Source organism: Carassius carassius, chromosome 31 (genome assembly GCF_963082965.1).
Source record: "Carassius carassius chromosome 31, fCarCar2.1, whole genome shotgun sequence".
NCBI classification, from domain to species: Eukaryota; Metazoa; Chordata; class Actinopteri; order Cypriniformes; family Cyprinidae; genus Carassius; species Carassius carassius.
The window spans coordinates 21,457,186-21,601,364 of NC_081785.1; the positions used below are offsets into that span (position 1 = coordinate 21,457,186).

A 144,179-nucleotide genomic window follows, 5' to 3' on the forward strand; every position below is an offset into this window, starting at 1 on the left:
GTTCCCCACAATGCCGCCCTCCCAGAAAGCAGGGTAAGTACAAAGGCCACCCTGGCCCTCTCATCGGCAAAGGTTCTGGGCTGGAGGGCAAAGTGCATATCACAGCGGTTAAGAAAGGCTCTACAAAAATCGTGCTCACCCGAGTATGCCTCCGGGATCGGGAGGCGTGGTTCCGGCTGGGAGGGGCCCTCAGACGGTGCTGGTGTAACAGGCGGTGTGAGTGGTGCAGTGGAAGCTCGTAATAGCTGGAAATGTCGGGTGAGCTCGGACACCTGCGTCACCAAGATTTGAACCGCACGACCAGTGTCGTCAAGACTCCTCTCCTGGGAGTCCATCCTCCGAACACTGGCGCTGAGAAACTCCTCGAGGGTGGAATGGTGACTACTCGCTGCCTCCATAATGGTCAGATCGTTCTGTGACGCTGGACTATGAAGGACAGGAGGCAAAAGCAAGTTAACAGAGTTTGTTATAATATTTGAGATGATGGTAGGTTGGAGAATGACGCAGGAACCGCGATGGCAGCACAGACTGGTGAGTAGGTGAATTGAGTGCGCTGATGATGATGACGGCAGTGGTAAATCCAAGTGAGGTGACAATAATCCGTGAGCAAAGGTAATGATCCAACAGAAACCGAACAGGAGACAAAGCAAGGCAGGAACACATGAATAAGACATCAGACACGGACGACCTCAAACAACGATCTGACAAACAAGAGACGAAAGACAGGGTGTTAAATAGGCAGTTGGAATGAGATGCACCTGCCGCTGATCAGACGATCAGCGGCAACACCCACATGAAACAATCAACATGACGTAACATGAATACAGCTGGAGACGGTGCATTCATGAACCATGACAGTATCAGAATTAGGCTATCTATTTGCTCTATTTGAGACGCGTTCTGTCTTTGCGCTTGCCAAATTCCGCCGTGTAAATAGAAATCCGTCATGGCACAAGCGCAACTGGCTCTTAAAGGGAATGGAAGATGAGACTCTGATTGGTTTATTGCACATTATGCCCAAAAAACACCCATTACTCATTAAGAGAATAGGGACAACCCGTTTAGACCATGCGCCTGGGCACACCAACCGTTTTTCCGTCGTTAAATAGCAAAAGTGGATTTGGAAAGTCCCTGAGTGCACCTGCGCCGTGCTCTTTACACTTTTTTTTTAAATAGGGCCCAGAATCTTTACAGATATGAAAGATGCATTACTCTTATCTGTATGACCAAAAATGACGAAGTATTTTAAGAACAAATGATTGAGCCCAAGTGTGCTACTGTTCAACTTCCACACTCCGCACAAACACGTGAACAACGCACTTTTTTCTAGGCTAACATTAGATTGAGCTGCCATGTTAAGTTGCTAATACATACATATCTCAGATGATAAGCCATATTTGAGAAAAATATTATGAAAATTAGGTGAGCATATGGATTTCCTGCATGATGTACATACAACCCGAATTCCGGAAAAGTTGGTACGTTTTTTAGATTTTAATAAAATGAAAACTAAAGGAATTTCAAATCACATGAGCCAATATTTTATTCACAATAGAACATAGATAACGTAGCAAATGTTTAAACTGAGAAATTTTACACTTTTATCCACTTAATTAGCTCATTTAAAATTTAATGCCTGCTACAGGTCTCAAAAAAGTTGGCACGGGGGCAACAAATGGCTAAAAAAGCAAGCAGTTTTGAAAAGATTCAGCTGGGAGAACATCTAGTGATTAATTAAGTTAATTGATATCAGGTCTGTAACATGATTAGCTATAAAAGCTTTGTCTTAGAGAAGCAGAGTCTCTCAGAAGTAAAGATGGGCAGAGGCTCTCCAATCTGTGAAAGACTGCGTAAAAAAATTGTGGAAAACTTTAAAAACAATGTTCCTCAACGTCAAATTGCAAAGGCTTTGCAAATCTCATCATCTACAGTGCATAACATCATCAAAAGATTCAGAGAAACTGGAGAAATCTCTGTGCGTAAGGCCGGAGACCTTTATTGGATGCCCGTGGTCTTCGGGCTCTCAGACGACACTGCATGACTCATCGGCATGATTGTGTCAATGACATTACTAAATGGGCCCAGGAATACTTTCAGAAACCACTGTCGGTAAACACAATCCGCCGTGCCATCAGCAGATGCCAACTAAAGCTCTATCATGCAAAAAGGAAGCCATATGTGAACATGGTCCAGAAGCGCCGTCGTGTCCTGTGGGCCAAGGCTATTTAAAATGGACTATTTCAAAGTGGAATAGTGTTTTATGGTCAGACGAGTCAAAATTTGACATTCTTGTTGGAAATCACGGACGCCGTATCCTCCGGGCTAAAGAGGAGGGAGACCTTCCAGCATGTTATCAGCGTTCAGTTCAAAAGCCAGCATCTCTGATGGTATGGGGGTGCATAAGTGCATACGGTATGGGCAGCTTGCATGTTTTGGAAGGCTCTGTGAATGCTGAAAGGTATATAAAGGTTTTAGAGCAACATATGCTTCCCTCCAAACAACATCTATTTCAGGGAAGGCCTTGTTTATTTCAGCAGGACAATGCAAAACCACATACTGCAGCTATAACAACAGCATGGCTTCGTCGTAGAAGAGTCCGGGTGCTAACCTGGCCTGCCTGCAGTCCAGATCTTTCACCTATAGAGAACATTTGGCGCATCATTAAACGAAAAATACGTCAAAGACGACCACGAACTCTTCAGCAGCTGGAAATCTATATAAGGCAAGAATGGGACCAAATTCCAACAGCAAAACTCCAGCAACTCATAGCCTCAATGCCCAGACGTCTTCAAACTGTTTTGAAAAGAAAAGGAGATGCTACACCATGGTAAACATGCCCCGTCCCAACTATTTTGAGACCTGTAGCAGAAATCAAAATTGAAATGAGCTCCTTTTGTGCATAAAATTGTAAACTTTCTCAGTTTAAACATTTGCTATGTTATCTATGTTCTATTGTGAATAAAATATTGGCTCATGTGATTTGAAAGTCTTTTAGTTTTCATTTTATTTAAATTTAAAAAACGTCCCAACTTTTCCGGAATTCGGGTTGTACATATTACTACATAGACCAGCCGTTAACGATTTGTCCGTCATGGACTGCATGATTTCGCCACTTCGTGTGGATTTTTAAATGTTTTTCTGCGACTAAGCAACTAATAAAATTTTGGTCGACCAAGCCTCTTCTCGTCGACTAATGGTTAGTTGACTATTAGGGGGCATTTCTATATTATAATTTTTTTCTTCAAAAAATTTAACTGGCATACATAAGTCAATTTCCATAAATCCATTTCTGTGCATCAAAGTGATGTTGAATCTCACCTTTCCCTCTGATTTAGTGTCATTTTGTGGTTTTCCTATCTACACACACTGCCTGAAGGCTTTAACCTTGTCTATCACTCATCCTTGTTATCAAGTAATAACTATATCAATGGAAAACAGATGAAGAAACCTAACGTAATCCAACCAATGCCTGTTTATTGAGTGTATGACAGCAAGATAACAAAACGATCAAGTAATACCATCCTCTCGACCTGCTGACTCCCAGTCAGAACCTAATCCCTGACCCAGGCCCATATCTCGGACATATGGGAAAAATAATATTCCCAGTCTCGCTTGATCCCCTCCTATCCCTTTCCCCAGGGACTCATCTCCTGCAGCGTTGCAATTTAGAGCATTTCAGCCCTAGCTATGATCTTAATTAGCTACACCTCCATTCGATTTCTTTTTTGCATGCACTTTTTTCTCGTTCCCTCTCTCTCTAATTAAGCTCGGAGTGATCCTTGGCCGAGGGCCTCTTTGCGGGCGAAGAGAGACAGATAGAATCTGTTGGCCAGGGATTACAACCTCAAGCTAGGGCCACATCACAGGCAATCATCTCCCCAACCACCACCACCCCCTCCAACGTCCCCAAGTACCAGTGCAGCATCAGCCTATGTTGTCCATTAATTTGCTTTGTATATTAAGCAGCCCCTTAACTTGAGTCAAAGAGGATTTCCCACTCTCAGGCAGACGCTGTAATGAGACATGTTAGAAAGAGGTGATTGGTTTTAGTGTCCGGAGAAGTGAAGAGCCTTGTGTTTAGTGTGCCCTTCCACTCCCACTTGTGTCCACGGGTTAACAGATGTTTTTAGATGCATTTCAACTCGAGAGGCAATTTAATTTATAGAGGGCCGAGTTATCAAAACTCATTGATAAAACAGACTTCTAAAATCACTCAATCCAAATAACACTGTTCAGTGTAAATGAGGAGAAATCGGTTGTTAGTTAATTCATGAAAACAGTTATTGATGACTTTTTAACTAATAATATTTAATATGTAATAATGTGAAAATGCATTTCTCAGTTTAACATGTACAGTCATATTCTTCGAAGTAGCTTGGAGCACATAATATGTATTAAGTTTTAATTAATTAAGAAATAAAAGTAATTATTATAAATGTATAAGTTCCAAAAATTATTTAGACAATGTAAAAATGTATGAATGTCATCTAAAATGCATTAGATAACAAATGTAAAAAAGTTGCATTTACAAACAAATAATGCTAAAATATTAACTTTTCTGAGCAATTACTTTTAACCAGAAGTTTTTTATTAGCTGTATGAAATCGTATTTTTGTGAGGGGAAAAGTGTAGCATCAGGTATGCTGCCCATCATAAATATGCCTGAAAAGTAATACATTTTGTATTTTGCATATTGTAAAATATTATTCATAAATTTGAAATCAATAAGATTGTTTGTTTTTTATGGCGCATTAATTTGATCAAAAATACTGAAAAAATAGTAATACTGTGAAATATTGCCATTTATAATAATGGTTTTCTATTTTAATTTACTTTTAAATATTATTTATTCCTGTGATGCAAAGCTGAATTTTCGGCATATTTACTCCAGTCTTCAGTGCCACATGATCTTTTAGAAATCATTCTGACTTAATAATAATACTACGCTGATGTTGTCTGTTTTGAATAAATGCTGTTCATTTTAACATTTTATTCATTAAAGAATCCTGAAAAAAAAGTATCACATGGTCTAAAAAACATAGAAATATAATGTTTACACTTTACAGTAAGTTTCTATTAGTGAATAAACAATGAAAATTACGTTTAATACAGTTTTTCTTTTGTTATCTTTTTTTTTGGTCTGTGTGTTGTTCTCTCTGTGTACTGGAAGCTTATGTCACTAAAACAAATTCCTTGTATGCATAATACTGTTGTTCATTGTTAGTTCACATTAATTCACAGTGGTTTAACTAATGTCAACAAGCACGACTTTTGATTTAATAATAAATTAATAAATGTTAAAATTAAAATTAACTAAGATGAATAAATAAATGATGTAGTATTGTTCATGCTTAGTTCATGGTGACTAATGTAGTTAACTAATGTTAACTAATGAACCTTATTGTAAAGTTTTACTATGTGTGTGTGCATTTATTTATTTTTATTTATTTTAAATAAATGCATAAGAAACTTACTTTAAAAAAAAAAACAAAAAAAATCTTACTGATCCCAAACTTAAGAATGGTAGTGTAGATATAGATATATAGAATGTATATATAGGAATAATTAACACACACACACACACACGTCTGTAGGTTTATATATATATATATATATATATATATATATAAATATATATTCACTTGCTATTTGAATGTGTGGCCAAAAGTTAATTATGGACCCTGGTACACAGTACATTTTTTGTAAAGGCTGTTCTCTCTCACTTTCGATTTCCCTTTCTTCTTTACTCACTCTCTCACTCTTACGATGAAAGTGCACTAGCCGCTGGATCCACTCTTACTGAGAGGCAGGCCAGTGATTAGTGGGGCGGAAGGCCAGCACAGCCCCTTTCATTTGGGCCTGGGGGGGGGGGGGGCGGCGAGGGGAGGGCCACGACGGTGTATCTGTGGCTGACAATGGCGATTACCTTCCCCTTTATCTGGCCAAAAGAAGGGGCTTTGAGAGAGCAATCTGAGGAGTGGAGGAAATGGCACGACACGGGATTAGCCACACAACAGGATGGTAAATTAAATGTTGGAGATGAAAGAATGAGCTCTGACATGCATCAATAGAGAGCATTGGCTGCATTCTAATAATGCAGAGGAGAGAAATACCTGCAGAGATTAGTAAAGTAGAAAAGGGAGAGGATGAGAGAAAGAGCGACACTGAGAGAGGATATGAAATCAAATGAACGGCCGACCATAGCCGTGTGGTTAACCGTGTGCACGTGTGTGTGCGTTTACATTAGTGTCCGTGTGATCATGTACAAACATAGTGTTATACCACGCAAAAGGTTTCTGAATGAAGGATACAGTGAGAATTTGAGGATTGTCCATAAAATGTCTGAATGAACTTTATTCAGCCATCATTTCTCTGCAGCCAGTGCACATCCAACACACACGCACACCTTTTCCATTAAGAGGGTGTTACCGATGTTGCCGGAGTCCAATCTGGAACCATTTCTCATGGCTCTACCCAAGACAAGGACAAATTTACATCCCGATCGACCAGTACTGTTATGGGATATTGTCCTTTTAAAAATGACAACTACAACTGAAAAATTAAAGCAATTTTAAATTAAACAAATCTGTCTTTATGTAAAGTGCCTGAAGTGGTCAGAATTCAGTTACCATATATACTGTCCCTTTATTTTATATCATATCGTTTTTTTTTTTTTTTTTTGTTTGTTTTTTTCGATATCTGAGAATATGCTAATCTCATGAGAAGCAAAGGAGCAAATGAACCCAGTCTCCTCTTGGCTTATATTGAAAACATTTTTCTTTACAAATTCTCATTTTAATGATTTATTCATGACAGGTGTTTTTTTTCCTCTCTTCTCTGCATATATTCATATTTTCCTTAAAGAATACAAAAAAAAATAGCATAATGCCTTATTAACCCCCTGGAGTCATGTGGAGCACTTTTTATGATGGATGGATGCATTTTATTGGACTTCTATTGGACTATATCAACACCCATTCACTGCCATTATAAAGCTTGGAAGAGCCAGGACATTTTTTAACAACTCTGATTGTGTTTGTCTGAAAGATGAAAGTTATATACACCTATGATGGCTTGAGGGTGAGTAAATCTTTGGTTAATTTTCATTTTCGGGTGAACTATCCCTTCATGTGGACTAAATTAGAGATGTCCTGCATATGTCACCAATGAGAAAAATCACCAGAAGTTTCAGTTATGGGAATTTAATAAAAAAAAATTAAAAAATGCACAAATCATTTGTTGACAGTAAGATGTACAACATGCCTTTGTCTAAGAACAACAACAAAGTTTTCCATGCTCAACTGTCCCCTTTGCAAATGACACTCTCATCTCCCAAGAGTATTATAAATCCTTACTTTCCTAGCATGTGTTTCACAAACAGGTACGAGCACACATGAAACATCCCAGTCCAGGTTTTGATGTAGCTACCACTGGGGAAAGCATCCTCTAAATAACCACAAAGTAAACACCGTCATTAGGTTCTTCTCTCTTGACTGACAGGTATTAGCTGTGGAGAGGAAAACAGAGGAAGAGGCGAGAGGATGAATATGGTTAGAGATGACAGTATTCATGACAGATGCACAGAGAAACAGAGATATGACAGACAGGCGAGTGAATGTGCAGGATAAGAGAGATGATTCTTTCAAGTGATGCTTTATCAGTGTTATTAACCCAGCCAGTCAGGAAGATGAAGAGGGTTTGAGCTTAAGCCCTGCAACAATAGTGCGCAACAAAGGCACTCTTATGGGCCCTATCAGAGCCAAATATCAAATCAGCTCTCTCCGAATGATCCGGCCCAGCAGAAGCAGAGGTTTGCTGAACCTGTGGCCCCAGTCTCACACACTTCATGCAGTACATACAGGCTGATAAGAAAGCAGTTACACACACACACACACCCAAATACAGGCTGATAAGGGAATGTTTCTTTCTCCCTCAAACATTGACACGTCCCCCGTTTCATTCCTCTTTATATTGCTGTGCAGTGTGAAAATGAGATGTCAGAAAAACTCAATTAGACTGAATAATCGAGTCTGACTAAGCGGTGATGGGATTTGAAGACATTGAAATATTTCCTATATGTTATGGAGACACTGCATAACTATGCATAAAAAAGGAATAATGAAACATAGGTCTGGCTATGATTGGATGAGCCACATTTGTAAAACATTAAAATCTGATTAAATAGCAAGCACATCTGTGATGCACATCAATTGAATTATATATTAAAGTCTACATTTCAGCCACTTGCCACTAGGATAATGAAGTAAAGTATCTTGTGGAAGAGTTCTTTATAGTAAATACTAACTTTTATAAATAGATACATTTGTGTATTTTTTTTAAATTGATGTAAAACAAAATATCTACTCTAGAAACTAAATAATGCTTGCAATTCAGTTTAGCAAATACGTTATTTAAAAAAAGTTAGATGCATTTAAAAAAAGCCAAAGCCATAGCCAAAGATTGCCTTAATCTACAATCTTAATCAGTAGAGCACTGGTTGCATTCCTTGGCTTCAATATTCTGTCTAAATTGAATACATTTTCTTTATAAATTCCCATTATCATTCTGTGAATGTGTCATTCAGTATTTGATATCAACTGTTTGCTTCCTAGTGTGGATAAACAAAGTAGAAGTGGAGGTGCGTGACTGTTTTTGCCAGAGGACAATTCAGTCAACTCACACGCCAACATGCAGAAAACTATTTCCGTTCCTACGGTGGCATGAAAAATCACCTCATCCGAGCGGTCTCTGTCACCTCTGCTGAGAGCCACGCCACACATGGTCACCTTTGAACTCTCCGAGACAAAACCTCACACTCCCTCTCCTCGCCATATGGCTGAGGACTCCGAGTAAAACGTCCTTGTGCCGAATGGCACTTGGCACAGAGCGAAAGACACCAGCAATTTCATTATCCCGCAATGACGGGCTAATTATTGTGTTTGTTTGCCACAAATCACTGTACAACAGACAGCATGTCCGTGTCCTGTTTTCAGCATCTTAATTACTTCCTCTCGTCCATCCATGTTGCCTTGCCGCTGCTGTTTGTTTGCATATAAAAGGCAGTAGCTAATTGTCTGGTCTATAAATATTCAGTGTGCAATTAGCAGGCTGGCCTGTCTTTGCTGAGTGTTATCACCCCAGCATTTGGAGCACTGAGAGAGCCATGCGCTCAATTCCCCGTATCGAATGGCTTTTTGATAGCGGCAAAAGGCCCTTTTGTTTTCCGGAACAAACAACAGCCTGATGTTGCCCTTTCTGAAGTCTCCTAGTTCATGCTGTTTACTCTGCAAAATGCATGAGGGGACATTTTCAGTGGGAAATTGTGTTTGACTGAGAGGGGCTTGTTTAACACAGGTAGCCGAGCTTCAAGGTGAAGGGTCTACAAAGCCTGGAGAGCAACTTGCAAAGTCTTCCTGAGGTGTAGTTTGTGCACAATACCTTATTTTTCTACACTTCTTTTTGTCAATAAGGTTTAGAGGTTTGGGGGCGGTAATACTTGAAATAATTATTTTATGCTCAACAAGGCTCCAATATATATATATATATATTCTTTTTAATTGATTTAAAAATTTCAGTGACTTTTCGAATATTATTCTATTTTGTTGATTTGGTGCTCAAGTAAAATGTCTTATTATTAATGTTGAAAACTGTCGTGCAGCTTAACTTTCTTGTGGAAACTAAAATTGTTAATTTCTTTAAAAAAAAACAGAAAACCTTACTGATGTCATTAAAACCCATATGTCAACATACTATTCACATTATATTATGTCAATAATTGCCCCTTGTAGCTAGTTGGAACTTTTACCTTTTTTATGATGTAATCATCTTCCATAAACACTGGACTGGAACGTCTTCCACTCCAGTGTTTACCCTACAATATCATGCTGTCACCAACTATTGCATAACTGAAGTTAACGGACTCTGATCCGTAGCACCACAGTGGAAAAAGAATCCACAAACATGCCAACTGTCCTGAAACGGCCTGGTTTCCGCTTGGCCTGGTGGTGGAAAAGAGTCTATTATGGTTGCCCTACACAATCCAACATTATTTGGATATTAAACAAGTCTTAATTGTCTTTTCTATATGAATAATTTCTGGTTACACATTAATGATAAACCCCACTCACTTTAATATATAAGGAGAGTAGTACTTTTGACATCTAAAGATTATCATCTGGGAGAAAAGCACTGGATTAAATAAAAGAGAGAAAAACTGTAAGAGATTGGAGAGTGAGAATATAACTTAAAGGGCAGTTTAGTGCAAGAGAAATAGTCTGTTCGCGGATGAGTGCTACTCAGCTTGACCTGCTTAAGTGAAGACATGAAGTCTTTCATCTACTTTCATCTACCCTAAGCATGACTCTTCACAGAGCAAATGAACCTGTCCACACACACACACACTCTCTGTGAGCAATGAAGTGTGAAGAAATCACACAGCCTGGGAAAGTCTGGACCATCTAAGACAAACAGCAGCTCTGAATATTTTGAAGATATTTTTGACTTCAAGAGAGGAAGAGACTAAAGGTCATTGAGAAACATACATAGAAAATGTAACTTGTAACTGAATAAACAAAGATCTCAAGCTCATCTTATATAGTGCAACATAAATTTACACTAAAGACAACTAAAATCTAGAATACAAGTCAAAAACATAGTAACCAGCAGCAGCATTTAATTAAATATTTAATCAAATCAGTGTCTCCTCTATATATATGCATAATAATTTTGAACACAGTGTGTGTGTGTGTGTGTGTGTGTGTGTATATATATATATATATATATATATATATATATATATATATATATATACAGACACACACACACACTGTGTTCAAAATTATTATGCAAGTGACATATCAATAGGATTTCAGTACAATAAAGAGTCAGATCTTTGTTTGTGTTGTTTTTCACATCTTTTTTGATAACTGCTATCAATCTCAGACAGGTTTGTTCAATAGTTTGCCAGGTCTTCTTAGGTAAATGGAAACCCTACTTAAAGATGCTGTTCCACATTATTAAGCAAGTCACAGTTCTCATGAAATATGGTGAGGATGAAAGATCTTTCGAAGATGAAAAGTATTAAACAATGCAATGTCTTGCAAAAGGCATAAAAAAACAATATTTTGAGAAAAGCAAATAGAGATTATTGAACTGTCAAAAGATTTGTGAGTGACTTAGAGCACAGAAGATCTTGGTCAGATGAAGATTTATTAAGTAAAGTTTCTGTCAAACAAATGAAGTATATTGTAATGACAGCTCTAAAAAAAAAAAGCCACTGCTGAGCAGCAAACAGTTGTTTGAAGCTACTGGAGGCTCAAGATCCACTCCACGCAGACTGGAAGTTGTGTGTAAAGCCGCGTTTCAGTCACTGCTAACCAAACCTCACAAAGAGAAACCTTCAAATGTCAAACTTGAAGTAAAGATACACCAAAGACATTTTGGAGAAGGCTTCTGGTTCCAAAGACTTGTGGGAGCGGAGTGGCTGAAGAAGAGGACTATGGGTAAGGGCAGCGGAAGAGGGAGTTTGCTAATTACTGACTATGATCCTCTGGTCTGGGGGAAAGACAGAGGAAGAGCTGGCTGTTTGGACTTCTAAAGTCACATGAAAGGTACAGTAGTGGATGTCTGTACTCTAATAAGATTATTAAGTAGCTTAATTTATGAGTGGTGGCACATATCAGTGGCCACTCAGGCTCCATATTACAGGCTGGTGGAGAGATAAGCCTAAGCCTCAGGGGTGTAATGAGACGTATTCTTACAGAAAATGTTTGTTTCGGAATGCATGTGTACTAGACGGATACTGCGTTGGGTCACATTTTAGTTTAGGGTCCAGTTCTCACTATTAACTACAACTTTCACTTCAGTAAGTTCCTAATTTTCTGCTTATTAATAGTTAGGAAAGTACAAACCTGATTCCAAAAAAGTTGGGACACTGTACAAATTGTAAGTAAAAAAGGAATGGAATAATTTACAAATCTCATAAACTTATATTTTATTCACAATAGAATATAGATAACATATCAAATGTTGAAAGTGAGACTTTTTGAAATTTCATGCCAAATATTTGCTCATTTTGGATTTCATGAGAGCTACACATTTCAAAAAAGTTGGGACAGGTAGCAATAAGAGGCCGGAAAAGTTAAATGTACATATAAGGAGCAGCTGGAGGACCAATTTGCAACTTATTTGGTCAATTGGCAACATGACTGGGTATAAAAAGAGCCTCTCAGAGTGACAGTGTCTCTCAGAAGTCAAGATGGGCAGAGGATCACCAATCCCCCCAATGCTGTGGCGCAATTCCCCCAATGCTAGTGGCGCAATATCAGAAAGGAGTATCTCAGAGAAAAATTGCAAAGAAGTTATCATCATCTACAATGCATAATATCATCCAAAGATTCAGAGAATTTGGAACAATCTCTGTGCGTAATGGTCAAGGCCGGAAAACCATAGATGCCTGTGATCTTCGGGCCCTTAGACGGCACTGCATCACATGCAGGAATGCTACTGTAATGGAAATCACAACATGGGCTCAGGAATACTTCCAGAAAGCATGGTCGGTGAACACAATCCACCGTGCCATTCGCAGTTGTCAGCGAAACTCTATAGGTCAAAAAAGAAGCTACATCTAAAAATGATCCAGAAGCGCAGGCGTTTTCTCTGGGCCAAGGCTCATTTAAAATGGACTGTGGCAAAGTGAAAAACTGTTCTGTGGTCAGACGATTCAAAATTTGAAGTTTTTTATGGAAAACTGGGACGCCATGTCATCCGGACTAAAGAGGAGAAGGACAACCCAAGTTGTTATCAGCGCTCAGTTCAGAAGCCTGCATCTCTGATGGTATGGGGTTGCATGAGTGCATGTGGCATGGGCAGCTTTACACATCTGGAAAGTGACCATCAATGCTGAAAGGTATATCCAAGTTCAACATATGCTCCCATCCAGACGTCGTCTCTTTCAGGGAAGACCCAGGGGGAAATTTGTGCAGCAGAGCCAGATAACGAACGTACACGCCCACTGCCGGAACGTTTCTCGTTCACGAGTCAAGAACCAGTTGCATCACCAGTTGCATCACCATTTGCATCACCAGTAAACTGATCCGAGAACCGTTTCTGTCGGACGCGTCCAATTCGAGAACCGAGGATCTGATGATACTGCGCATGCGTGATTCAGCGTGAAGCAGACTGACACAGAGCGCGTCTGAACCGAACTGATTCTTTTGGTGATTGATTCTGAACTCATTTTTGTGCTAATGTTATGATCTCTGTCCACTGGAACAGTATTGCTTTTAATTTAAAATGGGTTATTTAAAACAATTACTTATCAAAACAAATGGAATTAGAAATAAAGGCCTGCCTCTAATAAAAGCCTGCTTCAAATAAAAGCCTGTTTCCTTCTGCAGTTCAGGTAAATAAAGGCCCCGGCTTTCATTTGAGGAATTATGGTATATAGGAATGGGACAACATTCCTATTCCTACACTTGATCATCTTGTCTCCTCAGTCCCCAGACTTTTGCAGACTGTTATAAAAAGAAGAGGGGATGTCACACAGTGGTAAACATGGCCTTGTCCCAACTTTTTTGAGATGAGTTGATGCCATGAAAGTGTTAACTATTCAGTTAAAAATTTCTTAATACATTATTAAGATCAAAAGTTGCATATTTTAATATTATTTAATGGACTTAATCTAACATGATTTAAAAATGAACAGTTGCATTTTTTAAGTAACATTAACAGTGATTAATACATATTCTAAAAAAATTTAATGCTAACTGTTAGCTGATCTTACACAAAGTCCTTTCAGGCAAGTCGTGCCACTCGGCCCCCATCTTGGCAACGCCTCCGGGCAGCTATTTCAGAATAACAAGACCAGCTCCTATCTAAATGAATGGGCAGAGAGTCAGAACTGCACTTTTCACTGATCACCGGGACATAAAACAGCATGTATAGAAACGGCAGTGAAATATGATAAAAATCGCTGAACATTTTTGATGACTTTGCCCCAAAATAAGGTTTAAAACGCCTTTTTCCCCACAGGTTATACCTTTATTACGCATGCGCAAGGGTTCCTCAACTGTGCGCATGCGTCAGTGGAACCAGACGATAGGCTTAAATGTTTCCCGGCTTGACTGTTAAAAGCAGATGATTGGCTTTCCAGCGGGAGGGGCGGGACATGTGCGCACAACCGCCATCTTTGCCGTAACGGGTTTTCCTTATATAGTTGTATTGAGGATTGAGGAAGTGGCATGTCTCTTATAAACTGTCTCTGTCTTACATAATGCATTAACTAATGGGACCTTATTAGAAAGTCTGAAAATAAGTCAAAATATGTCCAGTCTATCCAAAGGTCGCTGGCCTTTCTTGTCTTGTCTAAAACGAGATCATCAATAACATGGGCCTCTTGTTCTTTGACTGATGTTTGTAAATTGCTCAGCTGTCTCTACCTAACCAGAAGGCAAAGAGCCTGTTTACCCTTGAAAGCCAGTTACTTTTACATTTCCTGTTGGCGTGCCACATTATCCAACATGACTATGCAGACACATGGACCAGTAATGAGATGTGTTGAGTCAACATGTCCTACCGTCCAAACACCGCTGGCTGGTTCAACCCAACACTCAAATTCTTCTGTCTCCTGTAGGGACACCCCATATATGCATAACCCTGTCTCCATAATAGAGACTGTACCAGATTTATAAAACACACATATTTTTGTATACCACATATATCCCTCTGTTATCCTGAGAGGCAGCTTTGGACACAGCACTAATAATTGCGGAGGCAGGCTTAGATTTACATGGTATTTTCTGCATTAACAACACTATTGTAAGAATAAAAATCTCAAGATATTTACATTAATGAGTAGCTGAACAAATGTACTAAAATAACTGTAAGTGTAATAACAATTATGATATAACAAAAATGAGAGAGCCAGGACACTGATAATACATTTGTTTCTCCATTACAATGGAGATCTGCCTTTGGCTACAGTTCTTACAGTCTTGCTGCAGGTCATTAAAACAGAAAAAGATTTAGTGCTTCGACACTTACTGCATGCATTCTCAGATCCGTGATTCTAATGAGCAATGCAAATTTGAACGTGTAATCTAAATCAAAGACTCTCAGGAAATGAACAACCTTTCATGAGAGTTTCCATTTATCAGGGACAAGCACATATCTAAATTCTCCTGCTACTGATTAGAAGACTTACTAAACTTCCTGCAGCAGTTCATATCATGCAGTGTTTTAACTTTATGACTATGACCTTTTATTTCTGATTTGGGGTAATTGCCAGGATATTTTAAAGTAATACACTTGGACTTCTTGCATTTTAAATTCTAAGAAATAAGACTTTCTGGTTGCCAAAAATGAACTTTTTGAAATGACTTTATGCATCTACTAAAGATAACAGTGCTACAGCGGCTCAACAGAGTCTGAGAAAAGGTTGTTAGTCAGAGCTACTTAATTATAGTTCAAGTAAAATTACCGTCTCATCCATTATTTTTGGAATTTACTATGACTCTACTAGAAACTAAAGCTTTAATTGCAGCTTTTAATAAACTTGATCTAATGTCCCAGTGGCACCTTCTGCATCCCTGCATTAAAACGGATGGTCTGTTCCAAAACCTAGAGATGTGACTCATCACCTACACGGGCAGCTGCCTTCTAAGGCAGAGATGGAACCTTACAATTGACTGGTTTTTCTAAATAAGCAGCATCTCTCTGCAAATAGCACTTGACACGGGACACTTTGCTCACAACTGATTCCAATAGTTTGCTGTTAGCATGTTGCTAAGCTAACAATTAAAACTGAGCACCTCTCTAGAATAAAAACAAATAACTTTAATACAACGCCTATTGAAAGATTCTATTTCTTTATACTGTATCTGGTTTGTAGCCTCTCTGTTAGCGCCTCGCTGTCTCTGCAGACAGTCCGCCCGTCTGGCCGTCCGTGCTTGCCTGGTAATTAAACATCCATGCCATCAGGCAGGCAGCTGGCAGCCCTCCCTCGAGAATGCCAATTAAGTTTGTAAAATATTTAGACTACAAAACTGTACAAGGGAAGCTATCATAGTGCGCAATCATTCACACAATTCTGTAGAGACCCGTGGACCAACATCCCCCGAGGCCTGCCCATCTGTGTGATACATCGAGAAATATCACCTATACACACTGCACACTCCCCTGAGGCAGAGACTTACGATCAGAGTACATTAACATTAGATCAAAGTGATAATTATGTAATGGCAAGGCTTAATATACACAAATATTATCAGAGTGGGCTGCATTACTCACTGCAGCAGGGTTGCATTTAGTCTAATTTGTTTCAGTTGTAAACTAATAAAACAATAATATACAGACACATGCAACATAAGTAGCAATATTTATTTCAAAGAGAAAAAAATGAATATGTGAAATGTATTAAATATGCTAAAAAACACACACATTAATTTAAAAAAATATTTATTTACTTTAATAAAATCTTTACTTGTCCTTCAGGCTTTAACCTATATATTCATAGCAAAAAAAAATGGATTGTGTGATATTTTAATTAGTGATATGACGTGCCAATAAAATATACCCCTTTTTTAAAATAAATCAATAAAAAAGATCTATGTAAACATAAAATTACGAATAAATCGACTAAACAGCTAAAATATTAAACCAAAATGTGTGTATCTATGTTATAGCAGAAGCCTGGGTCATTATCCTTCCTAAACGCTTTTTTATTCTTGCACATTATGGCTATATCTGATGAACTCACCACCCTGGTGTCTGGACATATGAGAGATGGACTGCTTTGAGAACAGCATGAATATTATTTTCATTTTACGCTCTTTAAAATGATCACTTCAGCTCAGCATGTGTCATTGGCCAATCCACAGTACAGAGTCATGGAGAAAGGTCAGCTAATTTAATGGACCAAGAGTAGCCCGGCAGAAATCACACTGACTCAAAGATACAGAAAATGTTCTTCAACACAAGCTAATGGGAAACCTAAACTGGGAATACTAATTGCAGATCAGTCTATGCAAATAAAAAGTGCATTTTTACTGCATCTACATTAAAATATTTATCCTCTCTAGTTTGTTTGTTAACACAGTGAAAGAGTTTTCTACAAATATTGAGATATACGCCATATGTATAAGAATGCAATGCTTTGACATACACGGAATTCTGCATTGTTATACAATTGCATGTGTGAATGTATAATTTTGGATAACCTTATCTTTGTTTTTCGAAACTATCTGCACTGACAGACTTTCATATCATCTAATGTCATTCACAAATAACAAAATGCAAATGTGCATCTGCACACAAAACTCATATGTGTCTATGTATATGTAATGATGAGTTTTATGAATATCCACCAACTGCATCTATACTGAAAATCACACAGACTAATGAGATCCTCTATGTACAATGAAGAACATTAATATATATGTAAATTAGCAGAGGAACAAGCTTTCATTGCTATAGCGCTTACTTTCTCTCTCTTTCTCTCTCTAGCTCCATCTCCATCTAATGTCTAACTCTGTTTCTCTACTCTACTTCCACCTTCGGAATTGGTTTGTACTGAAACTCTCTTGGGAGAAAAAAGTTATAAACACTCAAACAAAGCAAAATGAATACTAAACGTCTATTTTTATTTACTTGTCTTGCACATGGGCCCTGCGACATGGTTATTGAGAGAATAAGTACGCTTATGCCAAGAATTTTCCATCTGGACCGGACCGTAAAAGAAAGTCATTCTCCATAGAACTATTGCTGTTGATTTTGCATGCAACAACTTGACCTCAGAATATGACCTGGATTCAGAATACATCTCTCTGATCCCTGTACGTGACCGTTCTGAGGACTCCAGTGCTTCTGTTCTCAGATCAGCTGTGAGAAGGCTAGGTAGCAGAGAAGGGGGGCCAGCTGTGAGGCGGGGGTTTGTGTTTAAGGGCCGCAGGTCGGTTGTTCAAAGCGAACTCTGTGCATTGTTGGGTGGTGGAGGATTAGATCTCTCCAACCCAGCAGAATTTGCCTTCTAATTAAAAGGGATAAAGAGGTAGGAAAATAGAGGGGCACTGTTGGGTGGAAAAGAAAAAGAAGGGGGTGAAAGGTTGATTGAAAATACATGGATTGTAAGAGTATTTAACAACTCAGCAGTATATGGTATAGGGTGGATTCAATGTCTTGTAGCTGGTATTAGGCTGTCATCATTGTACTAGCTCTTTCTCTTCCACTAAAAAGAGCAGCGGGGGTCAATACAGTTTCAATCCGAGGCACTCAGTTTACATATTTAAAAACACAACACGTCGGGTCAAAAATGGTGACATGTGCAACTATTAGTTATTGCCATATTTTAGTATTGGACCATATGTAGAAAAATCAGCTGTAGTGGACATTTCTAATATACTGGAATAGACCCTGAAGAAATAACTTAACTTAACTTAACTTAACTTAACTTAACTTAACTTAACTTAACTTAAGTCAGATCATGTGATGCATGTGATGTTACATTCAGACCACTAAGGTGGTCTTTTAATATCTCAGTGCTCTCTTTAGTTTGCACTTTTAATAATATCAAATCCAAAATGGCTTGAAAAAAATTCTTGTTTTGTTTCTACATTATTTCATAAAAATGTATATGTTTGTTAGTTCTGGCAGATGTTGAGATGTGTCATGCATCGATACACAATTTTATGCATAAAAGCACACATCTGTTCAAAAGATCGGGTCTGTGAGATTTTTTATTTGAAATTAATCCTTTTCTAATGACGCATGAAATAGTGAAACTTTTACAGTGTCACAAAAACTTCTAGAATCTTGAAAAAAAAAAGTATCATAGTTTCCACAAAATATTAAGCAATGTCTTTGACATTGATAATAATAAGAAATGTTTCTTCAGTGTCAAATTAGCATAGTAGAATCATTTCTGAAAGAGCAAGGAACACAGAATCTGATAAAAAAAAATTAGGCTAGTTTATTACAATATAATAAAAATGTAATTATTAAAATTTTTATTTTTCTAGTATTTTTATCAAATAAATACAGTCTTGGTGAACATAAGACTTCTTTCAAAAAGTATTTTAAAAAATCTGCAAATTTTCAAATGGTATAATATATAATTTTGCATCTTAAGACTGTGTATATTTTGCATAAGGTAAGACTATCATAGGTGATTTTGTTTGTTCCTTAACCATAATTTCGCTAACCATTAACTGTCTTTTTTTACACCTCCTTTTACAGTACATTGATATGTAGCAGAAAATGGCTTGTTATGTTCATGTTTTATATAATATAATATAATTAATATCATAAACTTGAAAGAGTCTAATATTTTTGTCCTGAGATTTAAAAATTCCTACTTCAGAGGATTATTGTGCTTCAACGTCCCCCTTAAGATGGATTTAGTGTTGGTTAAGAGTTGTGCAACTGACCAAAAGCACCTCATTCAGTGGGAAACAATAGGGCTCTATTAATATTGCAAATGTTGGGATGTTGTAATGCAAGTTATTTACTGTTACTGTTTACTGATTAGTCCAACTCTTGGCCGAGTCACATTACTTGTAATAGATTATCGAAGTAATTCAACACTTTGTGCAAAGACTTGTCAATACATACATCTATGATAGCACCACCACTGAACATTAGGCACCAGTAATAAACAACACTTGTTTTAGAACCTCTTTAGGGGACATAGTAGACCTTGGCCCAAGGGGGACCGCCGACCCTCGGGGTGTTTTTGTTTAAGTCTCCCCCTCTCCTCCTCCCTCTTCTCATCCAGTCCCTCCCCTCTCGTCAACCCACTGCTGTTTTGGAAGCCCATTTTCAGGCATGGGGTCTGCCTCCCCCCGGGGGTCCCACAAACAAATGCTCTATACTCTAAGCTCCCACAACAGCTCCGATTCTCCCCACAGACCCAGGAGGTTAACGACGTGCCAGTGGAAAACATGACCACCTCCCCACCCCCTTATTCTCTCTCTAGCTACCTCTCAGTCTTTATTTACCCCTTTATTTACTTTATTTACCCCATATGCAACCAGTCAACCACTCAAACAGAAGTACAGAGTGTGACTTTGGACTAATTTTGAAATCTTAATGTGATGATTTACTCACATACATGATTTACTCACCCTCATGTTGTTCCAAACCTGTATGACTTCCTTGATTATGTGAATTTATCAAAAGTTTCAGTTGTTTTTGTTCTACACTAAAAGTCAGTGGAGCCCAAAACAACATTGTATTGATAAAAAAAAAAATTAATTAATATGAAAAAAAAATGTCAGAGTTTTAAACAACATGAGGATGAGTCATCGCAGACTGAATTTCCTTTTTTTTAAGTAGTTGAATTACTCACTTAATAGTTAACATTGTAAAGTATTATTTTCAATGTATGATTAGTACATAGTACAATGTATGAAAGTACATTATTTACAATGTATGATTAGTTTAGACAACAAAAACAACACCAGAAACCCTGCTTCAGTTTCATAATTTAAGGATGTCCAAGAAACCAAAATGCACACACAAATTTGACACAACATGGAAGTGCTGATCTAAAATAGGGTAAAGCCTGTCTATACCATATTACTCAAAATAAATATTTAAGCAACCGCACACTAAATAAAGAGTTAAATATGCAGCCATTTTGCATCTTGCGTTGACAATTAACCTTTCTCGTTTGGTGATTTGTAACGCAAGCAAATCCTGTTATCAGCAAATATAGCACATGGCTCACACACACACACACACTCAACTCCAACCCCAAACAGTGGCATAAGTGGTGTTTATGGTCTGTAACGAGAACAACTACATAAACACTGGGTAGATCGCACTGGTACACACAGCCAAGCTAAATGATACGAATATAGAGAGAGATTTCACAGCAACTGGCTACAAACTTTGTTTTTTTTTAAAAAGTAATTTCCAATTTTTAGTAGTATCACAGTATCTCATTAAAGACATAGAAAGTGGCTTTTAATGAAAGTAATGTTGGTATCTAATACACTGAAAGCAAGTCCTCATGTGACCCACGTGTTTCCACTGGGGCTGAACCTGTTATCCACAATGCCTACATCACACCCAAATTCCCAGTCTTTGGCAAGATTCCCACTCACATTGTGCCGAATCATGTGGGCCTGCTGCTGTTGCCATGGGGACATGGTAACCTTGCCTCAGACCTGGGGGTGGTGGAGAGATTGGGGTTGTCATCCCTGACAGTATGCAGAGCAGAAAACAATGGCGAGATGACGCATCAGATGATATCTCGGAAAGAAACAATAGAAGAGTGCACTGAACAATTACTGGCAATCAAGTTTGGGAAAGACATCGTGGACTTGGCAAAGCAAAACCACAAACTGACAAACAGACAATGGTGCTGACAAGCATAAATAGTCAATAACAGAAAAACAAAGATGCAGAAAACAGATGAAGAGTCAAACTTGAGCTGTTGACTTGACACTTGACCTGGACTCTTAACTGTGAACCTCCAAAGTCTTTGTGTCTACAGGAAGAAGGGTTCTAGGGGAGACTGCAGACATTTTTGCTTTAAAGTCTGAAACTTATGTCTTTTTTTGCATTTTAATCACAAACTCTGATTTAATTCCCCTGCTTTTATCTGATACAAATTAAATTTGTTTCAAATTCTGCTTATCCTTAAACTGTGTAAATTAACATCAAGTACAAGCCACCCTACTATCTGAATATAAAACTATTACAATTTTGTCATTAAAATGAATCTGTCATTTAAAATACAAGATGTGAAATGTCGGTTAGGGTCTTATAAATCTTATACACAGAAGTTTACACCATTACTGTCACCACAGGAGGATGGTGCTCATGTTTAATAGTGATTTCCTCCATGTACATCATTTCTAAGTGGTTAAACTGATAATGTCACAACTCACCCTGTGTTACAACCATCCCTGTTAGAAGATATTATTGTATATCTGTAGAAACTGTGCTACATAAAGCACTAGAAAACGGAGTTCTATAATGATATTAGTTCAACGATTAATACCATTTTTGCCATCACTTAATTTTACAATGTTCCAAACCTGTATGACTTTCTATTTTTCGTGGAAGACTAGATATTTTGGAAAATGCAGGTTTAGTGTTGTTTTGGATAACACCATGGACAAAAACAGTAAAAGCAGTTAAAAATATTGCAGCAAAAAGGAAGTCCTACAGGTTTAAGAGAGTAAATAATAAAATTAGTTTTAGCATGAGAGTAAACAAAAATGTTTTAAAGGAACAATTTATAAAACTTTTAAGATGAAATTGTGATTGCTTGTAATGTAAATCAATGAGATTTTTATAACATGATACAGTATGCTCGAGACTTCATTTGGACTCAACACGTGTGCCGAAAAGATCGAAAAGATAAGTTAGTAGGTGGTAACAAGTTCCACTAAAGAGTAAAACTGAGTGGTGCAGTACTCTGACTTCACAGTCTTCCAATCAAACGCAGCACACTGAAGGCGTCAGGCACAATGTGCTGAGCTTATGGAGTGATCAGTCAGTCCCACATACTACAGAGGTTGCTCTGATGGGGCGAATCAGTCTGGGTTTGAGCCATACAGTTGGGTGGGGGTTGGAAGTGGGGTTGTTGGCAAGGTGAGGTTGCGAGGCTCCAGCTGGAGGCTGGCTGACTGATGGACAGAGGGGGGGTGTAGCCAGTCTGGCCTGGGCGAGGAGGAGAGGCTGGTGGGAATGGCGGAGGGGTGCTGGACCCTGGCCCAGAGTGGTGACTGCCTGTCTGTCCAGGCGCTGGGCTGCTCCAGCCTGCTCCCCCAGGCTCCTACCCCTGAGTGGGCATTTCAAAGGGATATGCCTGCCCTCTCGCTTTCAATCACACTTTTGCCCTTGCTCTCTCTCTCTCCCTCCTTTCCCTTGCTCTTTCTTTATCTTTATCTCCGACTTGTTCCCTCTTCCTACCACTTCTGTCTCAATCATTTAAAATGACATTCATTCCGATGTTAATGGTTCGCCAATCACAAATGGCACATGTGGTATTAATATGTCCTACTGCACTTTGTTGGTCTTTTCCGATCTGTTTGATTTTGACCGATTCATCAGACTCTGACCAATGGCACTGTGGGGCAGAAAGCTAGAATGAGAGCGGTGTAGAAGGAGAGGAGGAGGGATGGAGTTGTACGGCTGCACTGGACCCATCTGCCCGATGTCTTCCCCTGCTGCGGAGCATGATGTTGCTCCATGACTCGATGGCTCCACCATGGTGCTGACCATTATGCTGCTGCTTTATTGAACTGTGCCCCAGAAGCTCCACAGCAGAGACCACGTTGATTTCAAAGCAACTGAGCTCTTCTTCCCTTCGCCACATTTGTCGTTTTATATGTTTATGACTCCATATGAGTCACATTAGGTTTTGAGAATCATGGTAAAATTATAAAATATTATTTTTGTTAATATATGTTTTTACACAAAATCCAATATGGTTTAATGATAAATTTGTTTTTTTGTTTTTTTTCGAAACACACATTAAAATTAGATAATATTACTTGATTGCATTGTATTAGAATAGTTTAATATTATGTTATTTTAAAATGTGCATTCGATCATGTATTATTTTTTTAAACATTATTTTCCTCCCCATTGCTTGGTGAATAAATAAATACAAGTACAAAATACACTTAAAGATTGTAAATGATATTTTTATGCATTTTTTATACAAAATGAAGATTTTTAAATGTAATTTACTGCAAGTCTTGGTTGCTTATATCAGCATCATAATATCACCTCATCAAAAATGTCCATTAGGTCGCACTTTATTTTAAGGTCAAATTCTCACTATTAACTATGACTTTTGCCTCCGTAAACTCCTATTTTAAGGCTTATTAACAGTTAGTAAAATATTTTTTCAATCAGCGCAAAGAAGGGTGATTTATAATTTTAATAGCATTTTACGTTACAATTTAGAGAAGTTTGATAGACTTGTTATGGTGTTTCTTATTTATCGGCAAGTCTAAGCAAAAAAATTATGATTCCAAAAAAAATTATTAGTTTGCATTCTAGTTTTCAAGAGAAACACTCATTCTGCAAAGGTCATTAAAGCGACAGTAAAAACATCGGGCTGCAATTGATTTGACCACTCTATTTTTCTATTGAGCTTCTGTCAGTTCCTGAGCTACCTATCCACCACCTCCCATGCCAGCAATTAAATGTGACTGCTCCACACCCTCTGTCCGCTCCTCGTCTCCCACCTGGCATTTTCTGGGCAGTAGGTCTAGTGAAATTCCTGCATCCCTATTGCCAGCCGCAAGGCGGTAACCACTCGGTTTTCTGTGAGTGTTCCCACCCCCAGCACAAACACACACACACACACACACAGCCTGTCCTGTCCCAGTCTGCAACTCTGGCAGACTCTACATTGTTTTCAGCAGTATCGGTTCCCCATGGAAACCAGGAGAGCTGCGAGTGGTGACCTGTCATGTTAATGTCGAAAATAAACACCTTTTCAGTTTACAACAACAAATTAAATGCTTCCTGTGTAAATGTCTACAATATAAATGACTCTAGGGTATATCAGTGCAGTCAAATAAAATGAAATATAAATGCCTTTCTTTTCAGATATATAGGAGGAGTCATAGAATACCATATAGTTAAGTCAAAACGAACCATGTTAAGATGCAGTCTAATTAAAATTAAAACAGAAAGGTAAAATATGTAACTGCAAAATAAGTATAAGACTGCATCATGCATCATTCTCTCAGAAAACATTTTAGATGGTGAATGCTCTCAGTTTGGAGAAAGAGCAGCCAGAACCTAAGCATTGTTTTATCAGTGGAAGAGGAGATTTAGGGTACAGTTTGGGAACTTCTTATAAGCAAGTACACAAGCACACACACATGAGATGGGTCTTGTGTTTACACTCCTAATTGGAGGGGAGGGTTCCAGTTGACAGACAAGCCCTCAGAGATATACAATTGGAGAAAAGAAAGACAGCCTGTGGCTGGAGTCGGGACAAGAACAAGGAACGTGATGAGAACGTAATGGAAACATCCAACAGACAGAATTATGAGAGCCCCAACAGACAGCCTCCACTATTCCAAAAGAGGTATAAAGAGTTAAGAGGGAGTAGGCACTAAAAAAAGAAAAGAAAAAAGAGTGTATGTTTTTTAGAAGAAGATTAAAATATTTATTTGCATAAAACATGAAGAAATAGTTTTGTGCAAGAGCATTAAAAATAGAAAAAGAGGAGAGAGATGTGTGTGAACTGGCAGTGTATAAGACAGCAAGATGGTACAATTTGGAGTCTGAGTGCTGGTGTATGAACAAGAGTGCCAGAATGTCACTCAGAACAAAGTGGGGTTTGGACGGGGCACAAGCAAGGAATGCTCACCCCATATGGGGGCTCGTCCTCGACTCACATGCCTTTCAAACTGGGTGCAGGGTTAATTATATAACATAATTAAAGACTCAATAATGTTAACGTGCATATTCGAGGATGGGTGCTCACAATTTGGCTTGGGAACAAAATAACAGAATTAAGTGTTTTCTCAATTCGCAAAGGGATAGATCATCCGAACATGAAAATTCTGAAAACATGTTTCCACTGTTTGTGTAATATACAGAGAAAATCAGGGGGATCGGAAACAACGTTAGAAGAACGTTCTTTCATGTCCATGTTACTCATGTTTGTAACACCGTGAGTCTAAAAGTGATGCATAAACAGACACACCTTTACCTGGAAGGCAAGACAGAAAGGAAAAGAGGGTCACAATCATAAATAGCCGTTACTTGTTCCTGTTTGGTGAATTTTTTATGGGGATTTCACAGCCAGACTTGCAATAGAACATTTCCTAAATGTGATCTTAGGGCCTTGCAGACTACAAGAAAGACTTCCAAGCATTTAGCACATAATGCCTGAATAAATCCAACCATCTCTGTTCCTGTGCCTTTGAACTCTGAGAGAGGCGAGAGAAGTGAAGCCCACACTGCAGGGCAGGTTCCACCGTGTACCTCATGCAATTTTTGCTTTTCTCAACTAGATCTGTATAATAAAGACATTGTGTGTTATCATTATTCCTTTGGAAAAGTGAATTTGACACAATTGCACTGCAAGTTCTTTGAAGATCTGAGTTTGTAGATCTTTCACCAGGTTCACCTTGAGGGCCTTTTGTAGTGTGTGTGTGTGTGTGTGTGTGTGTGTGTGTGTGTGTGTGTGTGTGTGTGTGTGTGTGTGTGTGTGTGTGTGTGTGTGTGTGTGTGTGTGTGTGTGTGTGAGAGAGAGAGAGAGAGAGAGAGAGAGAGAGAGAGAGAGAGAGAAGCGAGAGAGCAAGAGCATAGACAGAAAGCATGTTTATGCATAACTGAAAGAACGTTTAGTGTCCCCTTGTGTGCACTTGTTTGTCCTTGTCAGTATGGTGGAGGGCTTACTTTGCCTCATATTGATGACTTGAAGGGAAGAATCGGTTTAATTGAATCCATTTGTTTACCGCTTGGCCCCCGTGTAAACAGCAGACAAACAATTACAGTAGTCATTAATAACCGTTAAATATTTTCAGATGATACTAAATGCATCATGCATATGCACAGAATTCTGTCTTGATTTCGTGGCTTTTTCTGGAGGTTATAAAGTGCGTTTATGTACAACAAACATAAAAAACTGTGTAAAAAATGTGTGTATTTTATGGAAAATACTGTAAACACATTTAAACACTCAGTATAGTTGCCGTTTGAGTAACTGCACTAAGGAATTGTAGCTAATGTTTTCTCTCTCTCTTCTCTTCTCTTCTCGTGTCTTTCTCTTTCTCTTTATCCCCAGTCTGTTTCTATATGTAGATTGCTGTAATGTATACTGTGCAATCATTGGCCGTTTCCCCCACCCTTCCATTCTGACATCCTTATTTTCTCGGACCGTGACGCCTAACATTTAACCCCTTTTAAGTTTCCTGTACCTTGCGCGAAGATGTGGCTCGCGGGAAATTATGAATGTCAATAAAGATCAAACAAGCTCTTTTATTCATAGTTATTACGTTGTGCAAATATGCATTCCTCTCATCAAAAATGACTCTGTTATCGCTTTTAAACACTGTCATAATTATGTCAAATCAGATAAACATTTAGGGAAATTTTAAAGCAAGTTCATTTGTAATGTATCATGATAAATTATGTCCATTCAGCCTTGTCGGATCTCTAAATTTAGAACCTTAGAAAGGAAAACAAAGATCACAATATAGGCCTAGCCTATGTAATACCGGAGGATACAGTCAAGTCAATCATTCATTTAAATGTAGGCTATCAACAAAGTCCTTTTTTATCAATCAAACACTTTCAGAGTAACTGCAACATTGGAAAACAAAAAGTTCCAATCTTCAGTTGTTTAATAAAACTGTGAAGAAACTGATTCTACTGAGCTCCTCCAAACATTTACATAACATCCACTTTGCTTTTGTCCACCAGTGCTTGCAAAACCTCTGGATCTGCAGGGGAGACAGAAAGAGAGATTATTATTTTAATGGTTTTCAGGCAGACTCATAAATACTCTTAATTTTTTATTTATGTTTGTGTATAGTAGTAGAAGTAATAATAATAATCATAATAATAATGATGGATCGTTGTTATAAATAATAAAATAACAGCCATTATATTTTATATAATTTAAATAGTATTTATTTAATTATTGTTGTTGTAGACTGCCTTTTTCTTTGTCTGTTTTAATGGGATAATTGTAAATTGTATGTTCAGTCATAAAAAAAAACGAAAAAAAAAAAACATGAAAGTGATAAATTAATAGACATTGTTACATGATCAGATTTAAAATCCAAATAAAGGATTAATATTGCAACTCGCCATTGAACCAACGTGGAGATTAAAGGAAGGGTGTAATTTAGTGGGATTGCGCTGTTGTGGCCACAAGGCGCGAACACGCATTTTCACTTTGACAATCCACAATTCCTTTAAAGATGAGAGTTCCCTCCGGACGCGGGGCGTTTAGAATTAGATAAATAATTTAGCAGTTTGAACAGCGAGAGGCGAAGCTGGGCGAGATCCCAGTGATAAAGGCACGCGGAATGAATGATGCTGGGTGAAATCATCATAGCTGTGGCTTGCGTGTTACTAAAGAAATTACCCAGCGCGTTAATAAAATGTGAAACACACGCTCCCGTATTCTACCGTCTAAAAAAATCTGCAGATATGAACTTTTCAAGTGCTTTAATACACTATCAGATTCAAATCTTAAATGAAGAACTGCAAAACTTCATCATATGTCCATGTTTTGTATATTGCTTATTTAGATGTTCTCGCAGTCCTACAAGCACATTAATCATTATGTTCGTCTTTGACATGCAGCGACCTGCAGTTTTCTCCTAAATGTGATACATGGGCTCGGGCGAATGTGTTCAGAGGAGAAATGGCACTTTGCTTTGAAAGATTAATGTTTAATTCCCAATCATTCGAACACAAAAATTCCAAAAGCGCTTGCAGTGAAAGACATTGTTTATGGATTTCCAAAACAGTGCGTGGCAGGTGGATGTGGGGAAACATTAAAAAGTAAATCACCAGGATAATCGTGGCTGTCATCATCTCCAGAGCATTCCACAATAGCAGGTGCAGAGCTGAAGCTTTATCCATCCGGTCTGGAAGTGTAAAAGTTTTGTTGTTGTTGTTGTTGTTGTTGTTGTTGTTGTTGTTTTCTGCATCTGTAACCCAAAGAAAGATCACACTTGATTAATGGGAAGCCTTTCTTAGATCTGTAACACAACATAAAAAACCTGTTATAGGCCTAGACTATTTTTTAGATAGGTGGATTCTAACTGGATCGAAACAATATAAACTTTTTATTAGTCATGTTTTTAAATTAGCTTTGCGTTTACGTTCTCAAAACGGCACCATCAAATGCAAGTACTGCAAAAGGAATAGAATTGATAGAATCCAGCCATCATGACGTCAAATTATAATTATTATCATTATTATTATTACTCTAGTTGTTGTTGTTTATATAATTTATTAGCAGTGTAGAAAACAGGAAAATATAAATCTTAATAATAATAATAATAATAATGCGCCAACATTTGTTATAGTTATGCTTCAGTAATATTTATCAAAATATTACAATGTTATGTTTAAACAGATTAAGGTTAGAACGTACTGATCAGTTTTGGATTGGAAATTCTAGTTTGCCATAATAAGGTAATCATGATGATGACAAATAAAAACAACAACTAGTAGCTGTAATAGGCAGGAAATATTCATATATTATTTTATTTAGAAAACGTTGCATTCCATTTAAACATATCTGTGCTGGATTCAATTAAACAAAAATAAACTTGCGCCAAATAACAATGCTCTTAGTTAATATATTGCTCACCGTTGTTTATTTGTCCGTGCATCTCGAGTCATCCGTCAGCTTCTCCTCTTCTCAAGATATCTCAAAATGTGTAGACTTAAGCTGTTATGATACAGTCGGCTTTCCTCCCACACAGATGAATCCCGAAAGACAAGTCTCGAAGTGGATATTGGCAACATGTTGTTTTTAAAATTTTTAAAGGTGCACAATTCACCTCCTCGTTGCGCTTCCCCGCACTGGTTCCACGTGTTTTCTACATGCCTTATAAAAGGCCATAATCTAGCCCCATGGCAATACGACGCACTCATCTCTTGATACATTTGGATATATCAGCTTGAGCACTTGCAGTTTGAGCGTCATGTGGACGAGAGGACAGTTTTAAGGAATTAAGTCCCCGTAAATCCCTCCAGCTACGCAACACACATGCAAGAGGTCTGCGTGGATTCAAGCGTCCGTGTTCAACATTTGTTTTCTCGCGCTTTAACCTTGCTGTTATAAGAATAATAAAAACGGAGATTGCTGTTTTCACACGTTATTAATAATCATGCTCGAGATTAGGCTATATAAATTAAACTATTGTTTCCTTTGCAACTTTTTGAAGTGGTTAAGATACAAACTAACGCAGGCTCACTGAGGGCCACCGCAGTAAAACAAAAAAAAAACAGATCATTCATGCAAATATATAACAGCGTTGTTTTTAAGATAGGAGTGTAAAACCTAAAACCTTTCCACTTTATTCATAACACTATGTTTTAATTTTATAACATAAAAAACATTCCGTTGACTCTCAGAGATGAGAATGTGCTCCGCTAGGGCCTCGCTCTCATTGGCTGGAGAGTTTGCATCAAAAAGTAGCTGTCGACATTTGTTTCCCTGCAAAAGGCCCTCGAGAGAACCAGACTCCAGTCCTGAGCTCTTCATTGGCCAGCGTGCTGTACAAATCAGACTCCAGCAACTTCAACCCAGAAGAGCAGCGAATCATAACCGTATGTGCTTTAATCTCTCGAACCATTTTATCCATCCAGGCTTCATCATAACTCATTTGCTTCACGGTTTGATGAAAAGGATTTTATCTTGATGTATTCAATATTTTTGTAACCATTCAGACGTACTATATTCGCTATTGGACATAAAACTTTAACGGACTTCGAAGTGAATCCAGTTATTCAGTAAGTAGCCCGCCTTATGTAGTCGTGTGCAATATATTTTTCTGCATTAATATTTTGCCAACAATGCTATTATTTTTATTAGGAGTAGTAGTAATAGTAGTCGTTAGTGTGTAATATAAATTAATCATCTTTTTATGTCTCAAACGTTCTCTTGATTATTGTATTTTGAGAACGTCAGACAATTAACCTAAAGCCTATGTTTATGCTAGGTTTTATATATATATATATATATATATATATATATATATATATATATATATATATATATATATATATATAAACGACATTTACTGAGACACACTTGACTTGTGGTAGTACACCGTTTCACTTTTTTTTTTTTACATTTTAATTTAAATATGGCTAATACTAACTGATTGGTTTTCTCGCTCATTTTAATCGTTTGGGTGCAAATTGATAAATAATGAGCGAACAACCAGCGAAATATTTCTGCACACTGCTCTTATTGCTGATGAGAATATGAATACAAATAAACAAGTAGTAGCCTACATAACATGCATTTTATATTTTGTCGTTGCTTACCGCTTGACATATTCCCCCCTTTCTTGAACTAGTACTTATTTTTTTAATTTCAATAGTTTGTTCTGTATCACGTCAGAGACACCGCTGCTTTGAAAGTGTGTGTGTGTGTGTGTGTGTGTGTGTGTGTGTGTGTGTGTGTGTGTGTGTGTGTGTGTGTGTGTGAGTGTGTGTGTGCGAGCGCGCACGCGTGAGGTTTTTATTGTAGCTACTCATGCACAGAATCAATGAGGCCAAACGTTCAGCTGAAGAGGTAGCGTCCAATAATTAGGGGTGCGCGTGCCACACGGATTATCTCGTTAATTTATCAACAACAACATTTATCATAATTAATTTTGGATGAGGTAATTACTATTGAGCGGCTGCGCAACTGGTAGACGAGGACTGTTTTAAGTGACAGATTGTGGGACGAAACCGTTGGAATAAAAAAAAAAGAAAGAAAAAACCCTTCGTTTTTTCTACATAAGGCTGGATTTTTTTGTTTAATAATGTCGTCATTTATTAAGACAGGATTGGGTTTTGGATGATGCTGAACCTTGGTTAATAGAGTTTTGCTTGTTGACGCATAGCCTATAATAATAAACTTTTTAGCCTAGCTAATAGCCTAATCTACACGTTTCAGTCAATTATTTTAAAATGCTAATATCTAAACTAATCAAATTAACTAATGACACTATGTCAGCAATCTAAAGTGACAAAATGTTTAATGGAACATCTAAAGATTAAAGTTGCTCTTTTCAGAATAGAAATAACGGATGTCATTTCTGTAAAATACTAAAGCACGTAATTATAAGTTTATAGCTACTCTTCTGAATGATATGAGTGGGGAAAGGAGGTGGTTACTTTTGTCCCTCGCAAATGGAGCTTTTGTTATTAGCATTAGTTATCAAGCTAACAGTGGTCTTTGTTTCCACCAATAGCTCCCAATCAGTGCTCTTGTGCCGGAGACAATTAGCCGGGTTCCTATGCAAATTGTGTTTCGGGCTTGTGTGCACATTTGAACGACTGAGTTTTGTCTTTGTGAAGACTTGTTGCAATTAATAGATGTTACTTTTAGGGGATGGTGGGGAGAGGGGAGGAAGGGGAGGGACGGGGGCGTTTGTCAGGATGAGCTTCGTTCATCTCAAGAGGACAGCTGGAGGTCTGGAGCGGCTTTAAGAGCAAGTCACGGTGTGGACATGCTTTATTCTCCTATAAGTCATCGCAGCTAGAGGAACCCAGTCTCTATCTTATGACAGATGTTGAAACAACAACAAGCTCCGCTGACGCAATTAAGTGAACGTCTCCATTTATCTTTGTTGTTTTTGAAAACAGGGTTTTTGGTTTCACCTCCACCGCTGAAGACGTTAACAAGCTAGAAGCAGAGATACAGATAAGGAAAAGAAAAAGAGACTGAAAGGGCCGGTGTTCAGCCTTCCGAGTTTTCTCCAACTTTAACCCCCCACAACCATCTTTAGCATGATGTCGTATCTCAAGCAACCACCTTACACGGTCAACGGGTTAAGTTTAACTACCTCCGGCATGGACCTTCTGCATCCTTCCGTGGGATACCCAGGTGAGAAACAGACCCTCGATTTAATCATTTTATGTAATATATGATTGGAATGAATGCACACAGGGATATAATGAGTTGTCCTTTATGCATTCAGTACTATGTAGGTTAGTTACACTTTTGCTCGCATGTGTTTTAATTTAAATAGTAGGCCTGGCTGGTTTAAAATGCTTTCTAGTCTTATAATTACACTTCCACTCCAGTTATGAAGCAGTAATAAATTTTGAACCATTCTGTTTTTTGAAATCCAATCTCACACAATACAATAATAAGTTGTGAGGTTTTAAAAAAAAGTTGTTGGAGAATTAAAAAAAATGTAGGCCTATATATTATTCTGATATATTTAATAGGAACTATGTTGTTTTTATTTCACTAATGATACTACATCAAAAGGGAAAAAGTTATTATATGATATGTTTTATAAAAGGCTTTATTAATGTATTTACGCTTATCATTTTATTTATATTAATATTTTATATTAATGTTTCATTTATTAATATGTATAACCCGCTTTTAAAATCTAAGCATGAAAAGTTTTCGGATGGACAACCATGTGATACATTTGTTTATTTAAAACAGCGACTCCTCGAAAGCAGAGGCGGGAAAGGACAACATTTACTAGAGCGCAATTAGATGTGCTGGAGGCATTATTCGCGAAAACGCGCTACCCGGATATTTTCATGCGAGAGGAGGTGGCCTTGAAAATCAACTTACCGGAGTCCCGTGTACAGGTACGTATCAAGTCATGCAAGAGTTTTCAAAATAAAACATCTGAAAAACCATATAAATCTTTATAAACTGAGAGGCGCACTATCTTTATGTCGTTCCTTATTTTGCGCAAAGATTAATGCTGGTTCATGCCGAAAATATTAATAAACCCTGTTTTTACGACGTCAGGTTTGGTTCAAAAACCGAAGGGCAAAGTGTCGCCAGCAGCAGCAACAACAACAAAACGGAGGCCAGAACAAGGTGCGACCTGCCAAAAAGAAGAGTTCTCCAGCGCGGGAGGCCAGTTCTGAGAGCGGGGCGAGTGGCCAGTTCACCCCGCCCTCCAGCACTTCAGTCCCGGCCATCTCCACCACAACCGCGCCGGTGTCCATTTGGAGCCCGGCCTCCATCTCCCCGCTGTCAGACCCACTCTCTACCTCCTCCTCCTGCATGCAGCGGTCCTACCCCATGACCTATACTCAAGCGTCTGGATACAGCCAGGGCTACGCTGGTTCCACATCCTACTTTGGGGGCATGGACTGCGGCTCTTACTTGACGCCCATGCACCATCAGCTGACCGGGCCAGGATCCACTTTGAGCCCCATGAGCAGCAACGCTGTCACCAGTCACCTGAACCAGTCTCCCGCGTCCCTCCCCACGCAAGGTTACGGTGCCTCGGGGCTCGGCTTCAACTCCGCCGCGGATTGCTTGGATTATAAGGACCAAGCGTCCTCGTGGAAACTGAACTTCAATGCTGACTGCTTGGATTACAAAGATCAGACTTCCTCCTGGAAATTCCAGGTGTTGTGAAACTAACAAAAGTCTGCCATTCTGTCCAATCAACACACTAAAAGACCATAAAATAAACCTTGTAGACCTGCCATCCTTCCAAAAACAGAAGTGTTCTGTTACACGCGAACTCTCCGAGATGGATGGGTTGCAATGTGCCCGACAGCGCTTTTGAAGTCCGTCTTTGACGAAATATCTATTTGAGCTACATGCACCCCTTGTGGCCTGCAAAGTAGTAGTTGAAGGGTCGTGAACGCGTATAAACATAGGCCATCTGACCACAACCTGTTGTTTAAGGTACACGGAATCAAAGTGAATTTGTAATAAGTTAGGTCAAAGCCACGGAACAAATCCTTACTCAAGAAAAGAGGAGGGAAAAAACTACATGGCAAAAGGAGCCAATCTTTTGGTTAAGTGCTTGGAATGGGCAGGCTTTCTCTAAGCCTCTTACAGCACGCCGACCTATTTCAGTGTTGGCAAGACGAGAGACACTTCCATCAGGAGGATGATAGAGAGGATGTGTGCGAGTGTGTGTGTATCTGTGTGTGTGTGTGTGTGCTGAACGCCCCCATGGCGAACTGGATGCACTACTTTATTTAAGAAAATGTGTTTATAAGGAATCAATATGTAGTTTTTAAAAGACAATCAATGTGTGTCTTATATAAATGGTACATTTGTGTTTTTTTATTTTTTATCTGTGCTAGCCTTCGAAACTGTGATCTGTTGTAACTGTATGCAATTTGTGAGCTCCGTCGCATCTGCGAAGACTCGGCTGTGATTTTAATAGATTTTAAACTTTTTTTTCTTTAAGGAAACACGACGGTAAATAATACTAGTCACATGATTACTATTGGATTACTTTCAAGAGACAAACGATCTCGAAAAAACAGGGACTCGAGATAATGTGTAAGAGAGGAACTGTCTGTCCCCGTTCATTGATCTCGATTGGACATAACTGATAGAACCACCCACCTGGATCTTAAACTTGTATGGAGTGGTAATGTGGTCTCGCCACAGAAATATGAATAAACAATTTCAAATGTGACACCATATTTAAAGTTATAAAGTCTGGACGAATTATTAAAATTTATTAAGAATTATGTGTGTGCTTGTGTTTTAATAGGTTTGCTACAATAGACTGAAATGCAGAAGCTAATAAAAAGGTGATTAGGACGGAGAGGCCCGATTTATGAGAAGAAAGAAAAAAGACATCCGAACCACAAATTTTTAATCAATCATCTTGTGCGACAATGATGCAAATGAAGTGTAGCCTACGTTTAAACAGTTTATTTATCAGCTTGATTTTAATAGTTTAAAGGCGCTCTAAATGTGAATCATTTCATTTATTAATTTCATCCCAATTTAAAAATGAAACAGTGTCCGTTTCCTTTGGATGAATGAAAACAGGAAACCCCGTGCATATCCACATTAAATATTAACAGCATTCTCCTGGTTGACTGATTCACAAGAAATTGTCCACGTTGTGATCCAATCATTTTCTAATAAAATATGCGTCAACAAGTGGTTTATAAAGGGTCATGCTTTGATAAAGTGTAGGCCCACTCAGAATCTTAAATTAAAGGTTAAACTTGAAAAGCACTGGCTTGTATGAGTCCTGTAATTTGGCTATTAAACATCGGGACAAAGTAAATGTATCTTTGGAACTGCAAGGCATGAGCACATTTTAATTATTTCTCATTTTCCCCGCCGGGTTTCCGGCCCTTTCGTTTTAAGAGACACGGCACCAGGAATGCGCGGTTTGGGAAAGTCGCGCTAATCCGCGCCTCAAAGACCAGCTAATCCCAATATTTCACTGGCGGGGTTTCTTTAGGGCAGAAGGCAATTCAAACCTAACTCAAAGCCTACTTTAAAGACCGCCTTTTCTGAATGCAGAACCGCACCATTTTGCTCTGTATTGCAATTTGCAACAACGGGTGGTATTTCACAATAGAAAAGTGTAGCTTGTGTGTGTGTGTGTGTGTGTGTGTGTGTGTGTGTGAGTGTGTGTTCCTGTCGTAACAATTATACAAACGTTAAAATAATAGGCTACTGTGTACTCATGACACGAATTCAGAAAAAAACAATTACATTAAAAATGAACATACAATAGTAGCCTACTAAAAAAATATTGATTTAAAGGGGATACAATAAAGAACAAATTCAATACTTTAATTCCAAATTTGATTTTAACGGATGAGGACATAGCTAACACCCCGGAGACCTCTGTGGCTGAATAGAAAACTTTCTCAAAGAGTCCCCTCGGTAAAGGAGGGGTAGCGGACTGAAGACTCTAAAGTCGGGTCTTGGAATAATTCTATTGTAAGGGCCTGACTTGAGCGACATCTCATAATTACACTAGTTCACTTGGAGGCATGGAGTCAGAATCGAATCTTTGAATTATTCCATCCTAATTGCGAGCAGTGGAACATTCAATTATCGTCCTTGACATTGGCAAATAATCTCCTTTTCATTCACATCACTAAAGACAATTAAAAGAATGGTGCGAAATGATCGAAACATTCATAGCAATATTAAACCATTTTCAAATGAATTTGGAACGAAATGTAGCTTAATTAATGCTGAATGTTCGAAATTTGCCCAGAATTCATTGTCAGAGATACTTTTTCTTAAATAGCTTCTCATACTGTCAAACAGTGCAATAAAGAAAAACAAACACAAATGTACAGTATATGCAGTCGATGCGTTACACACAACACTGTATTAATATGTGATATGTCAGACAAGTTAAATAAGCACTACAGCGAAGACGAAAACAAACCTCAAGAATAACACTTAGCAATAACTAAATAAAACTACGCGTAAAAATGGAAATAACGTTGCCTGACTTTAGACTGAATGTCTTAATAAACTAAACTAAATTGTTTTACAAACACAGTTGAAAGTATTTTTATAGATCACTGTTTATTAATTCATTATTCAAATGTGAAAATTCAAATTTGAACTATAACCTTTTTTTTTTTTTTTTTTGAAGCAGCTCCATTTTCATTCTAACTTTAGAACCTCGTGTAAATGAAAATTTTTATTTACATCGATTTTCTTCGTTTTTACACCTAACGATTAGAGGCCATGGTCATTTTTTTCTCTCTCTCTGGACCACGAAGGAACGACTGATGTTATGGATAACATCAAGAAAAAAGAAAAAAGAAAGAAAAACGGATGATTTTGACTTCTAAAATGACATTGACCAGACCTCGAAATACCCTACAGTATATTTTTTAACACGTGTCGCCTGTTTTGTTTGAAGATGCACAGTACAAGACGCTCCAAGAACAGGATTTTTTTTATAACAACTTATAAAATATCTGAATCATCTTCTGTCTCTAGAGCTATTGCCTAAAATCAAACCGCTTTGTTTGTTAGAAGATTAAGATGTTATTGGCCAAGTAAACCGACGCACAATACGAATAAAACTACGTTAATTATTAAATATTATACGAAATAATATTTCAGCGCGATATATACAATTCACAAAACAAAGCAAAATATTCAACACATGAATTGAGCAACTTAAAAAAAAAAGCTGTTGAGAAAAAAAAGAGTGCAACTGGAAAATAATACTTTACATTTAAACCCCTGATAAAGTGATCACATTATATAAGTTGATAATGTTTGGAATTACTTTATTTATGAACTATATAAAAAAATAAGAAAATGGGCGATAACCAGATAAAAATAAATCCAGTATTGTAGCTTTGCATCGCTATACAATTATATATTTTCATCCTAAAATACTTGAACTCACATAAATCATACCATTGTTTGTTTAATCCCTTTCATCTATTACAATTTAGCTGGAGGTGAATGATCACATCACACTAATTTAACCACACTCTTACAACGATATGGGCTTGCTTTATCGCAATAATCCACATTATAATTTTCATCGCCCATCCAACCGTCATGTCTGTAAGCCTGAAGTGAGAAAATACTTGGGCTAAGTAGGTCAATTACGACAGTTACTGCCATTGTGGCGGGCAGACGTGCCAGCTGCAACGACAGTTCAATGAATTTTGAGCCACTGTTACGCGAAACTTTACGCCATTTCCACCTACCCCCAACACTTAGGGGGGGTCAATCACAAATTGGGACCCTACAGAAATATCTTCAACAGGTGAAAACAGATGCAGTGCTCTTTCTGGATTCCTGATTTATCACTGTAAATAACTCACCATCTTAGCTGATGCTCTATACATATGTCATCATGTATGCTGTCATATTTCTGTGCCGCACACGGCTTTCAACTGTACAAAAATCAGATATAAATTCATTAGCCCCTATATATTGTAGATGTACATAAATTAAAACAATGCTGAGGGGGAAACGCATGGATGATATTATTTTGACTGAGTATTATCGATAATAATTGTATAATATTACACGATTAGTGTATCAAGTAAATAAAATATGAACCTGGTTTCTATAATTTATATATAATTATTTATTCACCAGACGCTGAATTAAGGCAGAGACTCTTGCCATGTTCAAGAGTTCGTTTCCCAAAAAAAAAAAAAAAAAAATAGCGTGAAAATACTGCCAAACATGGAAATGCACGTCAACTTGTCAGGAAGTTGGAATTTATTGAACATTTCTGAATTTAATTAGGCTAAATAAATATATATATATATATATATATATATATATATATAGGCCTTTGCCAGGACGAAGAGATTACCACAGTTTATTTCATTTCCTAAAATAAGTCTTCTTGCAAAATCTTCGCTGATATTATATCTTCTGTTCATTCCAATTAGTGACTTATGCTAAAAAAGTAGGCTTACATAAGTTAGCATTGTATTCTGTAAGCATATGTTATCTAATAGTAAATTATGCGTATCACATGATGCGCAGATTGTGGGTCGTTTTAAATGCGATTTTTACCAATATCTTTTTATTCTTCGACAGTGTATGGCTTTGCAACCATAACAACTACAACCCATTATTTATGAAATATCATTTTTTTCTAAGATTAACTGTAAAAAAAAAGAAAAAAAAAAGAAAGTACCGTTAATGTACTCGTATAAAGGTGGCTTTAATTTACACAAGTTACGTGCTCTTAGATAAGCTTATCTTAAAACGTGCCATAGAGCCAGGCATGACAATTCTACTTAGTGCTTTTGGAAACATGGTCTATGCCTATTTCAAATTTCTGTGCTGAAATATTTATTCGGTCTCTGAAAGAAGTCCGAGTAAATATTAGGAGGCAAAGTTGTTTACAGCCTGGTTACAGTAGCCTATAGGGTTCTAAACCAGTTTCTTCCGTGATGTTTGGAGCGACTCCGATATTTACCGATAAACACGGCGTGAAGGAAGCCCACAACTCCTGCGTAGGCCTACATGCTACCTACTTTTAACAATGCAGTCTGTTTCATGTGTACAGGCATGCTCTGCCACACAGCAGGACGCTCCCAGGGGTTGTAACTTCGAATTTGGTGTTGTTTTAATAGTGCACAAGTCACTGAAAGATCAGACGCCTTGACGTACATGAGCAAAACCAAGGGCCTCCATTCCTGCAGGGCGCATCTTTCTTTTTTAATTACGGGCAACGCAGTCCTGGAGTAACATATGGGACGGGCAGACGCCGTTTTAATCCGCACCCCGCGTTGGTCGATGTTAGGCTAAACAATGGGCTTCCTTTAACCATTCACGAGCCAGAGGCTTCTTATGCGCACAGGTTGCCTTGGCGCTTGGGATGGCAAGAGACAGTCACAGAAGTTTACTGGTCCCTCGACGCTTCTTCCGTGTCTGTCCCGCAATGCACCTCGGATATCTAGCTGTGTTACCACACCAAACACCACTGTGTATACACATACTCTATGACAGACATATTATAATTATGCATTGTATGTGCATAAAAGCTTGTTTATTTATTGGCCATTAAAGTGATTGATTTACTGTAGACTATTAACCATGCAATAAATAAAATGTAAAAAAAAGAAATAAAGCTTTTCCCTTTTTTAGCTTTCAGTTAAAGGCTGTTTAGATCGCTAATATCTACACTGAATCACTTACTTTGATAATAATGATGATAATATAATAATCAGGCCAGGCTAATCAATAGAGCAGCGGGTTATCTATTCTGTCCTGCTCATCCAGTTTAAGCTTACTCTGTGCTTTTTACACTATTTATTTAAGTTTGTGACATCATCAATGAATCTGATAATCTTGTCAAAGATTAAATTAAAAGGGTTTCGCGCCAGTAATAACAGATTTAGATATTTTAAAAATGAAGACTAAAGGGATTGGTTTAAGAGCACCAAAAAGCATGTGATTTTAATTTCTCACATAAATCTGTGGATTTGTGGAGATCTGAAACTGATAATAGTACTAACAGCCTGACAAGTCTGGATCTCTGGTAATGTGCAGACCCTGCACACACACAGAACAGAATATTTCCCTGGCTTCCTTCCTCTTTCCTTTAAATTCCAATCAATTATGATTTTTCTGCTCAGTCGAAAAAATGAAGAGGGTGGAAACAGCATACAGAAATTGTGTTAATCTACAATCTGAGCTCAGTGGCTAGAACCTCAGCCGTTGTCATTCCAAGCCTTGGTCTCCTGTATGGCCTTTGATCCTGGTATTAACTACTACCACAATGTAAGTGAACAAGCCAGATTAAACAGAGCAATATTTGGCCATTTGGAATGGCAGACGAGAAAGAACTAAAACTAAAATGTATAAGCTGATTATGTCTCAACATATGCTGTGCTGAAACTCTGTGTCACAGCAGCGTCTACTGGTCAAGTTAATACCTAATTAGCTAATGCACACCCAAGATCTGCATTCAGAGTCCATTTAGGCCCCCATGAGACTAAAGTTGTGGATTATGCTGGATGGCACAGCTCCCCAACATCTAGCCTATTTCCTCTGTTAGGCCTTGTAGCCCATTAATGAAAAATCTCCTTAAAGGGACAAATGGAAATATTTTCACAGCGGATTATTCAGACTCTAATGGCAATGTTTTTAAAAATGTCCTACATAAACAGACAGCGTAAGAGCAAACTGATAATCCCAAACACGAACAGTCATTCCAAGAAGTTGGTCAACAGGAATTTATGATTCATCTAAACTGACCCATATGACATTCATAAATGTCTGTTTAGTTTAGTTTATGTAGTGCATGTGGTTTACTACCTCTAACCTGCTGTGCATTTGTTCTTTACGTTTAGTCTTTGTGCTTTACCTTGGCCAGAACTCATCCCAGTGAGACACTTTGTAGCTCTCTCCTCCACAAACCCTCTGGGGTCCATCATTAGCCCAATTAAGCAGGTGCACAGAGGAGGTCTTACCAATCATTTACACCTTTCCAATGAGCTCTCGCTTGCTCTTAATCTCTCACAAATAAGGTGCACTTGTTAGAAAGAGTAACAGAGGCCACTAATTAATTAGACGAAAGCCATGAGATTATTGCTTTGAGACTCTTCTGGATGGACTGTGCTAGGCGCTGAGCCTGTATATTAGTGGAAAAAAGACAGGAGAAGCTAGTTGGGATTTGTTATTCTGTCAGTCCCTGCAGGTCAATTCAGCCTAAATTGCTTTTTATTTATTCAGCAGTTATTAGCTCATAAACTATATTCCAGCATACTTATCCTTAATAATCACTGGTAACTGAATCTGTTAGAAACAGGCCACATTCACACCGCAGCAGAACACATCCCTGCAGTTGAGTGCTCAATATGGTTACATTCAAACACAGTTTGGTTATTTGCGCGAATCAACTGCCCTTTATAACCCCAGTTCTGGCAAACCTCTGTTTTTCGTCACATCAAGCAACCACTTTGTGCTGTACTCACTTCTCCTGTATGTTGAGAGTATGTATGTATGTATACATGTATTTTTTATTTATTTAGAGAGACAAGAATTAAGATATGAGCTGTGTGTCATCTGAAGGCTTGAGATCCAGTAACTCTGTCTTCCACTGGAACTATTCTTGAGAGTTTTGTGGTCGGAGCGTGATTCAAATTTAATTTAAGTTGGGTACACACTGCACTGCACAGTTTTTGTGGAAACCACCAATAACTATCCGAAAACGAAGGCAAATCGGTAGGCTATTGTTGATACAAAGTGTATCAAAGACACATTCTGAGAGAAGCCCATGAGGCATGCCTGTGAGATATTTAGCATGCTAATACAGATATTTAAAATACTGTGAGATACTTATGTTATTTTTTGCTAAATATCTGGACCACGGCCGGAGCTGGAGCTAGAACCCAATGGAGAACTGGGCTGTGCTTTTCCACTAAAAAAAATCCTGGGCCAGTGCCAAATCCTGGTTTCGAACTGGTCCGGAAACCTTGCTGGTCTCGAACAAGGGAACCTATGACGTCAGTAGGTGGAGTTTCCAGACCGAAGATTGAAGGCTGCCAAATTTAAAAACCGTCAAAGGTTAAGGTAAATTAACAACATTAACACAACAATTAAATATGTCAGTTCAGCACTCTCCTTCTGCAAGAGATAACATTCCAGGCAAAATCCAAGCCAAAGATGGCTTGTAATCATGCTGTTCCAAACCAAGCTCAAGTGGAAATATGCATTTTGACCGTACAAGTTATTTTTCCCAACACATCCTGGCCAGGATTTCTATATTGCCTAAAATGTCCAGGTTTTGGCTTTGTTTTCCTCTTTGTTTTCCTCTGAACCATTTGGCCAGATGGTGGAAAAGTGGCTTATGATATATTATTTGTGGTCACTATGGTTTCAGGTGATATTTATGGCTATGGAGAACTGAAAAGAGAATTGACATCAGTTACTGTTTTACCTGCTATTAAGTGATTTGGGTTATCTGATTACAAGCGGTCAGCCATAAAGCATAGCTGTTTCCACCTGGTACTAACATGCGTCTCAAGCACCTCTTCTGTGAGCACTTGTGTTCGATTTTGTCAAGACTTTCCTCTCTTGAGTGTTCACACTATAGCTTAAGCATTTCCAAATTTCTCACTCTACGGTACCTTTATAAAAACATAAATTCCAAAATATAAAAAATATACAATCTACTCTACTTTCCAAACTTGAAACCAAATACCAGACTGGCAGATCAGTGGGTTCTGGGACTTGATAATCTGAATAAGGATGACACAAAACGTGCAGAGCAGTGTGTTAGCGGGAGAGCCATGCAAAAATACGATCAAATATTTTTAGTGAAATACTTTCAAGCAAATGGGAAAGGAGATATAAAGGAGCGCAGCTATGGTTAAACAACAGAGGGTTGCTGTGTGAGCAGTGATTCTTATATCTACGCTCCTGAGAAGAGACATTGGACTTACTACACCCTTGTTAAGCAGCTATCACTTCCCACTGATTTTAGTAATAAATTGGTAGGGTTAGGTTTAGGGGTAGTGATTGGGTTAAATCTATATTTTTGGACAATAATGTTGATCCAGGATCAACAAGTTTTATAAGGGAAGGGCACTGGTAGGGAGCCTTTGAACTCCTGTGAAGTCTTTTATGAAAACACTGTTTATGATTACTACTATATAGCGGTTTTCATGTTGAAAATTTGTATAGCACAACAGTGACTGTAAATATGCATTTTAGATATGGGAGTGACATATTTTTTTACACAGACCTGGCAACCCTGCTGGCGTTTGCTAGTTCTTCTTCTTCTTCCATCATCTTTCAGGTCCCTTTCCTAAGCAGGGTAATTAGTCCTCCAAGGGCTCCTAATTGTTTGAGGATAAAGAGGTGACTTGCACTTGGGAATACTTCATTATCCTAATCAAAGGCTGGAGAAATCGGAGCACTTGATTGTGCCTGTGAGAGCTCAGTAACTGCTCTTTATGAGCGGCTGCACCATTAACCTTAGTGACACTCAACTTTGCTTCAGGTTCTACTACCCATTGTTTCCATTAGTGTATCAATAATTCAGACTCATTAGTTTATATGACCTTAAAAATATGTTATTGTATATCATTCACCCAAATAAGGAAAAGTTCACCCAATAATGAAAATTGTAATTATTTACTCGTTTTCCATTTGTTCCAAAACTGTTTCTTTCTTCTGTTGAGCACAAAAGAAGATATTTTAGCCTTTGACCTCCATTGTATTTTTTCCCTTACAATGGAAGTCAATGGCTACCGGCAACGCTTTGGTTACAAACATTCTTCAATATAGTATTTGGACCAATCACACACACAATTATTCATTATATTTATTGAATAATCCAGCAAACCCCCTCACCCAAAAAAGCAAACTATATATTAGAGTTACGTGGGCAACCCCTAAAGAGCAACTAACAACCCAAAAAGGCAGAACAGGCCTCTGTAAATCAGAATCAGAATGAGCTTTATTGCCAGGTATGTTTACACATACGAGGAATTTGTTTTCGTGACAGAGCTCCGCAGTGCAACATAACAGCGACAGAACAAAAAACACAATAAGGAATAAAAAATACAAAAAAATACAAATAGGTGGGTAAGGATTGACAATATACAAATTGACAATGTATGGCAGGTATATTAAAATGAGCATTTATGTATGTACATGTATATTATGTGGAAAAATTGTAACTGTACGCTAAGTATGTGTGTTTGGATAAATAAGTGTATGTGTATATAAATATAAATATAAGTAGTATAGTGTGTTCCATGTATGTACATGTATATTATGTGCAAAAGATTTACGTGTACGCTAAGTATGTGTGTTGGATAAAAAGTGTAGTGTATATAAATATAAATAGTGTAGTGTGTCCCACAGTTATTATCAGCTGTTCATAAGATGGATTGCCTGAGGGAAGAAACTGTTCCTGTGTCTGGTCGTTCTGGCACTCAGTGCTCTGTAGCGTCGACCAGATGGCAACAGTTCAAAGAGGGAGTGTGCTGGATGTGAGGGGTCCAGAGTGATTTTAACAGCCCTTTTGCTCACTCTGGATAAGTACAGTTCTTGAATAGATGGGAGGGTTGAACCGATGATTCGCTCAGCAGTCCGGACTACCCTCTGTAGTCTTCTGAGGTCCGATTTAGAAGCTGAGCTGAACCAGACAGTTACTGAAGTGCAGAGGATGGATTCGATGATGGTGGAGTAGAACTGTTTCAGCAGATCCTGTGGCAGGTTAAACTTCCTCAGCTGGCGAAGGAAGTACAACCTCTGCTGGGCCTTTTTCAAAATGGAGTCAATGTGAATGTCCCACTTCAGGTCCTGAGAGATAGTGGTGCCCAGGAACCTGAATGACTCCACTGCAGTCACAGTGCTGTTCATGATGGTGAGTGGGGGGAGTGCAGGGGGGTTTCTCCTGAAGTCCACGATCATCTCCACTGTTTTGAGCGTGTTAAGCTCCAGGTTGTTGAGACTGCACCAGACAGCCAGCTCTTTAACCTCCTGTCTGTAAGCAGACTCGTCACCGTCCTGAATGAGGCCGATGAGTGTGGTGTCATCTGCAAACTTCAGGAGCTTGACAGAGGGGTCCTTAGATGTGCAGTCATTAGTGTACAGGGAGAAGAGCAGTGGGGAGAGGACACAGCCCTGGGGAGCTCCGGTGCTGATTGTACGGGTGCTGGATGTGTATTTTCCCAGCCTCACTAGCTGCTGCCTGTCTGTCAGGAAGCTGTTGATCCACTGACAGACGGAGGTGGGCACGGAGAGCTGAGTTAGTTTGGGCAGGAGGAGGTTTGGGATGATCGTGTTGAAGGCAGAGCTGAAGTCCACAAACAGGATCCTCACATAGGTCCTCGGTCTGTCTAGGTGTTGCAGAACATAATGCAGTCCGATGTTTACTGCATCGTCCACAGACCTGTTTGCTCTGTAGGCAAACTGAAGAGGATCCAGCAAGGGTCCAGTGATGTCCTTCAGGTGGGCCAGCACCAGTTTTTCAAATGACTTCATGACTACAGACGTTAGAGCCACAGGCCTGTAGTCATTTAGTCCTGTAATTTTGGATTTCTTTGGGATGGGGATGATGGTGGAGCGTTTGAAGCATGAAGGGACTTCGCACAGCTCCAGCGATCTGTTGAAGATCTTTGTGAAGATGGGGGCCAGCTGGTCAGCACAGGATTTCAGACAGGCTGGTGTAACGCAATCTGGGCCTGGTGCTTTTTTCCTTTTCTGCTTCCTGAAGACCTGGCGCACCGCATCCTCGCTGATCAGTATTGCAGGTGTGGGGGAGAGGGGGGATGCAGGAGGTGTGAATGGTGAGAGCGCTTGATTGGAGAGGTGTTCAGGATGGGTTGCAGGAGTTGTGAGTGGTGTGAACAGTTGTTTGGAGAGGCATTCAGGGTTGGTTGCAGGAGTTGTGAATGGTGAGAGCGGTTGATTGGAGAGGTGATCAGGATGGGTTGCAGGAGCTGTTAATGGTGTGAACGGTTGTGTGGAGAGGCATTCAGGGTTGGTTGCAGGAGCTGTGAATGGTGTGAACGTTTGTTTGGAGAGGCATTCAGGGTTGGTTGCAGGAGTTGTTATTGGTGTGAACGGTTGTGTGGAGAGGTGTTCAGGGCAGGTGATGGGTGTTCTTTCAAACCTGCAGTAAAACTCGTTCAGATCGTCTGCCAGTCGTTGATTTTCCACAGTGCTGGGGGGTGGTGTCTTGTAATTGGTGATCTTCTTTAGGCTTTTCCACACTGACGCGGAGTCGTTCGAAGTGAACTGAGTCCTTATTTTTTCAGAATAATTCCTCTTTGCCACTTTGATCTCCTTTTCCAGTGTGTATTCAGCCTGTTTATACAAGACATTGTCCCCCTTCACGTAAGCATCTTCTTTGGCCTGACGGAGCTGTCTGAGTTTTGCAGTGAACCACGGTTTGTCATTGTTGTAATTTAGTTGAGTCTTGGTAGGAATACACATGTCCTCACAGAAACTGATATATGATGTTACGGTCTCTGTGAGTTCATCCAGATCGGTGGCAGCAGCTTCAAAAACACTCCAATCAGTGAGGTCAAAACAAGATTGTAAATCCTGCTCTGCTTCATTAGTCCATCTTTTTACAGTCCTTAATACAGGTTTAGCTGATTTCAGTTTCTGCCTGTAGGTCGGTATAAGATGAACCAGAAGGTGATCAGAATGTCCCAAAGCTGCTCGTGGAACAGAGTGAAATGCATCCTTTATTGTTGTGTAACAGTGATCCAATATATTACTGTCTCTTGTGGGACAAGTAACATGCTGTCTGTATTTTGGCAGTTCACGGGAGAGATTGGCTTTATTAAAGTCCCCAAGAATGATTAAAACAGAGTCTGGGTGTTGTTGTTCTGTCTCTGTGATCTGCTCAGCGAGTTTCTGTAAAGCTGAGCTCACGTGCGCTTGAGGAGGGATGTAAACACTAACCAGAATGAACGAATGAAACTCCCGCGGCGAATAGAACGGCTTGCAGTTAATGAAGAGCGTTTCGAGATTTGAGCAGCACGTCTTCTTTAACACAGTTACATCTGTACACCACCGTTCATTGATGTAAAAGCATGTCCCGCCGCCGCGCGATTTCCCCGTTGATTCTGCGTCGCGATCCGCTCTGAACAGCTGAAAGTCCGGCAGATGGAGCGCGCTGTCCGGTATGGTGTCATTCAGCCAAGTTTCCGTGAAACACAGAGCAGCAGAGTGGGAGAAATCTTTATTTGTCTGAGAGAGCAGAAGCAGTTCGTCCGTTTTGTTGGGTAGAGAGCGGAGATTTGCCAGATGGAAATCTCTATCTCATAGAAAGTTTCTATGGCAACCATAGAAACAAAGACATTTAGTTTCATCCATAACCGTCCATGAACTGGTTTTCATCATGAATGAAACTTGAAAAGAATGTAAATACTAACATTTCTAATAACTGGCTTCAGTTTCCCTTAATGCATTTCTCATTGTAACCTTTGTGACACCACAGTGGTTATGTAATAATGTACTTCTGGGATGTAGGTACAAATCCCAGTGAGACCACCAGGTATTGTTTGAAAGTTCAAATTAGCCAATCATGGATGCCCTGCTCTTGGTTACCTCAGCAGTTCCCATAGCAATAAGCTACCCATGGGTTAATCTGAAGAAAACAGCATAGTAAAGATACAGTACATGTGATCGCAGCATTGGGCCTCCTGGGCTGATGCAGGAATAATATCATCAAAGATTTGCCAAGTAACCTGAGTGATTGACAGCTTTAACTTCTCCCTGTTTTTGTCAATTTTTTTTATTTTTCCTCAATTTTTTAAATTTCCCCACCTGTTCAGTGTGCAGAGTGGCACAAAGCAAAGCACGTGCCACACCAGACATTCAGCCACTGTTTTTTTTTGTCCCAGTCAGACAAAAGGGCTATTTAGGCTGGGTCACATAACCAAGGGCAGAATGTGGAACTTGAGTGGTGGGGTAAGGGCATTATGGAGCAAATCTGGTGGGGTTTAGAGTCCCTGGCCAGGCCTCTGGCTGAGCTGCATGTATTAGGAGCAGCTGTTTGTACTTGTTTATATGTGGGTTATAAGTCTGTTTTCTATGGTTTATCTGCTTGTAATCTACATCATACATCAAACGTTGGAATTAAACCTTTAAGTACTTATTTTCCATATATATGTTCAGATTAGGAAATTAGTTGTTTGTGTGAATATTTTTAGAGCCTGAATCAAGTTTATCTCAGCCCATATCCACTCTAAGTAATTACTGCATAAGGATTGGTTAAAATAGACTGTAGTTTAGAATAGAAGCTTAGAAAATACACTGATGAGAAAAAAACAGCATGTAAAAGGCAAAGTCCAGGATAAATACACCAGTTGGGTTGACTGTCCTACACCATTGTACTCACAATAGCGTTTTTATTGACTTCTCACTCCCATGGGGCATGCAGTAGAAGATCATGGGGGTCAAACTGGAGTCCCGACGGAGGGCAGTGCTTTTAACCCCTTACAACACTTTGTTATGGCACCTCGCGCTGTAGGCCGGGTTTGGTATGATGTCTATATCAAGCTGTAGAACAGATACTGATTTTTGTTCTCATTATCCTGAGAGAACGTTTTACAAATGTATTTAAAAATTATATACAGTTGCTGACTGAAGTGAATAATCAGAAAAAGAAAACAATCTGGTTTGCTGGAAAACATTAACAGTATTATACGCTTCTAGAAATACAAAGGCTACATTTTATCCAAATTCTGTGGTATAATTCATTTCTAATTGAATGACAAGAACAGAAAGACATTTTGAGCTCACATTATGATGCATTGTCTAGACTGTACTACGTCACAACTTTCCGCGTTAGTGAGAGTTGTTTTTGTTTACGGTTTTCTTTGTTGTGGTTTTGGTGCTTCCGCGTCGAGACGGTGACCCACGGAGGCCCTTCTGTTAGCCAGCAGTCGTTTGGCCTAGTTTCTAACAAACAACGCATCTATTTATTCTCTTTTCTAGCTGTCATTTTCATGTTAATAAAGAAGCATATATGGGGCAGTGGTAATAAGGCTATTGTTGTTGGGACTGCAGTTTGGTGGAAAACAGAACACTTCATTATTCATTAGAAAATATATACTAATTCCCAGCTTTAAAAAAGTTATGTTTCCTCTTTTAATATGTGCTAATAGTGTGTGTATATAGCACATAGTAAGAGAAACTTCACTTGAATCAGTTACAAAAAGAGAGAAACTTAGGCTAAATAAGCAATACATTGACTAAAACAGTCCTAAACTTTAAAGTCTGTTGAATATTAAATAGTTCTTTGTCATAATATATCACAGGCAGCTTGCTGTCAGCTTGGGTGAACTGTAGAGCTGTAAGTCTCCTGTTAGGAAAGTGAAACATAAAACCTTCATAGTGTCCTACTGAGCCTCTAATTAGTAGTTTAGAGGGTGGGGTGGGTGTTTGTTTGTTTGTAAGTCAGTTATAGAGGTTAAAGAAGCTTAGTTTGTCAAAGTCTCCGGTGAAAAAGAAAAGAAACTGTATTTGGAACCCATATTATAATTAAATGGTGAAAGAATGGATTCATTTGACATGTTCCAAGTCCATTTTCTTCTGGAGGAACAAGATAAACACTACATTAATTCTCATGGTGTCCTGCAGTGACAGATCCATAAAAGCCATTTTTATTATACATTTAGGGTGTGATGTTATATAACCAAAGCACAATGAGTGACTACCTTTGACCCTTTCTTATAATTCTACATGACAGTCTTCTTTATATGAGTTCTATTTACTCATTTATTTTTTATTCACTATATATATACACTATGTATATACACATATGTTTTCTGTGATATCAAAGCTGAATTTTCAGCAGTCAGTCATGATACATTTGTTAAAATTCCTTAATAAACAGAATGTACTATATATATATATATGTGTGTGTGTGTGTGTGTATATATATATATATATATATACACACACACACACATGCACAAAAATGTTGTGAAATACATCTTTTGTCTGGTCTGACAATTTATGATAAATGTATTGCATCCTTTCAAATTATTCATTAAAATTATTTGTAATTGTAAGAAAATTATAAATATTTAAGTATATCACCCATCTATGTTTTCTGTATGTACTTCTAAAATGTCAGATGCTTTAGAAAGAAACAATGCTTTTATAATGTCTTTGGGTTCCTCAGTATCTCCAAGTATAGGCTATTTTTTAGGGAATTTGATCTTGTTTTATGGACTATGCGAGTATTAATTATTCCATAATGCTCAGCAGGTGTTCATGTGTACAGGCACACTTCCCGCACATGACCAGCATCAAAAGTGTGTGTGCGTGTGTTTGGAGAGGTTATGCAGGGCGTTGGACCCCAGATGGGTTAATGGGAAGCTTAGCATCAAGATTACAATGCAACAGTGTCAGCTTCAGATCTGCCAATGATTGCCCCCAAGCCCACACGCTGGACCACACGTTCAATACGACCCGCCGGGTGACGGAGGGAGGGGTCAGAGGACAAGAGCAAAAAGCATAATATTAAAGACTACATGTTGTTCTTCAAGTATAATACAACAGGCTGACTGCCACAAAATGTCCCAGCCATTTGCGACATCTTTTTCCCATTCAATTGGTTATTAAATCACCCAGTTGTTAAATAAATAATACATACATATTTTAAACTCATCTACTGTGCTTTTTAGTTGAATAATGGGGACCTTAACACACACACATGCACTTATACGCACAAACTTCCCCCCTCACCCCAAACACGGGGTCTGTCCATCACAGGCCAAGCTGTTGCTGGAGGAGATTGGATGGTTAAGGGCAGAGACAACAGCCCCACTAATTAAATTCTGCCAGGTTAATCCCTCTGTGTCCCCGCTACTCACTCTCCATCCCAAACTAGGGGGAGGAGAGAGACGGGGGACAAACAATCAACATTCATCATTAACAATGGCAACAACAAAAAAAATTGTAAAACATGAAGGAAAAAAACAAAAAGAAATACAGTGTGTGAAATCAAGTAAACAATGGGCCATTGGGTTGAGATACCATTGTTATGAAAATGGAACACAAAAAAAACAAATCGAGGCAGATGATAAAAAAAAAAAAAAACAATAACCTAACACCTGCTGCTCTAAACAAGAATACTATTGTTTTAAGCGTTAACAGCTGAGACATACGCTGAAAGCAGTTTTTCCTTTTTAGTATGAAAGGCCTCATTATAACCTGAATTCAGTATTGAGGTTTATATCAATTATTATTATGATGGTTCTTTTTAATGAAATGCTTTGACTAGAATATGATTTAAATGTCACATTTTGAACATCACAGTCCTGACACACCATGAAAGGGACTAGAAAGACCTCATAATCAAAAACACTAACATTTCACCTCTAGCACAGCCGGTGGTCCGAGACCCTCCACCCGGCCCAGAGAGAGCGAGGCCGGCAGTCATTCTCCCAGCATGCACTGCTAATGAACTCACAGAGGTTCATTGCCCTCTATGATCAAATCTAATAAAACCCCACTAAGCAGTGCAACACTGTTGTGTCTAAGTCATCATGCACTTTTCAGGCTAGTAACATTGTTTGTAGTCAGTGGACCACGCAAAACACACTGTTAATAGACAATGAAACAAATCAAAGCACTGTTACATTATGTACATCAAATCGTTGGTTAAACTTTAGTTTGGGGATCAATTCTCACTATTAACAAACTATTAACTATGACTTTTGAGTTAATAAACTCCTAATTTGCTAGTAAAGTAGTAGTAAAGTAGTTGTTAAGTTTAGATACGGTAGGAGGATTGAGGGATCTAAAATATGGTCATGCAGAATAAGTCATTAATTTGCTTTTTTAAGTACTAATAAACAGCAAATATGCTAATAAGCTACTGGTTAATAGTGAGAATTGGTCCTGGTTAAGATTGACTGGTTAGCTTTAGCAGTTAGCCCTTGTGGGTAAATGCTATAACTGCACCATCATGTATCGAAAAAGCATTTGTCTCCATTAACAGACATATAAAAATGTGTGTGTAGTGTAGAATAAACAAGACCTCAAGGTGGTGTAGGTTGTGTTCTTCTAGTCTCTTCAGTCAGTCAGCATTGTACGGACATCATTATCCAGCAGCTTTAGAGTAAATTGTAGCATGACATTTATGGTTCAGGTGATTGGCTTTATAAATGTTTCTGAAACTGCAGGGTCAGCATGCAGGTCACACTTCTGGACTCCAGGTGTCAGCGGAGCAACTGCCACTGAGATGCATGGAATGATAACATAGGCTATAACTTTCTCCACATATTACAGCCCTCACTGGTTTAATCCTCAGGATCTCTGAGAATCTAAACAGCAGTAATTTAACATTTAATATATGTGGACTCAGAGAGATGGGCTATTTTTCAGAAAATCTGTTTGTGTTCAAAAGCAGGAAGAAAGTCATATAAATGAGAGGTGGCATGAGGGTGAATAAATAATGATAGAATTTTCTTGTTTGGGTGACAGCAAAACACATGCAGCATTAGTTGAACTGTGGCCATTTGAAAATACACAGGTAATGTGTCCCGGCAATTGTTCCCAGGTCACTAGAATTTGCCCCTTTCACACTGCCAGTGATTACCCGGAATATGTACGTGCGTTCACACACAACCCGTAAAGGTCCCATAAAGACACGTGACATCAGGATGTGACGTATAATGTACGAAGTCACGTTAACTTTCACATTAACTATGGCGAACGATCTCCGCTTCAGTGCGGTAAGTGAGAAACTAGCCGATCTCTGCTTCATTACAGTTTGCACATATTTTTTGTCGCGAATGTTGATCTGCCTTCAAAACAACCGGTAAAAGAGTTGCACGATAATGTGCGTCATCACTACGACACATCCTTTACGGCTTTAGTTCTGGCTTTTGTTCTCAAAGAGCACGTTCCTGGACTGAACCCGGCAATGTTACTAGGTCCTCAACCTGGGATCAGTCCTGGAATCAATCCCGGGACGTGTTTGCGTTCACACAGAAGGCGATCCAGCAATGTTCCGGCAATTTTTCGTGACCAATGTGCAGTGTGAAAGGGTCTTAGTTGACTATAACACAGTTCAAATAATCTTCGGGGGCTCTTTTCCCATTAGACTACATACAGAATCCAGAACACTTTTGGAAATATGATAACATGGCCTGAATTTACAAATATGAAAATATGAAAATTTGGATTCTTGCCTTTGGTTGATTGATAGTTTTGTTGTTGCCTTAATCATGAGCTCATTCTGAGAGGCCGGTTACAGCATCGCTGCATTGTGTGGCACATAAACTCTTGGCGTCTGCGCAGTGTGGTGGGCGTCAGTGACACCACAGACGGGTGGGATGCTGGGAAAGCGAGTGAGCGTGAGCGGTTGGTGTGCCTCTGTCGCGGGCATGCTCAGAGGTGTAATGTCTGATTAGGGGATTACAGGGGAAGTGCTTCTTCGCAGTTCTCCGAGAAACAATTATTAACATGCTGGTGTCTCTAATCCTGGATAAATACAGATTTTCAAGAACAACAGAGAGACTCCCTCTCTTTCTTCACTCTCTCCTCTTCTCCTTTTAAATCCATCTCTAAACCCCCTTAGTCACTTGAACCCCAAAGCCTAACTAATACCGGTTGAGCAGATAGGGCATTGGTGTGAAACAGTGTCGTTAGGAGGATACCTTTTCCAGCATGAGTCGCAGCAGAAACCTCTTCACCACAACAGACCAACAGGCAGCGCGACAGAGTTTTGCTGTGGGGACGAGATGGAATAAGACTGCATTGTACTCCAGCAGCCTGGTTAAAGGGCATTGGGTTGGGGATGTCTACAATCTGTAATCTTTTGTTGGACTGTACACTTCTTCCATGTAATCTGCTTTCTGGTATTTGGGAGGAGATTGAGTGGAGGGGTTGGGAATGCATGTCCCAGGTGGGATAGAGGCCTGTTGCATTCGGTTACTGTATTAATAGTGCTTGTCAAGACAACCATCACTGTAACTACTGCTTCTACCCTAAATATTGAACTTTGTTGTGTGAGTCTTTCACATTTGTGGTAAGGACATTAATGAGCAAGGGGAGATATACTGCATTGTATATACAAGTTTGCAATACAACATTTTGACAGATGGATGATAAAAACAGGCCAAAAAACACTGAAGAAAGGACTTAAGACATACATGGAGCTCAGATGGAGATTATAGAGACTTGAGGTGCATCCGAAATCACATATTGAGTAGGTACTACATTTGAATTTGAACTTACTTTATGACTGTTAAAAAAAGTATGTTCTATATAGTATGGATATGGGTAGAATGCATGAAATTCGGACGTACTACATCTGCCATGTTGTTACTATCATGTGACCTACCAGTGTCAGTTGCATTGCTTCACTGCCATCCATAAATCCTCTCCCATGGCCTCATGGGATAGAAAGTTTGAATGTGCACTTCAGAATCCATGCAGAAGTGGAAGGTCATCCGGGTAATTTTAGACTACTTTTTTTGAATACCATGAATTTGGATTCTTTTGGCATACTGTTTTTGGCAAACTATACAGTAGGGAAGTATTTGATTTTGGATGCAATGTTGGGCTCATTTTTAATTGGGGCAGTAAGCAATCACTTAATGAACACCCTGAACATCCTGGCAACACCTTAGCAACCACCCAAAACACTTTAGCATACACATAGTACCATGGTCATTCACAATACCTTAACAACCACATAGTATTAGACAACCACTTACACACCATCTAGGCATGTTGGACATTCTCATTCTATACAATAAAAAGATGATCCTTAAAACTGTCATGAAATATCAATTCATCTTATGTATTTTCAATATGCATCTTAAAATCTTGTGATCTATTCCACCTAAAATCATATAGACTCAATTAAAAAGCTCCTTATTTTTAATCTAAATCTCCATTGAAGCCCCAAAGCCTCCATAAAATCAACAATTGATGGTTAGAACAAGGAACCACCCAACTTCTATAAACTAGGGCTGCTCCAATCACGATCGGCCGATCGTTAATGTGCATCTCGTCAGTAAAGCCGGTTCTCTAATCAGCGGTAAATTCCCTCAGGTGCGTGATTTCACACAGAGCAGCTGTTACTACACGGAGCCGTTGTTAACTGAGAAGATGCGCAAATCTACGTTCATTTTCAGCGTTTATTTGCGCATCTTCTCAGTTAACAACGGCTCCGTGTAGTAACAGATGCTCTATGTGAAATCACGCACCTGAGGGAATTTACCGCTGATTAGAGAACCGGCTTTACTGACGAGATGCGCATAACGATCGGCCGATCGTGATCGGAGCACCCCTAAAACTGGCCATCATAAACGACTGAGGATCACACACTACCAGACTTTCAAGTCATTCCAAACACAACAAACTCACACAGAAACATGTGCTTTGTTGTTAGGAGACATGGCAAACAAATCAATGTGTTCTAAAATCAGCTGAAACATCAAACATGTTTGTTAACTCTAAAAGGATGAAACCATAGTCTGAAGCAAAAAAAATATATTAAAAAATCATAGTCTGTGACCATCAAACTTTACTATGAACTCTGTTAACTCAAATCTGAAAACTGGCTGACCTTCAGCGACTAGCGTCAACTTGTCTAGACTTTAGTGTATTCCGCTCTTAAGTTACTCAGTTTTACGCCGGTTTCAGGATGGTTTCACAGCACAAACTTGAGAGGTGCATATTGTTTCCCGTGTGCATGGACAAATGAGTGTGTTAAATCATCTAAACCAACAACATGTATGTTAGACCCTATACCATCTAAGCTCCTAAAAGAGGTGCTTCCAGAAGTCATAGATCCTCTTCTGACTATTATTAATTCCTCATTGTCATTAGGATATGTCCCCAAAACCTTCAAACTGGCTGTTATTAAGCCTCTCATCAAAAAACCACAACTTGACACCAAAGAACTAGTTAATTATAGACCAATCTCGAATCTCCCTTTTCTGTCCAAGATACTAGAAAAGGTGGTATCCACACAATTATATTCCTTCTTAGAGAAAAATGGTATATGTGAGGATTTCCAGTCAGGATTTAGACCGTATCATAGTACCGTATCATAGGAGACTGCTCTCCTTAGAGTTACAAATGATCTGCTCTTATCATCTGATCGTGGGTGTATCTCTCTATTAGTTTTATTGGATCTTAGTGCTGCGTTTGACACAATTGACCACAACATTCTTTTGCATAGACTTGAACACTTTGTTGGCATCAGTGGAAGTGCATTAGCATGGTTTAAATCGTACTTATATGACCGCCATCAGTTCGTAGCAGTGAATGAAGATGTATCCTATTGATCACAAGTGCAGTATGGAGTACCTCAAGGCTCAGTACTAGGGCCGCTACTCTTCACGCTTTATATGTTACCCTTGGGAGATATCATCAGGAAACATGGTGTTAGCTTTCACTGTTATGCTGATGATACTCAGCTCTATATTTCTTCGCAGCCCGGTGAAACACACCAATTTGAAAAACTAATGGATTGCATAGTCGATATAAAAAACTGGATGACAGGTAATTTCTTACTGCTAAATTCTGATAAAACGGGGGTGTTAATTATAGGACCTAAAAACTCTGCTTGTAATAACCTAGAACACTGTCTAAGACTTGATGGTTGCTCTGTCAATTCTTCGTCATCAGTTAGGAACCTAGGTGTGCTATTTGATCGCAATCTTTCCTTAGAAAGCCACGTTTCTAGCATTTGTAAAACTGCTTTTTTCCATCTCAAAAATATATCTAAATTACGGCCTATGCTCTCAATGTCAAATGCAGAAATGTTAATCCATGCATTTATGACCTCAAGGTTAGATTATTGTAATGCTTTATTGGGTGGTTGTTCTGCACGCTTAGTAAACAAACTACAGCTAGTCCAAAATGCAGCAGCAAGAGTTCTTACTAGAACCAGGAAGTATGATCATATTAGCCCGGTCCTGTCAACACTGCACTGGCTCCCTATCAAGCATCGCATAGATTTTAAAATATTGCTTATTACTTATAAAGCCCTGAATGGTTTAGCACCTCAGTATTTGAATGAGCTCCTTTTACATTATAATCCTCTACGTCCGCTACGTTCTCAAAACTCAGGCAATTTGATAATACCTAGAATATCAAAATCAACTGCAGGCGGCAGATCCTTTTCCTATTTGGCGCCCAAACTCTGGAATAACCTACCTAACATTGTTCGGGAGGCAGACACACTCTTGCAGTTTAAATCTAGATTAAAGACCCATCTCTTCAACCTGGCATACATATAACATACTAATATGCTTTTATTATCCAAATCCGTTAAAGGATTTTTAGGCTGCATTAATTAGGTAAACCGGAACCGGAAACACTTCCCATAACACCCTATGTACTTGCTACATCATTAGAAGAATGGGATCTACGCTAATATTTGTCTGTTTCTCTCTTGTTCCGAGGTCAACATGGCCACCAGATCCAGTCTGTGTCCAGATCAGAGGGTCACTGCAGTCACCCGGATCCAGTACGTATCCAGACCAGATGCTGGATCAGCACCTAGAAAGGACCTCTATATCCCTGAAAGACAGTGGAGACCAGGACAACTAGAGCCCCAGATACAGATCCCCTGTAAAGACCTTGTCTCAGAGGAGCACCAGGACAAGACCACAGGAAACAGATGATTCTTCTGCACAATCTGACTTTGCTGCAGCCTGGAATTGAACTACTGGTTTCTCCCAAGGTTTTTTTCTCCATTCTGTCACCGATGGAGTTTCGGTTCCTTGCCGCTGTCGCCTCTGGCTGGCATAGTTGGGGACACTTCATCTACAGCGATATCGTTGACTTGATTGCAAATAAATGCACAGACACTATTTAACTGAACAGAAATGACATAACTGAATCCAATGATGAACTGCCTTTAACTATCATTTTTGCATTATTGACACTGTTTTCCTAATGAATGTTGTTCAGTTGCTTTGACGCAATGTATTTTGTTTAAAGCGCTATATAAATAAAGGTGACATTGACATTGACATTGACATTGACATCGGGTGCAGGAGCAGCACGAGAGCGTAAAGCAGGAGCATCACGCTCATGCTCAATTAAAGTGACAGCACACCGTTGATGGACAAAATAAATATGATTTCACACAAAAAGTGCTACAAATGCACAGAATAAGAATGTCTATTGCGTTTTAACAAGACCTTGAGTAAGTCAGAAAATAAAATAAAAAATCAAATATATTTATAGAAGATTGACTTGTTTTTAATTATTCACTTTGGGTGAAAGTATGGTGTATTATAAAAAACATTATAAACATTGCTATATCGAAATATAACACTATATCAAAGTACGACTGAAACGACATGATAGAAGCTGTTTTTGTTGTTTACCTTTTACCTGTGAATTCCCATATTGACAAACTTTTAAGACTTTAGTTTTTTAACTGACCAAATTCTGGAAACAAGTTTATAGCAGTCTTGGTAAATAAATATGTAGCTTTGGAACCGCTGCTGTGACGCTGTACAAATGCTTCCAGTGTGAATACTCTCGTGAGTCTGCAGCTGCAGTGACGATGTAGTTACACTGATGTGAAGCGGATATTTATAACTTAACCAATGGCATTGAGTTTAGTATAGTACTGCCCATTTGTATGAACAACTGAAAAGTTTAAAAACCTGTTTAGAAACAATCATTTTAGTGCCACTAAAGAGAAACCTTTAGAGAAATTACACACAGTGGCTTTAAATAGTTTAAGCTTTTCAAATAACTGGCAGTTCTGTAAGTGTAGATATATAGGAATCAGTCGTTCACCCATACATCTGATCTAAAATGTGTCTGCCAGACCAATGTATATATTATGCATGCAAATAAACCTCATATTAAGTTAATATTTCAAATGTATTTTCATTTAAAATGACCCATTGAGTATTAACAATTATTAAAAAAATAAAAGAATGTTGATAAACCTAAATACGGATGTTCAAATTACTGTATATATATATAATATAAGAATATAATATAATATATAGAATATAAGCTTATACATTTTTATATTTGCATGTATTTTTGTGCCAGCCAAAAACATTGAGTTCAGCCTGATGTCACATAGAAATTAAAAAGAAACAATTACAAAAACAGAATGGATTATACAAACACTTTGCAGCACCCAAAAGCAATCAACCCAGCATACACACCTAACCACTGTTAATCCTCTAGACAGTAGAAAACACACACATACACAAACACACGCACGCAGACACACACACACTCAGCATCACTGTTTATCACTCCAACCCAGGCCACCAACACCCGTCAGTCTAATTCCGTTTGTCTGTTTAGATTCGTTTTGCTTTAATCTCTTCTTGTTTGTGCACATCTGCAAGAGCGACTGCACGAGAGAAGGGGGAGGGGCCATCATTGGTGAAAATGAGTGACAACAAGGGGTAGAAAAGAAAACAGGTATTAGAAAAGAGAGCACAATATTTGGACATGGTAGCATAGTATTGTACCATAGCAATATTACAACCCGAATTCCGAAAAAGTTGGGACGTTTTTTAAATTTTAATAAAATGAAAACTAAAGGAATTTCAAATCACATGAGCCAATATTTTATTCACAATAAAACATAGATAACGTAGCAAATGTTTAAACTGAGAAATTTTACACTTTTATCCACTTAATTAGCTCATTTAAAATTTTATGCCTGCTACAGGTCTCAAAAAAGTTGGCACGGGGGCAACAAATGGCTAAAAAAGCAAGCAGTTTTGAAAAGATTCAGCTGGGAGAACATCTAGTGATTAATTAAGTTAATTGATATCAGGTCTGTAACATGATTAGCTATAAAAGCTTTGTCTTAGAGAAGCAGAGTCTCTCAGAAGTAAAGATGGGCAGAGGCTCTCCAATCTGTGAAAGACTGCGTAAAAAAATTGTGGAAAACTTTAAAAACAATGTTCCTCAACGTCAAATTGCAAAGGCTTTGCAAATCTCATCATTTACAGTGCATAACATCATCAAAAGATTCAGAGAAACTGGAGAAATCTCTGTGCGTAAGGGACAAGACCGGAGACCTTTTTTGGATGCCCGTGGTCTTCGGGCTCTCAGACGACACTGCATCACTCATCGGCATGATTGTGTCAATGACATTACTAAATGGGCCCAGGAATACTTTCAGAAACCACTGTCGGTAAACACAATCCGCCGTGCCATCAGCAGATGCCAACTAAAGCTCTATCATGCAAAAAGGAAGCCATATGTGAACATGGTCCAGAAGCGCCGTCGTGTCCTGTGGGTCAAGGCTCATTTAAAATGGACTATTTCAAAGTGGAATAGTGTTTTATGGTCAGACGAGTCCAAATTTGACATTCTTGTTGGAAATCACGGACGCCGTGTCCTCCGGGCTAAAGAGGAGGGAGACCTTCCAGCATGTTATCAGCGTTCAGTTCAAAAGCCAGCATCTCTGATGGTATGGGGGTGCATAAGTGCATACGGTATGGGCAGCTTGCATGTTTTAGAAGGCTCTGTGAATGCTGAAAGGTATATAAAGGTTTTAGAGCAACATATGCTTCCCTCCAAACAACGTCTATTTCAGGGAAGGCCTTGTTTATTTCAGCAGGACAATGCAAAACCACATACTGCAGCTATAACAACAGCATGGCTTCGTCGTAGAAGAGTCCGGGTGCTAACCTGGCCTGCCTGCAGTCCAGATCTTTCACCTATAGAGAACATTTGGCGCATCATTAAACGAAAAATACGTCAAAGACGACCACGAACTCTTCAGCAGCTGGAAATCTATATAAGGCAAGAATGGGACCAAATTCCAACAGCAAAACTCCAGCAACTCATAGCCTCAATGCCCAGACGTCTTCAAACTGTTTTGAAAAGAAAAGGAGATGCTACACCATGGTAAACATGCCCCGTCCCAACTATTTTGAGACCTGTAGCAGAAATCAAAATTGAAATGAGGTCATTTTGTGCATAAAATTGTAAACTTTCTCAGTTTAAACATTTGCTATGTTATCTATGTTCTATTGTGAATAAAATATTGGCTCATGTGATTTGAAAGTCTTTTAGTTTTCATTTTATTAAAATTTAAAAAACGTCCCAACTTTTCCGGAATTCGGGTTGTATGTTGTTGTTGCTGTATTATGTTGTATATCTAGAGCTAAAGACTGTAAATGTACAGAACAGACTCATTCAGCTAATTTTCTGTTCAAGCCCACATCTGAAACTGATGGAGAACAGTAGGAATGGATGGAGCAAGAGATCAGAAGAGAGTCCATTCTGCATCACTTCAGCATGCCGAATTCCCTCCTCCTCCAGAAGGGCGAGAAAGACCGATCTTACCAAGAAGAGGTCTCTTGAGGCAGGCACTGAGAGCAGCAGCCAGGCCTTCGGGCTCTGGAAGTCTCTCCAGTCAGTCACACAACTCATAGCACACAGGCTCCACCACCAACACAACATTACAGGCCTCTTACACAGCATTACAGCACATCGCATTATCCCGCTCAACTCTCTTCATTAGCCCAATTGGATCCTGGGATTTCCATTTGTAAATGGGGAGCTTTTTAGATTAGCTGGTGTCTGCCCATTATGAAACATTTTCCCAATGTTCCCCCAATACTGCGATTAGCTCCTGTTTGTCAGGGTGGAAATGTAAACTTTTTAAAATGTGATTCATCCGTTTAAGCCCTTCACAAATATTTTCCACAAGAAATCATGAAAAAGTGTCAACCAAGCAATCCCTGATTACATGTTTGTTGCAATATGATTTGTAAACCAATGAAACTATAGCATTCTGTAACCTAATTTAATCCATTGATTGACCATCAACAAGGCTGTAATGAACAAGCTGGACTTGGTATTTTATTAAAACATGCTGTTTGGATCCAAACATGATTTTATATTCTAAGAGTTTAAAGGAATAACTCATCCCAAAATTTAAATTCTTCTGAAACTGCTAATTTTCCCATTCCACAGTTAATTTTTAAATGTCACTCATACTCCCACATATTCAAACTACCACTTGTTATTCACAGAAATTGCAGTCTGTCCTTCACAAAAAGTTATCATATGGCTTGAAATTTACAGTGCTCATGTACACCATGAGAAAACCCAACTCCAAGTGAACATTCCAAATCCATTTGTACTGTTTTAAGAATTAGGGAAAGCACCAAATATAGTGCAGATATGCACTGAATATAATGGGTTCTCTTTGAATATGGTGTATCGTGCTGCTTTTTTGGGAACTTCGGGTGAACTAACCCTCCAAGGTCCAATAATTTGGTAAGAGGTAGAAAGGTGCTCCAACATGTCTTTTTTAACAATTGAAATTCATTATAGGCCAGTAAATTAAAGAAAACTACCGCTACATGTGAATATTGCTTCTCTCTCACTGGATGGAGGCTGTGCCTCTTCCTCAGGTAGGCATTCACAGCCACAGACGCAAGGGGATGCAAGCACATCGAGGCAGCAAATTATGAAAATGTGGCTCTGTGTCCTCAATGGCGTCGCACTCCTTTAATGTGGTACAAAATTAGAACCGGAAGGAGAAGGAAGACGGTCCATTTAATTGGAAACACTGCTCTGGGCACATACACAAACACACATCCACTCACTTAGAGCAACTCATCACATAAAAGGTAAGATATCATCTCACTCTTTCTGAGGGTTTCTTCTGTACAATGAGACATCCCTTTTCAGAGCCTGTGGGCATTCATAAAGGTGTTTAATTTGTGAGTTTACCTCACCATTATTTAAATAGACCTACACAAGTATCAGAAAATTAGGCCATTCTATATCGTTAAGCTGCAAAGCTAAAGGATCTTTTATGAAATGGCTGTTGGTCTTAGTGTATTTAGACTCTTTTGATATTCCAAAAGGATCACAATGGTCTTATCACACTGTGACCTGTTGTTCAGTTGAACAAATGTCTACATCTTTAGACAGATGTTATATAAGCTGTACTTAAACAGTATTTATGTTCAAAAATACAAGTTCCTAAACCATTCTAGGCATTTATAAAATACATCAATCCTAATATATCCATGGTAGTCATGTTTTGGCAGCTAGTCTTGTTACTAGGAGGTCCAAAGAAGGCCCTCTGTGGTACTGTTCAACCCAACTCTACTGTTCTGCAGACTTTATCTACGAACCCACTTATACACACCCAAACCAGCTAATCAAGGTTTTCAGATTCACTAGAAACTTCCAGGCAAGTGTGTTTGGAGCTGGATGGAACTAAGATCAATCCTGTGTGCACGCTTTATAAATGAGGCCCCAGGTGTTTAAAAACTCTGGTCTATTCTTTGAGCACCAGGGAAAAGGACCTGCCTAATTGTACAGTATACAAATATTGTAATTTGACCTGTAAACTTAAGCTATGGGCCTTCTCTAAACCTTCAGTAACTTAATATGATTAAGTGTTCAGGTGGCCACAAGCTTTCATCAAAAGGACCCAACCTACTGTCTAAAGCACTCCAGCCAGAGGATTCCATTCATCTTTCCTCACGGCTTCATTCTTATTAAGGCTTCCCAAAGACAATAGGACCGCCACAGATATGAGACACTCAGTGACAACCCCATGTACAGCAGCCAGAGTTTTCATCTCTTCACCCCTCAACCTGCTTCCAACAACCCACCTGAGGCAGTCAACCACAGCTATGTGAGTCCAGGGCCAGGGATTAAACAATGGTTCAAGAATCAATCCAGAGAAATGGAGACAGACCCAATCCCTATTCTCTGCCTAATCCCTCTGTTATCTCCTTCTATTGTTCAGAGGTTTATAAAAGAGAGGGATGAGGAGATGGAGAAGGCAGACTTTAGGAAGAGGGACGATGGTGAGATGGTGTGGCACATGAAATGTCTTGGGGGTTTAAGGGCTTGTTTGTGGATCAAAAACAGAAGGGTTACATTTGGGCACAGTGAGAATATGAGGGCCAGGCTGGATCTCTAACAGTGGTTTTCTCCTGACACAAACAGATTCAGTAAAATATGATATTTTGAAAAATGTTGGTATCCAAACAGTTGATGAGCACCATAGACTTCCATAGACTTCCAATGTTCCAAACAGAATAAACAAACGAATACAGGTTTGGAACAAGTGGAGGGTGAGTAAAGGAAGACGGAATTTTCATTTTGAAAGTGAACTTATCCTTTAAGGTATTTTTAAGGATATCTAGAAACTTACAAGCAGGTGTGGTAGAGCAAGTTAAAGCTAGACCCTGTACGAAGGTTGCCCCTCCAGGAGCAAAACTGGACAGCCCTAATTCCTATCATACCTTCCTACAAAAAAAGGTGCCAGTTAAGTCACTGACTGACTGGGCAGTTAGGCAGTAAAGCACCAAGACAGCAGCGCTTCGTTTTCGGACACAGTCTCAGAAAAGCATGTTGTTATATTTAAACAAAGAGCGATCTTCCACACTGGACAAGTTTCATTTCCTCCAGTCTGTAATGTGACAAGCACATTATAGCCAATTTCACATATTGAGTCTCCATCCCTTCCACATTCCTCCACGGGCCTCCATCCCTTCCTCCATTCCCTCAGCAGGGATTGGCCCCACAGCTAAAGCCCCCTTTTCAGGCCTGCCGCTGGCGAGGTCTATCGGCAAAGCACAGGGAGCGGAGGTGTCGCTTCTGCTATGGCATTTCGGACAGTATCTACTTCTCTCCGGGTGCGGAGGAGAAAGCAGAAACAGAGGGGGTATTATCAGAGAGGGATGAGACCAGCGAAAGCATTTTTGTCTTTTTATTCCCATCCTAAGCCTCGGGCTTTGCTCCCAATCCGATTGGTCGATACAGCCAGGGATGTAAATGAAATGCAAAGAGGAATAAGGCTGGCTTCCCATGCTATGAGTGTGTGTGTGCAACTGCACTGTTCTCTTTGGCTCTTTCTCAGGGTTTACCATTTTATGGGCCTCTCTCTTACCTTCCCTCTTTTGTCTCCAAGTCCCTGTGCTGTGATTTCATTTCTGTCTTGTCAGTGTCCATTCGTCTCTTTCTAGCACTTCCAGTCTATGTACTGATTACTTCTCGCTTGCTTGTCTTTGCTCCCTCTCCCTGGCTGGGTTCTCAGCTCTTATCTGTTCAGGCACCCCACATTCCAGTGTTGCCGTGGCTCCCTGCCTGCATCCACGGTCACGGCGATTCCATGGGTTCACACAATCCCTCAGATGAGAGAGAGGAAAAAACAGGGAGGGATGGAGAAATAGCAGCTCAGAGGAAGAAGAGATGAATGTACATGAGAAAGGGAGACGTTATATATTGTGATAAGGTGTAGCTGACATCTTGAACTCAGGATGAAACTAAGCTTTGTGAATACAAAAACCAGCTGATTGTAGCTGGTCTTAGGACACACATTTTACATTGATCATCCAGTGACCACAAAACACATTATCAAAATTGTTAATATGAACAAAACTCCAAACAGAATTAATTAGTTTATAATCATTTAAAATCAAACAATATTTGGCAGACTCCCTATGCTTCGTGTCTTAAAGAGAATTCAATGCTGTTCTGAGAGATAGACAAAGCAGAAAAGAGACAAGGAAAAGAACGCACTATTTTTAAATCTGTCCCAGATTAATGGGTCATTCTTAATCTCTCATGGTTGTGCCCACATTTACCCCCCCCCCCCCCCAAACTCAATCTGAGACCTTTGTGATCCAAAAGTGAAAGAGAGAAAGAGAGATGCATGACAGCAGGGGGCAAAAATGATAATTATTTTTAAAAAAGAGAAGAAGAGAGAGATGGGGAGAGGTAGAATAAGTGGTTCTGGACAACTTTGATCATCAACTCAATGGATATTAACATATTGAAAGTGAGAAAATGTTATTACAAAAAACACACACATGCACACAAACACAAATTCTATTAGAGCTCCACTTCAAATTCAGTTCAAAAGATTGTGTCCCTTTACCTTCACTGTGTCTTAGATAGTTGACTTAATCATGTTGAGGAAATCTAATTAATCCCTGATTTTTATAATCAATCAGTATATCATCTTGTTAATTAAATAATGTCTGTCAACTAAATGAACAGATAACTCTGATGTTACAAACATGAGGTTATGGATCAGTAGCTTGTATCCTACAATATCCCAGTATAAAATTCATTTTGTGACATTGGTCCATTTTTAGTAAATTTGACTTTGAGAAGAATTGGTGTGTTGGTAAAATACATGTTAAACAGAAGTGGCTGAAGTGGAGGATGCTGCGACTCAGGAGGGGATCCAGACCATGACCTCTGCCCCCTGATTACAGCAGACGTTCTGCGGCAAGAGCCAGGTTCTTATACCAAATTGCTGGGTAGTCTACCTGGGCATCCACTATATGACAATACAGCTGTCAATAAAAGAAGACCACAGAGCTATAAAGATTTGCATAATAAAAGGCAAGGATGACTTGAAATTACAACATTTCATACATTTTAAAAGAGACTTGAAAGGTTTGTAAAAAGTCAAATATGATGTTTTAAAGCACTGCATTTAGTCTACAAATAATTTTACATGACACATCATGCTGACAAACTAGATATGCATTTCTTTAAGAAAACAGCAGTGCTTGCAAGGTAGCAAAAGAAAGCTATGTAAATTGCTGTCGGTTGAATTTTGGATAGTGAACAATTATAATAGTATAAAAATGATGTAATTTCCCACTCACATTGTAAGAAAGCTCATAGAGACAGGCCTGTTGTTCCTTCTCCATGTTCTCAGCCAGGTCAAACAGGAAAAAAGCTGTCTTCATCCTAAAAAGTGATGGAATAAACGCACCTAAGTATACATTTGTAGCTATATACGGAAGTTTGGCAAAGATGCAGTGATAAGAGCCATGACCTGTGTATTACAAGTTTGAAAACCAGCCAGTAATCCAGCGAATCATATTCTGCATATCTTTAAACCACACAACAGCTGATCTTCGACCTCGCCTGTCTTTGGAAGCTCTCTCTGTGATGAACGACCCATATATTTCAGCATTTTTTCCTTTCCACTACATTGCTCATAAACGTGCGGTCTCTCCTTCAAAGGAATATTTTAGCGTGCGACTTCCCCACTAATATTTGGCTAGCAGGCAGGGATGGACACGCTTGTAGTGAGGGAGAGGAGAGTAATGTCACACCATTCAACCCCGATTAACTTGCTGAATGCCAGCCGGCTGCAGAGAGCCTCAGTGCTGGAGACTAGAACTAATTTCACTTTATACACAGATATTGACATGCTGCAGTTTAAAAAGTCATTAGGGTGGGGTCAGCGGACTAATAACGACTTTGAAGCTGGAAACGGAGGCTGTCTGCACAGCATGGAGTCAGAGCAATGTTTAAGTGTACTTTAATATCGACGAGGACCAAATCACTTCAATGGGTTGCACGAGATATAAAATGGTGCTGAGGTGCACCTGGTAAGGATGTTCAGAGTAGTATCATCTCTAACATTTATTTACATATCCATTTATTTCATCTGGCACATGCTTAATCTTATCAGCATGTGTGGACACTTGGAATTGAATCCATTACCTTAGCGTTGCTAGTTGCATGCTATACCAGTATACTGTCCTTTAAAGGCAACAGGATGAGCTAACATTTTGGGTTTCAAGTTTTCAAATTGAATTTTGATAAATTTCATATCAAATCTTCTCCCATTTCTACAAAACCTGAAATATGTTGCTCCAGGTACATTTTGCTGCACTTTCACGAGTCACGTCCTCATAACTGATATAATTATTTCTCCCTGGGGTGTGGGTTTATTAAACACCCGTGTCATGGAAAAAATATGACTGTGGGTCAGTTTTTGCAATATGATGCTGTGCTGCTTGAAGCATGTTACGCTGCACTTTCAAATGTAAATATCTAGTGCAAAATGGCGTGTTTAATTTGATCCAAAGTGTTTAATGTGAAGAAATTAAAAACGTCAGGTCAGTGGCGTTAAAAGGCTAAAAGGCTCAATCACCGCTTACACTAAACCCTGTCTATTGTTTTTTTGTGGAGTGACTTGACTCGTGATTCATTGCATCAAAATGTACCAGGTGAGCTACTGAGTAAGTTTACAACATCAGATATGCCATGAATTTGGAGATTATGAGACGCAAACATCAGAATGTATTTGTTTGCAAATCTTGTACTATTGTTAAAGTGCATAACATGCAAGAAACCATGCCAAAATAAGTCTTTATTTATCAATAATTTGCCCCTCTAATCACTCTTTGTGTGAAAATAAGTCAAATCGGTTAGTCTAGACTTAATTTCAGCTGGAAAACATGATAATCCATATATTAACGAAACATATTATTACCAACCAGGCAATATATCACTCCCAAAGTAAATTACAAACATAACTAATTGTGATACCCATCATGTGCGCTGGCTCCAGTTGTAAAGCTTGAGTGTTTCGTGGGCCCATTTTTCAGGGTCAAATGGGGTTTTGACAGGTACCAACTGCTCACAGACGCCCAAGGGCCAACGAAAGAAGCTCCTCTCCCAGCTGGGGTCACCCTCATACAAACACAGGCCTGCTGTAGACAAATTAGTTAATAGTTATGTTATGTTATGATATGATATGTTATGTTATACTCCCCAAGGAAACCAAGTTACATTTTTAGATTCATACTTTCATTCTCCGCATAATCCAGCAAGAAGGAACACAATCTCATTAGAGTAGAGTATTTTTTAGTAGAACTGAGTAAAAGCTTCTAAGCCTGTCTGTTATGTTAGAGCCAATACAGATCTTTAATCACAGGATACACATGGCAGGAACATAGAAACCGGCTCTCTTAACAAAACAAGCAGGTTGCTGATTGTTTTTTCTCAAGTATTTATTTCTTATTCTCTCTGTTCTGCTTCCCAGGGAAATGACTGTAGTGTTTATTGCCCCCCTCTCAGAGGCCGGGGGCTTTACCGAGGAAATACTGCCGTCTGGTGGAGGGAGGCAGTATAGACGGTTCATTTTCTTTGTATAAGGGGTTAGTGGTGACATGTAATGGTTTGCTATCTCTAGTGCTTCTCTGTCTAATATACAAAAATGTACATTTAATATACGACATCATCTGCATCACATAACACAGGTTTTTACAAGCCATACAAAACAGAGTAGCATGGTTATAGCTGAGATAAATTAGACATGTGTCAGGCTGGATTACGGACCTCCTGGTCTACAAGGCTGAGGTCTGGCTGGAGACCCTGGCAGTAGTGCAGGTAGTGCAGCGTGTTTCCTGCGAGATCACCATGAATCAGAACCAACGAGCCCTCCGGCAATGACGACACAACCTCACGGGCAAACAAGAAATTTCTGCTCTGATCACACTCTCTGTCGACACACATAGACAAAAACACCTTGAAAATACCTTGCATAAAACATGGTGTGTAAACAATATGTGCAGAGTTGCATGAGTTGCAGTCGGATTAAATAGGACCACAACAGTGTTTTGTATATTTATATACAGCAGTGGTTTTTCAGGTTTTTAAAGCGAAGTACCCCAAAATAGGGGTCCTTAGCATCCGTAAGCTCGTTAACTAAAACTAAAACTATTAAAACATGTTTTGCAATTGAAATTAACCTGAAATAAAAGGAAATATAAATATTACATGAAAAGCTGAAAGTAAACAAAAATTAGAAATACCTTTAGTTCAAATAAAAATGAACCTAAACAATAATATATATAAAAAATACAAATAAAAATGGCAAAAGTACGTACCAAAATTTGTAAACATAGTATACAAATAATATTAAAATAACTGCTGCAAATACAATGATCCTTTTCAGAGGAATAAAATAAAGCTACACATTTTCTTGTAAAAAAAAAAAAAAAAAGAAAGAAAAAAGATGCTCTAAAATGGCATCAAAGATGTAGGTGACTTTTTAGCTGAAACCATTGCAGTCTTTCAGTCTCATAATTTAAGTGGACGGGAATCACGGCTAAAATGTACAATAATAAAAAAAATAAAAACATACACAAACAAAACCAAATTACACCCAGCTGTTCGTGACGATAAATTGATGTGTAAAGACACAAAACGATCTCTTTGTGCAAGAAACTGAAAAAGTATTTATGTAGTTTTTAACTCGGTTTCACGCAATGTCCGAACTGTAAGAACTCTCCTGAGCGCGTTCTCAGCAGCAGGTGAGTCTTCTTATTCTTGCTTTATGGTGGATTGCAGCTTTATTAGTGCATTACTGCCACCTATCTCTCAAATGGACCATTGACACTCCTAATTAAGACTGTATATAGAGTATCGATGGTCCACTTGACAGATAGGTGGCAGTAATGCACTTAAAAGTCTGCATCTGCTGTTAAGAAGAAGACCCTGCAAGCACCTGTTGCTGAGAACGTGCTCAGGAGGATTCACTCAGGAGACTAGAGTTCTAACAGTTTGCACATTGTGTTAATCAGAGGTAAATAAATAAATAAATTAAAAAATAATAATAAAAATAAAACCTTTTAAATACTGCACAAAGAGACCATTTTGTGTCTTTACACATCAATGTATCGTCAGGAGCTGCAGCGTTTAATTTGGTTTTCTTTGTGTATGTTTTTTGTTTGTTTTAGGTTTTAGCCGTTATTCACATCCACTTACATTATAAGACTGAAAGACTGCAACGGTTTTAGATAAAAATCCAGTTTGTGTTCTACTGAAGAAACAAAGTCACCTACATCTTGGATGCCCTGGGGGTAAGCAGATAAACATAACATTTTCTTTTTTGGGTGAACTATCCTTTTAACAATTGTAATATTATATTTAAATATGAATTGCTTCAAAATATTGCTCATATTAATGTAATATTAAGACAATAGAATTAGTATAATAATTCGTTTTTATATTGTCATTGCACTAAGGCAAATTTCAAACATGAAAATTTGATCTTAAAATATGATCTTAAACATAATATCTTAGGTGAGGTTAATTTTGACGGCAAATATGTGCATATGGTAAATACAAGGTTTCAACATAAGTAACTGTAGTTTTTGTATGTATTTATTGATTTTGTGTGATATTTTGCCTAAGATATGATAATTACCACCATATATCAGTAATTTTTGCAACTACAAAATCCCAAATTAGTTCAAAAATGCCTGTTTTTAAAAGTCTTTACTGAAATAAGTCTGTTGTAAAAGCTTTACATAGAGAGTATAAAATAATCAAAGTTTGCAAGTAAAAAGTGATTGAAAGTGATACAAAAGTTTGTGAGCTGAGTTTGTGAATGTACCTGAACACAACATCAGCTGTGAATCCACATCACTTTGAAGAGTTTGCACAAAAGTGTAAGGATGTGTGACACTATTGGTGTTTTAGCTATCCTGCAGTCAGTTGCTGTTTCTCTGTGAGCAGTGACGAGGTGTGATGAGCACTGACAAGAGTGTCAGTCTCACCACTGATCAAAGCAGCACCGTTTGTTGCAGCCATGTCCCAAACCTCAGCGCTCTCATCTACATGACTGCTGTGGCTAGGATGTCTAATCAAGCACAGAACTCATCTGCTTTAATCTGTATGACTAGTGTGGCCAGGACGGCTAATCAAGCATAGAGTCAAAGCTGCAAAGAGTGCAAGAGAGCTTTTGCTTTGATGTGTGCTGAAGCATGGAGGAAATGAGGAATTCAGGGAGTGACTGCCATGGTCTGGAGTATGATCAACCGCAAATACACAAAAAACATAATGCACACTGATATGCCCACTATATATATATATATATATATATATATATATATATATATATATATATATATATATATATTAGGGGTGTAACAGGTTTTAAAGTCACGGTTCGGTTCATTTTCAGTACAGTAAGGGAAAGAAATGCAAACATTAAACTGCAGGTTGTTTATTACTATAAACTTTTTTTTACAATTTGTTTACACTTTTTTTAAATACTTTTTAATAAAATATATATAAAATAAAAAAAGAATAAGGAATAAAATACTGATGCAAAGTTCTCCACTAAATAGAATACTCTCAGTCTCAAACCGATATCATATAATAAAATGTCAATGAGCAAATGTCTGTTTAAATGCCGACGAGAACTGTGTTTGAATTACAATCTGTCAGGCATGATTCTGGTGTGTCAAGACACAGAAAACGAAAAGCAGCCGCCACACAACTGATACGCAACAGAAACGCCACGCTCACTCCACGCATTCAGTGTGTCACCGGCCTTAGAATCAGCTGCAGGGCGGGATTTGCACTGAACGCGGAGACTTCCACCACTTAATATGTTTGTTTGGAAACACGAAAATGTACTTATGTTCCACACACAAAATATTGCATTCGGTACACACGTGCACCGTACCGAAAGCCCTGTACCGAAATGGTCCGATACGAATACACATACTGTTACACCCCTAATATATATATATATATATATATATATATATATATATATATATATATATATAAAACATAAAAAGAGGCATTTAAGAAGTGATACATGAACATTCAAAATTATGGTTGGATTATATTTTGGATGAAAAACGGGAGGCTTGAGACTGTCCTATAGACTGCCAAGTAAATAACACTTGTCAAGGTCCAGAAAAGTATGAAAAACATCATCAGAATAGTCCATCTGCTATCAGTGATTCAACTGTAACGTTATGTAGCGACGACAATACTTTTTGTACACGAATAAAACAAAAATAACGATTTTATTCAACAATTCCTTTGTCAACAGTCTCCTCTGTGTCTCTCCACATCACTCAAACTGCCTACGCTCTTCTGTGTCAGCCGCACCACAAGGATGTGCTGTTTTCTTTCAAATCAAAGCATAAATACACATAGAAGAGCATAGGTAGTTTGAGTCATGTAGTTTGAGTTCTCTTACGAGAGTTCTCTCGTACTGCGTCTTAGCTAAGACGCTACGGGAAAAGTCTCTTTTCACGATACACTGAGCAAAAAATTATCCTTAGTTTTGAATTATTGTAAAGCGCATTTGCAGCAGCACACAGCCATAGGCGAGACGGCTCGCTCGCTCATTGGCTGCTCTGCGGCAACTGCACAAGCCTATCGAGCGCAGGCTGATGCAACATCAGACCAATGAGGGCGCTCGCGCCCTCCATGCCACTTCCTGCCGAAACGGGTGTGGCCTAGCCCTATAAAGGGAGCTCGAAAAGGCTGACTCACCTGATTTTTCATCTCTTCAGCGAAGCTCACGCATCGTTGGATCACGAATGGAAGCAAGCGTCGTCAGATAGCATCTCAGCGGGACGAGCCATTCCTGAAGCCACTGACCAACGCCGCCTTCCACTGCCGTTCCTGCTGCGCGTTCCGGCGCCTATATCCTTTTTTCGTATCCTCGTGTGTGTGTGTTCGCCCTGCGGACTCGCTTGGCATTCTTCTCCGAGCCTGCATTCCCCGCTGCGCTGCAGCGCCGTAAAAAGCGCCGCTCCAAGCGGATTCCGGAACCTTCTCCAGCTCAATCGAGCTCGCCGGTTCACCCTGCTTCACCGGCCTCCCCTGCATCGCTTCCCGATAGTCAGCACCCGCTGTCTGCTGACATCGAGAAGGAGCTGATGCGAGTGCTCACGCTGGCCGCGACGAGCCTCGAGTGGTCTGCACCAGCGCCCCCTCTCGTTCCCGGCTGGATGGTAGTTTTCTTCCGGATGAGCGTACTTCTCCTAACTCAAAGCCCGCCCCATTTCTTCCTGAGCTTCATGAAGAGGTAGCGAAGGCTTGGAACGCTCCATATTCAGCGCGAACTCGTTCGTCTGTTTCACCAGCATTCTCCGCACTGGATGATGCTAAAAACAGAGGCTACCAGTCACTTCCGCCGGTGGAACAGGCGATAGCGACGCACCTTTGCCCGCCCTCTGCTGGACGGCGGACGAAAGTGGTGTTGCCATCTAAAGCCTGCCGCATGACGTCATCTCTGCTTGCGCGGATCTTTTCTGCTGCTGGGCAGGCTGCGTCTGCGTTACACACCATGGCCACGCTGCAGATATTCCAGGGTGATCTCCTCCGTAAGCTGTATGAGATGGGACCTGAGGCTATCTGTCTCGCGGATTTGAGGAGTGCTTCGGATCTCTCTCTTCGCGCTACTAAGTCCGCTGCACAGGCCATGGGACGAGTTATGGCTTCCGCTACTGTGGCTGAGAGGCATCTATGGCTGACGCTATCAGACATGGCAGAGTCTGAACGCACTGCGTTCCTCGACGCACCGCTGACTCCCGCTGGCCTCTTCGGATCTTCTGTCAACGAGTTCGTTGAGAGATTCGTCGACGACCAGAAAGCGTCGCAAGCATTCAAGCACTTCCTCCCGAAGCGCTCCGGTTCTGCAGCGAGTCATGCTAGACCGGCCCCGCAAAGCTCTCAGCCACACCCCCCGCCTCCTGCTGCTTCATCGCAACAGCGTCAGCAACGCAGCTCGAGACCCCGTTCTCGCTCTACCGGCTGTCGCCCCGCGCCGCGGGGACCACAGCAGAGGATTACGGTGAGGCCGGAAGCCCCGAAGTCATCCTAGCACTCCTAGGAAAGCGCCGGTGTACGAGTTCCGCTGTGGCCGAACTCTCACCCAAGCGCGCCGCTGTTTCAGTTCCAGGAATTGTGACTGTCTCAGCGTTTTCTGCAACGTGCAAGCCTGTACAGTTGCCCACTTGCCTGCACACAAAAGCCGTTATCACGGCTACCCAGATATTTCCCGAAAAGAGTGTAATTTCTGGTGTCCCGGCCACGGCCGATGGTGCTATAAATGTAGTGACGATGCCCACTGCTCAGTGCCCATCTCCACATATAAGCACAGCCCTTCACACAGGGCTCGCGCCCATAAAAGCGACTCAGGTCGATCGCGCACACTACATAGTAAACGTGCCCACTCCTCAGTGCCCACAAACCCTATGTCGCACACGGCATGTGGTTTCTGTAAAAACAAAACCCGTGCAGGTGCGTTCTGCCAGGCAGACAGCGAGTCGAAAGCAATAAATGTGCACGCTTACAGCCCACAATTACTCACAGACAGCACGAGTCCCACGGGACCCGCTCAGCCCTCCCTCACTCGGTTAAGCACCGTGGCGGGGTCGAGGAAGAACGATCTGCCCGCTGTGATCAGTGCGCTCCCCGCCTCATAACGCCCATGTTACAGCACATCGAAGCGCTGCCGTTGCCCAGCCAACAGAGCGCGCTTCACATCCAACCCTTAGTCATTCATGCGGATGCATGGTCAGCGCTTCCAGGGGTTTCGGATTGGGAGCTAGACATTATAAAGAAAAGGTACTCGCTACAGTTTTTTCGACGCCCTCCGCGCTTTTTAGCGCGCGTCGAAACTACGGTCAAAACAGAAGTAGCACACCTACTTCGAGCTGAAATATCAAAACTGTTGAGCAAAGGGGCTGTGGAGCCTGTATCTCAAGCTCAAAGCGAAGGGGTTCGTACAGCAGATACTTTCTAGTGCCCAAGAAAGACGGGGGTTTCAGACCCATACTGGATCTAAGACAGCTGAACAAGGCATTGGTGAAACGCAGTTTCAAAATGCTTACAACCAGGAAACTCCTCGCGCATATTCGCAGAGGAGACTGGTTCATGTCGATAGATCTGAAGGACGCGTATTTTCAAATACAGATCAAACACAGGCGATACTTGAGATTCGCCTTTGAGGGCCAGACATACCAGTATACAGTCCTGCCGTTCGGCTTGTCCATGGCTCCTCGTACGTTTACGAGGTGCATGGACGCAGCGCTTGCTCCTCTCAGACTCAGAGGCATGCGAGTGCTAAACTATTTGGACGACTGGCTGATTCTGCCGCAATCACGATCAGAGCTCGTGGAACACAGGGCCATTTTACACGATCACCTCGAGAAACTCGGTCTCAGTGTCAACTGGACGAAGAGTTTGCTGAACCCCAGTCAGACTATACTGTTTTTGGGTATAGCTCTGGACTCACGCTCCATGACAGCGCGGCTGTCGCCACAGCGCGCGTTGGGCATTCAGAGAATTTCAGAAGATGCTAGGTCTCATGGCTTCAGCATCACCAGTTCTTCAGTTGGGCCTGCTCCGCATGCGCCCCTTGCAGTTCTGGCTGAAAGCGCGAGTACCGCGCAGAGCGTGGATGTCCGGTCAGTTGCGTCTCAAGGTCAATCAGAGCTGTGTCACAGCCTTGAAACCCTGGACAGCGAACGACTGGTACCAATCAGGTGTAAGCCTGGGGACTTCCTCGAAAGTGAAAGTGGTGTCGACGGACGCCTCCACTTCGGGATGGGGAGCGCTGCTCGAGGGCAGACCGTTCTTTGGCCTGTGGTCAGAACGGGAAAAGCTCAGACATTTCAACTGCCTGGAAATGCTGGCAGTGGAGAACGCGCTGACGCGTTTTTGTCCCCGAATCAAGGGCCACCACGTCTTAGTCCGTTCGGACAACATGTCTGTGGTGTCCTACATAAATCGCCAGGGCGGTCTCAGGTCCCGAAACCTGTACAGGTTGGCGGAACGCCTCCTGGTTTGGGCTCAGCGCAACTTGTGCTCGCTGAGAGCAGTTCATGTGCCTGGGCTACAGAATCTGGGTCCGGACAGACTGTCCAGGAGCAACATTCCCACGGGCGAATGGTCTCTACACTGACAAACAGTCCAGCTGCTGTGGGAGAGATTCGGCAGGGCGGAAGTGGACCTCTTCGCGTCCCACGAAAACGCTCACTGCCCTGCGTTCTTTTCCAAGAACGAGAGCGCGCTGTCACAAAGGTTGCCGTGCTGCCCGCTCTATGCTTTTCCCTCCGTCTCCCTCCTTCCACAGGTGATAGAATGGGTAAGGGGAAAAAAAATGCTCAGTACTGCTTGTAGCACCACTTTGGAAGAACTAACCGTGGTTTCCAGATTTGATGCAGTTAGCAGACACTGCCCCGTGGCCAGTGCCGTTGAGGAGGGACCTCCTCTCGCAGGCCAAGGGCTCGATTTGGCACCCTCAACCGGAGTTGTGGTCCCTCCATGTGTGGGCGCTCAACGGTTACCCGGTGATCTCTCAGTGGGAGTGCTAAACACTATCGCTCAGGCTAGAGCTCCGTCGACTCTACGGCTGTATGCCTCGAAGTGGTCAGTATTCTCCAGCTGGTGCACAGCTCGGGGACGTTCACCCCTTAGTTGTGAGGTGACGGAGGTTCTCTCCTTCCTACAGGAGCTGTTGGCTAAGGGCAGAGCCCCCTCCACGCTCAAAGTTTACGTGGCGGCTATCGCAGCGTTTTCTGAGACAACGCTCGGTCAGTCAATAAGAAGGAACGATTTGGTCATCCGCTTCCTTAGAGGAGCTAGGAGGCTGAATCCTCCCAGACCTCCGTCATTCCCTGTATGGGACCTCTCAACGGTTTTGGAGGCCATGAAGGGTTCCCCTTTCGAGCCTATCCGAATGATTAGCCTCAAATATCTGTCATTCAAGACAGTGTTCTTGTTGGCTCTCGCTTAAGTGAAGCGTGTGGGTGACATGCACGCGCACTCGGTGAGCCCGACGTGCTTGGAGTTTGGGCCTAATGACTCAAGGGTCATACTCAAACCTAGGCACGGTTATGTGCCAAAATCCCTCAACACACCGTTTCGGGCTCAGGTTATTTCCCTGTCTGCCCTGTCGGTGTCAGAAGAGGATGGAGACTCGAGTCTTCTTTGCCCCGTTAGGGTTTTAAGAACTTATGTGTCTCGCTCTGCTGTCTTCAGACAGACTGAGCAGCTGTTTGTCTCGTTCAGTGGACGTTCCAAGGGAATGGCTGTTTCGAAACAGAGCCTATCCAGATGGATTGTTGACGCTATAGTGTTAGCTTACGCTTCCAGGGGCCTTCAGTGCCCACTGGGTGTCAGAACACACTCCACAAGAGGCGTCGCCTCATCGTGGGCGTGGTCTAGTGGGATTTCCTTACAGGATATATGTATGGCGGCATGATGGGCCTCGCCGTCTACATTTATCAGGTTCTATAACCTAGAGGTTCCCGCCCTGCAAGCAAAGCTGTTGTCGGTATAGTTGAATCAGTGTCCTGATTGGAACTCTGAGATCGCAAGCGCTATGCGCTGCCGACTGTTATATGGGCAGTATTGCGTAAGACTGCGTACGATTCACTCTGGTTCGCTTCGGCAATGAAATAAATCAGGTGAGTCAGCCTTTTCGATCTCCCTTTATAGGGCTAGGCCACACCCGTTTCGGCGGGAAGTGGCATGGAGGGCGCGAGTGCCCTCATGGGTCTGATGTTGCATCAGCCTGCGCTCGATAGGCTTGTGCAGTTGCCGCAGAGCAGCCAATGAGCGAGCGAGCCGTCTCGCCTATGGCTGTGTGCTGCTGCAAATGCGCTTTACAATAATTTTTTGCTTCAGTGTATCGTGAAAAGAGACTTTTCCCGTAGCGCCTTAGCTAAGACGCAGTACTCGTTCCCTCTTCTAGAGAGAACCGAGGTTACATTAGTAACCGAGTACATTTTCATCCAAAATATCTTTAATTGTGTCCCGAAGACGAACGAAGCTTTCACGGGTTTGCAACGACATGGGGGTAAGTGATTAATGACAAAATGTTCATTTTGGGGTGGAGCATCCCTTTAAAGGATCATTGCAGAAAAAAAATTATTAATTTCTTTCCAAAAGGCCACCTGGGGACACATTAGAGTGGGATAAAAAGTGAATGAAACCTCCTCATCTTAACACTTTCATTCATGAAATCTGCTACATTTATTGTATGTAAACATAAATGTTTTTTTACAAAACTATTTAAGATATTTGAACTCTTCTGTGACCTCTAAATTTTGAAAGGTGAATTAAAGATCCACCGGCACCCTGGCTATGTGATTTGTATCTGAATGGTTTACCCATGTGTGAGATGAGGCCTGCAGTGAGTATCCAGACGCCCATTCAGCCAACACACGGCCCAGCTCAGACCCAGACCAGCCAGAACACACACCCCAGCATCAGCCTGCAGCCAGAAGCACTCCACCTACATACACACATATATTCACTCAAGGCAATTTTAAATATCTTGCATTATATAAGAAACAGAATTGTTAGATTTGTATTTCTCACCACTCCCAACAGAAGAGGATTCTCGATGTTCAGGTTTGCTCTCCAGGCAAAGAACACAGAGTAGATGCTCACCATGGTCACAATCAACCAGACAAAAACACAGCGCAGTCTGGGGGTCACATACATTAATTAAAAAAGTTACCATTAGTTAAAAATATTGCCTTTGAATACATTGAAACTACATTTGAAATACAATATGATGTTATTATCTAGTTAATATCTAGTAATGAACATTTCAAATGCAATATGGTTAGCTAATTTGTTGCTTTTTGCTCTGCCAATAATGTTTTATGCAATTGTAATTTCTATGTAACAATATAATAGAACATAATATCAGCAATATTTCAAATTGTCAACTTTCAACACCACCTCTCCAACCAAAATGTAGTAGTCCAGAACTTTTTACAATTTTTATTATTATTTTATTTTGAAAGAAATTAAAATTAGCATTAAATTTACATTTACATTTAATCATTTAGCAGATGCTTTTATCCAAAGCGACTTACAAATGAGAACAATAGAAGCAGTCAGGTCAACAAGAGAACAACAACAGTATACAAGTGCCATGACAAGTCTCAGTTAGTCTAGTACAGAACATGTTGCCAGGGTTTTGGGTTGTTTTTTTTTTTGTTTGCTTTTTTTAATATATGAAAGACAAGAAAAGTCCTAGTATTAGTTGGTTAAGTGCTGGCGAAAAAGATGAGTCTTTAGATGTTTCTTGAAAATGAGTAAAGACTCAGCTCTACAAATTGAGATCAGGAGGTCACTCCATTATTGTATAAATATTGTACATTTGCTTGTTTTAAGAATGAAAACTTTCAAATTAGCATTAAATTATTAAATTGATCATAAGTGACAGTAAAGACATTTTTAAATGTTATTCAAAATAATTACAAAATTACAAAGCACCAAATGAAACTGCAAAATGGAAATGAGTGGAAATTGCAAAAAATATTATTCCAAACAGGTTTCAGATGAACCAGAAGTTGAGCCAGAAGCTGACATACAGTATCTGATACCTCAAAAAAAAAAACCTTACACAACCATTGTTTATATTCATAGAAGCCTTTAAAACTGTGATGGATGGAAGAAAACCTCCACGCGTTAAACTCCTTCATACTTTTAGATTGTGTGGTTTTCCTCCACTACAGTGGATCTCATCCAGCTATGTCTTACCTGTTCCATAAAGACAGTAAAATGTCTAGAAGCGTCAGCGCTAGTACTGGGATAGACAGATCATCCACACAGTGATTCCACTGAGCCCTGAGACACAAGAGACACACTTATCAATACAGCCATTATGTGTGGTGGACAGAGACTCAAACTAAAAGTGCTGTGAGTGTCTGAATGTTTTGTTTTTTTACATTAAGTGCAGTCTTGTGATAGCCTTCTATCTGTCTCCCAAACCCAGTCAATGGCCAATTTCCCTGCTGTAAGAGATAGCGCCCCGCCTGTGCCTTAATACCCATCTCTCTCTGACAGCTTATTTAAGTGCTGTGTGAAAGCGAGTGTGTGTGAGAGAGAGTGTTTGAGCTCCTTATGGCAGGTTTATGCTGTGACATGCTTGTTGTGTTCCCTTCTCTAGCCCTCACCTGTCCATCACGCTACGTGGCAGCTGTGGGGGGTGATGGGAAACAGCTGATTAGTACTAGCGGGACCTAAAATAAGCTCTCTCTCTGGAGGCACCCAAACGTTTGATGAGGGTGGGCTGAGGAGACGACCCGAGTCTCGCATGATGTGTTACACCAGTGTCATCAAAGATGCTGTGAACGTCCCTTATCATTTCTAAGCCAGCGCGACACACCAGATTTGTTATTCCTAGCAGGTTTGTAGTTCTGGAGCGAAGGCGGATCTACAGTACAAGAACTAACTATGAAAAGAGTATTAACAGAGTCATTAGTCTTCATTAAAGCTGCCACTTAATATAAGTTGAAAAACAAGACAAAGAAAAACATTTGCAACTTCTTTTACAATAATACATGCACTTACAGTGTATGGAAGCATATGGGTAGCATTATTCAATTTGGGATGTAATATTCAAAATGGCAATGCAATATGTAAAATGACAATGCATTTCTGTATTTACATTTACATTTTCCAATACATTTGTGCAACGTTTGGTGCAAAATGAAAATTAAATTACATAATTTTCATTTGCCATTTCATACACCAGTTTTAATATGTAAAATGAATACTAATTGTAACGCTTTATAAGTTGCAAAATGAAAATGAAAATGTATTACAGAAATGATTAGATATGTATAACATGTTCAAGCAAAAACTGTGGCAAAATGATCATTTAAATGCTATTTTTCTTAAATGCATTAACACTCACAGTCAAGACACTTACGATTGCATTTTCATCCAGTGTCCCGCAATGAATGTAGCAAAATTCAATGTGCACATTGAAAATGCATTCCGAGCCGATCACGTCTCACTCACCGCCTTGATCACTGCGTGAACAAGGCGGGGCTTGCAGAAGGTCTGAGACTCAAATCTCAAGAAGAGGATTCAAGTGAGAGAACATGGACAAGACAGTTGGCCCGTGTATGTTTTGATCATTTCGGTTTATGGCTTCAATATTTCATTCGCACTTGTGGGCGGAGCTGAAACACTGCTTTCATCTGATTGGTCGAATCGCTCCACCTTCAGCTCGGTCTTAATTTTGCAACTTTTAATTTTGCAACTTATAAAGCGTTAAAATTAGTATTCATTTTACCTATTAAAACTGCTGTATGAAATGGCAAATGAAAATTATGTAATTTAATTTTCATTTTCATTTTGCACCAAACGTTGCACAAATGTATTGGAAAATGTAAATACAGAAATGCATTGTCATTTTACATATTGCATTGTCATTTTGAATATTACATTCCAAATTGAATAATGCTACCCATATACTTCCATAACAGTGTACTTACTCAAAAAAGGACTGGTAATATGTACAGGCTTAGTATCTAGTTATAACCCAGTTATTGCAATGACCTGCAGAACATGACTGTAAAACAAAGTGCCAGAGAATACGGTGTGCAGCGGTCTTGCACAAAATTATCATGTTTATATCATATTTTATAATTTTAGTATTAAATCATAATTATTTATTCCAGTTACGATATCAAGAAACATAATCAACAATTATGATTCTTTTTTCAAAATTGTGCACCCCTGATAGAATATTTGGCATTCTAAATCTAAATGGTAACAACTGTATCATTGTAATATTTGCTGAATTGCAGCTGTTGTTAATTTTGCATTTATTTTAAACTGATCTGTGTATTTTATTTGTATTTAATTTTTTGTCACTACATAATTCTCATACATATACTTCCTTCTGGAAATTAAAATCTGGATTCATGAATGAAAGCAATTATATCACTGTAGTATTTGCATGCTAAATTGTAGCTGCTTTTATTTTCTTGGTTTAAATTATTTTTAACTTTTTAACAAGTTTTTGGCCACTACATATTTCCTACTTTTCCTTCTGAAAATTAAAATCTGTATTCATCCATTAAATCATAAACAAATGGAAAGTTAATTTGTTTTGCAATTTTCTTATACTCACCTTAACATTTTTAGGAGGTTCAAGTTTTCATCTGTTTTTGCCTAAAGCCAAAGAAATATACATTAGCAGCACATTATGTCATCATGGCATTATGGCATTATAGCAGCGTGTGGTCTCCCCAGCAGGAAACATGACCCCAAAGACACCAGACCAAAGAAGGACAAACCCCTGCGGGCGATGCATGTCAACTGTAACTGACAGATCCTTCCATTGCCAAGTATTCAAATTTACATTCCAAAACATAATAATAAAATACTGACATAACACTTGGACAAAACCACAATCATCTGGAAACAATTTCCTCTACTGCTTTTCACTGCTTTCAACTGTAAGTACCAGTGCACAAAAACCCTCAGAAATCACCAGGAAATGAATACAAATCTCTGTAATGCTGTATATTGTTTACATGATGTGGAGTTCATAATCACTGAATATGCTCTTTGAAAGGTATTTAACCTTTAAATCATTTGAAATATTCTGATTGAAAATCTATTCAGTAGATACATGCTATTGTAATCATTCAAAAAGGCTTGAAAATAATAAATTAAGAACTAACAGTGAGAATGTTATGTTGTGAGATCTGGCATCATGAGTTCAGTTAATAATAACGAATACATCCACACCAATATGTGTCAGTACAGAGTCCGAGTCAGACGATTAGGGACCAGATAAACATAAATATAAAGTTAGATATGCAAGTATGTCCAACTTGATCTGTATTCGTACCGTACACTCACGTAAAGTGATTATACAATATATAGCATATTTCAACTGTTTGATTGTTTGTATCGTTACAAAATGTAAACTATATTATTGCTCAGCTCTAATCTGCTAAAAGCGACTGAAAAGCATGAAGATATTGTAAACATTAACGTCGTGATTTTCTATAACACTGGTTTGAAACAATGTGTGAAACAATTGTAAAAAGCGCTAAATACATTTGACTTGACAAACCAGTACGGAGTAGTAATAATAATCAACATTACTTACTATAAATTTAGGTTAGGTTTAGGGTTAGCTGCCTGTAATTATGAATAATATAATGTTATTGTTATAGTAAGTACAAGTAATGTGTAACAAGGGCACTGTAAAATAATGTTTTATCTGTTTTGTTTATTAAAAACAATATCAAATTAAATACAGTGCCCCGGAATTGCTTATATGTAGACATTTCCCCACATAAAGCATGCTAGAAAAAATGCAATACAAATATTTGTAGCAAATAGCCAACAGTAACTCACTGTATGGGTTAAAATGATACATTTTTACTATTTTTTATGCCAAAAGTCAATAAATAAAGAAATTAAATAAAGAACATGTTCCGTGAAGATATGTTGTCAATTTCCTACTGTAAATATATCAAAAGTAGTAATATTCATTTGCACCCTCAGATTCCAGATTTTCAAATAGTTAACAACAAACCATAAATCAATGGAAATCTTATTTAATCTCAGTTTCAAAAAATGCACCCTTATGACTGGTTTTGTGGTCCTGGGTCATGGTAAACATAGGCTCTCAAATCTTTTCCGGATGTAAAACAAACCCTGGTTACTCATCAACTCAGGAATTCACAATTGGGGTCAAATCTCTGCATGCACATTTTCACCTGCAATGGATATATTATTTGAGACTTGACTTTGACTTATGACAAAAGACTTGAGACTTGACTTAGACTTGGACTCCAGCTGTGAAGAATAAGATAGGACACATGGCCGGGGCGAGGTAAAAGGAAACGCTGGACAAAAAGAGGAACGAGGTCAGCTTTGTCTGTTGGAGACCAGAAAAGACAGAGATGAAGGAAAGCAAGCAGAATAAAAAAAAAGTTGGGAAGACACAAAAGAGAGAGAGCTACAGAGAAGAAAAAAAATCTCAGCCCGGTCTCCAGAACACTGGCTTGGAAAAATTTTAGCGGGCTTGACAATTAAAGGGGGGTGGTAGAGGGGGGAAGCGAGGCAGTATGGCCCTCTCTTCATTGTGCCGAGTGGCTTAGAGTCCTCATCAGCCTATCAGCTAAGTGACAGGCGGAGAGCTGCTCTATTCAGCGGCACAGATACACGCCGCGGGCCAAGCGGCTGCCAGCTCCCTCCTGACCCCGCAATCCCTCGCCGCTGACAGCTTCAAGCTCCATGGCAAATTAGGCGCTCTCACATTACAATCGCACAAGACAGATTCCATTAACGGTATCTGAAATTGAGTAGAGAGCAGGGCCCTCGCCTTATCAGACCTGACTCATAAGCAGCGGCGGCACCGCAGAAGCTCGCGCGCTTAATCACCAGCCATGATACCATTTAGACGTTTCCAGCGCGCCTCTGCCTGCCGCTGTGATAGTCGGCCACAAAAGAGGCTGATGAGACTTAGAGGAAGGGGAACAATGGAGCTTTCGCAGGGAAAGCAAAGTAAGTCAGGAAAAAGGGGAGCGGAGAGAAGGATACGGATGGAAGAAAGGAAGAAGGATGGTGTGTGAGGAACTCGCGCTTGCTGACTACTTCTCTCTTCTCTTCTGCTTTTTTGAACACTACTTGCCTTTCCTCTCTTTTCTTTCCCTGTCTTGTTTGAGACGAGGCCGCGCATGTGCACGCAGTCAGACAAATAGCTTGTCAAAAGCAGGCGGGGGTGGGGGGGTGTTCTTGGTGATATCGGCTTCTCTCTAGTCTTCTTTACTACTCGAGGATGGGGCTGAGGAAAATGAGGCTCGGTGACAGTGCGGACCCCCCGCACCTATGACACTGCTCCCACTGCGTGCCAATTAACTCCCAGCACACGCTGGCGGTGGGGGGGCCACAGCTGGGTTAAAGTAGGGGTGCTATCCCGTGGTAAGGGTCGTCAGTGCGAAATATCACATCCTCCCCCTGTCATCGCTTCAATGGGGCGGCCTGACAGTCACTCGCTGTCCTCCTCCTGTCTTTATTCCTCTGAGGGGCTTGACACGGACACCTTAGGAGTGTCTGTCTGCTTGGAGGAAGGCATGTGACACATCCTTCATTCCAGAACATGTAGAACCACCTGGGTCTCCTTGGTTCTCTCTCTTCAGTGATAAGGTGAGAGCGTGACACTCACGTCTGCTGTGCAAGATGCTGCTGTGTTAGTGTCCCCGTAGCACTTCAGTTCAGAACAGAGAGGGGACTCCACAATAAACACTGAAACTGTGCAGACGTGCTTGACTACATTATTGCATAAAGATGCTTATCTAACTTCTTTCTTTTATGTAAATATAATTATAAGAAACTAACAACATGGGACTGTAGTTCTTTCCCTCAGTAAAGCCATTAAGTATTAAGTATTGAACCTTTGTTTTTTGTTTTCCAATTTTCAAATATATTTGCGTTTCAAATCAAAGAAACTCAAGTTTCTGAGTTTTCAATCCAATCCAATCCACCTCAAACAATACAGCCATTGGCACAACAATTTCACCAAATTTCATCGCAATCCCCCACTGACACAAAAGAAACTGTGTATATCATTCAGCAGATATGCATTTTATTTTCTACTAGTGTGTTATTTCAATCAAGTCATTAATCAACTGTAGTATTATGTGGCCCTATGAAATTCATGCATTCTGGAAAAGGCTGATCCTCTCCATGCATGACTCCCATTAGACACCGCCTGTGGAGACAGTTTGGGAAATGTAATATTATAGCAATATTGTCTTCTGATGCAACAGTCACAATCTTAGGCCTCCAGGCAAGGGGAAATTAAAGTGATGGCATTGCACAGTGAAATGGTCCCATTTCCCCCATTCTGAATGGAGTAATGAGGGTTGAGGCGTCTTCATTAAACATCTGTTAAGGAAATATTACTGCACGTCTTTAATCTGTGCCATTGGTCATGCGGAGCTGAAGAATATGATGCCTGTAATCCATGGAGTTGTTTAAAGGAATCTTCCAGATTAAATACATTTTAAGATCTATCGAAAGCATCTTGGTGTATAGAAAAAAACATGTTTGTGATAATGCAAATGTAATTGAGGTCTCTGGTGTGATTACACAAATAATGTTTCAATATTGTGGCAATAATTACCAAACAGTGTAATAATTTAGAATATGATTGTGCAGAATAAGGCATTAATATGTGCTATATAACAACTAGTAAACAGCCAATATGCTAGTTATATGAAGCATTTTTCTTCGTTTTGATATCAGGAGCTGCTGCCAATAGGGTTTAAGTTGCATTTAATGTTGAATATTCTTTTATTTTTCGAGATACAAAGGTTCTTGGCATGATAAACAAAAGGTTGGTGTCATAGCTAAAGAGAAGATATATTTACCAAAAAACGAATGGCTGCAAACCAGAGCGTTTTAGAGATTAAACTGGCTAATGCTTAAGCTGCCAGGAGCTGTTTTTTCTGGGTCGGTGATTTACCTGACAACAGAGGTATGCAGGAGGGGGCAGCCAAGGGACGTGGGAAACGACAGCGTTTTTTTTTTTTTTAGTCTTAAACAGAAACAAATACACACACAAACAGACTGAGCTTCAGTTCTGAAATCCACAGAACAAACCAAAAATCAAAGGTAAACCAAAAATCTTCAAAATATTGTTTGTGTGTTCTGCAAATAAAAATCATTATGGTTTGGAACGAATGAGTAAATTCATTCATGTTTGATTGAACTGTCCCTTTAAATGCTCACATTTGCTTAGGCTATCACATTCTATGGGTACTGCTCTCATGAAGCAACCGTCTTGTTAATAAACACAGCTCACCGTAGAGAGCCACAGGGTGACTAAGAGCAAGTGGAGGGTCCAGTAAAGAAAGCGCAGTCATGGCCATATGGTAAAGTGCCTTATATGGAGACAAAAGCACCAGGACAGGTGGGCACCGGAGCCTGGTCAGCTGTGATATGAGCTGGTGCATGCAGAACTGGACCCGTCTGCTCTTGGCTGGTGTGCACCCTCACAGGTGCAGTGGACCCAGGACTGAGGAGGATGGGTGGAGTCACCTTCGCCGACCCCACGGCCACTTCTACAACCCGAATTCCGGAAAAGTTGGGACGTTTTTTACATTTTAATAAAATGAAAACTAAAGGAATTTCAAATCACATGAGCCAATATTTTATTCACAATAGAACATAGATAACGTAGCAAATGTTTAAACTGAGAAATTTTACACTTTTATCCACTTAATTAGCTCATTTAAAATTCAATGCCTGCTACAGGTCTCAAAAAAGTTGGCACGGGGGCAACAAATGGCTAAAAAAGCAAGCAGTTTTGAAAAGATTCAGCTGGGAGAACATCTAGTGATTAATTAAGTTAATTGATATCAGGTCTGTAACATGATTAGCTATAAAAGCTTTGTCTTAGAGAAGCAGAGTCTCTCAGAAGTAAAGATGGGCAGAGGCTCTCCAATCTGTGAAAGACTGCGTAAAAAAATTGTGGAAAACTTTAAAAACAATGTTCCTCAACGTCAAATTGTAAAGGCTTTGCAAATCTCATCATCTACAGTGCATAACATCATCAAAAGATTCAGAGAAACTGGAGAAATCTCTGTGCGTAAGGGACAAGGCCGGAGACCTTTATTGGATGCCCGTGGTCTTCGGGCTCTCAGACGACACTGCATCACTCATCGGCATGATTGTGTCAATGACATTACTAAATGGGCCCAGGAATACTTTCAGAAACCACTGTCGGTAAACACAATCCGCCGTGCCATCAGCAGATGCCAACTAAAGCTCTATCATGCAAAAAGGAAGCCATATGTGAACATGGTCCAGAAGCGCCGTCGTGTCCTGTGGGCCAAGGCTCATTTAAAATGGACTATTTCAAAGTGGAATAGTGTTTTATGGTCAGACGAGTCCAAATTTGACATTCTTGTTGGAAATCACGGATGCCGTGTCCTCCGGGCTAAAGAGGAGGGAGACCTTCCAGCATGTTATCAGCGTTCAGTTCAAAAGCCAGCATCTCTGATGGTATGGGGGTGCATAAGTGCATACGGTATGGGCAGCTTGCATGTTTTGGAAGGCTCTGTGAATGCTGAAAGGTATATAAAAGTTTTAGAGCAACATATGCTTCCCTCCAAACAACGTCTATTTCAGGGAAGGCCTTGTTTATTTCAGCAGGACAATGCAAAACCACATACTGCAGCTATAACAACAGCATGGCTTCGTCGTAGAAGAGTCCGGGTGCTAACCTGGCCTGCCTGCAGTCCAGATCTTTCACCTATAGAGAACATTTGGCGCATCATTAAACGAAAAATACGTCAAAGATGACCACGAACTCTTCAGCAGCTGGAAATCTATATAAGGCAAGAATGGGACCAAATTCCAACAGCAAAACTCCAGCAACTCATAGCCTCAATGCCCAGACGTCTTCAAACTGTTTTGAAAAGAAAAGGAGATGCTACACCATGGTAAACATGCCCCGTCCCAACTATTTTGAGACCTGTAGCAGAAATCAAAATTGAAATGAGCTCATTTTGTGCATAAAATTGTAAACTTTCTCAGTTTAAACATTTGCTATGTTATCTATGTTCTATCGTGAATAAAATATTGGCTCATGTGATTTGAAAGTCTTTTAGTTTTCATTTTATTAAAATTTAAAAAACATCCCAACTTTTCCGGAATTCGGGTTGTATTACGTAATCCACATCATGAAGTGACAGAAAATGCTAGTTAATCATTGTGTTAAGAGATCAAAATGTGTTCTTACTGGGCAGTATTGAGTATGAGTATATATTTACTCACTATGCACTGTAGTTTCTGAGCGTTCTCATTATGTGGATGCCTTAGTATTCTGGATGATTGCTGTTGGTCTTAAGTCAAACTCTATGATGGTCTATCTGCTGTTCTTGTATGCTAACAGCACGTAAACTAAAACTAAATAATCAACAACTGTTGGTCATCATTTTTGTTCACAAAGACACCTTTAATGGTGAAAACCAAAAGCTCAAGTTCAAAACAATGTTTCCCAGCTTGTAATTCAGTCTCGATTATGATTTTTACTAATGCCAGCTATCCTCAAAGGTTTACCCAGATGTAAAGAATAGATAAAGGAAAGTAATGTTGCACTCAAACCATGATGTTTAAAAAAATCTGTAATTGAAAATCAAAGGAAAATGAAGTGCTACATCTGAGAAGCAAGACACATTGTAATAATCTGTCTACCTAATTTAACTTGGAACATCAAAGAGTTTTCACAATAGGAATGTCTCATGGACAGCTTTATAGTGAATTCTCTAAATTTAACAAAAAGATTTGGAATATTTAACATCTTTTTATTAGTCAGTGATATTTTATATAAAAGTATCAAGACTGAAGGGAGAAAAAAAAATTGTATCGTTTAAGACACATGTGCCAAGTTCTTTAAAATGTACAGTTGTCTTGTTCACATGTTGGGTTCATATGGTTTTGAAAAATTCATATTTAATGCCAGGCAACAGTCAAGTAAAATGTAATGGCATATTTTACTTATTTGGAATACATGGTGTCATTAATGATTCTCAGTGGTTATAACTAAAATAATGGTAATATATATATATATATATATACACACATATATATATATATATTTATTTAAAAGTACTTTTTTATCATAAATAACTATTTAATAAATATAATAAATATAATTTAGAGAGGAGTCAAAATATATAAATAATATATAATAATACTAATAATAATATTATTATATTTAATAAATATGTCCTATTTTATTTTCTGCAACAAAAATCTATTGGATAAATTATATTTCTTTTGTAAGAAATAATAATTCAATATTGGTCAAACTACTTAAAGTTTTATTTAGAGAGGCAGTTTACCTAAAAATAAAAGTTATATCATCATTTAATCGCCCTCAATTTACTCAAAACCTGTATGAATTTCTTTCTTCTCAGTGGTACAGCATAGCGTTTTCAGGGCAAAAGGTCATGGGTTCAATTCCCAGGAACACACATACTAGTAAAAAAAATGTATAACCTGAATGCACAGTAAGTCGCTTTGGATAAAAAAAAGTGTCTGCTAAATGCATAAATGTAAATATAAATGTAGAAGAAAAACATTCATATGACATGAGGGTAAATTATGACGAAATGTTCATGTTCATGTTTTTGGGTCAACTATCTCTTTCATTGAAGCATTTTTCTTCATTTTGATATCTGGACATTTAAATTTTTATGGACCACAAAAATTAATTCATTAAAAAACAATACGTAATATGTCTAACAAGCAAGGCATTCTAACCTTAATGCACTGAAATTCCTCAAAGATGGCAGAGAATGTATAGGGCAGAAAACGGTCAGTCTCAGAGTGGAGTTGGGTGCCAGGGTAGCAGCCTGGGGACAGGCCTGTCCGGTAGTGTTCCTACCGGGAGTGGCACGCCCCCTCAGCATTACCACTGGGTACCTAAGGACCCAAAGCCAACCCAGAAGGTAGTCCCAGACTGTGCCGGAAGCTCTGAAACCCCTAAAACACTCCCTCCTCCCACTCCTGGCATCTCAAGCCTGCCAGCTACTGCTCTGAGCCCAACAGACATGCATGAGGCCAAGCCCCAGGCTAAGCTCGGACAGATAACCATCAAAACCTATTGCACTTATGTTTTAAATTGAAAACACAGATTATATACTGAAACTTAAGAGCTAAGAGGGTTTGTGTGTGTGTGCATATGCAACAAAATCCTCACTACCATCAGCCACAGGAGGAGGATGGGTTGTGGGAACCAAAGGAAATGACTTCTTTGCTAGCTGTAATCCAAAATTGGATCTAAATCCTTTGAGGCTTTAGAGCAGAGGTTGCATTGGACATGTAACTGCAGCCAAATCTCTGGTCTTGGCTCACAAACTCAGCTGAGTGAGGGCATGCGTTTGCAAAAGTCACATGTAGATATTAAAATACATGCAGTAGCTACTTCCTGTTAGATCAGTTTTCTAATCACAAAATAAGAGAGTTATTTTTTCATATTTCTTCTATATTCAAATTTCTACTGATCTTAACCGTTGTGTTGAAGTGAGTAGTACTATAACACAGAAAAAATATATATGTATTTAGTATTATTAAACATACTCCTGTCTGTCTGTGTGTGTGTGTGTGTGTGTGTGTGTGTGTGTGTGTGTGTGCTCTTGTTTTTGTGACATATCAGGACACAACTCTGTATAATGACATGGGTATGACACAGGTATTACAAGTAGAGGGTGACTTATGAGGACATAACCCATGTCCCCATTTTTCAAAACGCTTATAAATCATACAGAATGAGTTTTTTTGAGAAAGTTAAAATGCACAAAGTTTCCTGTGAGGGTTAGGGTTAGGTGTAGGGTTGGTAAAGGGTGATAGAACATACAGTTTCTACAGTATAAAAACCATTACGCCTATGGGATATCCCCACTTTTTACAAAAACAAACATATGAGTGTGTGGGTGTGTGTGTGTGTGTGTGTGTGTGTGTGTGTGTGTGTGTGTGTGTGTGTGTGTGTACCCATATACATATTATATGAATATGAAAATAAAGTAAGCTTTGAATGCTTTACAATTTACAAGAGCATAAGAGAGGACAACATGTTGAAGAGCGGATATCCTGGAGGATGGGGTCACCTGGGGGAAAACACCGCTGTAAACTCACTCACAGAATATTCTGATAACAGCAACAAAATCTAGTAATCCCCCTCTTCTCCCACCACCCATCATCATACAGTTCAGCTTTCAAAGGCAGACCTTACTTTTGCGGGTTAAAGCATCACACTGTCCTCCCCTTCCCTGTCTCCTTGCCTTCCCAGCAATTAGGCACTAAGTCCCCTAAAGAGCGATAAGGACTAGAGCTATTAAAGGCTGTCACTCCTACTGTCCTGATAACACAGACAGGCACAGCAGACTGAGAAACACTGCACACTAGAGCGAAGAGCAAGGAAACGTCTACGAGAAGAGGTGGTTTGAGGGATGGATTGGAAACTCGGTGGACAAGTGGATGTCTAAAAGTTAGTGTGAGTTCAAGATCAAACTAGGAGAGATGGTCCCAGTCAACTGATCCCCTCTAAACAATTTCATAAAGATGAAGTCAGGTTTGGTGAACTTTGATAAGTCAGTGTTGGGAAGTAACTATAACTAAAAGTAACTTCAAACTCTCTTAAATATATATATTATTATATAAGTATACCCAGGAGGAACTTGATCTATCGTCTAGTTCAGGGGTTTGCAGATTAGGGTCTATGGCCCCCCTTGAGGGGCTTCAAGGGGGTTCTGGGAGGTCTACAAAAACTTCAGTATAGAGGGGGAAATATATATCTTGTAAATTGGACATTTTTTTCTCACAATTCAGTTTATTTTTCACAATCCTGAATCTATGTCTTGAAATTCTGACAATTTTTCTCTGAGTTTACATTTCACAAATTTGAAATATTAGAGTTTACATATCTTTTAAGAGGTGCAGTGAACACACACACCGTGAACACACACCCAGAGCAGTGAACACACACACCGTGAACACACACCCAGAGCAGTGAACACACAAACAGTGAACACACACCCAGAGCAGTGAACACACACACTGTGAACACACACCCAGAGCAGTGAACACACAAACAGTGAACACACACCCAGAGCAGTGAACACACACCGTGAACACACACCCAGAGCAGTGAACACACACATTGTGAACACACACACAGAGAAGTGAACACACACGTTGTGAACATACACCCAGAGCAGTGAACACACACACCATGAACACACACCCAGAGCAGTGAACACACACAAACAGTGAACACACACCCAGAGCAGTGAACACACAAACAATGAACACACACCCAGAGCAGTGAACACACACACCGTGGCGTGAACACACACCCAGAGCAGTGAACACACATACCGTGGCGTGAACACACACCCAGAGCAGTGAACACACACACCGTGAACACACACCCAGAGCAGTGAACACACACACCGTGAACACACACCCAGAGCAGTGAACACACACACCGCGAACACACACCCAGAGCAGTGAACACACACCGTGAACACACACCCAGAGCAGTGAACACACACATTGTGAACACACACACAGAGAAGTGAACACACACGTTGTGAACATACACCCAGAGCAGTGAACAAACACACCGTGAACACACACCCAGAGCAGTGAACACACACACCGTGAACACACACCCAGAGCAGTGAACACACACACCGTGAACACACACCCAGAGCAGTGAACACACACACTGTGAACACACACCCAGAGCAGTGAACACACACACGGTGAACACACACCCAGAGCAGTGAACACACACACAGTGAACACACACCCAGAGCAGTGAACACACACACTGTGAACACACACCCAGAGCAGTGAACACACACACAGTGAACACACACACCATGGCATGAACACACACCCAGAGCAGTGAACACACACACCGTGAACACACACCCAGAGCAGTGAACACACACACTGTGAACACACACACAGAACAGTGAACACACACACCGTGAACACACACCCAGAGCAGTGAACACACACACCGTGAACACACACACAGAACAGTGAACACACACACCGTGAACACACACCCAGAGCAGTGAACACACAACCAGAGCAGTGAACACACACACAGTGAACACACACACCGTGAACACACACCCAGAGCAGTGAACACACACACCGTGAACACACACCCAGAGCAGTGAACACACACACCGTGAACACACACCCAGAGCAGTGAACACACACACTGTGAACACACACCCAGAGCAGCGAACACACACACAGTGAACACACACCCAGAGCAGTGAACACACACACCGTGAACACACACCCAGAGCAGTGAACACACACACTGTGAACACACACACAGAACAGTGAACACACACACCGTGAACACACACCCAGAGCAGTGAACACACACACCGTGAACACACACCCAGTGAACACACACACCGTGAACACACACCCAGAGCTGTGGGCAGCTATAGATCCAGCGCCCAGGGATCAACTGGGGATTCAGTGTCTTGCTCAAGGGCACTTCAGTCATGGGTACTGAGGGTGGAAGAGTGTGTTCTGTTCTGAAGCACTGTTCAGAGTGTGTTCAGTTCTGAAGCACTGTTCATTAACCCCCCCCCAACCTACAACTCCTGCCAGCACAGAGACTCGAACCTGTGACCTTCGGGTTACAAGTTCAACTCTCTTACCATTAGGCCACGACTGCCCAAATTGGTCAACTAGCTTGTAGTATATTTGTGACCTGGACCACAAAACCAGTCTTAAGTCGTTGGGTTATATTTGTAGCAATAGCGAAAAATATATTGTATTGGTAAAAATTTTTGATTTTTCTTCCCCAACACTGTTTAACGTTTAGAATACAGAACAAACAGACAGCTTGAAGACAAGCAAGAGAGGTCAAGGCAGAGAAGAACATGGAGGCTTGGAAGAGGGGAACAGACACAAAAAAAGAAAAAAGAGATAGACAGTATGGCAAGCAGATGGCAGGGGCACAAAGGGCACACTTGGAAGTGCCAGCAAGGTGAGTGTGACTGCGCAAACGACGTGTGACGTGTGTGGCTGAAATGCCTGCTCTGGTGCCATGCAAGGCTGACAGAGTGGAAAGGCGTGGAAAGCGTGGAAAGGCACGCAGAGGCGTCGCCGGGTCTGGAAGCACGTGTGGCACAGCAAAAAAGGCAGAATGCATGGTAGGGGGCAGTCCTGCAACGAGAAAAGATCCAAGGCTCAAGGGAGCAAGAAGGGAGGGCCGGCGGCCTGCGGACCGGAGAGAGCCCTCCGACCCTGGGGAGAGCCGCAGACAGGCAGGCCACACGGACAGAGGGAGAGATTACTGGCATAGTGACACTGCCACAGCCTCCCTAAAAGGATCGTGGTAGCCTAATAAACTTTATTAAATAATAAAACTTATTATAACTGTTAACCCGATTTACTTCATTCTTTGAGGCTTACACTTGCACATGCACAAAAAGGAGAGGGGTTGAGTATAATAAAGCTTATACTGTACATAAGGCGAAGCTTACAAAAGCCATCGCCTAACCATTCAGTCTAATTGGATTTGAAGAACAGGGTTGCAAATTATAGCATTCTCTAGTCCTAACTTATTCAAAGAAGAAGTGCATAAAAAAGAGGGGAGGTTAAAAAAAACCTGTGGCCTGAAAAGTAAATTAATCATCTTTCTTCTCCCCCCATACTTAATTAAAATTCCTTAATGCTTATAAGAGTTAATGAGTGGATTGATTAAACAATGCAGCTAATGCTTACCCCCAGCTCACAAGCAGCAGTGATCAGCTCTCCTGTGGTAGAAAAACAGAGAGGGAAATTAATGTAAACCCAATAATTATTATTAAGAGACAAGTCCGTTCCAGAAAGTATTCCCAAATCAAATACTTGCACTGGGTTTTGCATTAATTTGCTCGGATCAAAACCTGCAAAATCTTCCCAGTGTGACATTTCCTAAGCGACACGCTCATTCTCTTCCATCGCACACGGCTCCCCTGATGCCCGAGCAGACAGACGCACACATACACAGGCTAATCTATTCACTCTTCCCATACTCTAGGTGCACGCGCAGAGCCCCATCCGTCGCGGTATGCTGTACACGGCCAAGCCACACGCATACAAAAAAGCTCCCTCTGTGACTGTGATCTTTTTAAGAACCTTAGTGTTTCCTCTCATGACAGTATTCACACAGATCTAGGACTGTAAACCATAACTACTTTAGAAATCATTAATACAGGGTCCCTACACTTTCTGACCAATTGATTTCCATTACTTTTCCAGGCGTTCATGATTACAGGACAGAGGATATTGACTGAATTATTAGTTTTACATATTATTCTTATTATATGTCTCCATTACAACCCTTTACAGACAGACTGATGTTATCGTTGGTTTCTGAGTAAAGTTTACTCCACACAAGTAAGCTGATTAAATATGGCCAGGTACTGTCTCAATGAAATGTGTATTCAATGTAAACAATGAAATGTGTTAATTTATTAATAAATGGTAATTTATTATCAAATTAGACACCTGGCTTATTTGGACATGGCTTCAACAAAGTCACAGATGACCTACTTTTTTACAATTTATACATTTTATATATATATATATATATATATATATATATATATATATATATATATATATATATATATATATATATATATATATATTTATATATATAAAATTAAATAATCAATTATAATTATGTCGCTGATAATACAGCTTTACCATCAAAGGAATAAATTGCATTCTAAAATAGATTAAAATAGAAAAGAATTATTTTAAATTGTAATAATATTTCTCAATATTACTGCATTTTTGATCAAGTAAATTCAACATTGGTCAGCATAAGAGACCATCTTTAAAGTTTAAATGGTAGTATATATCCACCATGACTTATATTGTTATGCCTTTTCCCTGCCTAAAAAATTTTTTTCCATGACTGTGGTAATCCAGCTCATTACAGTATCAATACAGAGGACATACATAAAAATAAGTGAGTTTAAGTGCTTTAAGGTTGCCAAAATGTAGAAATCTACAAAATCTCGAAATCCACAAACAAAAACAATTGTATTTAAACTGCAGTTCAGAGATTAATGGGCAGAAAGTCCTTTTGCCTACTAATCCCAAATGTTTTTGCCCTGTTGTATAAATCTAAGCAATGCTGCCTGATGCAATACTTGCCTAAATACTGTAAAATCCTATAATCGGTGCTCTCTGATGCAATATGAAATGTTCAGTGCATCACAACATTTTGAAATTGTCAGCTGGCACTTCCTGCGTATCACTAGCGGTCGTCTGTTTTCGTTGTCATGTTGGAAGTCCTCTATCTGAAGGTGCAGACCCCTCATACTTCAGCGGTTGAATTTTCTCTGCTTTCACACTCTCATTTAGAATAGAAATAGATCCACATGCGGTGAAGCCAGGTCTACCGCATTTCAAAGCATGTGAATCTCCCTGTAATCAAAATTTCTCATGTTATACATCACAATTTCATTCATACACTACAGTGCTGTCTCTAGACCCCAATACAGAGCCTGGTACCAAAGAGGGAGGGCTAAATGGAGAAAGAGGTGCAGACGCAGTTGAGTACAGGATAGTGAAGTGTCTCGGTGATAGCACACCATCGGGCACCAACAGCAGCCTTTCTCCCCCCATAATCCCCACCATTTCCACACTCGCATTCCTAGACAACAGTGGTCCCGCGGGGCGCCCGCTCAACCTCTCCGGGGCGCAGCACACCTAAAGGGATTAGGACCGCGAGACGGAGACCTGGAGAATTTCTGCCGAGCATTCAGCTGGCGCTATCACGCCAGCATCCTGCAATGTCCCTAAACACCACGCTTAAGGGCTTGGCTGATTTTTTATTTTCTCTCTCTAAGCCCCAAACAGCTTCTTGCAGCCCCTTATCCCCCTAAAAGCCTCCAAAAGCCACCCTGCCCGTGCACATGCTCCTAGAAGAAATTTATATTTTTTTCCCAATTATTGAATATGGTTGTTTATGTGCAAAGGTGTTCTATTGTGCACGATTGCCTCTATGAGTCAATAAGCGTACACAATAAAGAAAAGCAAAAATCTTATAAAAATGTAGTTTAAAACACATGTGCCAAGTCTTAGAAAAGTACTCTCTTGGTTTCACATGGTTATAATTAAAATTTGTATACCTTTAAAACAAATAATAATCTAATGCGGTGGAATTATCAAGTAAAAAGTAGTAATATTTCCATAAGAACCCATGTTCTGTGATTGGCTGCGTGTGATATAAACACAAACACGTGACTGGCTGCAGTTTTACCGGAGTCTCCGCCGCATACATACACCGCTGAAACAAACGCGGCTGTCGCTCCCGTCAGCGTCCACGACCACCTCTCCGACGACATCTCAGCCGTCTCCTAAACTTTTAAGTTAGTGTTAATTATTTGACATGTCATGCATGTTACACGTTTGTTTGACGTGCCTTGGCTAACGTTACTCAAAATATACCGGTCATATTTGTATTCTCGGACCGGCACCAATAAACGGAAGCTGTATTATCGAAGTAAGGTTTTAGAATAACAACGTTAACGTTTGAGTTACCGCTGTCCTTGTTCAGGCAATTATATGGATTGTTTTGCAAACGTTGCTTTTAACAGCGGCGTTCAACGTTATAAATATCGCGCCAGTAGGCAACGCGTTTGAGTTTTCGCAGAAGCACAATCGAGACAGCAACTCACTGACTGGATTTAGGCTACATCTACTCTGTTTTCCCGCCTCGACTCGAGGATCGAGCTGGAGTTAGTGATGTGTCGTTCGTGAACGAATCGTTCTTTTTGAACGAATCTTTTAGGTTGAACGAATCGTTCTCGTTCACGTAATCCACTGACTTGTACTTCTCGTTCAGTGAGGTTCCTCCCTTCACAGCAGCGCGGCGCTATTAGCAGCGCATGCGCAGCTCAGTGAACCTGGTAACAACCATTTTATCCTGTCAAAGAATTACTCAACCTCGAGCCAATAGCCTTCGAGTATGAGATGTGACAGAGTATGTGATTTGTTGAATGTAGTGAACGAATACGCCCTTAATGAACGAGTTTCATATGAGTCTGAACTAGATCTGGAGATCTTATCGTTCGTCAACGAAATGACTGAACTGGTACCCATGACGTTCGTGAATGAGTTGAATGAGCTGATACATGTCGTTCGTGAATGAAATGAGTGAACTGATACATGTCGTTCGTGAATGAGTTGAATGAACGGATACATGTCGTTCGTGAATGAAATGAACTGGCACATAGCTTATCTCGTTCGTGAACGAAATGAATGAGAGTAAACCGGGTTAGTCTGCCATTTAGCATGTCAATCTCGCAAAAATGCAAAGCGCAGTTAAGTACTGTGCACATACGCTTGTTTTGATATTTAGCAACTCCATGTTTAATCCCCGATTTATGAATGTGAATATATAATATACAAACTGTCTGACCAAACAATTAAAATGCTAATTAGGCAAGAAAACCTTGTGCTTTGTTCATCTGAAAAATTTAATTAGACTTTATATATTGAATGTGATTATACACACATTTTAATAAAGCCAGATCAGTTTTTGTAACAAGTGAATACGTTCGTTGACTTAAGACATAACACATAATACACTATTTTTTTGCCATCTGCTGGCTTATTTTGTGTAATACGAAGAAATGGTCACTGAACGAATCAGTGAACGATTCTGAACGAATCATTTTGGTGAACGAACTGAAAATGAACGAATCCCTAAAAAGAATCATAATTTCCACCACTAGCTGGAGTTCACTTCCTGGTTTATGGGATTAAAATACTGCCATGATTCAAAACTGAAAATAAAGTTCTGAAAGGTTGAAACTAAGTGTTCGAAAACTCAAAATCTTACAAAAAAAAAGTTTTGCAAGATCGAAAAATACCATTTTTTTGACGAATGTCTGAAAAAACTAAATTATGTTTGCAGAGATAAAAAATTTTTTTTACCACTTTGCAAGCCTGCAAAACGAGTTTCAAAAAAACATTTTCACACATTCGCACACCAGTTTTCAGATAACCATTTACAAGGTTTCAAACCTGGAAAACAAACAAATACACTGGGAGAACACTGACAAATTTGAAACTCTGAAAAATTCTTTGCGCAACATCATACATTTTTTTAAAAAATGTTGCCGTTCTGAAGAAGGAAATCTCAAAAATAACATAATGTTTGCAGAAATATATATTTTTTTTTTACATTTTGCCAGCTTGCAAATCTTATTTTTCGACCTTGCAAAAGTTTTCGGCCTTTCAGAACTTTATTTTCAGTTTTGAATCATGGCAGGATTTTAATCCCATACTGGTTGGGCGGGGTTTGTTGTAGTGCTTGTAAAAAAAATTACCATAGTGCACGTAGTTTCCTGCAAGTTACCATCTTTACAGCAGTTCTTTTGAATAGCTGCAAAATCATGATAAGCACAGTAAGCATCCATATACTTTTTTTTTTTTTTTTTTAAATCTCCTCTCTGTTTCTTAGGACATTGTTTGACTTGTGTAGTAACTGTAATAACTGTTGTAGTGAATGGTTCTGTCTAAGGTGGCAGGAAGGAGACCAGGGTCGGCGTACGGGGCTCGTGAGACTTTATTTACCAGATTCAAAAATAAAACAAACAAACAAACAAATGCGGCAGGTGCGCGCACTTCAACGAAGTCTCCTCTGCTTCAGTACTGCAGCCTTCTGTCCTTGGCAGCTCGCCAGCTTCACTCGCTCACGAGTCCCCGTCTCTCTCATCCTTCGCCAGCTGTCGCGCTCCTTAAATGTTAGTTCCCCACGCCAATCACTGCAACGAGATCCAGCTGTTACTTGTTTCTCACCTGAACCCCTTACCGCCGCTCGTCTCTTCACTCGCTCTCCCGTTGCAGACTTTGCTAAACCACGCCTCACCCGCCATATACCCCCACCGCCCGACTCAGGCCGGGGAGCCATCCGGCCTGCAGCCCCCCCCCCCCCCCCCCATTCCTGGAGAGGAAGTCGGCCACAGCCATCTGTGCCCCCGGCCTGTGAATCACCTTGAACTTAAACGGCTGTAAAGCTAGATACCAATGGGTGATTCACGCGTTGGTATCCTTCATGCGGTGGAGCCACTGGAGGGGTGCGTGGTCCGAGCAGAGGGTGAACTCCCGTCCCAGGAGGTAGTAACGAAGGGTGAGAACCGCCCACCTGATGGCCAAACACTCCCCCCACCTCCTGGGACAGGACCGCGCCCAGCCCCCTGTCCGACGCGTCGGTCTGCAAAAGAAAGGGGAGAGCAAAATTAGGAGAGTGCAGGAGCGGCCCGCCACACAGGGCCGCCTTAACACGGATAAAGGCCCGTTGGCACTGCTCCGTCCATTGGGCCGTATCCGGTACCTCCTTTTTAGTGAGGTCAGTCAACGGGCTGGTGAGGTCCGAATAATGAGGAATAAACCTCCTATAATATCCCGCCAGCTCCAAGAACTGCCTCACCTCCTTTTTGGTCTTGGGCCTGGGACAGGTTGCAATTGCTGCCGTCTTATCAATTTGGGGACGCACCTGCCCGTGGCCCAAGTGGAAGCCCAGATACTTTACCTCCACCCGCCCAACTGCGCACTTCTTCTGGTTGGCCGTTAGCCCCGCCCGTCGCAGCGCCCTGAGGACCGCCCTCACATGCTCCATATGCCGCTGCCAGTCCCCACTATAGATGATAATATCATCCAGGTAGGCTGCGGCATATGCAGCATGGGGCCGCAGCACTCGATCCATGAGGCGCTGAAACGTAGCCGGGGCCCCGAACAAGCCGAACGGAAGCGTAACAAATTGGTGTAATCCGAACGGAATGGTGAAGGCTGTCTTTTCCTTGGACATGGGAGATAAGGGGATCTGCCAGTATCCTTTGGTTAAGTCCAATGTCGAATAAAAACGAGCCGTGCCTAACCGATCGAGCAACTCGTCAATTCGCGGCATTGGATAAGCATCAAATTTGGAAACTGCATTCACCCGGCGATAGTCTACACAGAACCGTACCGAGCCGTCCGTTTTGGGCACCAAAACAATCGGGCTCGCCCAATCGCTGTGTGACTCCTCGATTACCCCCCATCCCCAGCATGGCCTCTAATTCAGTCTGAACTACCTTTTTTTTTGTGTTCAGGCAATCTATACGGCCGGCTGCGAATTACGACACCCGGCTCTGTCTCAATGTGGTGCTGAATCAGGTCCGTACGACCAGGTAGGGGCGAAAACACGTCCGCAAATTCTACCTGCAACCGCGCGATGTCAGTGAGCTGCGAGGGCGAGAGGTGGTCCCCTCCTAGGGCCAGTGCGAGGGGTTTTCTTTTAATAATCGCTTCTGGCCCGAGATCCTCCTCCCCACTCACTACCGTCGCTAGCAACACTGACTCCTCCCCGCTCCATTTTTTAAGGAGGTTGAGGTGGTAGATTTGCCGTGAGTCGCCTCTATCTGTCCGTAGTACCTCATAATTGAGATCCCCTATCCGCCGTGTGACCTCAAAGGGTCCTTGCCACTTGGCTAACAATTTGGAGCTAGAGGTTGGCAGTAATATGAGCACTTTATCTCCCGGTGTAAATTCTCGCAGCTTAGCTCCCCGGTTATATAGCTGGCTTTGTCTGCCCTGGGCCTGGAGCAAATTCTCCATAGAGAGCCGCCCCAGTGTATGGAGTTTTGCGCGCAGGTCCAGGACATATTGAATTTAATTTTTGCTATCCGAGTGTCCGTCCTCCCAAGTTTCTCTCAGGACGTCTAGCACCCCCCGGGGCTGACGTCCATAGAGAAGCTCGAAGGGGGAAAACCCCGTGGAGGCTTGGGGGACCTCGCGCACAGCGAATAAGAGGGGTTCTAGCCAACGGTCCCAATTTTTCGCGTCTTCTTGTACGAACTTCCGGATCATGGTTTTTAATGTGCGATTAAACCGTTCGACCAGACCGTCCGTTTGTGGGTGATAGACGCTGCGTGACATAAACGCGGTGCCCTGGTCCCTGAGAATCTCCTTTGGGATTACCACGCGGGAGATTAAACGAAACAAGGCGTCCGCCACACTCTTTGCCGAGATGTTGCGGAGTGCCACTGCTTCAGGATACCGTGTCGCGTAATCCACTAAGACCAACGCGAAACGGTGTCCCCGTGCGGATCGCTCTAACGGCCCGATCAGGTCCATACCAATTCGCTCGAAGGGGACCTGCACTAGAGGAATAGGGCGCAAAGGCGCTTTTGGAACGGCCGGTGGGTTTACCAACTGACATTCCCGACAAGACGCGCACCACCTGCGCACGTTCTCGTGAATGCCCGGCCAAAAGAATCGGGTCGTTAGGCGATTTAGTGTTGCTGCTACTCCTAAGTGCCCTGCCATAGGATTACAATGCGCCGCCTGGAAAAGCATTTCCCGACGGCTCCGCGGTACTAACAGCTGGGTTGTATCTTCCTTTGTCTGAGCGTTGTGGGTCACTCGATACAACCTGTCTTCAATAACGGCAAAATACGGGTGGGATAGCGGACGCTCAGGGTGGAGGACCCGCCCATCGATCGAGCGGACCTGCTCGAAGGCATGCTTAAGCGTTTCGTCCTGGGATTGTTCCAGGGGAAAGTCATCGCGGCTGGCAAGGTTTAGCCTCGCCACGCCGCTCGGTTCCCCTGGGACCGCCCCGCTAGGTCCTGGGACAGATTCTCCCACCTGAGCGCTCGTCCCGCCCCCCGGCCGGTTCTTTCCCCCGACCCCCCGACGGCACCCGCTGTCAAATACCTCAGTAAACGCTGGCCAATTCGTCCCCAAAATTAGCGGATGCCGGAGGCGCGGACTAACGGCCACCTCTACACTATGCTTTTGTCCCCGAAATTTAATGCCTATGGCTTTTAATGGATATTCCCTTATATCCCCGTGCACGCACCTCACCTTAACCATGCGGCCCGTATCCAATGCCCCGGATTCTATCAGGCTTTGATGGATGGAGGTCTGGTTACAACCTGAATCCACCCGAGCCTGATAGGTACCCCCCTTAATACTCACAGGTATTTGGTACAGCCCGGCTTGATCGGGGGCAGCCTGCGGGTCGTCCGGGATCCGGACCAGTGTCCCCACCTCCATCATCGGGCACCTATCCACAAAGTGGCCCGGATCCCCGCAACGCCAGCAGGCTGGCCCGGGTCTCCCCGCTGCCCTGGTGGCGGGAAGTGGCTCAGGGGATTGACGTGGGGAAGCAGCCGGAGAGTTTTCACTCCCCTGTTGCTGGGGTGCGGCCATCCCTCGTTAGGGACCTCGTGCCCCGGCCGCAGGCTCCATCGCCACCCTCCAGCGGGGTGCAGCCCTCGGTGGCCCCATCCAACGGGACCTAGGGAGAGGGAGAGATTTCGGAGTGGGGGGGAGGGGGAGACAGGAGAAGAGAGAGAGAGAGAGACAGAGAGAGCACGCCGCCAGCTGATCCTCCGCCAGTTGGATGGCCAGATCCAGCGACGCCGGGTGGTGGCACTGGACCCACTGGGCGGTCTTCTTTGGGAGACGGGAGATTAACTGTTCCAGCACCACCGCGTTGATGATGGACTCGGCGTCGCCGTCCCCGGCCAACAGCCATTTGCGGCACGAGTCCCGGAGCTGCTGCGCCAACACAAAGGGTCGGCCCGCTTCGGCCAGCTCCAGCGACCGGAAGCGCTGGCGATGTTGTTCGGGACTGAGGCCGACCCTCTGGAGGATGGCTCATCTCAGGTCGGCGTAGACCAGGAGGTTCGGGACGGGCAGTTGTTGGGCTGCCTTCTGGGCCTCCCCCGACAGCAGAGGGATCACCCGGACGGGCCAGCTGTCCATCGGCCACCCACAGGCCTCTGCCGTCCGCTCGAACAGGTCGAGGAACGCCTCTGGGTCGTCAGCGGGTCCCATCTTGGTGAGCGGCATGTGGGCGGGCGGGGCGCTGGGGGAGGCCGTCCCCATCCGACCATCCCGGTCCAGCAGGCTCCGGAACAGCTCGCGGTCCTCCTGCTGGACCCGCATCATGGCCTGGAACCGGTGGTCCTGGTCGGCCCGCAGATCCAGCAGGGCCTGGTGGTGTTCTTGATGAAGACCCGCGAGCGATGTGATGATGTCCGCAAATGGCAATGATGATGATCCCGACGGAGTCTGCATGGCGGATCGCTCTCCTTCCTGTCCCGGGTTTCGGCACCAGTGTAGTGAATGGTTCTGTCTAAGGTGGCAGGAAGGAGACCAGGGTCGGCGTACGGGGCTCGTGAGACTTTATTTACCAGATTCAAAAATAAAACAAACAAACAAACAAACGCAGCAGGTGCGCGCACTTCAACGAAGTCTCCTCTGCTTCAGTACTGCAGCCTTCTGTCCTTGGCAGCTCGCCAGCTTCACTCGCTCACGAGTCCCCGTCTCTCTCGTCCTTCGCCAGCTGTCGCGCTCCTTAAATGTTGGTTCCCCACGCCAATCACTGCAACGAGATCCCGCTCTCTTGTTGCAGACTTCGCTAAACCACGCCTCCCCCGCCACAACTTTATATCATGGTAATCATATTTTGTTTCTTTTTTTTTATCTTAACCATATTTCTTATTCTTTAAGAGGTGGGACAGTTTTTTTAGGCCCACCTTAATCTAGTGATGTGTAAACTCTGTGCCTATTATTATGATTAATGATTGGTTAACTATAAACATAGCCTTACAGAAAGTGTTACTTTAACTGTTAATGTTACTGTCAACAAAGTAAAATAAAAAATGAATTGTTATAGTTTAATAACAGTCACTGCAGCTGGCTTGATGTGAAATGTCAAAAGTCTTGGCCTAGAAGTAAAACTTAAAATTAGACTAGGACCATACACTTATTCCGTTATTTAAATTTATTTCTAATTAAATATGTCATCTGCACTGCTTACGCATACTTTAATTATCACTTTCTGTTTATTTTCCTAAGTGTGTGTGTGACACTTCAATCAGATTAAAATGATTTGTTTTATCAATTAGCGTAATGATGAGTAGCAGTGATATTCCTCCTGGTGGCAGAAGATGTGAGATGTGGATGTAGTAAGAGAGCCTTCAGCACCTGACGAATGGAAAGGTTACCCTCATAAGAATGTCAAGCTAGAGTGATCATTAATCCTCCACCATCTGAAGTGAGTCTGATCCTTGACTAAATTGAGAGCTCTGAGAGGCAGAGATGTGTCAGCACCTCAGAGTTCATAATCCTCACGCCTCCCACCTTACTACCGTCCCTACTGTCTAATCACACACACACACAAACGTTTGTTTTTGTGAAAAGTGGGGACATCCCATAGGCGTAATGGTTTTTATATTGCCCTTCACCAACCCTACACCTAACCCTAACCCTCACAGGAAACTGTGCATTTTGACTTTCTCAAAAAAACTCATTCTGTATGATTTATAAGTGTTTTGAAAAATGGGGACATGGGTTATGTTCTCATAAGTCGCCCTCTCCTTGTAATACCTGTGTCATACCCATGTCATTATACAGAGTTGTGTCCTGATATGTCACAAAAACACACACACACACTGTCTGCCCGGCTCTAACACACACACACACACACAGTCTGCCAGGCTCCAACACACACACACACACACACTGTCTGCCGGGCTCTAACACACATACACACACACACACACACACACACACTGTCTGCCCGGCTCTAACACACACACACACACACACTGTCTGCCCAGCTCTAACACACACACACACACACTGTCTGCCCAGCTCTAACACACACACACACACACACACTGTCTGCCCAGCTCTAACACACACACACACACACACTCTGTCTGCCCGGCTCTAACACACACACACACACACACACAGTCTGCCCGGCTCACACACACACACTGTCTGCCCGGCTCTAACACACATACACACACACACACACACACACACTGTCTGCCCGTCTACACACTGTCTGCCGGGCTCTAACACACACACACACACTGTCTGCCCAGCTCTTATACACACACACACACTGTCTGCCCGGCTCTAACACACACACACACACACCCACTGTCTGCCCGGCTCTAACACACACACACACACACTGTCTGCCCGGCTCTAACACACACACACACACACAATGTCTGCCCGGCTCTAACACACACACACACATACACTGTCTGCCCGGCTCTAACACACATACACACACACACACACTGTCTGCCCGGCTCTAACACACACACACACTGTCTGCCCGGCTCTAACACACACACACACACACACTGTCTGCCCGGCTCTAACACACACACACACACACACACACTGTCTGCCCGGCTCTAACACACACACACACACACACACACTGTCTGCCCAGCTCTAACACACACACACACTGTCTGCCCGGCTCTAACACACACACACACACACACACACACACACATACTGTCTGCCTGGCTCTAACACACACACACACACTGTCTGCCCGGCTCTAACACACACACACACTGTCTGCCCGGCTCTAACACACACACACACACTGTCTGCCCGGCTCTAACACAAAAACACACATACACACACACACACACTGTCTGCCCAGCTCTACACACACACACACACACACACACACACTGTCTGCCCGGCTCTAACACACACACACACATACACACACAAACACTGTCTGCCCAGGTCTAACACACACACACTGTCTGCCCGGCTCTAACACACATACACACACACCGACACACACACACTGTCTGCCCGGCTCTAACACACATACACACACACACACACACACACACACACACACACACACACACTGTCTGCCCGGCTCTAACACACACACACACACATACACACACACACACACACACTGTCTGCCCAGCTCTAACACACACACACACACACACTGTCTGCCCGGCTCTAACACACACACACACACACACTGTCTGCCCAGCTCTAACACACACACACTGTCTGCCCGGCTCTAACACACATACACACACACACACACACACACACACACACACACTGTCTGCCCGGCTCTAACACACATACACATACACACACACACACACACACTGTCTGTCCGGCTCTAACACACACACACACATACACACACACACACTGTCTGCCCAGCTCTAACACACACACACACACACTGTCTGCCCGGCTCTAACACACACACACACATACACACACACAATGTCTGCCCGGCTCTAACACACACACACACATACACACACACAATGTCTGCCCAGCTCTAACACACACACACACACACACACTGTCTGCCCGGCTCTAACACACATACACAAGCCTGTTTCTTCTTCTCTTTAGAAACTATTTTAATTGCAATAAAGACAATATATGTAATGAAAGTAAAATCATAATATAGAAATGTTCTTATGAATAATTCATACCCCGGTAATCTTAAACCAGACTTTAAGTATTGTATATAGTTTTCTCTCTTAGGCACAAAGAGTAAAATAACATGCACATAATTAAATTTACATTTACATTTTTTTTGCAATATGGCTCTAAATAAAAGGGAGGAATGTTGATATCTTTTACATAAGCAGTAAAAGTAGTCATTTGCAGTGCTAAGCATATGCTTCAAATGTAAATATTAAGGATAAAAACTAAGAGCCAATTAGACTGCAGTATTCATACAATTCAAATGCAAAGGATGTGAGAATTATTCATTTGGATTGAAATGTTAAAGTAGAAAGACTTAGTTTTTTTTTTCCTTCTTTAACAGGTTAATGTGGTTCATTCTTGGTGCATCTTTATTCTGCATCCAGGAAAATCTGCAGTTCTGAAAGTTCAGGGGTTTGTTTTACCATTTATGTGCAAGTATGAATAACTACAGATAAAGATACAAAGAATACCCCAAAAATAATAAATGTTTAAAAAAAATAATTATAATATACGTATATTATCTTTGATATATCATATAAGATATATATGATTTTATATCTATATAAAAATACAAGCATTAACTCAAAAAAATTTTGTGTGTGGGGCAGGGGTGCTGCACAAGATCCCGGGCCCTATGCATAGGCAGTCCTAATGGGCCCCCCTCCCCTTGAAAATATATATTCCAGACTTTTCAAGGGCCCTCTCTTCCTTTGGGGCCCTGGTAATCAGTACTGGTTTTACCCCCAATCCGACGCCCCTTGTGTGGGGGGCTGCCTGCTGACTACAGCCAATGCAGAGAAGCCATTATGGTAACACTTCACATATTAAGGGGCGGCAGTGGCTCAGTGGTTCATGTAGGTTGTCTACAAACCGGAAGGTTGGTGGTTCAATCCCCGGCTCCACCTGACCAAGTGTCGAGGTGTCCTTGAGCAAGACACCTAACCCCAGCTGCTCCCGACGAGCTGGATGGCGCTTTGAATGGCAGACACCGCAGTCGGTGTGTGAATGTGAGTGTGAATGGGTGAATGTGAGGCAAAATTGTAAAGCGCTTTGGATGGCCATGTGGTCTGTTGAAAGCGCTATATAAATGCAGTCCATTTACCATTTACCATTTACATATTGACATCTGTACATAAATTCAATCACTCAGTGCATCAGTGAAAACTGGATTAGGTTTTCCTAAATCACAGATAAACCCGCCACTCATTGCAATATGGTTCAGCTCCAGCCTGTTGCTTACTATCTGCTTACTTACTGTACACTGACAGTCTGTTTTAATCTAAACCCAAGAGCCTAGCAAACAAGTGGATTTTCAATAAAGCCCTTTAAAATCTGTAGAGAGAAATCCCATGATCCTCTGTGTTAGCTACACAAATATGCACAGCAATGAAAGGATTCTGTCTGAAACAGATTAATTGCAGTGGTAAATGCAGTGCATCTCTCATGTAGTGTGTACTATGTATTAATGCACGCTATTTTATTAATATACAGCTCTATAAGAGGAGCTTTTTACAATGTCTGAGACAAGCATGTAGTGATTTTGGGATCTTGGTTTCTTGAAAACCAACACAAAACAGAAAGGTGATCCTAGCCAAGGGCGTAACTTTGGGTCTACCATTGGGGGGGTTAAACTCGCGGCATATTTATTTATTTATTAATTTGTTGTATTATTTTCTTGTGTAAAAGGTAACATGCTAATTTGCATAATTTAATTATGCAATCCCCCCCAAAACGGGTGACTGTATTGGAGCAAACAGCAGTTACAATTCAGTGACATTGGTTCTACACAGTCCCTGGCACCCTCTGGCTTTACCTCATAGGACACTGGCAAACGAACATCTAGCCAGCCAACTCCAGTCAACAAAACAAATCATCAGCTAACTCAGTGTTTCTCAAACTTTTCTGCCATTCCCCACTTCAGAGGTAGGAAAGGGTTTCGAGCCCCACCTGTCCCCAATCACCCCAACAAAATGTTAATAAACTAGGCTTTAAGTTTAACTGTTAAAATGTATTTTATTAACATCACATTTTAAAAACTTAACATCAAATAACAGCATTAAAAATTTTCAAATAAAGAAAATGAAAGTGCAATTATATTATCACTTTGCATGAAATAAGACTCAAAATTAGATTAAAAAATAATAATAATTGTGTTTGCATTTAGCCTCTGATAACATCAATACAAGTGTGGACTAACATTAGCCTAGTTGTGCTTTGATTCATTTTGACACTTTGCAAAATCCATGCAAAAAGAACAACAAAAAAACAAACAAAAATAAAAATAATCTCAAATTGAACCAGAGGTGGTAAATTCCTAATAATGTACGTATTTTTTTAGGTATTTTAATAAGATAGATACCTAAAATACGTTGCGCATACAGCTCAAGTAATGCGATCGTTATAAAGGTGTTTGAACAACAAAACACATCCACTTGCACATATTTGACAATCGGAATATCAGATATATCCTGCTATAGCTAACACATTTGTGAAATTTTGAATAAAAAAGGACATAAAAGCAGATCATCAGTCATTCAGCACTATTGTGGCTACGGTGTGACAAGCAATGAATGGCGCGTCTCCATGGGAACCATAAAGCGATACTACGATCAATAACGGTAGCCTTGAAATACTTTTAAACTTACGTGTGAAGAGGTTAAGTAACGTCAAGGCTTACATTTAAATGTGTCTTTGTTTTGAGTGTATGGTCAATAAATAAAGGAATTAAAAAGATGGGCACAAAACCTGTTTGTCATGTTTCTATTCCCCACACTTTGAGAAACGCTGAGCTAACTTAACAGCTAACTTAAGGGTACCTCCGTTTGGTCAGGATTTTTCGTTTTTCTTTTTTTTTTCTTTTTTCTTTTTTTTTGGCTGGTGTCGACAAACAATGAAAAATCGTTGTCTGGCTGCCTTTCAGTGTCCTTTTCATCTTTCCGTCAGCTTTCTCCAACCATTCATCCCATCTACTGTGCAAAATAGTGAACAAACTTGGTACTGAAAGCGGGTTGGGTAATACCAGAGACTTTGGTAATACCAAATCGGTGCGGTGGGCGGGGGGTACATTACAGATTATTTAAAATATGATACTATCTTTCTTGCTTGCAAATGAAATTAATAAAGAAAATGAACAAAAGTATTCATTCTGAATATTTCATATCTATTTTAATCTGAATGATGTGATGATATTGGGGGGGTTATATTAGCTGGATCTGATTTTTGGGGGGGTCATGACCCCCGTAACCCCCGTGCAAATTACGCGCATGATCCTAGCACACATCAACTGACAATTTTAAGGACCACCTTTGTCTTCTGTTTACCTCCTTGTGGTTAACAAAGCACTCCAATTAAAATCCCAGAGATTAGGACAATTGTGATTTAATATTCGTTGGTGGGGCCTGGAGTATGAGACGCAACAAAAAGCAAGGGCTGCTTGAAGTTGCCTTTAGCAGAAAACCTAATGGCGGTTAATTAAAATAAGAGGATTCAATTTGGCCAAAGCAACAGGAACCTAAAGGGCATTAGGACTGGGCCCGGGATCTTGTTCAGCGCCCCTGGTAAAGACTAAACAAGATTTTTGAGAATATATTCATATATTTTAATTATTGTTAGTTAATGCTTGTACAGAATCCAGGTTCATGCTAATTATTACATCTACTACTACATTTTAACATTAAGTTGCATAAAAAAATAATGTATTCTAAAAAAAAAGAATGAATCGAAACAACTTTTTTTTCTTTTAAAGAAATTAATAGTTTTATTCAGCAAACACTAATTAAATAGATCAAAAGAAATGCTGTTCAAAGAAATTCTTCAAAGAATCCTTTAAAAATGTCTATCACAGTTTCCCCCCAAATGGTAGCCAGCACAACTGTTTTCAACATTGACAATAATCAGAAATGTTTCAAATCAGTGTATTAGAATGATTTCTGAAGGATCTTGTGGCTTTGAAGACTGGACTAATGATGCTGAAAAAATCAGCTTTGCATCACAGGAATAAATGTAATTTTTTTAAATGTATTAAAATAGAAAACGTCTCCGGTTGCTATCGTAACCTCGGTTCCCTAAGAGGCGGGAACGAGACATTACATCAGCTAAGACGTATATGGGAACTCCTCCCTTCTCCACTTTTGCTGAAATCTTATTGGCTAACGCGGGCAGTATAAATTGCATGGGCGCGTCAGAAAAATTACGTCAGAATCACGACTGAACGCTAGAACAGCTGATCAAACAGCGACCACGGCGGCTAACGTAATGTCTCGTTCCCACCTCTCAGGGAACCGAGGTTACGATAGTAACCGGAGACGTTCCCTCTCGAGGCGGGAACTCAACATTACGTCAGCTAAGACGTATATGGGAACTGTATAAAATCCCGCCGTAAGAGCAGTGAAGATAAGCCCTGAACGGAGTCAATCACCCCCACACATAAGCAGGACAGTTCTAGCCAATGGCCGTGTCGCTAAGAGTGCTTGCATCTGATAGGCGGAAATAGACCAATGAGACATCAGCTCCGACCCTAACGAAATTTGCATATCTTCATGTAATAAATGTGAAGCCCGCACTAAACAGGCCAGACACAACACAAAAGCACTCAAGCTTGAGAGTAAACATAGAGTCGAAAGCTTAGCGGTGACAACTGCATAAACCATTTAAACCATAACACAGAGTTAGCAGCCATGGTAACTACTGTATAGCTGGTTATAACAGAATGAATAAAACTTAACTCACCGAAAGTACATGTGATGCTACACAGGGTACATCCAGCTTGTAATTGTGTTCTGGGAAGACCAGCCAGCAGCAAAACATAAATATTGGACCGACATACCTCTAGACCAGGCCCATCAGGAAGCATTTATATTGTCCTCGCAGAATGAGCTCTGATGTTGAGGGGATAACCCTTCCCCTGGCATTCGATAGCGTCCACGATCCAGTGAGAAAGTCTCTGTTTAGAAACAGCACGTCCCTTATTACATCCACCAAGCACACAAACAGCTGGTCCGACTGACGAAAGGCGGCCGAGCGATTCATATAAATCCGTAAAACCCTAACAGGGTCTCGGCGCTCTGAGTATCAGCGTCACGTGAGGCTGACGGCTCAACAGATAAGGCGGGCAGGGAAACAAAACGGTGTATTGAGTGACTTCGGAACGAAACCCGGTCTCGGCCGGAGAGTGACGTTACAGTCGCCAGGTCCGAAACCGATGCAATATCGCTCACCAAACGCAAAGCAGACTTCAGGGAAGCTCCTTAACCGCAATCGAAGCTAAGGGCTCGAACAGTAGTAAGAGATAGAGCCCTCAAAACTAGAGCTAAATCCCACGGCGGCTCGGAGGGCGGCCATGAAGTACACAATCTCCTTGCTCCCCTGAGAAAACTGATTACCTGAGCGTGCTTACCGATCGCTTGCCCGTCAAACGGGGAACGAAAAGCGGCACTAGCGGTCACATACACCTTCAGCGTGGATGGTTTCAAACTCCCGCTATCCATACTGTGCTGTAGAAAGCGCAAAACATTCGACACGGAACAGGTCCCCGGGTCAACATAAATGTCCTTGCACCATTTTGTGAAAACTCCCCACTTCTGCGCCTAGCAGCGAATGTTTGATGGTGCTCGCGTCTCTGTAAGTGTGTTTAGCACTCGTGAGTGCAGAGCGTCCCGCTTATTATGGTCTACGCAGCGGCCACACATGAAGGTTCCACAGCTCGGGGCTGGGGTGCCATATTGTGCCGTTCGCCTGAGACAGCAGGTCCTGCCTGAGGGGGATTCGCCATGGGGGAGCCATCACTAACTCTCTCAGGTCCGCAAACTAGGGCTGATTCGGCCAGTTCGGGGCCACGAGTATAACTGACGCTCTCTCCTCCCTGATTTTGCACAACACAGGCAGAATCTTCACCGGAGGGAACGTGTAGGCCTGGCTTCCGGCCAACGCGATGTCAGAGCATCTCCCGGCAGGGGGGAGTGAGATAGCGAGAAAAACGTCTTACAGTGTGTGTTCTCGCTCGTGGCAAACAAATCCACTTCCTCCCTCCCAAATCATTAGATCTGATCCTGGGTGAAGCCTCCATCTCCTTGAGGAATCCCGTTCCTCGAAAGCATGCTCACTCCACGGTTCAAAGTACCGGGGATGTGCGACGCTCTTATGGAGATTAAGTGTCGGTCCGCCCACAACAGGAGACTCGCTGCCTGTTTGAATAGAGCTCTGGAGCGCACGCCGCCCTGGCGATTTATGTACGAGACCACAGACGTGTTGTCGGTTTGAATCAGTACAAGTTGCCGCTCCAATTTCGACCGAACGGATTGCAGGGCTAAGGACACCGCTTCCAATTCCAAACGGTGTATATGCCACCTTCTCTGTGACTCCGACCACAGGCCTGAGGCAGGTACGCCCAGACGCACTGCTCCCCAGCCTGAAGTAGACGCGTTCGTAGAGAAAAGAGCTCCTGGGCTGAACATATCCAGGCTGTTTCACGGTCTCAGAGTGCTGACGCAACTGTGAATGACCGTATGTGTTTGTGGACCGAAGACCACGCTCTCGGCGGAACTCGAGTTACAGCCAAAACAGTAACGGCCGCAGTGTAGCAGACCCGGATGGCGCACTGAAGAAGCCGCCGCCATTCAGTCCCAGAAGCCTCTGAAATTCCCTCAGTGTAAACGACCTGCCCGGTCGATGAAAATGCTCTAGAGAGAGATGGGCTCACATCGCCATCGAGTCCAAACATATTCCCAGATATGTTACAGTCTGACTCATAAAAGCACGCTCTTCTGCTTATTCACACGCAGTCCCAGCGTATCCAAACGGCGAAGCATTGTTTTCACGTGACTGATAGCACATCTCTTGAGTGGGCTAAAATCAGCCAATCGTCCAAATAATTCAACATGCGCATTCCGCTCGATCTGAGGGGAAATTTCGCTCTATCGCTCCCTATCGAGCAGACTGAGAACTTCCTGTCGCAGAACAGGACGGTTCTGGGGCAAAGTCAGTGACGGGACCACGCCGTTGAAGCGGGGAGGTCTGCGTTTGAATTAGAGAAAATATCCATCGTGAATATTCCCAGTATCCACGGTGAAACGCCCGAGATAGCCTTCCTACCATCCATGAAATGACACCGCGGACGCGTTACCTCTACAGCCACGGATGGCTTATTATGACCAGGGCCCCGCCCCCGCGAGGCTGGAAGCACTGGCGGGAGGGCGGGTCGCGTCGCGTAATGGTGTGACACTCTTGCGCCATCGAGAGGCCATTATAATCATGGGTTTGTGGCTCTGCGCTGTTAGAGACAGGGCGAGTGACACAATGTTGGGTGCAAGAATTTGGATACTTGCTTCTATAGTAAAATTTTTACTCACACAAACATCATGGGGGACACGATGCATGTGTTTTTGTGGTGTTAGCACTCTCGCTCCCACGCGAGGCCATTGTAATCATAGGTTGTGGCTCTGCACTGTTCTGAGACAGGGCGAGTGACACAGTGATGAGTGTAAGAGGAAGTAAAGCTCTTTTGTTGATTGTATACATGCTTTTATTGTGGAACTCACACAAACAGCATTTAAACAGACATAGCAATCGTCGCCCGAAGGAACATGGGGGATATAATGCATCTGAACATGGAGGGTGACACCGTGTTTTTGTGGTGTTGGCACTCCCGCTCCCTCACGAGGCCATTATAATCATGGGTTGTGGCTCAGCGCTGCTATGAGACAGGGCGAGTGACACAGTGATGAGTGTAAGAGGAAGTAAAGCTCTTTTGTTGATTGTATACATGCTTTTATTGTGGAACTCACGCAAACAGCATTTAAACAGACATAGCAATCGTCACCCGAAGGAACATGGGGGACATAATGCATCTGAACATGGAGGGTGACACCGTGTTTTTTGTGGTGTTGGCACTCTCGCTCCCTCGCGAGGCCATTATAATCATGGGTTGTGTCTCAGCGCTGCTATGAGACAGGGCGAGTGACACAGTGTTGAGTGTAAGAGAAAGAAAAGCTCTTTTGTTGATTGTGTACATGCTTCTATTGTGGAACTCACACAAACAGCATTTAAACACACATAGCAATCGTCGCCCGAAGGAAATGGGGGACATAATGCATTTGAACAAGGCACTTGGGGGCAGGGCCTCCCGCGCATTCACTCTTTCACTATCGGTCAGTCAGGGAGACGGCTCGATGGTGCGCTGGCTCTCTCGCGGCGCGGGGTCCTCAACCGACCCTGACGTTTCCTCCCAGGTTTTTACCACTGCTGGTTTCGGCCGAAACGAGCGTCCGGTTCAGAGCGGGGTGTCACGGTGGGCTATTTTAGCTGGTCTTAGAGCCTGACAAGGTGCATAAGAGCGGAACCTCGCAGATGAAGACTGGAGTGAGCGACGGGGTATCACGTGGTGATACATGGCCTGCGTAGCAGAGTGGGTGCACGCCGATTGGGGTGCGGCCCACGACTTTCTCCACGAGCTCTTGCATGCCTCAATGCCGTCTGGTAGCAGCTCGACTGGAGGAGCCACGAGTCCAGTTACCTTTCACAGGCTCGTCAGGTGCGTTGCAAGCAAGACCCAGCTCCGTGACGGCCTTTCCGAAGACCCTGACGAGCTCCTCCTGGAGGTCTGCAGGGCCCTCTTGGTCGGGGCGATCCCTCTACTAAGAGGTCCAAACCTTTTCCGACGTCGAAAGCGACATGGAGTCGTTTTCCTCGCCAGCTCCGAAGAGGACGAAGTTCACGGGGCGGAAGCTATCGCCCACCACGCCGACGTCAAACTCGTCTTTGGGCGGGGGAGGGCCCACCAACGGCTCGCTGGCGGCAGTGGGCCTCATTCCCGCTGTTTTCCGAGCCACTCTGGCTCTGAGGGCGCGCCCTGGCAGCTCGGCACAGTGGGCGCACGTGTGGTCCGTGTGAGAATCCCAGGCAGGTCACACAGAACTGGTGAAGGTCCGAATCTAGCATTAGCAGCCATCGGATGCGGAGAGGAAAAACAGGGTGAGTAGTCCTCTATTGCAACTTCCACGATGACTTAGATAAGACTTCTAGTGTGACGAAAGAGATTCTGGCGTAATTTTCACGCCCATGCAATTTATACTGCCCGCGAACCTGTCAGTATTTGCATGCTTCGCGTCAATTGGCCAGCTGCCCCCAGCTGGCGTTAGCCAATAAGATTTCAGCAAAAGTGGAGAAGGGAGGAGTTCCCATATACGTCTTAGCTGACGTAATGTTGAGTTCCCGCCTCGAGAGGGAACTAGGGCTGCACGTTTTCAAGTTTTTCATTAACCGTTAACCGAGGCCCTTAGCGGTTAATACTCGGTTAACCATAGTGTGCGCCAGGGTTTCTGTTGTCCGGTAATTGCCGGACATTGGCCGAAAAAAAATGAAATGTCTGACAAAATTAAATCTCTCCGGTCAAATTGTCCGATTAAAATTGCCTAATAATCCCGCCCCCTAACACAATCTGAATTTGAGAATAAGCCTAAAATGTATAAAGCAAAAATACACCGACCTTTGCACACAGGCAATCACTCGTCCTGTAAGAGCCCACTTTTCCACGGACTCCCTTAACTTCTCTGCTAGGTTATCAGCTGTATGGCGAACGGGCCGGGCTTCAGTTAAAAGGACGAATGATTTTAAAACCCAATCTTTGTCAATGTAATGGCTCGTAATAGTTATGTAACTTTCCGTGTTTAGAGCAGTCCAGCAATCCGTAGTGATGGCAACTACATCAGGTGACTAGATCTTCTTTGAGCGAATCTCTTTTTGCCTCATATCGTTTTTCAATGCGGCGTGTGATTGCCGAACGCGAGGGAATGCTGTAGCGGGGTTGAACAATATTCATCAGTTCTTTAAAGCCTTCGCCCTCCACCATTCTAATTGGCATCATGTCCTTTTCAATCATTCTGCAAATCCCCTGTGTTGTGGATTCGGCTTTAGCACCACTGCACATGTTTTGCGCTAGCATCGTGGGGATGGTAGGCTGGGCGAAGGTACTCGCAGGCTCCGCGGCCGCCTCTCTAATGATGCCCGGGTGTTGGCTGTTGAGATGGTACAACAACGAGGTTGTACTTGAAGTATATCCAAGCACTGCATTGCAATACTTGCATTTTGCCCCATCATTCTCAATTTTAAAGTGCTCCCACACTGTACTTTTCTTTGCCCGCTTCATATTAGAAAACTGGTCATGACTTCTTCTTGTGGACATTACAAATGTCTTGGAGCGCTCTGGCTATCTCTAGTGGTGCAAAAATGTATTACAACTAAATTCAATGCACGCCATTGACGGCACTTAACTGAGCAAAATGTTTCACTCGGTTACGAAATTTTTAACAGTTAATCGGTTAATCGGTTAACCATGGACACCCCTAGAGGGAACCTATTTTAAATTCCAATATTTCGCTATATTTCTGTTCTGACTATTTTGAAGAAGTAAATGCAGCCTTGGTGAGCAGAAGAGACTTCTTTCAAATTCGTGAAAAATGCTATACTCAAACTTTTGAATGGTAGTTTATATTGAACAATAGTATATATTTATAAATTAACATTCATCTGGATCTATAACTGCTGTATAAAAAATGTATAGTGCATGATTCCTAATACATTAACTAATATTGACATAATGGAACCCAACCGAAGAGTTGACTGAAGTAAATGAAGTGGTTATGACTCCAAGAAAAGAATGAAACACAAGAAAGGTTTGAGCTGTGTTAGTGGAGAGACTGAAGATGTGCACGAGGGAGAGTGAGACAGCACATCACAGCATGGGCTCGATGTGGGAGCAATCCAGTTACTTAAACTGATCAAGATTTAATTAACACAACGCTCGGCAATTACCCTGTAATTAAAGTCATTTGTCCTCTTGTGGAGCTGAGAGTGCCACTGCTCAGCAAAGAGGGGGATGATGAGGGGCTCGATGCTGCTGGTGTGTTTGTGTATTAGCCCTAGTCCTATAAATACACTGCCATTCTGACTAACTGCTTGTTTTAACAGTGGAAAAGAAGGAAAGAAACTGTATAAATATATTTAAATTCACAATATAGGTTTGCAGAAGCAATTTGCTCAACTTTGAATTGATATTGTTGAAATAAAATAGAAAACATGCGTTGTCACAATATTAATAAAGATATCAGGGGCTGTTCCTGTATATTAAATATTGGTAACACTTTAGTTTCTGGACCAGTTCTCTCTATAGTTGCTTATTAGCAGGCATAGCATATTGCCTGTTTATTAGTACTTAAGTCCATATTAATACATTACCTTAACTTAACAACTACCCTACTAACTATTAATAAGCAGTGAGTTTGAGGAGGCAAAAGACATAGTTAATAGATAGTTAATAATAAGAATTGGTCCCTAAACTAAAGTGTGACCAAAATACTTTTCACAACTCTGTTGCACAATGAATTAAGTCTTTTATTTGAATTATATTTAATAAATGAAGCAGAATGGGGCTTGTCACAAAAAGTTCAATGCAATTTGTAACTGTTTTATGTTTTGGCAAATTGGTGGCCAATTCATAAAATCACATTTTTGCCTGGACCTTCATGATTTTGTTTTTCATGTTTCCATACGAATCACATCACACAAATCCATAAGAAATCACCAACTTAAACAAACCAACAAACATGCATTTCGTTAAAATTTTTATTGTCCTATTGTTTTATTGTTATTGTCTAAAAGATACAGTTTAACACTCTCTCTAGATCGTCTTCAGACGAGCCTTCCATCGTTGCCTCCAGTCATCCTGATTCTCCATGCATCTGGCCAGTTCATTGGTGCTCTGGGCTCCTGCATCCCTCTTGAGTATGTCCACGTAAGTTAGCGTGGGACGTCCTCTTGACCGATGGCCATGTGTTGGTTCCCATAGCACCAGCTTGCTGGCTGGCAGCTCTCGATGCCTTCGGCAATGTCCTGCAAGTCTCATTTTCCTCACAGCAATCTTATTGCTCACTCTTGGTACGCCCTCATACAGGATTTTGTTGGTTACATGCTCACTCTTGCTGATGTTAAGCACTGCACGCAGCATCCTGGTGTAGCACCCGTCCAGGGACTTCTCTAAGGTTGGATTCAGGGTCCAGCATTCACTGCCATAGAGGAGAACGGACTCTACCGTCGCGTAGAAGAAGCTGAGTTTGATTTGGAGGGAAAGGTTGTAGTTCCATACACTGTTCATGCCATTCAGGGCCCTCCATGCAAGTGCCTTCCTCACTTTTATATCTTGCTCAGTTGAGTTGACCCATGCGCCCAGGTATTTGAAGTCCTCAACTTCTTTCAGCACAGTGCCTCCTGCTGTTATCAGAGGTTGATGTTCTGGTGGAACGTTGTAGGTCATGACCTCAGTTTTCTTTGCATTTATCCTAAGGCCAACCTTGGTGCACTCTAGCTCTACCCTGTGTAGTAGTTCCTGTGCTTGTTCCATGTTGTCGGAGAGCAGAATGATGTCATCTGCATAGTCAAGGTCTGTCAAGACTACTGCCGGGTGTCGACTTGACTTCCTTGGTGTCAGCGTGAAGCCAAGTTCCTGCTCTCGCCCACTGATTGCCTTCTTGAGCGCATAATCAAGGACTATGATGAAGAGGAAGGGGGCTAGTGTGTCCCCTTGCATAACTCCAGCCAGGATGTCAAACTCCTCGCTGTTGCCATCTGGGGTCACCACCCTGGCCCTTGTTCCTGAGTACATGGACTCTATTGCCCGGAGTAGGTTCGGAGGAATTCTGTATGCCTTCAGGATCTTCACCATCGTACCTCGGTGAATCGAATCAAATGCCTTTTTGAAGTCTATGAAACATAGGACTGCAGTCAGGTTGTCCTTCCTCACCTCCTCTATCTATCTCCTGAGTGCCAAGATCTGGGCTGTAGCAGTTCGCCCTTCTCGAAAGCCGTTCTGATTTACTCTCAGATGAGGGTCGATTGCTTGCCAGACCCTGTTCAGAATCATGCAGTTGTAGATTTTCGCAATACTACAGGTCAGGCTGATGCCTCGGTAGTTGTCGGGCTTCGAGAGGTCTCCGGATTTGGGCACTGGCACGATGTTTGATAGAGACCACATATCAGGCAGCCGATTGTGCAGCAGAGCAAGGTTGCAGAACTCTAGAATGATGTCATCAAAGTCACAGTTCTTCAGCACCTCTGGGGGTATGCCATCCGGACCAGCACTTTTTCCCACTCTTACTGTGGCTTTTGCTCTGACGAGCTCACCAAGTGTAAAGGGACCATCGTTGATGTTCAGGTTTGGGAGGTCTGATGGTATTTCCTCTTCCTCAGCTGCGTCTGCTGTTTCCCCCAGCAGCCTTTTGAAGTGGCTTGACCAGGTCATCACCCTCTCCTCCGGGCTGTGTCCCTTCACCTGTCCCTCCTTTGTCCTCTTCCGCCCCGTCATTTCATTGATGACCCTCCAGGCCTCCCCATACTGCTGTTCCCCTTGCGCCGCCTGCACCCTCCGCACTTTTTCCATCAGTTCTTCCACTTTAATGGCATCATAGGTTCTGAAAAGAAACTGTTTGGCTTCGTTCAGCTCGCTCCGCCTCTCCGCAGTTGGTTCCCGCTCAAAGTTGAGGCGGGCTTCCTCCACCATCCCACGTGCTGCTATGACCTCTGGATGTTTTGATCGCAGGGAGGTTCTGACTTTCTCCATCTTAGGCACGCACTGTCTAGTCGCCTCCTTGTTTACTGTGACGAATCTCCTGTATTCGCTGCTTGCCTCCGCTCCCCTGTCCAGCTGCTGGAATCGTCTCCTCACCTCCTCTGTGTATCTGGTTAGAAGGCCAGGGTCACTTGAGAAAGCTTTCCAGTTATACCGTATTTTGGGACTTGGTTTGGGAACCCTGAGTAACTCGTGCTCCATGAGGAAGGCAGTGAGGTAGGTGCCATTGCGGTTGGTAGAGTCGTGGTAGGGGAAGGGTACGTGCTCTGGTCCAAGCCTTGCATTGAAGTCCCCAAGAATCAGAACACAAGCTGATATTATAGTGTGGGGTAAGTTACCAAGAAGGAAACCTTTTTTTTGTTTGTTTGTTTAATTGACAGTGATTTGAAAAGTTTATATATGTATATATAATTATTTATATGAATAACTAAAAAGCAAATATAACTTTTTAAAATGGCAATTGCTGTTTATTGTCTTTTCAGCCAAATTTAATCTGTAAAGCAATTATGAAACAAAACAAATCCGTTTTTATTATTATTATTTATTAATTAATCAATTAATTATTTAAAATTACAGCATAAAATGTGATAACTTGACCTAAAAATATTTTTACAATCATCTAAAGTAGTTGATTCTTATATAAGCATTTCTGCAACTGAATATTGAACTCACTTACAGCTAATGTGACAACAAGCCCCGGTCTCTTTTTCAGGTAACCTGGAGCAGCTCATATGACAGATGAAGAATGTTATTGTGTGCACACCTGTAATCTGACGTCACGTTTACAATAACAGGGTTTGTACTGGAACAGCGGTGCAGCGCGCCTTCGGTGCTCGAGGACAATCTATGATGACAACAGAAGACAAACTGAGACGACTGTGACGTTATTTCGCACCGAGGCAAAGATTACGCGTTAAAAAGGATTTAAAGAGACATTTCAAACCCGTCACCCATTCTCAGAGGTGAGGACACTGAATGCACCGAAACCTTCAGACAGTAGCCACGAGCGCAGCTCCGCTAACAGGCCGTGGATAATTAATGGGACATTTTCTGCGGCAAACAGTGACTAATTGCACTAGACAGAAATAGCAAGGAATTAATAACATGCATCCAACACTTGCCACGATCCCCTACCGCTTCAATTTGCCGGGAGATTAAAAACGACTGCCAAGTTTACAAAATTAGAAGCGCGGGGGAAACAAACGCGCGCCGTGCTGTGTTCGCGCGCACGTGTAGCATTACTATCTCTCATTTACAGACTATGATCTGCATATCATCTCACGGGGTCTCACGCTGGGGGAGAGAGGGAAATATCAAGTTCAACCCCGCTGAATCTAGGTGTCCTATTGATATTTTGGCGTTCAGCCACCTGTGACACATACCGCCTTCCAGATCACCGGGTCTGGACACCGAGAGAACGGACACAAACCGTGGTTAGACCGGTTTCCCTCTGCAGGAGTAATAGAGTTTAGCAGTCAACACCTTCCTTACCGAGATACCATCCACTAGACAAGAAGGAATGCTATTGACATCTGTAATCATCTGGAAGCTAATGGGATCAAACAAGCTTCCTTCTGCACAGTGACAAAATAAATGGAAAACTGGGATTTTCAGTTTATCCAGTAGGATCATATGAGATTCTGAGAGGATTTTTGTTTTATCCCATTTAGGATTTGTTCCAAATTATAATAATAAAAAAAATATATCCATTAGCATTCCCTTGGGATATGTGGATGCTCCAGAAAAGACCTCACACGGTCAGAACTGACCATGAAGTGCATCCAAAAGAACAGGATCAATGAGTGTGCATGATAAACAAAAGGAGGGAAATCCTTTATTTTCATTTTTTATTATTATTATTTAAGACATGCTTTGTACTCTTTTCATTCATCGTTTTGATTTGAAACACATTTTAACAAAATCACTTCACTACACTGTAATTATCATCAATTTTCTTTGTTCTGAAAGATTAATGAAGCCTAATATTGTCTGAAAATCACCTTTCTAAAGCACTCTGCACTCCATGTTTGGGTGTGATGTCCCAGTCTTGACACTGCTGATGGGGGTGACGTGTCTTGATTTTCTGCGGCTTTGATCCTTCAACAGTTGACTGTCTGAGCTGGCAGGCATCCTGAAGGAGACAGCAGCAGGCAGCAAATAAAAAGACCTTCTCTCTTTCTCTCTCTGAGCACGAGCGTGCAGTATGCCCTTGCTAAGCCTTTTCATGTCTTGAGCAATTTTGGTGGTTGCACAGATCTCATAAGAGAAACTATTGCTGAACTGTATTTCAGAATCACTCCAAAGACCAGCTGTAATGAAAAGGCTAAATCTTATTTTCATCATTCAAATAAAGACAGAACAGAGTACAAGTGCACATATTCACACCGTTTGTGACAGCCATCCTCGTTGTATGACTTTATAGTGAGGTGGCCTTTTCAGGCATTTAATATTACATCACACTTGAGAATTTATCACGTTACAAAATAACCACAAAAGACGAGCCCTAAGCTTCCTCACAAATGCAGACGTTATGTCATTTTGAATAAACCCTCTTAAATGGGGGGCAAGCCAAGCAGAGATTTCCCAACGAGCTTTTTCTGTCACCTTTACTACGATGACTGTCAGCACAGAGTGGGACGGAGACACATCCCATCTCCCCAGCATCTACAGGAGGAAATGTTAATTAGCAGTCATGGCATCCCACTGATCTTTCCTTTCAAAGCAGCTAAATGGCATGCTCAAAATCGAAATCCTTTTATATGCCCTTATGTGCAGAGAGCGCGTATGAAAGGGACAGATATGTCATCACCGTTTGCTTGCCATTATTCAAAGCCCTTTCAGTCTGTGATTCAAGAGTAATTTTTCAGATATACAGTTAGTCTGAAACCGGAAACATGCACAGCTGCAGACGAGCCATTTCATAAATGCTTTTAAAAACGAATAGCTAAAAATATTATTCACAGAGTGTTAGCAAAATTTTAGTTAAAATGTTTTTTTTTTATCTTGTGTTAATATTATGCATTTTTAATTGATGCTTATTTAATTTTAGATTAGCATATAAAAAATAGATTATTATATTCCGAAGGTTATTATAAAAACAATGGCTTCACTTTATGAAATATGCACTGCTCCCTTCATGAACTAAAATGTATCATAAAAAATGGCAACAAATTAAAAATATAATTTGCAGTAAAAATGTGAAAATTGTAATTTAATTATTCTTAAATGCAGTCATAATGTTTTTTTACATTAGCTTTGGCTCATGAAAAGATGGTTAAATGTCATTAAAGATTACAAAATATACCAGCGCCCTCTTGTGGCCGTTAATAGTTCGCACATATAGACACTTCATAAAAGAAACGTGACCGAGTGACGTGGACGCTGTTAGCATTTCTAATCAATTTTAATGATCTTAATTTAATTTGAGTATTTTTTATTATAATATCTCACAACATCAGATCTGTAGTGACGATTTGTTTGGTTTCCAAGCGTTATAGTCAAAAAAGTTATTTTGTTGGGAACTAAATATTTAACTTCATAAAGGTTTTGATGTAATGTAAGAGCAACTAAAGATAAAATAGTAGAAAGCAGAAGACAGACTCTTTATAGGCCTGAAAAGTATAGGATTTAACCTTCATTAGCAAGTGTTTCTCTAAACTTTTGATGTACAGACAGTGATAGCCACATGATAGCAGTGTCTAAGTATTTTAATAATATTGTAGAAAAAAAAAGACATGCTTAAAGCTTTAGAGAGTTCACTCATAAATGAAAATTCATCAATATTCACTCACCTTCATGTTGTTCTAAACCCACAAGCCTTTATTGTTAGGCAGAGTGTGAACTTCACTCATTCACTCAGCACACAAGTTTAATTATTCCTGCTTGAAACATGAAAAACAATGATCTGCTCTTAATGGACATTCTGAAAATATCTGCATAGAGAACTCAGAAGTACTGAGAGAGACAGAAGCGTTTCATAATACACACGTGACTAGAAGGCACGTCGCTGGTTTATTAAGACTGAATTAAATGAGAATTAAATGTCTTTTATTTACAAAATGTGATAACAGAAATGCAAAGACAAATGTAATTGCAGCATGGACTCTTTATTTATTTACATTATTACAGCCCTGTGGCCAAACATGTTTTTGCATCTTGATTAAAACGTCACGAATAATGACTGGCTAATAGATTCAGTGTCCGTATTGCATTACTTCAGTGTTGTTTCTTTCTGTTAAACTTGCAGTGAAAAGCTCTTTTTTTGACACTGTTGTATTGGCGTTGCAAAGCAGCAATTAAAACACTAAAGCTCTGTAGTATAATGTTTATTGTGCCTAATTTCGAACAACTGAAACTTACAATGGTTTAGACACGTATTCTACTCCCTGGAATTTAACATGACTACATACAAAGAAGCTTTTTCACTAAATCCTTTTTGGCATTAAAAAAAAAAAAAAGTTTGGCCTTATTTCAATTTACTCCACATGGTGCCATCACTGTTAAAAAACAGTAGCTTTGCTTTAGTAAGTATACTCCCCATCCATTTAATTTTGCTTTTGGTGTAAAAATTTCACAATGATATGTTATGTTTCAAGAAAATACAATATCCTCTAATGCATGTATAACCACACAAGGTGTTTACACCACAAGTAGGCTTCTACTTGTAAAATAGTAAAAAGAAAACAGAACATTCAAATAATTCATTAACAAATGAAATCCAATCTGACATTTTACAGCGTTACATTTCATATTGGGTCTGAAATCAGCATGGAGTGTAAGAGGAACATAGGGTTGTTTTGCAAACACAAGCATAATCAGAAGATGGATCAGAGGCTTGAGCATCAATAAAAGATACATGTCTACTGACTGTTCACAAGTCTCCAGACGCAGCATCAACTTAGAAATGAGTGATGACCATTTCTTGTTGTTCAGGCTGATACATTCATACCGACAAGTACATATTTGAATAAATATATTAGTATCCGTTTTAAAACTAATTGTACATTGGCTACTGTGTAGTAAAATACTTTTCAGTGAGTAAAAGGCTCTGTAGATTGCAAGTGTTTATAAAAATACCCCTTCATTATGACTAAAATATCATCTTCACTTCCCTGTAAAAATGTCTTTAGACATTAGAAACCATCCCTGTATAAAATTTAGGAAAATAGTGGAATAAGTGTCATTTTAATCTCATAACAAGCTTACACAAACAGCTGAAATAGGAAAAATTGACCAATGAGAAATTGTTACCAAGCGATCACTGCTTCATAGCTCCTCTACGCCATAAACCTCCACCATCATTGTTTTCCTTCTCATTATTTTCTGCATTTGTCTGGATGATGACTGCAGAATCTACTTTGATTAAATACCAATATCAACATGTGGCAAGGAATAAGCAGTACCAAAATATTTGGGACACCGTTTTTAAGATAATACAAAAAAAACAACAACTAAAAAACACACAGGAGAACCACTTTAGTTACGAACTCTAAAGCCAGTTCCAGAAATATTTGGCAACATCTGTTGTTAATCTTCTTACTGGTTACCCCAGTATGATTAAAAACACCTTTACATCAAAACTTCAAATCTTGAACCTTTTAGACACAAAAACAGCATGTGTTAATTTCCGAATACTTTTATGAACCGAGAACTAGGCTAAAATAACAAATCACTGTAATCCCATAACGCACCATCCATTTGAAAATGAAGCTTCCACGGTGGCTGGTTATTATTCCTGTGAATGTTATGGGGGTACCTCTACATGTTATAAAACAGAATCACCATTTTTTTAATTCTTTGGAAACAACCATTTTAGTATTGCAGTTCCCAAATCACTGCTCCAACAAGTGGATCCTTGTAGAAGCCCTCAGTGGAGTTTAGGATCCTGCTCACACATTGAACTACTTAAAATAATGGATGTTAAGTCCAGATCCTTGGGCTCTGACCATTCTGTACAGTTTACTTCCAACTCGACACACTAGAACCATATAGTCAAGCTCTTTGGAAATCACCGGAAGGATTATTAAAGCAACAAAACTCCACAGGAAGGCTGATCACCAAGAAAGAAGCATCTCGAGTCTAAAGCCAGGTGTAGAAATATATTAAATCTCCTGAGTAATGTGCTCATGCTGGTGTGAACTGACAGCTTGTAGGCCGTTACACAAAAGTAAGGAGTCATGACGGACGCCTGTCATTCACCAACTATCACAGTCATAGTCATGAGCAAGAACCTGCTCTCCAGGACAAGCTTTTCAAGAGCAGTTTCACAGCTTGCAGTCACACCTTCTACGAATTGTCCTTCAGCATACTGGACTTCACTTCAATTAGGCAATGACCCACCATCCACCTCCTCTACACTCTCAGTCTATAGGCCCCTGAAAAATCAGCTTAGCCCACTTTTGTGCCAGATTGAGTTGGGTAGCGCAGAAGGGGCAGGCGGCATGGAAAGCGTGGGTGCCGTGCGGTAAAGGAATCTCCGCCCAATAGCGGGCTGACTTTTCAGAGCACACGTGGCCGCAAGGCACAAAGGCGTACGTTGGTGCGCCGGTATCGACATAAAAGGCTGGTTCACATCCGAGCCAGAGTGGCACATAGGGGCCCACGGTTCTGCACATGGGACACTCTCTTTGAGCATTGGAGTCTCGTTCAGAACGGTGGCCCCAGTCGTGGTAGCCGTGAACGTGACCACAGGCAAGGTAGACCCAGGGCTGTTTGTCCTCCTGGGTGGGGCCACTGGCCAGGGCACGGCTGCAGCGTTGCATGCTGGGAAAGGCCAGGGTGTTGAGTCCCACGGGGCACTGAGGCCGGGCTGCGTTCAGCTCTTGCCGCAAGGCCTCCAGGTGCTTCTGAGTGGGGGTGTGGAAAAGACCGTCGGCTGTGCGCCAGAGTAGTGTGGCTCCGCACAGATCAACCAGAGAGCCGTCCTGGAGCACGTTACTCTCACTCTCCACCTGAGCAGAAAACAAGCATCTCAGCAATGCATTCAATACATCCTTGTTTCAAAACATGTGTCCCATGTTGGGTTGCGGGGAAACTAGAGCCTATCCAAGGTTCTCAGGCCTTAGGCAGGGAAACACCTTGGACAAATGGCCAGTCCATCCCAGGGCTCACACTCACACTCACAGACACTTTTATACTCTTAAAGATGCAGAGCAATTTAGTGCAACGTTGTTACATTTCTCAATGAGTTTGATGGATTAATCGATGGATGGATATTGTTTTTCAATTTCTGATACTGTGAACTTTTGTATACTAACACATATCCATGAGGTTTAATCTAAGTCTCAAGTATTTACTTTTACCAGTGTGTTTATTAGCAAAAGAGTTGATGCAGTGTGGTGACAATGCAAGAGTGCAAAACCATATTTGTCCTCCAGGAGGAGCTAGAGGTTTGAAGACTCAAACATATACTGCTTGTAACTGCTTTGCTTCCTTTCTGCTTCACTTTGCAAACTGAACATATTGAAATAAACATGATCTGAGTAAGACAATATCCATAGGTGCTCTAAATCAACAACTTAATCTAGAGCACATGAGTAATCTAGAGTGTCCAATGCACGATTTAGGGGTCAACCTTACCAGATAATCAAGTCTAGATGATTTCTGCAATTGTGTAAATTTGAGCTTGAATTTATAATCACAATTGTCAAAGTAATTGTGTGTATTGATGATTGGCTCCACTGTGAACTAAACAGAGCAGATGCAGTAGACATACTAACCAGTTTGCCTCGAGTTTGAGCGGATCGTGTTTCTCTCAGTGTGTAAACATCTCCACACACTGATATCTCCCTCCACACACCAGGCTTGGACTCCTCTGTGAACCCGCCCCGCGGGTGCATGACTAGCACACCATTGGTCGTCAGGCCGTCCATGTGACCATCTGGATTCTTCCATTTGGCTGCTTTCTCCTACAGAGACACTTAATTAGTATACATAAACAAAAATGAATGCACTGCACTCTTTTTAGTTACACATGGGTGACTCATTTCAGTTCGCCTGACACTCCTATATTTACCAGGTAAGTTTAGATCAGTTCCAGTGCATCAGCAGAAGTGGATACTTCCCAACCCAGCACATACACAAGTGTGTGTGTGTATATATATATATATATATATATATATATATATATATATATATATATATATATATATATATATATATTAGGGCTGCACGATATTGGGAAAAAATGACATTGCGATATTTTATTTTTCTGCGATATATATTGCGATATTTTTTCTTACAAACAAAAATGGGGTGAGCATACTTACATTCTCATTTTAAATGATTTAAACATCGACACCATCGCGTCAATTGATTAATATGCGGGAGGGAGAGAGAGCAAGACAGCGCTCCTGTTGTTCGAAGACGGCTCGCTCTCTCTCTCTCTCTCTCTCTCTGTCTCTCTCGCGCACGCTCTCTCTCTGTCTCTCTCGCGCACGCTCTCTCTCTGTCTCTCTCGCGCGCTCTCTCTCTGTCTCTCTCGCGCGCGCGCGTTCTCTCTCTCTCTGTCTCTCTCGCGCGCGCGCGCGTTCTCTCTCTCTCTCTGTCTCTCTCGCGCGCGCGCGCGTTCTCTCTCTCTCTGTCTCTCTCGCGCGCGCGCGCGTTCTCTCTCTCTCTGTCTCTCTCGCGCGCTCTCTCTCTGTCTCTCTCGCGCGCGCGCGCGTCTCTCTCGCGCGCTCTCTCTCTGTCTCTCTCGCGCGCGCGCTCTCTCTGTCTCTCTCTGTCTCTCTCGCGCGCTCTCTCTGTCTCTCTCTGTCTCTCTCGCGCGCTCTCTCGGTCTCTCTCGCGCGCTCTCTCGGTCTCGCTCGCGCGCTCTCTCTCTCTCTGCCCTGTTAAACTTGCATGTGTTTTTCAGTCCTGTCAATAAAAAAACTTTCACTCTATGATGGTTAAGCTGTGCAATTAATCTGCGAATCACATTCTTCAAGGGCCGGGGAGCAGCTGGCCCGTACAGTTAATGAATAACAGATCAACTATGACAGCCTACATCGCACATCCTGCGATATGACTATCGTGGATTCGTACATCGCGATATCGATGCTTAAACGACACATCGTGCAGCCCTAATATATATATATATATAAAAGCTTAATAAAGTAACTAAGATGAGAAATGTATCCCACAGACAATTCCATTTCAAGATCAGGCTAGAAAACACACTTACTCCGAGAAATATATTCTTGGATGTATCGAAGCCTGCAGCGTAGATGCGCGCGGTGTAGGGCGGGTTACGTTCACACACCACCCGGCAGGCGAAGCGGGAGATGGTGCTTTGAGTGATGGGTGTGTCCTCACTCTCTCCTCCACCTGACACAGTGTCAGTCACCACAAAGTCAATAGGGCCTTCCGTTGATCGTCCAATCTGAAAAAAAAAAAAAAAAAAAATCAACTTCCTCAGATATATCTTACAACTAATACTAATTTCTAGAAACTATTGGAGTTATATTTCAGGTCATGACTAAGAATTTTAGGAGAAAACAATTGTTCTTATTATTGAAAAGAATATTCTGAATCTATACACACACACACACACACACACACACACACATTTACTTCGCTATCTAAATGGGGACATTACATAGACTTCGTTTGTTTTTATATACTGATAGTAGCTGTAATAAGATAATCCTAACCCTCAGAAAACTTTCTGTAAAAAACATGTTTACTTTATTTTGATATTAGTTTTACAAATAAGGACATCCCTCAAAGGGAGATTTTTAGAATTTTGTAAGCTTTAGCTTACTTTTGGGTACACACACACACACTTATAATTTTTTTTTTTTTTTTTTTACACACACATACACACACATATATATACAGTACAGACCAAAAGTTTGGACACACCTTCTCATTCAAAGAGTTTTCTTTATTTTCATGACTATGAAAATTGTAGAGTCACACTGAAGGCATCAAGGGCTATTTGACCAAGAAGGAGAGTGATGGGGTGCTGCGCCAGATGACCTGGCCTCCACAGTCACCGGACCTGAACCCAATCGAGATGGTATGGGGTGAGCTGGACCGCAGACAGAAGGCAAAAGGGCCAACAAGTGCTAAGTATCTCTCGGGGAACTCCTTCAAGACTGTTGGAAGACCATTTCAGGTGATTACCTCTTGAAGCTCATCAAGAGAATGCCAAGAGTGTGCAAAGCAGTAATCAAAGCAAAAGGTGGCTACTTTGAAGAACCTAGAATATGACATATTTTCAGTTGTTTCACACTTTTTTGTTATGTATATAATTCCACATGTGTTAATTCATAGTTTTGATGCCTTCAGTGTGAATCTACAATTTTCATAGTCATGAAAATAAAGAAAACTCTTTGAATGAGAAGGTGTGTCCAAACTTTTGGTCTGTACTGTATATATATATAGCTATGATGTCTTTCACCTTGATATTTTAGCACGGATGTATACCTAGCTGAATCTGTAGGGGGCGAGATAGAGTCTTTAAACCTGTGTGTATGCCTACTGTGAAATTACCACATCAAACGTGACGTGCTAACATGGATGCAGCTGTAGCCGCCGGGTTTGCTTCAGGGATTTTATAATTTTTTTTAAAGAAGCTTCACAATAGAAACCTCGACAAGACCCACGCCTGTTTCACACATAATCCGTCTGCAGTGCGTGTGCAGTCCGTGTGCGTTTCGTATGTGGTGCAGAAGCAGCACGGACTCATACTCATTGAGCTTTTACACAGGAACCGTTTGTAGTCCACTACTCGGTACGTAAACGATCAATCACCTGGAACGCACTGACGGACCGCAACCGCATGAATGCTGGAATCCGTTAACATGGGTGCGTAAAAAAATACGAAACGCATACGGAGTATGTGTGAAACAGGTGTAAGGTTGTTTGCACCTTGTGCAATGTGGAATTAGTTTACAGCTTTCTCAAGCACTTTGTGATGCATTTTGGAAACAGGAGATGAGCCCCTGGTCTAATGCACCACCTGGCTTGAGAAACCCGTTCTAAAAGACTTACTTTTAGTCATTATTTTATTTGGGTAGCACAAATATTCTGAATGCCTTTGGCAGAATTCAAATGAGCCATTTTAATCTAGATTGATCAAGATTACAGTGAGATTAATCTAGATAAAAAAAATCTATGCCCACCACTAATATATAAATTAGTGCTGTCAATCGATTAAAAACTTTAACTAGATTAATCACACATTTTTTCTGTGATTAATCACAATTAATCGCAATAAAAAAAGAAATGTTTTTGTACGTTTTTAATATATTTTTTAATGTAATAATTTCACAGTTAAATTTAAATACTTGTTTAAAATGACATCTTTTTATGAATGAAGGCCAGTATTACTTATATTAATACAGCTACTGATTTTTCTTTTTTTTTTACATTTATTATTAGGCTTCAAAAATATAACAGTTTTTAATTTAAGTAAACTTAAAACAATGCTAACATAAACCCAAATTAAATGTCATGTGTACTCCTGCCCTTCCTGTCTTAACAGTTAGGAAATATACAGAAATTTAATAAAGTTATAAAAGTTATATGCAGTCTGCACTGCATAAACTATAAATTAAATAGTTAATCCTTATTAAAGCTACAAAAGTTATTTAGTCAAGAGCAGCGAGTCATTTTCTCTGTTCCCTTTGTTCTTTAACTTTACTGACAGGAAGCTTTATTGGCTGCTGTCCCTTTAAGAGCAGACAGACACGCGGATCTCACCGTTTATATACTGTCTATGGATCTCGCCTCATTCTCTCACAACTCTTTTTGTTCATTTTCGACTTTATATAAATCATTTAAGATTGCTCTTATGAGGATAATCGACAAAACTGGCACTTTGGGATGTTTATTGTTAGTTCAAGCGCTTAAGAGAACTGGATTCTGGCGCCCTGTCTATGCATTGTGTGTGTGTGTGTGTGTGTGTGTGTGTGTGTGTGTGTACGTGTGTATGTGTCACATAAGGGCATTCACAGACAGCGCATTCTCTTTTGTCTTGCCGCGCTTGAAATGTTTAAAAGCATTTAAATGAATAAGAGCGTGATCATATAATGTAAAGCTAGCCAACGGATGGCAGAAAATACCGATGCTGCGTTAATTGCGTTAAATATTTTGACATGTTAAACCAGACAAAAATTAAATCGCATAACGTTGACAGCACTAATATATATACATACACACACACATACATATATACTTTTTGCTTACATTTGTGGATACAGTAATTTTTATTTTTTTCCCAGAATATTTTGATGAACAAAGTGTGGAAGTGCAAAAAATTCTGAAATTAGTCAAATGTTTTGTACAGTTTTCAGCAGCCCCTACACTATTTTGTCTCAGTAGTAAACAGGACGAAAAACAGTCATGCATGTGCCGGGACTTGTTTGAAGAGCCTATTTTAGTTTTAAAAGAGGGGTGGAAATTCCCAAGAATAGAGAGGTGCTCATTGCACTAAATCCTGTTTATAAATACTTGTACTGAAATAAAGATGCAACAGTCTCCACTTTATTTCCTTTTTATAGAGAGTGTTTCTGTTTTGTCGCTGTGGGTTGCTGCTGGTTCCTGTTTTTGCTTTTCTTCCCATTTGCTACAATCCCTATGACTCTTTCTCTCACGAGCAAACCAGACAATCACATAGGGTTGGGTATCCATTGGGTTTTATTCAATACCGGTGTCATTTTGATACTTTTAAAAGGGTACCGGTGCCTAAACGGTGCCTGAATCGATACTTCTATAAAAATAAATATATAAATAAATAAAGCAAGCCTAAAAATGATAACATTAAACAAACATTAAAAAGATTTTAAATAAATCCATAGCTTTCACATGCTCCTTGGATGCTCTCATTTGCCAAGCTTCCCTTACTCTAAGGCTAATAAAATTATTTCATGATCTGGGTCATTGTTTAATACAAAACCACACATAATGTTTCTACTGTATCTCTGTCAATCTCTCTAAAATTTAGTTAAAAAGAGTGCTGTCTGTCACTGATCGTTCTTTATAAAGGAGCAACAATTTCATTTGTAAAGTGCAGTCTTAGGCACATTAGTATTTTCACCCCAAAAAAGGGTTTTAAGCCAGTTATTTATATCTTTTTGGTTTAGTATGTCAGTAGGAAATATCAGTTTACATTTCCAAACATTCATTTTGCATTAATTTTAATAATAATCTAGTGAGATTGTTGATTGCACAAGCAATCCGACAACAGACTGCCTAAGAATAAGACTTTTGCACAGTAGTGTATGTATAAAGTACGTATAATTAGATTAAGTATATTTAAATAAGTGTAATTAAAATATGTGTTCGTTCATATGTGTTAAGGGCTAGATTTTCGCTGGAGGAAACAGCTGTGGTGTGATGAGCGGTGAACGGAGCAAAAACTTTACAGTAGATGAGAAACTGATTGCTCCCTGGTGACCTTTTCTAAACTGTATTTATGACGAAGAACTGCACAGATACAGATATTCTAACAATCTATCAATAAACACACACCTTGTGTGTCCTCTGTCTCTGTTTGAGCTCGTGCTGCTCCGCCACGGTCTGCAGATTGAAGAGCCCGCTGAAAGACGGGGAGGAGACCGGTCTGACGCCGGTTTCATATCAAATTTAAGAGGACTGACTCTGAGGCGATCGCAAATTTGAGTACAGTTTATGGAGCTAAATGCTATAACCCCGTTAAAAAAACCTAGCGATGCCCGTGCTTTGCGTGTACATTTTGGAGAACCAGGAAAAATATTTCAATTGATCGCTCAGGCATTTAAGAGGCACCGAAATGAGGCACCAAAATCTGTGTTCTTATTCGGTTCGGTGCAAACCGGTTCCATAGGTACCGGTGCCATATTGGTGCCGGGTTTTAGTACCCAGCCCTAACAATCACAGATCTTGATTAGCCATGCTAAAGATCAGACCTCAGGGTATAGCAAACATTACAGTTAGACAGAAAGAGATGTGCCTTCGCACAGTCACTGAACTGAATTTACGCTCAAAATAACAGTGGAGAAGAAATTTCAAAGTGTTTCTTGTTTTGTGAAACAGTACCTGGAACATGTCTGTGTCTTTGTCATGGCTGTACTCCACCACCACCGTCTGGTTTCTGGACAGTGTGTAGGAGATGCTGTGCTGGCCCTTACAGTTCACCGCCTGTCACAACACAACAAAAGCATCTGTCAGTGAGGATGTCCTGCTACATTGGCACGCAGAGAGAGTTTTCTTTTTTTAAAAGACAAGATTTTTACACACTTTCTGAAAACAAACTGTGAAAAACATGCCGCCACAATTCCAGGATGTTGCCATGTAGTACCTACAGCTTTTACTGTGATTTTTTTGCTTTTGCTATATCTAATAATAATAATAATAATATAAATAATAATAAATATTAATTATTATTAATTAAAATATTAATATTAATAAATATAAATAATAATAATAATAATAATGGGTCAGAAAAAGTTAAAAGTATTATTTTAGCCTCATGCCCCAATTAAACTGATGGATCCTTTACTTATTTATAGAGGTAATTTGCTCAATTAATAATAAATTAAGTTTACTGCATAAGAAATGCAAGTTTTGCGTTTGGCTAATCACGGCTAATCACCCTACTAAACCCGTAAGAGTGAAAAGGTTAGAAAGCAGCACTACTAATAACTCAGACCTTGGTGTGTGTATATAAGTGTGTCCAAAACTAAAATGCCACTGTAACAAATGTGCAATTTGTCTATGTGAAACACACCCCATCAAACATTCATTACTCAGACAGCTGTCATATGCGGCTTGTTATAAATAAATCATACATGATTTAAGTCAAGAGTGTAAGTAGAGGAAGAAATGAGACATAAAAAAAGTAGAATAGTTCGAAGACTATTCTATATAATTTCTACTCATTGAAGTAAGTAAATTAGCGGTCACAGATACGCATGCATGATCTGAATTGAGCTCATTTCAAAGAGCATTGTGTGTGGACACTATTCTGGTGGCTTGAGACAAAACCACAACATTGCATTGTTTAAAAGCAGCCAATTTCCCATCATGCTTACTTCTCGCTTCCCAATTCACCCTTTCTCTCCTCTAATCTGTGATTTCCAAAGTACCCACATCTCTATCACGTGTGCTCATGAGGGAGTGGAAACTGGGTCATGGTAACTACTAGGGCTGGGCGATATGGAGCAAAAAATATATCTCGATATATTTTGCTATATCTCGATATACGATATATATCTCGATATCTTTACAGGAAAAATAACCCCCCAAAAACTACTGCAAAAACAAATATGCCAAATATTACATCTTTAGGGCCCTATGAAACGTTTTATTTTTTCTTCACCATATGTTTTATTGTTACCTAATTCTGTATTTTAGCATGTGTAATTATTTAAATGCATAAAAACAACTTAATTAGTTCTTAAAAATTCTACACAAATTCTTACAATAGCCTTATGTGAAATGTTTTTTCCCTTCAGAAATTCTGTGTATTTAAATTTTTTCTGGTTATCAAATGAAGGCATAAAACATTCATTTAATTTATCTTTTAATTATTTGAAATTAAGCAAACTTTTTATTTTTTGGTAAATAAAGGGGATTTACTATTAAAAATAAAACATGGAAGACATGTTGTGTGATTATTCCTTTAAAAATTATGTTCGTTTCTTTTTAATAGTTGTAGTAGTGGGCTATGTACATTCTGCTGAACAATAGTAATAGATTTCTGGCAAATACTTTTATTTTGACGAACCGTTACAGTTCTGTGTATGTGATACTACAGTCTATGATGTGATATATTACGCTTGTTTTTCTCAAATCAAACGGCCAGATGCTCATGAAGTGACTCTCAGAGCAGTTCTGGAGATGTTCTTCATGTGTTTACGTCCTGATTTAGTGAGATGACAGAAGCTGAAATCACCGTGAGCGTCACGCGCGCTTCCGTGTGTTTAATGAATGAAGAAGCGCTTCTGTGCCATTCATTAATACAGACACGCAGAACATGCAGGATTCATATTTAAATAGACTTTTATGGCTTAATATTTGCAGATATTAGTCCATATCGCGATTTGATGTAAGTGCAATGACCTACTTTTGATTAATTCATTCAAAATTTGACAAATTCCGTGCCATTCTGCGTTAAACTGTAAATTCCGTTTTTATGACTGGATTCCGCGATTCCCTCCACGTTTTCTGCATCGTGGAAATCATTGGGCCATACAGTAGACAGTTGCCTGCTGTTTGCCCGATGTCTGAAAACCGAAGTATCTCCATATACAGTAATGGAGCCAGTTGTCGTTTTTTTTCTTGACTAGTTCTGTACACGAGAGGGGAGTGGGGACAAAAGCAAGGAGGCGGGGGGCGAGCGAGCGGGGGTGAGCACAGCACAGAGAAGGCAAACAAGCAAAGTGGCGGAATCAGAATTAAATATAAACAATATATCGATATATACGATATGTCAAAATCCATATCGTGTTTAAAAAAATCTCGATTTATTTTAAATATCGAGATATCGCCCACCCCTAGTAACTACACTAGTGTGCAACAATGGAAAAACACAGCTAAGAGAGGAAGGTGGTTTGTATCTGTACAACAACACCACCACCACCACCACCACCAGAGCCCAATGCATTATGGTGTTTAAAACTCAGTGTTCACCTCAGGACTGTGTGAACGCACATGCACATAACACCATTCTCAATAACACCGGAGGTCACAAGCAGTTCACATATGCAAACGGAAAGCCAAAATATCACGCCCCACAAATGTCCTGTAATAACCCAGACTAAATAGTGGTGCTGGGTGAGTCTGTTATAGGACAATCCAATATATACAAAGAACTCCAAATCAAAATTAATTTTGTATATTAATATGAATATTGGAATCATTTAAAGATTTTCTTTATTTTTACCACACAACTTTTCTAAAAACATGCCAGTCGGACAGTTTGGTTCTCACTCTTTGTCTCGCAACTCAAGTATCAGTTTAGTGTTTCAATCATTTCCATAAATTCAGTTCTTTCTGGCCCTCGGTGTCAGTTTGAGTCATACAAAAATGTTTGGAAGTCCCAGTGTATCCTTTTACATGCTTCAAAATGTTTAAATAAAACAAATGGCACTGTGGCATAAAGAACCTTTGTCAGTAACATCACCTCCACTACAAAAAGTTGCACATAAAAACATGCAAAATAATAAATAAATAACTGCATGACCCAAGTTGTCCCCTGCATGGGAACGCTTTTTGAGCCTCTTTGAAGCAGCAGACTTTAATGTGTGGTGGTGCTGACAGATTGCTTACTAGAGATCGACAGAGAGTGGATTTTACTAGGGCTGCCCTCGACTAAGAATTTTTCTGGCCGACTAGTAGTCGTTCATTTTAAGGATTAGTTGACTAATCACACATTTATTAATAAACCATTTAAATCATTATAAGGAGCCTTTAATTGCCTACATAGCCTAATAAGGGCTCAAACACACGCATACAGCACACAGGCAGAAGTAATGATTATGAATGATTCAAGGAGAAACAGGAAGGAGGCTGCATTAACATTTTAATAATTTGATAAACTCTGGCTTTCTTTGTTTTCGGTTTAAGAGATGATCTCAGCAACACGACTCACCATTCCCGAGTGGATGTTTCATATCGATTACATAATCTGAGAATATTTGTTTTCCATCTGAATTTGTTCATTTGAAAGGAGAGATTTCACTCTCTAAAGATATATTTTGAATGTCTGTAAGGCAAAGACATACAGAGTTTTGTACTCAACTTCAGAGAGACCAAGACAGCAGAAAGCACAACATGTTTGCAAATTGTGAGTGCAGTCTTTAACAGGTTCGAAAGATGTATTTTGCATTTATCTTTATGACCAAAAATGTTAAATATTTAATATTAATTATATATTGATCATTAAAGTTAGTTCGTTAACTAATGTTAACAGAAGCAACTTCAAAATTTTAAAATATACAAGTTGCTGTTGAAATTAACACACTAACTAGATGGCCATCTTTAAACATCTACACAGAGGCCATAGCATTGAAATTGAAAACATTTGGATATTGTATGCATGTTTTCACACTTTAATTGCTTTATTCTGGAGCAATTGTCGCACACCGGGCACAATGTGCAGTGTCTGAGACAGCAGGTATCAGGGGTGACACACACCGGATGTGTCGCGTTCAGTTCAGACGGCGGTCGAAAACAGTTTAACCGGCAAACAAAAAAAAAAGCAATATGGAAAGAAAAAGCATGATCTATATTACAGCTCTCTATAAATGAAGCATTCTTTATCAGAGGCACGGAAAGACAAAGTTTCACTGAAAAATGCCCAACACACAATTTTAAAGACTAGGGTGACGTCATCATATTCATTAACAATGAACTGGGACAAATCTTATGTAATTTAATATAAAACTGCGAATGGCGGCAGGATTTATTTCGGCTAAATCACCATATCAGTTTGCTTTCTCTTCACTGCTAACAAATGCATTAAAGTGACCAGCTGGACATAAACTAATGCAAATAGATGTTAACAATAGTGACATTTAGCATTTGGGTCAGATTTGCGTGTCTTGGTCACATTGTTTTAACAGCTTGAGGTGCTGCTAATGTTCGTGTCCTCTCAGCATTGATAGCAAACATACTGCTGTTCTTTCTTTACTAATGCAGCAGCTAGTCAACAAATTAATTAATTTATAATGATATGAAAACATGCACTATAGTGTACCATGTACACACTGTTTTGTTGTCTGTTTGTACCTGAAGTGTCACGTCAAAATAAACAGCACGTGCTTCTCAATAAATCAGAATGTCGAGGAAAAGTTCATTTATTTCAGTAATTCAACTCAAATTGTGAAACTCGTGTATTAAATTAATTACATGCACACAGACTGAAGTAGTTTAAGTCTTTGGTTCTTTTAATTGTGATGATTTTGGCTCACATTTAACAACAACCCACCAATTCACCATCTCAACAAATTATAATAATTCATAAAACCAATAATAAAAAATAAAAAAACATTTAGTGAAAAGTTGGCCTTCTGGAAAGTATGTTCATTTACTGTACATGTACTCAATACTTGGTAGGGGCTCCTTTTGCTTTAATTACTGCTTCAATTCAGCATGGCATGGAGGTGTTCAGTTTGTGGCACTGCTGAGGTGATCTGGAAGCCCAGGTTTCTTTGACAGTGGCCTTCAGCTCATCTGCATTTTTTGGTCTCTCATTTCTCATTTTCCTCTTGACAATACCTCAGATTCTCTCTGGGGTTCAGGTCTGGTGAGTTTGCTGGCCAGTCAAGCACAGCAACACCATGGTCATTTAACCAACCTTTGGTGCTTTTGGCAGTGTGGGCAGGTGCCAAATCCAGCTGGAAAATGAAATCAGTATCTTCAAAAAGCTGGTCAGCAGAAGGAAGCATGAAATGCTCAAATTCTTGGTAAACGGGTGCAGTGACTTTGGTTTTCAAAAAACACAATGGACCAACACCAGCTGATGACATTGCACCCCAAATCATCACAGACTGTGGAAACTTAACACTGGACTTTAAGCAAATTTGGCTATGAGCTTCTCCACCATTCCTCTAGACTCTAGGACCTTGGTTTCCAAATGAAATACAAAACTTGCTCTCATCTGAAAAGAGGACTTTGGACCACTGGGCAACAGTCCACTACTTCTTCTCCTTAGCCCAGGTTAGACGCCTCTGATGTTGTCTGTGGTTCAGCAAATTCCTTGACGCGTCTGTGTGTGGTGGCTCTTGATGCCTTAATCCCATCCTTCATTCCTTGTGAAGTTCACTCAAATTCTTGAACCGATTTTGCTTGACAATCCTCATAAGGCTGCGGTTCTCTCGGTTGGGTTTGCATCTTTTTCTTCCACACTTTTTTGTTCCACTCAACTTTCTGTTAACATTCTTGGAAACAGCACTCTGTGAACAGCCAGCTTATTGGTAATGAATTTTTGTGACTTACACTCCTTGTGAAGGGTGTCAATGATTGTCAGAGACCATTTTGAAGGCTCAGAAACCTTTTAAGGTGTTTTGAGTTGATTAGCTAATTGGCATGTGATCACATTCTAATTTGTTGAGATCGTGGATTGGTGTTGGATCGTTGGCTCTTTTGTTAAATGTGTACCAAAATCATCACAATTAAAAGAACCAAAGACTTAAACTACTTCAGTCTGTGTGTATTGAATTTAATACATGAGTTTCACAATTTGAGTTGAATTACTGAAATTAAGTTTTCCTCGACATTCTAATTTATTAAAAAGCACCTGTATAATGATAGCATAGCTTCTCAGCCATTCCAGCAATGGACACAACCCAGAAAGACTACAGGCATGGATTTTTGCTGATTGCGGGTAGTTCTGGCAATCGACTATTGGTGCCAATACGACGGTCGACCTCTAGTGCTTACGCCATTTAATGCTCGAGAGATCCTTTCCCCAGTGCATAACTTATGGTTATTTTCTTTATTCTATACATTTATGAACACCATTTCGCAAACAGTTTCTAATGAATGTGTGTAAAACTTCAAAAACTACAGGAGCGAGTGTGGACCTTAAATGTGCACAAGAAGTGAGCAACTGAAATGAGACATAGTATTGTGTTTTTAGTTAAGCTAAACATAAGGGATTCTAAGTACGCAGGTATAGTCCAAAGCTATATCAATTATGTTGTGACAGTTGGGTATGACCAGCCAATTTTAAAATTTGGGATGTTATTGCTGGTGGAACATTTGTGCCCAAACTGTAACAAAGAGGCTTGAGGGTGAAACATTGGGCAGCTCTCCACACTCACTGCCAGATCAAAACAGGGGGTCGCATATATCCACCCCCCACATCCCACCCACTTTACAGTGGGCAGAAAAGACCCCAAACAATAGGCCTAATGGAGCTGCACCCGATGGGCAACAAGGTATATGAAGCAGCTCCATCTGTGAGAAGTAGGGCCTCGTGTTGTAAACCATGATGAGATGAGATGAGATGAGCTACTGCAACCACAGGATCCAATTCAGCTATACTCTCTATCAGTGCTGGACAGCCCTCAATGCAAGAGGCAACAACTCCAACCTCAGCCAAATCCTCCAAGACATCCATGAACAATCACATATTGTTCCTGGAATAGTTTAGTGACATTTTGTGACCCATTATCTGAAAGGAGTTCACGGGCATGCTGTGAGTAATCGCAGAGCCTGTTCTTTGTTCAACTTTAACATTACAATGATGCAGCTGCACTTGTGTCACTGCTGGAGAACTGGTCGTTTTTTAGTTAACCCTTTCAGACTGACGCCTGCAGCCACAAAAGGCCTTCCACCTTGGAGCACTGTGACCCCAAAGAGCAGCGTGATTCACATATGCGCTAGGCTATTTTCAGCTCTGACAAGGCACTGCGGATGGATAATAAGCAGCCAACAGTAACAAAACTTCCCCCCAAAAAACAGCATGCCAGCTAGTTTCATGGAGAGAAGAAAACATTCCTTGCGTTCATGGGACTTTAATTAAGGAGCCTGTGTCTTTGTATAAAACAAACATGTCACAAATATATCACATTCTTTCTTTTTAAAATGACAAAACAAGGCTCTATAGTGTGACCATTTCAGTCACATTTGTAACTGAAAATAATAATATCAGTTTGAACCCTAACACTGGTGTGGAAATTATGATACTTAGTTTTCATGTTACTGCACACCCATGTAAAAATGCTGAAATAGAGGGCAAACCAAGGCTTTCCTCTACTGACTGGCAATTATTTTTACCAGGTTTATACTAAGAACTAAAGTGCAAAGACAGTGATATTATGGTATATATGGTGCATACTATATACAGACGAGCCTAGAATATGAATGCCGAATATGAATAAATTCAAATTAAGCATTTTCCGTTGAAAACATTTAAAAAGTAAATGCTTGAGTAAATTTTCTGTTTGTATTTAGTCCGCATCATCATCATCAAGGTGTATGCTGAATTTGATCTTTCAATAACGCTCTTATTTTTCACTGTATGTGCTTCAGAACGTCCCTCTGTTGTGATTGAAA

The 144,179-nt window shown here is 40.8% G+C and overlaps 2 protein-coding genes, 1 long non-coding RNA gene and 1 pseudogene across 4 annotated transcripts in view; 1 reads left to right on the forward strand and 3 right to left on the reverse strand.

Moving 5' to 3' along the window:
* Window positions 1–26,950: 26,950 nt before the first annotated feature.
* Window positions 26,951–29,964, reverse strand: LOC132112120 (uncharacterized). Its single transcript, XR_009424897.1, has 3 exons — window positions 29,318–29,964; window positions 28,510–28,649; window positions 26,951–27,428 (listed from the first exon to the last, which is right to left on the reverse strand). It is a non-coding gene; the product is annotated as an uncharacterized LOC132112120 (long non-coding RNA).
* A 226-nt stretch (window positions 29,965–30,190) lies between these two features.
* Window positions 30,191–35,148, forward strand: otx2b (orthodenticle homeobox 2b). Of its 2 annotated transcripts, none has more exons than XM_059519351.1 (4): window positions 30,191–30,282; window positions 32,317–32,557; window positions 33,134–33,285; window positions 33,452–35,148. In XM_059519351.1, exons 2-4 carry the CDS (start codon window positions 32,461–32,463, stop codon window positions 34,070–34,072), a joined length of 870 nt encoding a protein of 289 aa, XP_059375334.1. In that variant the 5' UTR covers window positions 30,191–30,282; window positions 32,317–32,460; the 3' UTR covers window positions 34,073–35,148. The 2 variants fall into 2 exon arrangements, with proteins under 2 accessions (XP_059375334.1, XP_059375333.1); XM_059519350.1 differs by having other exon boundaries at window positions 30,196–30,465.
* Window positions 35,149–64,818: 29,670 nt separating this feature from the next.
* LOC132111945 (transmembrane protein 260-like) lies at window positions 64,819–83,055 on the reverse strand (annotated as a pseudogene).
* Window positions 83,056–128,387: 45,332 nt separating this feature from the next.
* peli2 (pellino E3 ubiquitin protein ligase family member 2) overlaps window positions 128,388–144,179 on the reverse strand; it is a 24,892-nt gene continuing 9,100 nt past the window's right edge. Inside the window, exons 3-6 of the mRNA XM_059519352.1 lie at window positions 136,212–136,313; window positions 131,371–131,568; window positions 129,926–130,114; window positions 128,388–129,157 (exon numbers count right to left, since the gene is read on the reverse strand). Coding sequence (XP_059375335.1) covers window positions 128,567–129,157; window positions 129,926–130,114; window positions 131,371–131,568; window positions 136,212–136,313 — 1,080 coding nt within the window. The 3' untranslated portion in view covers window positions 128,388–128,566. The remainder of the gene's footprint in view (window positions 129,158–129,925; window positions 130,115–131,370; window positions 131,569–136,211; window positions 136,314–144,179) is intronic.

Bases quoted from the DNA above. Each gene is read 5' to 3' on its own strand.
- otx2b (XM_059519351.1), top strand. From the start codon at position 32,461: ATGATGTCGTATCTCAAGCAACCACCTTACACGGTCAACGGGTTAAGT. The intron at 32,558-33,133 runs GTGAGAAACAGA...TATTTAAAACAG, and splicing joins TCCTTCCGTGGGATACCCAG to CGACTCCTCGAAAGCAGAGG. The intron at 33,286-33,451 runs GTACGTATCAAG...TTACGACGTCAG, and splicing joins TACCGGAGTCCCGTGTACAG to GTTTGGTTCAAAAACCGAAG.